Source organism: Callorhinchus milii, unplaced genomic scaffold (genome assembly GCF_018977255.1).
Source record: "Callorhinchus milii isolate IMCB2004 unplaced genomic scaffold, IMCB_Cmil_1.0 Scaffold18, whole genome shotgun sequence".
In the NCBI taxonomy this organism is placed as follows: Eukaryota; Metazoa; Chordata; class Chondrichthyes; order Chimaeriformes; family Callorhinchidae; genus Callorhinchus; species Callorhinchus milii.
In genome coordinates this window covers 2,605,725-2,749,903 of record NW_024704759.1, presented here as the reverse complement: position 1 = coordinate 2,749,903, position 144,179 = coordinate 2,605,725, and the positions used below count along the sequence as shown (strand labels likewise).

The 144,179-nt window shown below is 43.4% G+C and overlaps 3 protein-coding genes across 5 annotated transcripts in view; all 3 read right to left on the bottom strand.

Moving 5' to 3' along the window:
* Positions 1-18,563, bottom strand: part of LOC103172176 (tyrosine-protein kinase HCK) — a 33,440-nt gene extending 14,877 nt beyond the window's left edge. Inside the window, exons 1-7 of one of the 3 annotated variants that reach the window (XM_007884984.2) lie at positions 18,321-18,563; positions 9,793-9,919; positions 6,283-6,325; positions 4,534-4,633; positions 3,373-3,471; positions 2,726-2,829; positions 336-485 (exon numbers count right to left, since the gene is read on the bottom strand). In XM_007884984.2, coding sequence (XP_007883175.1) covers positions 336-485; positions 2,726-2,829; positions 3,373-3,471; positions 4,534-4,633; positions 6,283-6,325; positions 9,793-9,915 — 619 coding nt within the window. In that variant the 5' untranslated portion in view covers positions 9,916-9,919; positions 18,321-18,563. Of the gene's footprint in view, positions 1-335; positions 486-2,725; positions 2,830-3,372; positions 3,472-4,533; positions 4,634-6,282; positions 6,326-9,792; positions 9,922-18,320 lie in introns of all 3 variants that reach the window. The other 2 variants (XM_007884990.2, XM_007884987.2) reach the window with 2 other exon arrangements.
* Positions 18,564-28,819: 10,256 nt separating this feature from the next.
* On the bottom strand, positions 28,820-39,706 carry ccm2l (CCM2 like scaffold protein). Its single transcript, XM_007885000.2, has 10 exons — positions 39,585-39,706; positions 37,866-38,039; positions 35,963-36,046; positions 34,937-35,120; positions 34,226-34,356; positions 33,579-33,714; positions 32,222-32,285; positions 30,989-31,136; positions 30,218-30,356; positions 28,820-29,212 (listed from the first exon to the last, which is right to left on the bottom strand). Exons 1-10 carry the CDS (start codon positions 39,612-39,614, stop codon positions 28,950-28,952), a joined length of 1,353 nt encoding a protein of 450 aa, XP_007883191.1. The 5' UTR covers positions 39,615-39,706; the 3' UTR covers positions 28,820-28,949.
* A 7,561-nt stretch (positions 39,707-47,267) lies between these two features.
* On the bottom strand, positions 47,268-109,903 carry LOC103173118 (XK-related protein 7). Its single transcript, XM_042341867.1, has 4 exons — positions 109,872-109,903; positions 109,194-109,664; positions 52,759-52,958; positions 47,268-48,214 (listed from the first exon to the last, which is right to left on the bottom strand). Exons 1-4 carry the CDS (start codon positions 109,901-109,903, stop codon positions 47,268-47,270), a joined length of 1,650 nt encoding a protein of 549 aa, XP_042197801.1.
* Between the last annotated feature and the right edge of the window lie 34,276 nt (positions 109,904-144,179).

Here is a 144,179-nt window from a genome sequence, read left to right as displayed (position 1 = left end):
GGAACAGGCTTAAGGGGCTGAATGGGGCTACTCCTGTTCCTATAAAGGTGGCTGAGGCCAGGAGACTGGGACGCATTTAAAAAAACAGCTTGATCCTGTGATGGAAGGGCAGTAGAGTGGGTGTTCTAAAAGGATGTGATCAGATGGGCCGAAAGGGTCTTTGTCAGCCGAACCGATCTTGTGATCAATGGAAGCAACTTTGACCCGTCCGTGGCCAGAGAAAAAAAATGGAAGGGGAAAAGTGCGATGTTTCTTAACAGATTCAAAATGATATTTATCACATCGTGTCACATCCAGACTTGGTCTTCAGAGCTCGGTTACGCAACCATACTCACTCTTGTAATGGTTGACTAACTCCTCTAGGCTGGTGAAGGTGATTCGGGGAGAGATGTAAAAGCCACCATTATCCAGGGTCCGTATCTTGTAATGTTTCACTGTGTCGCCCATTGACGGGTCGTGATCTCGAACAGAAAGCGAGTAGCTGCCTAATGAGGAACAGAACAGAAACAAGGCGGCTTGGTCACTCACATCTTGCAGTCATTGCTCAGCTTCTCCTCAAACATCCGTGCCTTCAGTCACCCTCCTACCCCTACCCTCCCCGCCCTCCAACCCTGCTGATCCCAACCACCAGCTCGGGTGCGGATCCCTGACTGTCCAGCGCCTTGGGACGTCCTCCTGACGTAAAAGGGCCTATACAAATGTAATTAGTTGTTGTTTTTGTTGTCCCTAGGTAAGGCAATGTGTCCCCTGGAGCCAAATTTGCCCTGTTCTCAGTTCAGCAACAAACTGAGCAAGAACAGCACAGTTCTAAAACAAATACACTCATCATCAGAGAAACGCAGTCATTAATCCAACAACTTCTCCAGTTCAATCTTTAATATATAGGCATGTCCCTGAATTTAGTTTACAAGATGTGGTCACCTAAGATCTCTGAGCTGAGGGAATCCTTCCCATGCCTATTTGAAAGAAGTGCAGAGCTTTCCACTCCTGGTTTATCCCGTTTGTGTATATTTTTATACAGACACCACGCCGCTAGACGCTATCCTGCGTGATCGGTCTATCTTTTGTGCTGGTTTCGCCCACAAAATATACAGTGAATCCTCTTTATAGTATGTTATGCAAAGCGCTTCGAGATGTTCAATGATGTTGTAAGGCGTTGCATCTAATGCAAGGATTATTATTATCACTACTACATAAATGCAAGTTGGTGTTGTTGCTGCTGCTGCAAAATGCAGATTAGCATGCTGTAATCAATTCATCCCCGAATTATTTTTCTGCAAATCAAATTAATGAACAACACTTCATTGTTGGTACAAAAAAAATACCCATTGACCAAAAAAAAACACCTTTTTTTGTCCCACTTCACTTGATACTTGACAAGTGGCAGCAAATTAGCCAGCGATTGTCTGGTTCACCAAAGCTGGTGGGATGATTTTATACAGAAAATCTCTTTATAAGGCCAAGCCAATATGGTGGCATTCAACCCAGGTCGAGCTCTTTAAAGCTTTTAAAAGCAAACGGAGTTCATGTTGTGCCTTCACATCTCCCTTGCTGTCTACTGCCACCTCACTTCCTTCCTACGATTAACAGGCCAAGTGGTTTTGAACAAAACGTATAATTTCTGCATCTATGGTGGAGTGGCTGGATGGCCACAAGCTGTGCTTCTGTATGGTAAGGACTAGGTAACCTTGCTTCATTTTAAATCCACAATAAAAAGTATTTTTTTGTAAATCTATCACATTTTGTCTCATTCCCTAACCTCCCCCCAACCTCCCACCCACCCACACACACTCTTCCCCATACTTTAAACTTGTATCCTAAACCGATTTCCAAATAATCAGGTGATGGAAGCAGAGATTCAGTAATAACTTTCAAAAGGGAATTGGATATTTACTTGAAAAGAAAAATATTGCAAGGCTATGGGGAAAGAGAGAGACTGCTTGGATAGTTCATTTAAAGAGCTGGTACAGGCACAAAATGGGCCAAATGGCCTCCTTCTGTGCTGTAAGATTCTATGAATCTATACAATATTACATTTGTATAGCGCCTTTCACGTTGGGAGGACGTCCCAAGGTGCTGGACAGTCAGGGATTCAGACCCGAGCTGAGGGGGATTGGGATCAGTGAGGGTGGAAGGCCTGGTGGGTAGCCAAAGATGCAGTTGAAGAGGAGGGTCTTGAGACATGCCCTAAAGGAGGAAGGGAGGGTGTGAGGCAAAGGGAATGAGGGATGGAGTTCCAAAGGATCAGAGCAAATAGGCTGAATGCCCGACCGCATGATAAAGAATAAAATGGTCTTACAGGCTAAGATTAGGTAGAATTTTGGTTTGGGTCTGAACCTTATTCCGATCAATTGGCCCTCTTGACCACAATACTTACACGACCCCGTATTAAAATTGATTTGATGTAAACGCCACCTCAAAAAATCAATAGGCAACCTCAATCGATATTTACAAAAGTCAAACAGAGAACACTACCAATTAACAATGTGAGGGAGGTTTTAAGGAATATTGCAAACGCAACCCCCATACTCTGGTTTCTTAATTTTGCTGCATTTCAGCTGTGAAGCTGTAGCTTACACCTTTTTGGGTCAGCCGGGTGTCTGACACTCGCTGAAACCCATCACCGTGCGTAAGAACATCCAAACCAAACAAGAATTCCATGCATCCCACCTACATATGGAAATCCCAGAGATAGATTGTCAGAATGGAATGTGCGCTCTCTCACCTTTGGTTGTTTCACTGTCTCGGATCATGTACGATCCTTGTTTATTTCCTGATGCTAGAAGATGCCTCTCTGCATCTTTCCTGCTGACTCCCTTGAAGAACCAGCTAGGGAGGGAAGGGCGGAATTTTAGCCACATGATCACCAAATGTAATGAAGGCAATGTGAACCCGCGCCATTGTATTTAAACACATAGGAACAGGAGAGGGCCATTCAACCCCTCAAGCCTGTTTCACCATTCTAAGATCATGGCTGAGCTGTAACTCAACTCCCACCCTTGCCCCATACCACCAAACACACCGCCACACCATTCCACGCTACGATTGGCAAAATAAGGTCCTTGTTTTTTGCACGAAAGGCAGTTTAAAAAGCTATCAGTCAAATGCAAGTATTATTATTCAAATTTAGGACCTCACAGAAGTGCGGAAATTTCCGTCTTAAAATTTGGAAAGCGGTGATGAAATAAGAGACCGATTTTTCCTCAGTTCTACACGATCTTTAAATTAAGGCCAAAAAAAAACAAACCCCAAAACAATGATCTTCTTCAGGCTAAGACCAGGTGGAAGTCGGGGCTTCTGGCCCCTGAAAGTATTAAGCATGGAATGGAAGCGCGTTGACATCTTGCGGTGTTAAAAAGTGCAGATACTCACTCCTGAGTTTCCAATGTATTATCTTTGGCAACATAGTTACTTGGGATGAAACCTTCTTCGCCTGTGCCTAGATTCCTCGCATTCCACCATTCTCCTGACCTGCAGCACATTAAGAACAACTGCGTGACTTTCTGAGTTTCTTTATTCCCCAGCATCGACACAATAAAGCACTTTTTTTTAAAAAGAAAGCTAACACAATAGACAGTAAACCTCTGATAACACATCACACCAAGGCTCCAAGGGAAAGGGACTCAGTGATGAGTTATCAGGAGCGACGAGTTAAGCATAGGTATAAATACATAAATAAATACAGTGGGGATATTGACAGCATGGTGAGTTAAGTGGTAAGAATTCTTCTGTTGGGTTATTTTCACTGCATTACTCACACTAAATTATCCAGATAATGAATTACACAGCTGTCTCAAACATATTAATCTTTGAAATCATCAACGACGCAAAATATTTCCGGGCACTGATAATCAAACGTTTCTATCTGAGGTCTTGGGTTACTTCAGTTTCTACCCCCAAAACACCAACTTCTGAAATGGAAGCTGTTCGAAAATGGCAATGAAATGGTGGCTGAGGGTTTGGCCGGTCGACTGGATGTAGTAACTGGTAAGTTGCTGAGTTCCTTGTATTCCTCGACCATTCACATCATGTCCGTTTGTGGGAGGTTTTGCTGTGGCCCAACATGTCTCACTTATTTGCTCACAAACTCATAACCAATTGCACTCAACAACAACAACTTGCATTTATATAGCGCCCTTCACGCGGGACTAGCATCTCGGAGCGCTTAGGTCCAACTCGCAGTGTTTCAGAGCGTCCAGAATTTGACAAATACCCAAATGTGTCCTCAGTATTGAAGCCAGTTCTCTGTAAGTTCCATTTAAGAATGACAATATCAGAGAATCACAGAACCTTACAGTACAGAAAGAGGCCATTCGACCCATCGTGCCTGTGATGGCTCTTTAAAAGAGCTATCCAACTAATTCCACTCCCCCACTTTTACCCCACAGCCTTGCAATTTTTTTTTCGGATCTGCTTCCAGTAAACGGGCTTCCAAGTTCAGATATTCTGAAATGCTAAAGAAATATTGTAAAGGTGAACGGACAGCCAAAAAGTCTTTTTTCCCCCAAACAAAACAAAACAAATAAAACTTACTCTTGAATAATTTTCAACTTGTCTCCTTTCTTAAAACTCAGGTCTCCATCATGGATTCCTTCATAGTCATACAGGGCGATCACTGAGGCTTCCTCATTTCCTGTAAATAGAAGATAATTTGTGCCATTTCCTTCACACATTAAGAGAGCGAATATCACGCCAACAAAGAATAAGGTAATTTACTATTTCTCCCGGCTCAGGTGCCAAGCCAGAATTGTCAAGCGGCTTGGGACGTCCTCCCAAAGTGAAAGGCGCTATAAAAATATAAATTTGCAATGTGTTTTATTGATTGCCCGTAATTGGCAATCTGTTATCTTAATGCTAATAATAATAACCTTTGCATTTGACATAGCACCTAATTAAGTCGTTGAGATGTCTCAAAGCGCTTCACAGGATATACTGCAAAGTGAATTGATTGTGTGTAAATAATAAATAAATAACGAATAAATAACCTGGAGTGAAGCACATGCATAGGGATCCACCCATTACTCATCGTTAGGTCTGAAAGCCCCTAAACCCCAACCATTCTCAGGCTGGAAAGAACATTTTGTCTTAAGAATTTCAACAGAGGACAGAATTGTGAAAGATTCTTCAATTCGGTCTTGATTTGGAAGCTGATTTTGTGGAGTTTTTTTTTAACCAAAAAAGAAACCAGCTTCCAAATTAAGCGCTTTGAAACATCTCAAAGCCGTGATAAGGCGCTATATCAAATGCAAGGATTATTATTATTATACTATCAATGTGCGAGCCTTCCCTCAATCCGGGTGCCCTTAAATCTCAGCACAAAATTGTCTCGCTAGACGTTCAGGGCCTTGGATGTGGAATATCAACTTCCGAGCATCATCATGGAAACTATTTTGGCCTCTTCCTTATTTCACAGAGAGCTCCGCTTCCTGTACAGTTAATTTTATCACACCCTGTAGCAAGTGGTTAGTCAATCAGTAAGTTGCTTTCCTAATGAGCAAGAACCTTGTAAAACCTCTTCTAATAGAACGAGGTGAGCAATGCCAGTTCCTACTCACTCCTCACTCCCCCCGTACTGATAAACCAAACCACTTTATTACTGACCACCTATGGATGGTCAAGGCTAGGTCTCTAAACACTGACTGTCTGGCGCTGGGAGTATTTGTAATCCAGTTATCAATTTTGTGTCTAAAAATGAGTTCAAATGGCTTCACTGCTTTGGATTCTCAGAGGTTCAAAGCAATAAGCTCCGACTAAAACATTCAGCAAATTACAAAGTATTCCACTCTGCATTTGGCTCGAGTGTGAGTAAGTGTGTGAGAGAGAGAGAGAGAGAGAGTGTGAGAGAGAGTGAGAGTGTGTGGGCGAGTGTGATTTTGGAGTGCAAGAGTGAGTGTGTGTGTTGGGGGGGGGGGGGCGCGGTGGGGAAGCAGGGAGGAACAACAATAATCCAACAAAGTTGACATTTTTCATACCATCTTTGTGTGATTTCTTAAATACCAGAATAAGCATGTTATGGCTCAAACGATATAAAATTAATTGGACAAGTACATGCAGAGAAATGGCTTCAGAGGGGTTGGTGTCGTGTGCGGTAGAGTGGGGGAGCAGAGAGTTTGAGCTTTGCTCTGTGTTGTGAAAGGATGAGATCAGATAGGCTGAAGGGGCCTCAGTATTGATCAGGGTGAATTACCGCCATGTGGAAAGCATGAGACGTTAAATAGAGCATCAAAAGGTCTTTGACAGTCGACAGATCCGATTACAGGCGCAATCCATTCCCACACTTACCTTCCGAGGGCGATATTATGTGCAAGTTAAAACTATTCCGGTTCTGAAGAGGAGGGGATGGGGGAGAAAAAGAAAGAGATCAGCCTGGGTGAAAACACTCTACACAATCTTCAAATACATAGATCCACATCACTAATCACAATAGCGGTGGGGTATGTGTGTACCAAAATTGGGCCCCGTGCTGTGTTAATTATCATATCGTTGGTAAATGCCGTCAATGAGGCCAGTCAATATCTGAACATTAGCCATGGGTATGAACTCTCTCCTCCACACCCCAACTCAGTCATAACTGGACTACTCCTCCACCATCGCTACTCACCAGACACAGATTGATGCATCGGTTTTGTCGGGTTAAGCTGGTGTACCCCTGCTAACCACGCTCCGACTCTGATTCGCAGCCAACTAACTAACACAAGTTCAGTGAGCGAGCAGTGAAAGTACGGAGCAGGCTCTCTAGGGAGATGGTGGAAGCAGAAAGTGTCGATTCTTTTGAAAGCAAATTGGGTGGATACATTTTTGGAATTAATATCTCGGGATATGGTATACAATTTGGGACATGACATGTGCAAACGACTGCCAGGATTTTGGAAGGCGAACTGGATGGATCTTGGTCTTCTTTCAGCTAACATTTCTTAGGTTTTTAATTCAATGGTGGCTCCAATAGTTGTGTGGGAGTCGGGTGGTAGGGGGGGCGGGGGGTGGAAAGAAGGTGTTGGTGCCTCACCTATGTAACATTCTTTAGTTAGTTTTCGATGGGCTTTAACTTGACCCGAGCATTTCTTGATGATGGGATAATTTAACTCTTAATTTATTAACTAACTTTATTAATTAACTCTAATTCGACGTAAAAGACGCAACACAAATGCAATCTTGTTGTTATTGTTGTTGTAATTATCACAGCAGGTGATTTTCACCCCTTTTTTAAAAAAAATATTAAAAAAAAGAAAATCATGAAATCACGCATTTCACATTACTTCAAAGTGGCGAACCACTGACCTCCAAATCCAATTGAAAGTAATTAAACAGCAAAATATTCCCACGATTAACAATGTAAGGTGAGGGACCTTGGTGGTTTCACATCATCTTCTATCTTCTTTAAGGTAAATTCTTCAACTATAAGGCACACACACGACTGTACAGGAGGATAAACTTTGTTTTCGGGTTTTTGAGTATTCAGCACAAAATACATTGAACAAGGAAGTCAGCTTAGCAAAGGCAAGCCACAAGAGAGTGTTGAATGGTTTAAGCAGTCCCCTGCTCCCTATGCCAATAATAATAATCCTTGCATTTGATATAGCGCGTTTTCAGGTCTTTGAGACGTCTCGAAGCGCTTCACAGAATACACTGTAAAGTGAATTGACTGTATATTTGTGGGCGAAACGCGGCAGCCAATCGAGCACAGCAGCGTCCCACAAACAGTCGTAGTTTGAAGTGACCAATTTTTTTTTGAAGGATTATTATCAGGCGTGTGGAGTAAGGAAACTTGCCCAAGGGAATTCCTGCCGGGAATCGAACCCAGGTCTATCGCTTGTGAGGCGAGTGCTCTAACCACTCAGCTACAGGACTCAATTAGCATGGACAAGCATTTTATCCAGCCTTGTATGGACATTTGTCTCAAAATCACCTCACAGGTACGGGAGCAAGTGTGTTTTTTGGAGACAAATCCAGTAGCTATTAATAGCAGAACCAACCATGTGATAAATTATTTCTGTTGGCCTGGAGATCAAGAGACACTCCCTTCCCTTTTTCTCTGAACTGGGTCACAAGATCTTTAAAAGGCTTCGATTATCTTTGCTGATCAGATAGAATTTATTTAAATCTATCCCGTCTCTCCCAGAGAAAATAAGTGTGAGGAGAGATGGGGTAGATTGTGCAGCTACTTCCTATGAAGCTCTTTGAAACATCCTCCTGACATGAAAGGCGCTACATCAAATAATAATAATGATCCTCGCATTTGTTATAGCGCTTTTCACGTCTTCGAGACATCTCAAAGCGCTTCACAGAATATACTGTAAAGTGAATTAACTCTATATTTGTGTGCGAAACAGGGCAACCAATTGCGCACAGCAGCGTCCCACAAACAGTTGTGGATTGAAGCGACCAATTTATTATTGTTTGTTTTCCTTGAGGGATTATTGTGGAAATGTAAGGATTATGACTAGTTATTACTGTATTGTGAGAACCACTGTTAGTATTTTAGCTGATTAGCAAGCGAGGAGAGACAAATATCCAATTCTGTCACCAATAAGAATGAATAATGGATATCAAAAGGGAAATACTGAGAGCTCTATTGCAGCTATTATTTTCTGAAAAATTATTGCAACATTTTTAAAAAGATAGAGAAACGAGACTAACCAAGAAGGAAGAGATGTGTGTGTGTGTGTGTGTGTGTGTGTGTGCGCGTACGGAAATTCAGGTTTTACCTAATCGCACAAAAAGCACAAGAAAAGGGTTCAATTAATACTTATGCCAATGTTCGCCCACTTTGTACTCGGTTGCTTTTTTCTGTTGCGCAAGCATAGGACTGAGGAACAGCAGAGACAGCTTACTGTAAGCGAACTCTGGGTGAGAAGCTGAGTTCACAAATTCAGCTGACAATAACATTTAAACACCACAAGTGTCAAGTCCTCAGAATAGCAAAGTTTCACTTGTATGGCAATTTTGTTTCTCTCTCTCGCTCTCTCTCTCTTTGCTCTTATCTCCCCTGCCTTCGTAGAGAAGCCGGCAAGTTGGGGTTTTGACTGAATTAGCTTTGCCGTCCTGAAATCAGAGAAGTAGAACCCTTGCCAAAATGTGCTAGTGTCAATGCTTCATGTTAGAACCGAGAGCCTTGGGTCGAATCGACATTCGCCAGTTCGCTGTAATAAGCGGGGAGACTATTTCACGAGCTGAGCTGCCGAAACCAGCTTAAGGTGATACCTTCTCAAGGAAGTTGAGATCGTGTTATTGCAGGGTAAACTTGAGCAATTGTGAGCAGGTCATCTTTCCTCAAAAGTCCCTTTTTATTAAAAACTGGTATCGATGCTAGAGCACCGCCATTACTGTAACCTTATTCATTCATTACGGCTTCTTTCACATTAAACTATCCCGTGGAGTGGTATTCAAGAGTCACAGTTGGAATCAAAGCGAGATGTAATGTGTTGGCAAATTTCGCCCCATTCAGAAATGGGTCTCGCTCTTTTTGACGTACAATATGGTGGAAATGTGCCAATGTGTTCAAGAGAAAACTTGGTGCACACACGAGAGAGAAGAAAACAGAGGGCTATAGGAGAGGGGAAAAGGAAGGAGTGGAAGCTCATGTGGAGTTTAAACACCATAAGGGACTAGCTAAATTGTTCTGCATAACTTACAATGAGCATGGCTTGTTGGCAACTCTCCTTATTCCTGCTGATCACCATTCAACCTTTCAAACAAAATTCCTCCAAACAGCCACTCAGTTCAGATTCTTTGAACTGCATGAACCCAGTAGTTGAAGAATTACCTTAAAATTTGCCTTTTATTCCTACTTACTTTCAAACGTGAGTTGGAGGTGGGATCTTTCACATAAAGAGCGTTTTGAGATTTACGTACGGATTCGTTTTTTAAGCTTTTTTCTGGACTGTCAGTAGCATCTTTCGACTTTGCACATCCCATGTTTCTGAGGGTAAAAGATAAAATGCCATCGATTAAAATTATAAAATATTTGTTCGTCATTTGGTCAGAAGAGTGTTCATTAGTTTTGTCTGTCTCAATATTTCACAATCTTAACCTTACGCTCAATAAGCAGCAGGTTAGTCGATTGGTGGATCGCTTTCCCAGGGTAATAATCCCTCAAAAAATAATAATAATAATTTGGTCACTCAGTCCACGACTGTTTGTGGGACACTGCTGTGCGTAATTGGCTGCCGTGTTTCACCCAAAAAATACACAGTCAATTCTTTTTTACAGCATATTCTGTGAAGTGCTTTGAGACATCTCTACGAGGTGATAAAGCGCTATATCAAATGCAAGGATTATTATTATCATTAATAAAGCCAACCAATTGCCCAATCAACTGTCCATTTCCAAGTCCAGAATTGTCAGTTCATTATTTACATTAGATGCACAAGAGACTGGTGTAAAACCAGTAAGTGCTCTAATGTGCAAGTTGTGTTAACTTATTATTTTGGTGGGTGAGCTTTTTCTTAAATGGGATAACTTTACCCAGAGTACTATAGGAGACAAGGATCAGTATCCTCGCTATTTAAATCCACCTAAACTATTCACCTCCTGATAAAAACTCAAGGAACTGTTAGGCAAAAGCATCCAATCCAATTGTAATCGAGACAATCTGCACACAACAATGTTCTCACAAACAGCCATGAAGTGAATGACTAATATTTAGCTGCCCAGGACACTGGGAGAAACTCCCTTCTCTTTCCGAATAGTGCCATGGGATCAGTGGAGTCCTGGAGCTCAGTGGTTAGAGCACTCTCCTCACAAGCGAGAGACCTGGGTTTGATTCCCGGCAGGGGGAAACCTTGGGCAAGTTTCCTTACTCCACACGCCTGATAATAACGCCTCAAGTAAAAATACAATAATAATTTGGTCACTCAATTCGCTACGGTTTGTACTGACCCATTATATTCTGTGAAACGCTTTGAGACATCTAGAAGACGTGAAAAGCGCTATATGACGTGCAAGGATTATTTTTAACATCCACCTGGACAGGCAGATGGGGCCTCGGCTTAATGTCTTGTCTCATCCACAGGACGACACCTCTGACAACGCAACAGCCCCCCAGCACTGCACTGACATCTTAGATAAAAACCATAAGCTCTGATGTGGGGCATGAACCCACAACCTTCTGCCTCAGAGGTGAGAGTGCTAGCGACTGCTGGTTAATGAAAAGTTAATAGGGTTTCCTTTAGAACAACAACTGCATCAACAACCTGCATTTATATAGCGCCGTTCACTTGGGGTAGTGTCCCAGAGCACTTCACAGTGGCAGAGTCTGATAACGAGCCGGGGGAGAGGGAGTGAGGAGGTGACAGTGTACACAAGAGGATAGAATAAATAATAATCCTTACATTTGATACAGCGCTTTATCACGTCTTCAAGACGTCTAAAAGCCCTTTACAAAATACACTGTAAAGTGTAGCGGCTGTATATTTTGAGGGCGAAACGCGGCAGCCAATTGGGCACAGCAGCGTCCCACAAACAGTCGTGGACTGAGAAATTAAATCAGCTTCAAAATTATTATTATTATTAATGATTAATAACAATTATTAATACTAATTCAGGTAATCGTTATTTCAGAACAACCAGCCCTCTCATTTATGTGACAGTTTTGTTAAGCACCCAAACAATTGTCAATGTTTTAAAAGGTAACTTCCAGAAGATAACAGCACGGCAGAAATTACCTTAGTTTAGAACAGTAACTTATATAGCATCCTTTGTGCGGTTAACAGTGGCGGAGTTTGATGGTGAGCTAAGGAAAGACAGGTTTTCAAAGCAATAAATAGCTTGCAAGATCTCTCTTATACATGTGCTTGTGGGTTCATGAAATAGACTGACTGTTATCTGTTAAAATGCACAAACAATGCCCTTTCTCAGTGTGGTAAAAAAAAGGTGTTTTTGTCTCAAAGGTGCATGTTCAAACCAAGAGAGTATAACACCAGACTAGTGGGGCTGAATGGCCTATTTCCGTGCTGCAACGTTCTGCGTTAGCCAAAGACTTGTAAGATTTTGGGCCTCAGGAGCCTGAACCCAATCGATTTAAGATCCTCGTACTCATCTACAAATCACTTCTTGCCCTGGCACCTCCCTACCTCAACAACCTATTCACACCCCACTCGTCTACCACTTCGCTCAGCCAGCTCTGCCTGTCTCTCCCCCCACCCCAAACCTCGGGAACTCCCTGCGTCAATCTCTCCGCCTCGCACCCTCTTTGCTCTTCTTCAGATCACACTGAAAGACTTTCCTCTTTGATTGTGCCTACGGTCACCTAACCCCGAGGTCTCCCTTGCTCGGTGTTAAGCGCTCCGAGACGGCACGCTGTGTAAATGCAAACCGTCGTTGTTGGGTTTCAGCAAGGAAAATCTCCATAAGAGAGAGGCTAACGGTCCCCATTGCAGGGCGCATGGAACTGAGAAGCAAATTACAATTCGCTTCTTAGAAACGTTGAGCGACAGAAACTGGAATAAGGATTGAAATCAAGTGATGTTGTCAAGTCCAGTAATGGATTGGACGAGGAATCAGCCTCGATTCTTAACAGTTTTGAATTAAGACGGCTGCAAAACCAACAATCCCCTCAAACTGTATCCCACAAATCTCCTGAGACTGTCCATGATTAAGACAGGCAGAGAAAAAGCAAGGTACTAAGATTTTCATTGCAACTTGCAGGCTGAAAGATCTCAAAACGTTTCGTCCGCAAAATATGCAGTCAATCCACTTTACAATCTATTCTGAGAAGTGCTTTGTGACGTCTCATCAATGTGATAAGGTGCTACATCAAGTGCAAGGGTTATTATTTTTTTTATTATTATTAAAATGCTGAACAGAAATTGTCACGTGTACTGATTGTTCTTTTAGTCCGAGGGAAACAAATAGCGCACACTCTATCTTAATAAAGTCATTGGCAAAAAATTGAAACAATGTTTATTAGACTTATTAAAAAAGGTGTGGAATTCAACATTTTTCATTCTGCGCCTAGCGTCAGCCGCTCTTACACTCCTAACCTCTGAAGTAAGGAAACCTTGGGCAAGTTTCCTTACTCCCCACGACTAATGATAATCCCTCCAAAACAAAAATAATAATAAATTGGTCATTTTCAATCTACGACTGTTTGTGGGACATTGCTGTGCGCAATTGGCTGCCGCGTTCGCCCACAAATATACAGTCAATTCACTTTACAGTGTGTTCTGTGAAGCGCTTTGGGACGTCCTCCCGACGTGAAAAGCGCTATATCAAATACAAGGATTATTATTATTACTCACTTTACAGTATATTTTTTGGGCAAAATGGATTTGTTGCAATTTTATTAATTATTTCTGGTATCAACCGGTACCAGCCAATGGTTAGGAATCAACCATTCCCAAACTAACATGGGACCAGATACACATAATAATAATCCTTGCATTTGATATTGCACTTTTCACGTCTTCTCAAAGCGCTTCAACAACAATAACACAGCTACAGTGGAGTCCTGTAACTCAGTGGTTAAGGCACTCGCCTCGCAAGCAAGAGATCTGGGTTCTATTCCCGAGCAGGACGAAATGTTGGACAAGTTTCCTTACTCCACAAGCCTTTGTTTACCTAGCAGGAAGTAAAAACCTGGTTGCTAGTCGATTTGTGGATCGCTTTTCCGAGGATAATAATCCTTAAAAAAAATAATAATAATTTGATCACTCAATCCATGACTGTTTGTGGGATGCAATTGTCTGCCGCGTTTCACCCACAAATATACAGTCAATTCACTTTATAGTATATTCTGTAAAGCACTTTGAGACGTCTAGAAGACGTGAAATGCAAGGATTATTATTATAATTATTATTATTATTATAAGGGACGTACATCTATAAGGGTTCATAATTCTTTTGATGTTCTGTACATTGATAGGAACTACTTTATTTTCCCGATAGAAAGGTACTTACTCTCTCTACAAAGCATTTACTTGTGCAATCTGGTCAGCCTTTCTCGTACACTTTAAATAAAGTTATGGTTTCTCAGAATGTCTTTATAAAAAGAACCACACGACACAGATTCAATACTTTGATGGATTTCACATCTCGTACCAAAACTGAATGAGGTGACTAACCGGCTCAGCCTGACTCACTCTTGCCTGTGGGTTCATGGGTTCAAACCCCCCCCCCCCATGTCGGGACTTTGAGCCCATAGTCTTGGATGACACTCCAGCACAGTGCTGGGGCAGTGCAGCATTGTCAGAGATATCGATCTTCAGATAAGACAATAAAACTGATGTCTCGCATGCCTCTGTTCAGACGGGGGTTAAAGATCCCGTGGCGCTATCTGAAAAGAGAAGGGAATTTCTCTCTCCCAGTGTCCCGGCCAACAATCCCCTAGATAAAATTGTCCATTCTTGTCAAGTTTGTGCAACATTGCTGTGCAATCATTAGCTGCTGCATTCAACCTACAAAATGCAGTTACTGCACTTCACAGCAAACCTTTTGAAGCAATTTGAAACTTTGTGATCCTGAGCCCACAACCTTCTGACTCAAGTGGCGTTAACCACTCCAAAGCCAAGGCCAGGCTGGCACCTAAAGCCATCACATGCTCAGCTCTCGGGGATGCCTAGAAGAATACATCGCTGGTCCCCAGATTAACAGAGTTGTACATTGCTGCTCTGGTGTCTAATGTGACCCACTTGGAGGATCAGTGACACACCAGCATTTGCAGAGGAACAAAACAGGTTTATTAACCTGATGTCTGTGCTGGCACTGAAAGTAAATCAAGATTGGAGCGAATGCAACAATGATATTACACTGTAAACAGGAACACTCCGATGACATTTTGGCAGCGACCAAACTGGAATTATGCAGCAAACAGGAACTTACAATATTCATATTCAACAGCTGTTCAGAATTTATGTCGAAAGCATTTCTGCGAACTTGGCTAAGCAGAAATCCCTCCGTCAATCTGAACAAGGAAGCATTTTGTTTTAAATGTTAAGTGTTGCAAAGGTTTTAGGCAAAGAATAGCTCATTGCTTTGTAACTCAGGATTCAGAGACCTTTTGAACTAGTGAGAAATTAGTTGCAATGAAATCAATTAAATTTTTGGGGAACTGTATACAGTCGGGGACCGCAGGCTTTACATTTTGTTATCATTAAGTGTTTATTTTTTGGGGAGGAGGGGAAGGGGTACATGTAAGAGACTGATGAGGAAGAAACCCAAGGGGTGCCGTTTAGAGCCAGGCTGACACCTACATGAAGAATGACTACATAAAAGCAAGTTGTTGTTGTTGTAAAGAGCGAAAAAGGAACAAATTAGCCCCAAAAGAGGCCAGTTCATCTTTACTGTGGAATGAATCACTGTGAGATATGACATTATAGACACTATATGTTTATACTACTGTGCTGTGTGCAATTGGCTGCCGCGTTTTGCCCACAAAATACACATTCAATTCACTTTACAGTATATTCTGTGAAGCGCTTTCAAACATCTCGAAGATGTGATAAGGCGCTATATCAAATGCAAAGATTATTATTATTATTATTACATCAAAGGCAAGGGTTCTTTATTAGGTTAGTTAGGTTATCCTACGTGAAAGGCACTACATAAAGGCAAGTTGCTGTGGAAACGTTCAATAAAACTTGGAATAACCTGACTCGGGTTGGTACGAGGTGAAGAGATTTCAGATCTGCAGCTGAATTCAGAAGAAAATGGTTCACATTCTTCACTTAAACTGCCCTAGTTAACAATTGCACCTTCTGCTCCTGTTACTGCACTTAATTTAATTGATTTCATTGCAACTAATTTCTCACTAGCTCAAAAGGTCTCTGAATCCTAAGTTACAAAGCAATGAGTTTTCATTGCCTAAAACCCTTACAACACTTAACATTTAAAACAAAATGCTTCCCTGTTCAGATCGACAGAGGGATTTCTGCTAACTAGCTGTTAAGCCACTTTAGCCAATCCAGGTTCTGTTGCGTTAGTTAGTTCCTTCCTTCTCCCCCCATTTACGCCACCAATTTCACAGCAATCATTAGTCTCGCTTAAACCCACATTCATCAAGTCTGGTTTCAAAATTGCGATGACGTAATTAACGTATAGAAATTACGCTGTCTAACATTCCCGAACACGGTTTATCAATAGCACCGGGAACACAATGCCGTTTAAACATCAATAAAACCATTTGACCAGGGCCTGGAGGCCAAGCTTTGTCTATGTAACCAGGAAGAGGAACAAATATTGTGAATATAATATTCAACAACATGAAATGACTGCTCCGACATGAATTAAACAATCACCCACAAAATACAATCACTACACCAGTAGATTACGATTTACCTAAAAAAAAACAAAGAACTCGACAGGAACTACTTGTGTAGCGCTTTGAGATGCGATCAGGTTGTCCAGGACATGGGTGAAAGCCTCACTTCTCAAACCGTGCCATGGGTGTTTTTAACATCCACCTGAACGGCCAACAACAACAACAAATTACACTTGCATAGCTCCCTTCACGTCGGAAAGATGTCCCAGGGCGCTGGACAATCAGGGAATTTGAACCCGAGCTGGGAGTTGGGGTCTGTAGCTATGGACGGCAGGAGCTGTGAGGGTGGATGGGTGGCCAAAGGCACGGTTGAACAGGAAGGTCTTTAGATGGGACTTGAAGGAGGCAAGAGAGGGGGTGAGGCAGAGGGGTTACTCGATAGAGTTCCAGAGTGTGGGGGGCAGAGATGCTGACCACCAATGGTGTGGCGGGAAGTGCGGGAGACCTGGAGCAGACTGGTGTCCATCGAGCGGAGGGAGCATACAGGCTGATATGAGGTTAGGCAGTCACAGAGCGAGGGGGGAAAGCAAGACCATGGAGGGCTTTGAAGGTGAGTACAAGGGTTTTGAACTCGATTCTCTGAGGAATGGAGAGCCAGTGAAGCCAGCCAAGGATGGGTGTGATCGGTTTGCGGACCCTGGTGCGGGAGAAGACACGAGCGGGCAAGACGGGAACGTAGTTTAAAACGTCTCCCCACCGAAAGACGACACCTCCAAGAACACAACTGTTCCCCCATCCAACCCATCCCAACCCCAAGCACCGCATTGGAGCAACAGCCTGGACTGTGGAGCTTATTAACCGTGGATATTGTGGATAATAACTCATAAATACTCAATGCTTGCTAGCTCCTTGACTGAGTGCTGTCAGAGTCAGATGGTTTCAGTTCTTCATTCCTAGACCGGATGTGTCCGAGAAACCACTTTAAACATTTATCCACTTAGTGCAACATTTTTTTGATGGAAATGCCAACAAAGGACATAGAATATATGAATGCAAGTTCCTTATACGCCAATCATTTCCAACCCCAACGCCCTGCCTGCCTCCTCCCTATTCTGTTGCTGTACCCAATGCTGAAACAGCCAGTAAGCAATATTTGGCTGGTTTTCCACAGTGACTGTGTCGCAGAGTTTCAGACAAACTGTGTGGGGTGCAGGAGGGCGTGTGAAGAGAGGGAGAGTTGAAATGATGGAGATACTTTGTCATTGGGAACCAGAGGGAACGCTAAAACTTTCTTGAACTTATACAAGCCCCACCTGAAGATGCAAGTCATTTTTGCCCACAAAACACAGTCACTCCACTTTACACTAAATCCCAGCGAAGTGCTTTGAGACTTCTCGACGACGTGAAAAGGAGCTATATCAGACTATATGAAAATATATGAAACATTTCACCCATAAAATACACAGTCAATTCACCTCCCAGTATATTCTTTGAGCGATAAGGCACTACATCAAATGCGAGGATATTATTATTATTAATATCATTATAACGTGCCCTTATCTGGAGGAGATCAAAGAGCAGAAACAACAAGGGTTTTGGACAGAAGAAACAGACCTCAGAAACCAGGAACTAAATAGACATCAGCAAACACTGAATAGTCACCAAAATGGTCCCTTCTCTCTAGACATGAACCTCAGTGAAACTGCCTTTAGCTTCTGAGTTAATAATGCGAAGAGGAAGAGGGATTGGCAATTTAATAGGACACATTCACAGTCGTAGTTTAACTCAAGCAATGAGCTTAATAGGGAGACGGTTCGTTACCAGGCTGTGCAAACACCAAAGAGAGACAGGGACAGAGTTAAAGGGCAGAACAACAATCTCATCGCTTTTATAAATATATTTTTTTGAGGTGGGGAGGTGGGCTGTGGAGGTAAAAGGAGGTTGGGGGTGACTGTTAATTGATACAGTTTTTTACATGCAACAAAATAAGAAAAATTGCAATTTTTTTTGCTGGAGTTTCCCAGGGAAAATTTAGCACTAGTTTTTTTTGTCAAGCTTTGAGATTACCCCCCCCCACCCCCCCACACACACACACACAGACACACATTGACATAAAATAAACTTACCTTTTTTTTCTCTTTGAACCCCCACTTTTTCCCCTTGAAATCAGCACGAATTGGGCAGGAGGTAATATACTCTGAATTGGATCAGGGGGGAGAGAGAGAGGGAGAGATGGAGACGGACAGAATATAGGTGGTTGGTTCCTGATCACAGAACCCAGTAAAGTTCCATCGTCTGTGTAGACAGTCAGATACACACACAACACACACAGAGGTAGGTCAGTAGGTAGGATTTGAACGATTAAAAAGGCTGATGATTCTTGCTACATGACCAGTTCCTGTATTTTGCAAGAAGCTTTTACATGTAGCTTGTAAAACGAGTCAGATTTGGCTGCAAAAAGCACCGCCCACTCTGCGAGCTGTTAATTGGTGGCTTAAAAATAAAAAATAGGCGACTTTTTATTTAAGGCTTTGACTGACTCACTCACATCACTCACTCGGTGTGTCAAGTTGACATGCTGCTAAAATAACCAAGAATCTACATTCTGTTGAGTCAAGTTAACACTCGGGACCCACTTTGCCTGTTGAATTCCTGTCATTGTTTATCATGAGTTATTGGAGAGTTATTTGCATTGCAGGGGGAGGTGTCTACTGTTTCTGTTGTTGCCTTGAGACCTTTGGTTATTTTAACCCGCGATCGATGGCGCGAAGATAGGTTATGCTACACAGTGCATTTAACAACTTGCCTGAAGTCACTGTCAAGAGTTTGCCACACTTTCCAGTGCCTTCTTGAATAAGTGATAGGTCAACTTTAAACACCCACCCCACCACCACCCCCTTTATTTGGCAAACCTGGAAAGTGGCTTAAATCGTGTCTAAGTATTTTTGTTCTATTTGCCAGCAACACAATTCCTATCCCGCACCAGGCTCCGTGACCCTATCGCCCCTATCCTCGCTCGACTCCACTGACTTCCCATCACACAGAGGATACAGTTCAAGATCCTGGTCTTCCCTTTCAAAGCCCTCCATGTCCTCGCTCCCCCTTACCTCTGCGACCTCCTAACCCCCTACCAACTTGCCCGCTCCCTCGCTCAGCAGGCTCCGGTCTGCTTCACATGCCTGGCCTTGCCCACCCCACCTTCAGCCACTCTGCCCCCACCCTCTGGAACTTCATCCTGCAGTCCCTCCGCCTCGCCCCCCTTCCCTTGCCTCCTTCATCCTCGCTCTCCACCCTCCCCAACCCCCAGCTCGGGTCTGAAACACTGACTGTCGCTGGCCTTGGGACATCCTCCCGACGTGAAAGGTGCTTTACAAATGTAACTTTGTTGTTGTTTTTGGCTCCTCTTCCTCCTGAGATCAAGAGTATTAAAGCTGTCTAAAGCATTTGTTCCCTAGGACTCGTCACTTTTAAACAGGAAATATTAGAGACTGACCAAGTGCAGGAATCCTACCTCCTGGGCCATGATTAACACAAGTCATTGCTTAACTCATATAGAATTTCAATTGTTCTCCACCACATTAAAACCCAGCATGAGATGGCTCCCAGGGGCTATTATCCTTTGGAGAGTTCTTGCAAGTAACCCTTCATTATAGCAATATCTGCCTTGATGAACTTAATGCTTCTTCACCGACCAATTAAAATTGGTCAATCACTCCATGGGACATCGCTGCACACAAATTGGCTGCCACATTTGCCCACAAATACACAGTCACTGCACTTTATGGTAAATCCTGTGAAGCGCTTTGAGATGTCCTCCTGATTGGAAAGGAGTTATACCAAATGCAATTGCTATTATAACCTTTCCTTCCTCCACATTTTTTTTCAGATTCGCCTCCAACAAGTGACTAATGCTGGACACCCCGCTGTTAGTCAGAAGGGCTTGTGGTTCAGTTTATAAAGATACCGATTGATACCATCAGCACTACTCCTCTGTGAACCTCAGGGAGTTTCGCTCATACAGTTCCATGGCTCAAACAAACGAAACTCACATCAACTCTTCAAATGGGAATCCTGTGAGAGACCTCGATATTCTCTCTTTTTCTTCTTCTAATGATATTCCTTGGATAATAATAATAATACCCTCCTGCCACTGAATCCCCGATAATAATAATAATAACCCTTGTCTTATCATGTCGTCGAGACTTTTCAAAGCCCTTCACAGGATACACTGTAACAACAACAACTTGGGTTTATACAGTGTCTTTCACGTTGGGTAGCGTCCCAGAGCGCTTACTGTAAAGTGGATTCACTGTTCATTTTGTGGGCAAAATGCGGCAGCCAATTGCACATACAGCAGCGTCCCATGAATAGCTGTGGAGTGAGTGACAAATTCCCATTGTGTTCGAAAAGGCCCATTACTATGGCTCCAACTGACTTCCCTGTACACTTCCCATAGCCGCGATGTCCTTTCTATAACAAGACCCATCTCTCCGAATGCAAACTGACCGACACCTTGTGTAAATCTATCATTTAATGGGCTGCAGTAACCAATGCCCCTATTTAATTCCCAGAGATACATACATTTCAATTATTGCCACTGTCTACATTCAGAGCCTGACTGCTTACCTCGTTGCTCTATTTCCGTAATGAATAGGTTTCGCTCGGCTTTAAATAGGATCCTTTTTTTCAAAGAAAAAAACTGGCAGTGCCCAAAAAAAGCTGCCCAGCACACGATGGACTACTTATTGGCAGCACATGAAAGTGTGTCAGGGTCCCTGTGAAAAAAAAGCTAATTTAATGAGCTAAGAGAACTCTGACTTTTGTCACTCTTTAACTGGAGCGTTGGGCAATTGAGCGACTTCTGCTGGTAGGAGTGCACAACAGCAAGGGATTTTCTTATCTCAAGTGCGTTGTGCAGTATACTGTATATTGCTTCCTCTCAGGATGTAGCTGGCTGGGTTTTAGGGCACTGGATATTGGCTACTATATTAAGTACTTCAGTGTTTCACAGCTGTAGAGAAACTATAATAATAACCTTCGCTGTATCACATCTTTGCGACATCTCAAAGTGCTTCACAGACTCGACTGTGAAGCGAGTTGATGTGGCAGCCAATTATGCACAGCAGTGTCCCACAAACAGTTGTGGATTGAGTGACCACACTTTTTTTTAGGGGATTATTACCAGGAAAAGCGATCTGCAATTGACTAACAACTGGGTTCCTACTTATTGCTAAGTAAACAGAGGAGTGTGGGGTAAGGAAACTTACCCAATGTCTTGCCCCGCCCGGGAATTGAACCCGGGTCCTCTCGCTTGCAAGGCGAGTGCTCTAACCACTAAGCTACAGAACTCCATTAGGCAGAATTTTCGAATGATAGGCTAAAGGAAGACATTTAATTCTTGAAGTCTACTCTACTGCAAACTACGGAGAAAGCTTTCCAAACTTGGCAACTCTCACAAGATAGGGTTTGGGTGCAGAAGGCCCTTTGACCCAATCAATCTCATCCCTCCAGAATACCCGCCCTCCCATCACAGCATCGAGGCTGTTTTGAGAATGTGTCACAATGTCCAGGCCCCAACAAACCCTTCCTGGCAACATCTGTTCCTGTAGGGGGTGAAAAGAAACATCCTCATATCTGTCCTGAAATTGCCCTTTGCCTCTCTAACCTTGTGTCCTCTCACCCGGCTGTCTCACTGAATCCGAGAGTTATTATTTCTCTATTTGATCACATTTTTCATTCCCTTCCCTTCCCCCTCCCCACAGGCTTTACAGCATACGACTGAAATAGCAATCCGTGGAGTCTACGGCCTAAGTTAGTTTTGACGCAGCTGTGAATGGTGTTCAGTTCTGAACTCGAAACAAATGGCTGCGTCGGACACTGGGATGTTAAACCACTTAAACTCTCCCCGTCGATCACCCTCACAGAGTTCTATCGCGCATCGCTTCCAAAGATGTCCTGAATGTGTCACCAGGTATACACCAGGGGAATATTTTTCTGCTCATGTTACCAGCATGCAATACATTTGTCCTGTTTCACAATGGCCAAGAATAAAATTACAGTTGTTGCGAAACTTTCTTTTTTTACGCAAATCCAGATAAGGTTCTCTGGTCCCTTCTATGCGGGGGAGCAAGTAGAGGGATTAAGAAAGGAATGCGACGTTTTACACACACCCACAAGGGAATCTACATGAAGAATTCAATAGTAATAATAATAATCCTTGCACTTGATCTAGCGCCTCATCACGTTGTCGAGACGTCTCAAGGACCTTCACAGAATATACTGCAAAGTGGAGTGACTGTATACTTTTGTGAGCGAAACGCGGCAGCAAATTGCGCGCAACGGAGTTCGCAAACAGTCGTGAATTGAGTGACCAAATTATTATCAATTCAAGTTGCTTTCCTTCGAGCTTTATCCAGTGCCTGTAGCTCAGTGGTTGGAACACTCACTTCTCAAGTGAGAGGCCTGAGTTTGATTCCGGCAGGGGGTGAAACCTCGGGCACGTTTCCTTACTCCACACACGCCTGATAATAATCCCTCAAGAAAAAAATGAATAAATCGGTCACTTTAATCCACGACTGTTTGTGGGGACGCTGCTGTGCGCAATTGTCTGCCGCGCTTCGCCCACAAATACACAAGTCAATTCACTTCACAGTATATTCTGTGAAGCGCTTTGAGACGCCTCGAGGACGTCATAAGGGGCTGTATCAAATGCAAGGATTATTTCTTCTTATTATATTATTTAGTACCAGGTAAGTGCTGCCCTAGGCAACAGAGTGCTCCATCGAGTCGGGCTGTTATTTTAATAGATTAGTTCCTGTAGATTATCCATGCGGGACAAAGGAATGTGTGTGCTCAACAGGGAAGTGCCAAGAGATACCGTTTCAATTTGAATACTTGAGCGTGCAGTGAAATACACATTCTTTTTTATTTTAAATTTGTTGCTCAGTTTGAGTCTTCATCTCGGGCTCAACTAGTGACCTTCACTCCACTTGTCGGTTGGATTGCAGGCGCTCTGAGCTCTGACCAGCAGCCCAGTCTTCCGGCTGGTCTGTAAAATTAGGAAGATGGAAACCAAACTGTGGTGACCTCAAAGGAACTAATGTAGATCTAGAGGTAGTTCCTCCGCACTGAAAGGAAATGGAAAATCGCCTCAAAACTAACTGAAATGCTCTTCCCTCTCGCTGCGTCAGCTGAGTACTGTACGTCAATTTCAACCAAGACAAATGTTGCTGCTCACCCCCCCCACTCCTAAGATGCCGGGTCGAACGACAACTTGCATTTATACAGCCCTCTTCACTGGGTAGCGTCTCAGAACGCTTCGAGCAAAATGGACAACTTCAAATAAAGAGCAAACACGGTTCAGGTTGCAATTTTAGGACAGACACCAAGAAGATTTTAAGAACATAAGAATTAGGAGCAGGAGTAGGCCATTCGGCCCCTCGAGCCTGCCCCGCCATTTGATAATTACCTGCCGTATCACCATATCCCCTAATCCCTCTATTTTTTAAAAATCTATCAGTCTCAGTCTTTTCAGAGGGAGCGGGAAGAGGGCATTGATGACTGGAGCGGGTGTTGGTTCTGGGGTGAGATAGGAGAGTGTGTGGGTGGGAGATTGCGTTGCCCGGAAGAGTGGCTGCTGAGGACACACACAGCTCAATGCAGGGATGGGGGGACTGCATAGGGAGTGAGTGAGATCAGATGGGCCCGAAGAAAAGGGCTTCTTCATCCAAACCTGTCTTGTGGTGATATGGTGATGTGGTGGACTTGTGGGGGAGGGTTATTGGCCTGGACTCCAGTGATGTAGTTTCAGTCTGCAGGACAATGCCGTAAAATGGGTTTGAGAAGGTGAAGAGGTTAGACAGGAGGTTAAACATGGCAATCCTTTCGGTCATTCTTCATTACCGGCCAAGAAACTCCAGCTATCTTCTCTACTTTTTGCTCTTCGCAGTACATTTCTCCTTTATGTGAAAGAGAGTCATTTGTGGAGGGTTGGTGGAGTGGGGTGGGGAGAGCCATGTTACAGATCCCTGCATTTTGATACAGCACCTTTCACATTGAGAGAGTGCAGAGATGGAGGGAGGGAGAGAGATTAAACAACAACTTGCATTTATATAGCGCCCTTCACGCGAGGTAGCGTCTCAGAGCGCTTGACATTGCCGGAGTCTGACCCTGGGGAGAGGGAAAGGGAGGGAAGGTGACCGGAAGCACGATCAAAAAGGAAGGTCTTTAGGCGGAATTTGAAAGTGGGCAGGGAGGGGGCGAGGCAGAGGGATTGAGGGAGAGAGAATGGAATGGGCACGAGGGATAAATAGGAGGCCGGAGCCAGCCGCGTGGAGGTGGAATAGGGTGGGTAAACAATTCGGAGTGGTAGGGAGGTTTCGAGGGCATGAAGGGATTTGGAAATCGATCCGTTCAGTAATTGGGAGCCAGTGGAGCCCGGAAGCCAAATAAGAGCAAACACAAAGCTTTGCCTCGTGTCTATTCCAATACGGAGTGAAGCATTTATCTTTGTGATGTTAAGATGTCCAGAGAAGTTAATGACCGCACCAAAAGACATCCAGCGACAAGAGTATGAAAAATCCTGAATAAAGTAGAATAGTGCACAGTAGAGGAGGGAACCCATTCACAGCTTAGAACAAGTTGGTGAAAAACAGAGACCTGAGAATTGATCAGTCTGCCATTATTTTTTTGTTCTGATTTATCTGCTAATAATTTAACCGATTATGGAAGTTAATCCTTCTCCTATCACGCTACCCCCCACCTCCCACCACCAAGATATTAGCGGGCGCTCTTCAATTCTTTCTAATTCTCAGAACATTGTGTGTGTATTGTGATTGCGTTTGTGTGTGTGTGTGTGCGCGTGTTGTGTATAGTGTGTGTGCGCACGCGTGTCGTGTGTGTGTGTGTGCGCATGTTGTGTGTGTGTGGGTGTGCGTGTTGTATGCGCGCATGTTGTGTGTGTGTATACGTGTATCATGTGTGCGTATTGTGGGAGAAACGCAGCAGCCAATTAGCGAGCAAAAAATTTGCATCCTAAGAACAGCCATGAAGTGAACGACCAATTTTATTTATGAGATTATCAGACAGGATACCAGGAGAGAGAGAAACTGCTTCTCTTTTTCGATAGCACCCCAGGATCTTTAAAGTCCACAGGAACAGGAAGACGTAAGAGGGAAACAGGGTAGAGGAAAATTCTTAAATTGTGTCTGAATTTTGGAGTCCATTTTCTGCTCTTCCTACAAATAACCTTTTTATGGCGATTGGCAGATCGCTTTTCCAGTGGTAATAATCCCTCCAAAAAATGATAATAATAATTTGGTCACTAAATCCACGACTGCTTGTGGGACGCTGCTGCCGCACTTTACCTACAAAATATACAGTCAATCCACTTTCCAGTATATTCCGTGAAGGGCTTTGAGACGTCTCGACGACGTGATGAGGCGCTGTATCAAATGCAAAGATCTTTACGTATTATTGTAACCTGCAGAAAATGGACTTCAAGATTAAGGTTGAATTTGAGTGTTTTCCGTGCTCTGAAACATCAAGAAAACAGTTCCAGTAAAATAGTTCTGACGAAGGGTCGTGGACCCGAAACGTTGACTCACTTTTCTTTCTCCATAGATCCTGCCTGACCTGCTGAGTGTTCCCAGCGACTTCTGTTTCCAGTAAAAAGGGTGCAATCTCTGGCCCCAGCTGGCCACAGGGCGTCATGTCCTGGCGACGGCATGGTCCCACAGAGGAAGAGATCGCACTGCTACCTGTGTCGGCAGGTGATGTGGGCAGTGTGCACAAAAGAGTTGCGCAGTTGTGACCCAACCTAGGAGACAACCTAAGGCTGTTTTCATGGCTGTTCGTGGAACGTTGCTGTGCATGATTGACCGCCAAGTTTCGCCCCCAAAACACACAGTCACAGCCACCTTACAGCATATCCCGTGAAGCGCTTTGAGACGTCTCAACGAGGCGATAAGGCTCAAATGCAAGGATCATTATATTATTATTACAGAGCAACTGACTGAAAACAGGCTGAGCAAAACACACTGTGATTAATAAACCTGCACATTCAGAAGGTAAAAAAAAATTAGGAAAATTATCACTGGAATAATTTCACTGGAGAATTCCCGACAATTTTTAATTCTATATTTTTAACCTCTTATCTTCCAAATATGTTTCCAGTGAATAATGTAGCCTCATTTCTGCCAGGTACAGAATTCTTGCATTTGATGCAGCACCTCTGAGCGAGTCTCGAAATGCTTCACAAAGTTTCTGTAAAGTGTAGTGACTGTATACTTGCACAGCCAAGACTCCAGTTTGAAATCGGTGCTTCAATGACAGAAAATAGTGATAGAGCAGCTGAACACTCAAGCGACTTTGGATGCAGTGAAGCACAGAGCTTTAATAATCATTTCATCTTAGACTATATGAGCTCCAAGTCCCAACATGGGGCTAGGATCCACAACCTTCTGACTCAGAGACGAGAGTGCCACCAATCGAGCCAGGCTGACACACAACCACAGCATCAACTTGCACTTATATAGCACCCTCCACGCAGGAAAGCGTCTAAGAGTTTCGGGGTGTAGCGGCTGAATGCGCGACCTCCAAAGGTGGAACAAAGGGCGCGAGGGACAAGCAGGAGGCTGGGAGTGAGGAAGTCGGAGAGGTAGGGAGGTGCCAGAGAGTGAGGGGGTTTGAACACGAGTGTGAGGGGCATGGAGGGCAGCAGTGCCAGCCACTGAGACGATTACAGGCAAGAATATTGATCAGTTTATAAGCTTTTAACAACAGCGATGGCACCTTGTAAAGGTGGAATTACGTGAAAAGCGCTATATCAAATGCAAGGATTATTATTATTATTAAGAACCCTGACCGGGCAGAGAACCCGCCCGCCGCGCACTTGCTGCAGATAACCACAAGGTGGAGCCATTGGACGAAGATTAAGAATGACGGCAATCAGAATACCTCAAATAAACACCGAAGCATTTGTCTCAAACAGCCAAGATATGAATGACCCATTTTATTCATTATTATGTTGGTTGCTGTGTTCGCCCACAAATTAGACAGTAACACCACTTTATAGTATATCCTGTGAAGCACTTTGAGACGTCTCGAGGACACTATAAGGCGCTGTATCAAACGTAAGAATTATTATCATTATTTTATCACATCATCGAATCGTCTCAAAGCGCCTCTCGGGATTTACTTAGACGGAAGGATCATTCACTCCACGGCTGTTTGTGGGAGATTGCAGTGTGCAAATTAGCTGGCGCTGTCACCTGTAAAGCACAGTCACTACGCCTCACACTTACTAATCGCGAAGACGTTAGTAGGCAGTGTACCAAATGCAAGGTTAATTTATTTATCGGAGATGATGTGATATCTGGCCTGGGCTAGCGCGATCCCACAGCCCTTGGGAGATTTGGGAGAGCAATTCTCCCAATGCACACTCTGGGGGTCCCCAAGCCTTGGCTCTTGCCAACCTGTGCCTAATACTTTCCAGAATTAGGCCAGCGCCTTGGGACGTCCTCCCGACATGAAAGGCGCGTTACAAATGCAATCTTGTGGTTGTTGTAAGCAGGATGTGTCCCTCCAGGGAGAGAGAGAGAGAGAGCATTCCATTCCAATAATCTATCTCTGGGATTTCCAAGTATAGTCTGGTTGCGTGGAAATCTCAGTTTGGTTTGGATACTCTTAAGCAGCGGTGATGGGTTTTCACACGGGTCAGACGCCCGGCTGGACAACATAAATAAATAAATAAATAAATAAATAGCTCAATGCCTCAGCTCGACCCTGGCTTAACTCGTCACTACCACTTAAGTCGTCAAACTGTCAATAATAATATAATAATAATCCTTGCATTTGATATAGCGCCTCATCACATCTTCGAGACGTCTCAAAGCACTTCACAGAATGTACTGTAAAGTGAATTGACTGTATATTTTATGGGCGAAACGCAGCAGCCAATTGCACACAGCAGCGTTCCACAAACAGGCGAGGATTGAGTGACCAGATTATTAAATCAAATCAATATCTCGGCTGCGTTTATTTATGTATTTATACACATGCCTAACTCGCCGCTCCTGATAACTCATCACTGAGCTTTTTTCCCCTTGGGTAACGAGTTAACAGGAGTTTACTCCTGATAATCTAGTGGACCCAAACTTGTTCAGGGCTTAAAAGGTTCTATTAAAATTGGCTGTAGGTATGAAAATAAGAACAATTTTTACATTTGTACAGCGTCTTTCATGTCGGGAGGATGTCTCAAAGCACCTCACGGGATTTTACTGTGAAGTGTAGTCACTGTGTGTTTTGTAGGCAAATAGGTTTAGTACAACAAGTGCATCACAATCTCTCAGAAAGCAGCTTTGATATCAAATACCAAACTAACTCTGATTTACCAGCATCGATAGAGCACAATTTAAATACTATATTTATTGTAATTTCATAACATTTTTCTCTGGTGTGGGGGGAAATCGCACAATTAATTCAGGGCTGCGATTTGAAATACGTTGAGGGGATTATTTCTCCATATTCTCATTAAAATGTTTAAAGACTTAGCAATGACAACAGCCGGGGCCACGACAATAAACAAAATAACAAACAAACAAGCAAGCAAACAAAGAAACAATCACCAGCAACAACTTGTAGCTCTCTTCAGGCAGGATAGCGTCTCAGAACGCTTGATGAAACGCCTTCAATACAGACCCTTAAATAATTGATCGAAGTAAATGGAAGTAAAGAGGTGGATCCTGTTCAGAGGGTCACAATAAATCGTCTTCCACGTCGCAGCCCAGAGCTTCGATGTCGTGGGTGATGTTCGAAATCATTCTCTCAAAGGTGTCGGATTCCGAAGGTCCCGACCAGCTGTCATAACTCCTGACAGCGGAGGCTGAGGTGTTGCTCATGCTGCGTTTGATCCGCCCGAAGCTGTCCGTCAGGATCCCCCTCCCGTCCTTAATGCCGATGGTCTCCAGAAAACTTTCAAAGTAACTGGCGTCCTTATCGGGTATGAAAGCCCGCATTCCTGCGTCAACAACAACAACATCATCATCAACATCAACATCATCATCACCAACAACAACAGCAACATCATCATCATAATAATCCCTCCAAAACAAATAATAATTTGGTCGTTTTCAATCCACGACTGTTTGTGGGACGCTGCTGTGAGCAATTGGCTGCCAGGTTTCGCCCACAAAAATATATGGTCAATTCACTTTACAGCATATTCTGTGAAGCGCTTTGAGACGTCGAGAAGACGTGAAAAGCGCTACATCAAATGCAAGGATTATTATTATTGTTATTATCAACATCATCATCATCATCAACAACTACAACAACATCAACTAAACGTCATCATCAACAAAAACAATAGCAAGGCACGAGTGGCTCAGTCATGCTTCGGGGTATCTCCTGTTTTTACAGGAGGAGGCAATTAAAAAAAATTGAAAGTGCGGATCCAAAACAACAACATCTTCTACATCATCAACATCAACAACAATAACCACATCAATATTTTTACGTTCGCACGGCAGCTTTCACATCAGGAAGACATTTCAAAGCTCTTCATCCTTTCCGTCACTTCTGGAAGCAATGTGTGCGGCAGCGTCCTGGCCTCGATCAATCCGTCCCGGTAACCTGTTCCAGTTCTCTTACCCCACTGCGTAAGATAAACATTGCCTGGTTTCTGTCCTGAAATTGCCCTTTAAACCCTGCGCGCTCTTGTTCTCATGTCTCGGAGCATCCTAAAGTATTGTTCTGGGTTTACTTTACCAATCCCATAAAAAAAGAAATGTCTACAACTCTACCTCTCCGATACTTCTCCTTTGCAGACTGAAGAGTCCTTCAGCTTGTCCAATCAGTGCACAAAGCTCATTCCCCTAACACTGAGTATCACTGAGTTAGAGGTACAGTATAAGGGTTTAGTTTACCTAGACCCTTTGAAAGCTTCAATAAGATCTCTCCTGAGTCTCCTCTCTCTTCCAGCGTCAACACACTCAGCTTCCGCCACTGCAACAGAATGTTTTACCTAGAAGAAGGAACTTTCGATTCTCCCCGTAGAGGCGTAGAAGATCTGAGCAGTAATCCTCCACCGAAGCTCCAATTCGATACTCACGGAGAAGCAGAGCAAACTGCTGAATTTCTTGTGCTGATAACTTTGTTCTTAACTATTAAGAGAATAAGAAAAGTTTAATACAATGGGGGTGAGGGGGAGTGAGGGGTGAAGTACCTTATATTATGTTAAACCAAGGACTTGTCGGTGCCCTGTTCGGGTGGATGTTAAAGATCCCGCAATGCTATTGGAAAAGACGAAATTCCTGTAGCGTATTGGTTAGCGCACTCGCCTCGCAAGCGAGAGGACCTTAGGTTCGATTCCCGGGCAGGGAGAAACGATAGGCAAGTTTCCTTACACCACACATGTCTGTTTACCAGCAGTAAGTAGGAACCTGGTTGTTGATCGATTGGTGGATTGCTTTCTGGGGTTATTATTATTATTTCGCCCGCAAAATATAGTCAATTCACTTAACAGACTATTCTGTGAAGCGCTTTGAGACGTCTCAACGACGTGATGAGGTGCTGTATCAAATGCAAGGATTATTATTGATTATTTATTAATATTATCTCTGGAAAGCGATCTGCTAATTGACAACCAACGGGGTTCTTACTTACTGCAAGGTAAGCAAAGGCATGTGTGCGGAGTAAGGAAACTTGCCTAAGGTTTCGCCCTGATGGGAGTTGAACCCAGGTCCTCTCTCGAGGCGAGCTCGTGATGGTGGCGATGCATGAAGGATGTACTTACTGTGGTCATGTAATCCTGCAGCAGGTCAGATTCAATGCTGCCCTGATCGCTACCACTGCAGGCAGTGCCTTGACTGTACTGGGAGCCCCTGTATGAGGGTGATGAGCTGCCGTTGTAGTAAGGCTCAAAGGTCTCCTGCGACCCATTGCTGCTCACAGAGCGGGAAAGAGAAATTAATAATAATAATCCTTCCATTTAATATAGAAACATGAGTAGGCCATTCAGCCCCTCGAGTCGGTTCTGCCATTCTATAAGATCGTGGTGGATCTATACCTCAAGTCCAATTACCCGTTATGGCCCCATATCCCTTAATACCCTGACCTAACACGTATAACGCCTGATCACATCATTGAGACGTCTCAAAGTGCTTCACAGGATGTATGGTAAAGTGGAGTGACTGTGTATTTTTGTGGGTGAAACGCAGCAGCCAATTGCGCACAGCAGCGTCCCGCAAACAGTCGTGGATTGACTGACCACATTTTAAAAATGGGGGAGGAAATAATTACTCCCGGAAAGCGATCCGCCAATCAACTAACAACCGGGTTCCTACTTACTACTGGGTAAACAGAGGTGTGAGGAGTAAGGAAACTTGACTAAGACTTCGCCCTGCCCCAGGAATCAAACCCAGGTCCTCTCGCTTGCAAGGCAGGCGCTCTAACCAATGCACTTGTGGACCACAAACACAATGAATGGAATCCATTCCATTATAATAATAATCCTTGCAATTGATACAGCACCTTATCACGTCTTTGAGACGCCTCAAAGCGCTTCACAGAATATACTGTAAAGTAAATTCACTGTATATTTTGTGGGCAAAATACAGTCCATTAGCAGGGCAACCAGGAAATCCCATTCCTGGGACTTCATTAATAATAATCCTTGCATTTGATATAGCGCTTTTCACGTCGGGAGGACGTCCCAAAGCGCTTCACAGAACACACTGTAAAGTGAATTGACTGTATATTTGTGGGCGAACGCGGCAGCCAATTGCGCACAGCAATGTCCCACAAACGGTCGTAGATTGAAAATGACCAATTTATTATTGTTTTTGGTTTTGGAGGGATTATTATTAGGCTGTGTGTGGAGTAAGGAAACTTGCCCAAGGTTTCGCCCTCTGCCTGGAATTGAACTCAGGTCTCTCGCTTGCAAAGCGAGTGCTCTAACCACTGAGCTACAGGACTCCAAATAATTCTGCATAATTCTTAATAATTCTTTCTGGGACAAATAACTTACAAAGAGCTGCAGGAACTGAAGTCTGCCTCATAACCGTAGGTTTCATTCGTTTGTTGGCTATCGCCTAAAGAATGGAACAGAGAACATGACTTAATTCCTATTGCCTTGCCCCCACTGAGGCTATCAAATGATAATAATGATAATAATCCTTGCATTTGAAACATATCACATCGAAACATCCCAAACTACAATCAACAACAATTACACATTTATATAATAATAATTATAATAATCCTGGCATTCGATATAGCGCCTTGTCACGTCATCGAGACTTTTCAAAGCGTTTCACAGGATATACTGTAAAGTGTACATTTTTTTTAATCGTGTATTTTGTGGACGAAACACAGCAGCCAGTTGTGCACAGCAGTGTCCCACAAACAGCCTCATGGAGGTGAGAGACCCATTTTATTTGGGGAGGGGGGAGTATTGGCCAGGTCATTAGGAGAGAAAGACTCCCTTCTCTTTTCTAATAGTGTCACGGGAACTTTAACATTCACCCGAAAAGGCAGACGGGACCGCGGTTTAACAACAACAACTTGCATTACAGGGTTCACTGTAAAATGTAGTAACTGTGGGTTATGTAGGCACATCTGAAGGTTTTAGCCCCGTTATCTGACCGATAATTCAGTTGCTCTTCCCTTCCCAGGCTCACTGGAAGTATCACAAGTGAAGGGTTTTGGGTGTGTTGTGGAGGGAAGTGGTCAGGGAGATTATATTAACGGAGCTCAGTGGTGTCGCTGCAGCTGATCGATCAACTTTGTTCCATCAATGTCTTTTTAGTTTATATATTTTTTTTTAAAAATTGCCGTCGCTGTTTTGGTCGAGGAGGAAACCTCTCTCTTTAATCTCACTCCGCCACATGAAGCAGTTTCCTGTCCGATGACCAGTCACGGTGCAATCCAGTTCACAGAGACAAAGAGAAAGCGCTCCACAGGAAATCACTGCTCTCAGCACAGGGCTGAGTAACACAGCAACTTCCACAAAGCGGGAGGGGTGTGGGTGGGAGGAGGGAGGAGGGGGTAGAAGAATGGAAGCACAACTCGATTCCCGGGCGGGGTGAAACCTTCGGCAAGTTTCCTTACTCCGCAGACCTGTTTACCCAGCAGTCAGGAGGAACTCGGGTTGTTATTTGACTGGCAGATTGTTTTGTGAGGGTAATAATCCCTCGTATTAAAAAAAAACTGGTCGCTTCAATCCACAACCGTTTGTGGGACGCTTCTGCGTGCAATTAGCTGCCGCGTTTCGCCCCCCCAAAAAAAATACACAGTCACTACACTTTACACAATCCACCCTCCCTGCCCTCCACTCCTCCTGTCAGATGGAGCCACGGGGTGGACGCTCAAGGCCCGAGACTCACTTCTGTCCATTAACCAGCGTCTGTCCGGTGTCGAGGTGTAATGGAAACCCGCTCGGTCCACACAGTCGATGGTCTGATCGGCGTATATGACCCGGAAAACCTGGCAGATAAGGGAGCAGTATTCCTCAGCAGAGTCCTGGTTGCAAAGGAACGACGACGACAACAACAAGAAGGCACATTAATACACCAATAAATAATAAATAATTCCCGCGCTTGACACATCAAGAGGACGTCTCGAAGCATTTCACAAAGTGGGGGAATAGTTGACCAAAAGCACGGACGGAGAGATAGGTTGTCAGGCTGGTTGTGAAGGTGGGGAGTGGAGGGAGAGGCAGAGGGAGAGAGAGGGCAAGGGAGATCCAGAGAGCGGGGCAGAATGGCTGAAAGCTGTCCCACTAATGGTGTGATGAGACGGAGGGAGAGGGCGGGGATGGTAAAGTTTGGGGAGGGGGGGCTGGCGGGGGAGGAATGGAACGCGAGGACAAGGGTCTTGAATTCAATCCCAATGGGGTAATGTGTGTGTGGGGGGTGGGGGTGGTATGTGAGGAGCCAGTGGAGAAGCAACGGTTATTGACCATCACATGTGTTAGAGTTAACAGGTGCCTGAACACATGATGATAGAGAAACAGCAAAGAGAAACAGCGCACCCTGCTGTCCACGGAGAGAATGACGAGGTTACAGGAGGTTTCTGAGCTGGGCTCCTGGGTATCTGGTGTGGTCGCTCCTGTTTGTCTGCGTTCCAGGCTGCCCCCGGCCGCCATAGCCACTATTCCCAGCCCTGGAATTACACAGAAGGTCACAGCGTGGATTCTCAGGCCATTCACCACAGAGACAGACAATTTACTGCACTGGAACGTCCCACAAACAACCGCGACGGTGGGGGGGCTGGTTAGAGTAGAGAGGTCCAGTGGGGGAGCGAGCACCAGCACAGACACGATAGGGAGACAGAGAGAGAGAGAGAGCAGGGAATGATCTTCAACGCAGGGTAGCATCCCAGAGCACTTGACAGTGGCGAGATGGGGTGGAGCAGGAGGGAGGGGGGGAGGTGACCGTAGGCACGATCGAAGAGGAAGGTCTTCAGGTGCTAGAAGAGGAGGGATAGAGGACAAGTGTTCCAGGGTTTGGGGCGTGAGTGGCTGAAAGCGCGGCCACCGACGGTCCAACCAACCGATCATAGTAAACATTAATAAAAATAAATGAATAAAAAATTAAAATAAACACTATTTTAGAAACGAATAATTAATAATAATCAATAATAATTAATAATAATAACCCAACCGAGACCCAGACTAGTGCTTCCCCAGCTCTTCTCTGCGAACGTCCCACAGTCAACCGCACAGCCTGCCTCGCTCACTGACCGGTTTTGAGCACGAGCAGGTGCAGGGCATCGTCACGGACGTAGGAGACGGCAGCGATCTCGTGGGTGGGGATACGCAGGATGAGCTCCTCGTTGTCCCTCCAGGTGAGCAGGAGGCAGCGGGCAGACAGGCTCAGGATCGTGTCCTGCTCAGGGGTCGTTTGCAGCGGCAGCTGCTTCTGTTGCTGTCACGGGCAGAAACCTCAGTGAGGGGCAAACATAGGGCACCAGACCAACTGCAACCAGACCAACTGAGTCACATTGAGACATCCCAAACTACTCTTAACAACATTTACATATTTATATAATAATAATAATCATAATAATAATACTACTAATAATGACGATAATCCTTGCATTCGATATAGCGCCTCATCATCTCGTCGAGACGTCTCAAAGCGCTTCACAGGATATTCTGTAAAGCGCAGTGACCGTGTATTTTGTGGGCACAACGCGGCAGCCAATTACGCACAGCAGTGACCCCACAAACAGCCGTGGATTGAGTGACCAATTTTATTTACTTGGGGGATTGTTGGCCAGGACACTGAGAGAGAGAGAGAGAGAGAGAGAAACTCCCTTCTCTTTTCGAACAGTGCGGCGGGATCTTTAACATCTACCTGAACAGTTGAAGGGACCTCGGTTTATACGTCTTCGAGACGTCTCAAAGCGCTTCACAGGATACACTGAAAGTGAAGTGACTGCATATTTTGTGGGCCAAACGCAGCAGCCAATTGCGCACAAACAGTTGTGGATTGGGTGACCAAATTATTATTATTCTTCTTCCCCCAGGAAGCGATCCGCTAATCGACTCACTGTGGGTAAGTGGGAACTTACTGTTTTCCCTCTTTTCTCCCCCAATTCCACCCTACAAGCACATCCCCTGATCCTACCCTCCCTCTCACTCAATCTTGCCCAACGACTCGACTTGCTGGGAATCAAACCCAAGTCCTTTCACTTGCAAGGCGAGTGGTCTAACCACTGGGCTACAGGACTCCACATTGTATTAAGAGTGAACAGCATCTCTTACCCTTGCTGTGTCCAGTAGCTGTAGGAGGTCCACTTTGCTGGATGGATTTAAAGAACAGGACACCAATGTCAAATGGCCCAGAAACTGGAGGGAGAGATGAGATGTTTCGTGTTACAGCCGGCAGACAGCGTTGACCTTGGCAGCGAAGGATCACTGGACGTGCTGAATGTTTTTTTTAAAACTTAGGGGGGGTCGTTAGCAAGCCTTTGACATAGGCCAAACATCCCCCCCACCACCCACCCCCGCAGCCAGTTTTCCCACAGCGACTTCCCACAAACAGTCATGGACTGACTGACCAATTTTATCTGAGGAATTATTGCTCAGGACACCAGGAGACAGAAACTCCCTTCTCTTTTCAAATAGTGTTTCACGGGATCTTTAACAACCACCCATACAGGCAGACAGGATCTCGGTTTTAATGTCTCATCCAAAGAACGTCACCTCTGACAATGCAATACACACACACACACCCCAGCACTGAACTGTGTGTCAGCTAAAACTGTGAGTTCATGTTGGTGAGCTAGAGGGAAGGGTGGGAGGGGAGGGGGATGTGAGTGTAGGGTGGGGAGGGAAGGGTGGGATTGTGCCACAGTGGGTGGAGGACACATCTGGACAAACAAAATATAGTCCTGCATCTAATACCGTTCTCACAGAGGAATCGGTTAGTGTTTGATGGGATGTGCCAGCTCTTAGCAAATTAACCTTCACCCTGAACAAATCCGTTTCACCTCTAGGTCCACGAACAGATGTGGCTGATCATCCTCCCCGTTTATGTCAACATCACAGGATTGTCTGGTTAACCCTGGCTTTGCCTTGTTGTTCCCATCGTCCTCACAGAGGTCACCCCTGGTCTGTGCCTGTGGCCGTTAAAGATCCCTCGAAAAGAGAAGGGAGTTTCACTCCCACCCCTCCAACCCTGGTTTACTGGCCTACAATCTAACCCACCCCAACCCCCACCCCACCTGCCACATCATCACTTCACGTTTCTTTGTGGGGTACTGCTCTACTGGCTGCTACAATAACACCCCATGACTAACTCCCCAAAAGTGCGTGGGTTTTTAATAGGTTGGTAATGAGATCAAGCACAGCTTGATCGGTTGGCGAGAGGAACCAATTCCAATCAGAGCTCCGAACTACGACATTTCAGGAGCTCAACGAAAAAAATAAAATCCAATTAGCCACTTGCACTCAACTGTTTTGCAGAGGACGTCATTTGGTTATAACCTGCTGCTTCCTGGCTTATCTCTCGTTCCCTGACCCTCATGGAGAACACTATACCATTTACTCCCTGGTGAGCGTGCGCCAATGTATTTTTGCATATTAAATCATCGCTTAAGAAACTGTTTGAACTCCAGGTGTTCTCTTCCATCCACTTGTGAGCAGCGGTTCTCATTTCACATTAAAAAAATAGCCACAAAGAGACTCCGGAGCCAAGAAATTCCATCCCATTTTGGGGCATTCAGGAAGCTGAGCTTCACACGATTCTGAAAAGGAACTTACATCAAAAGAGGCTAATTCTGGCCTCTGAAATGTTGAGACGTCTCAAAGTGCTTAACAGAATATAGTGTAAAGTGAAGTAATATTTTGTGGGCAAAATGCAGCAGCCAATTGGGCACAGCAGCGTCCCACAAACAGTCGTGGATTGAGTAACCAATTTATTATTTGTTTATTTTTGAAGGATTACTACCTCTGAAAAGCGATGCCCCAATCGACGAACAAGCGGGTTCTTACTTATTGCTTGGTAAACAGATAAGTGTGGAGTAAGGAAACTTGCCTAAGGTTTTGCCCTGCACGGGAATCGAACCCGGGTCCTCTTGCTTGTGAGGCGAGTGCACTAAGCACCACACTACAGGACTTCACTTCCGACCTGATACATTTCCTGGTCGATCAGGAAACAACTCACCTTGACCTCTTTCTCCAGGTAGTCGTGCAGTAGGATCTCGGGATCTATAGGATAATCAGGGGGGAAGAGGGGGATGGAGTGCAGAGGTCTCCTGTACACCTTATTCCTCTCCCGGTGCCTCCTGCTCTTGTCGGCTTTGGGGAACACCAGCCTCTTAATGGGAGACACGAAGCCCTGAGAAACAAGAGCAATTTTCAACTTTTTCGAAAAAAAATAATTCTTTGTAAGTTAGCCTTCACAAAACAGGGCAAGTAATTTAATGATAAAAATGATAATAATCCTCAGGAGGACATCCCAAGGCGCTGGAGAGTCAGGGATCCGCACCAGAGTGAGTGGTTGGGATCAAGAGGGGTGGAGGGTGGGGAGGGTAGGGGTGGGATGGTGACCGAAGGCACGGTCGAAGAGGAGGGTCTTGAGATGGTCTTGAAGGAGGCAAGGGAGGGGGGGAGTGAGGCAGAGGGACTGTGGGATGGAGTTTCAGAGGGTGGGGGCAGTGAGGCTGAAGGCTCACCCGCCAATGGTGGGGTGGGTGGGTGTGGGGATGGGAAGCAGGCCGGAGCCCGCTGAGCGGAAGGAACGGACAGGTCAGGAGGGGTTTAGGAGGTCGCAGAGGTAGAGGAGCAAGGCCGCGCAATACAACGCAGTTTACACTTACGCAGCGGCTTTCACGTCGGGAGGGCGTCCCCAAGCACTTGAAAGTAGCAAAGTGGTACAAAAAAGCAAAGCAAACCTCCAGCGACGCACATTTCCAACAAGAGAACAAATCAGAGATGATGCATGTGGCGTGCTCGCCCGTTATCGCTGCAACAAATCACTGTCGCAATGAACGAAGGCTTTTTTTTTTAAACGGTGAGAAGCAAGTACTTCAAGAACAGGAGGAGAACATTCAGCCCTTTGAGTTTGCTTCACCATTTTATCAGATCACGGTTGATCTGCAACTTAATCCCATTTGCCTGTCTTTTCACACCATCTCCCTCGATGCCCCGCCTACCAAACATTTATCTGTCTCCCTCTTAAATATTTTGATTGATCTACAACCTATTTTGATGGTGAAGGGGGTGGGTGTGGGGTGGGGGCGGGGGAGAAGAGATATCAAATTGAACATTTCTGCAACCCTTTGTGCACGAAAGTGATTTGGTTTCCGATTTTCTCCCCAAAACTGGTTTGCCTAAGATTTGGTCATTTCTGTTCTGGATTCCCCTAACAGAGAAACAAGTCTCTCTCCCCTCTTATCTATCTTATCAAAGCAAAATCTGCTACAGAGATTGTTTGAGCCAACAGCTCCCCCCACCCCCACACTTGACAAATTATACAAAGAAAAAAAATCAAACCACTTCGATAAATCTGTGCACATCACTGTGAACAAAAATTATGCGATTGACAGAAAGATCCCTTAATTCCTAGTTTCCTACTCCTTCTCCCTCCCAGTTAAAAAGGTTTTCCGTAAACATTTGTGAAAATAAGGCTGTAAACATCAAAATTCCTCCCTCTATTCTTCACTGAATGTTGAATACAAAACCCTACCGCCCTCTCCCCCCCAAAAAGGAAATTGTGTCCCGCTTATTTACCTCCAAATTGTCTCTCTCGGCCCACGGGGGTGGGTGGGTGGAGTGGGGGGGAAATGACTTTAAAACAAAGTTTGAGGTCACGACTTGTTTGTGTGCATTTCAAATCTGTGTACGGTTCACATCACATCAAATAATTCATCAAAATGTTCACCTTTCTCCCTTTCTTCACGTCTTCATCCATGTTTCCGCAGTTGTTCCGAGCTCCTTGTGTGTTTGAGCGTGTGTTATGCGCGAGTGAGAGCGTGTTACAGTGTACGTGTGATATGTATGTGTGTGTTTTGTGTGTGCAAGAGACAGAGACAGAGAGAGAGAGAGAGTCTGGCCCTTTTTTCTTGCAGGAAACTCCACCAAGTAAGTTCCGATGCAAACTTTTAACAGTTCTTCCTCCTGGGGCTGATAGCAACATGCAAGAGCCCATTAAAAGCCTTACAAGCTTAGCTCTATCCTGTCTGCATTATCAGATAAGTCTTTTTTAAAAAAAGACAATATTTTCACCCCAGAGTTGGTATCTCATTATAAATCAGTTTATTTTTACAAATCTCAGGATAAAGAGTTTGGGCCTGAATAAATCGTACAAGCAACGTAGAAACAACAAGAAACAAGATTGTTTCAGATGAAGAAAGCTCTTTGATCTCATCCCTACAGAACACCCACCCTACCTTTCCCCGCATCGCAACAATTGAGCCGCTTTTTAAACAAGTCCCAACTTCCTGGTCTGAACCACACTTCCTGATAACCCTGTTCCAGTCGTTAATTCCCAGCTAGAGTCCCGCAGTGTATTGGTTAGAGCACTCGCCTCGCAAGCGAGAGGACCCGGGTTCGAGTCGGGCAGGGCAAAACCAGAAGCAAGTTTCCTTACTCCACACATCTCTGTTTAGCTAGCAGCAAATAAGAACCCAGTTGTTAAGTCAATTGGTGGATCGCTTTCCGGACGTAATAATCCCTTGTATAATAATAATTTGGTCACTCAATCCCTGACTGTTTGTGGGACACTGCTGTGTGCAATTTGCCCAAAAAATATAGAATCCATCCACTTTACACTATATATTCTGTGAAGCGCTTTGAGACGTCTCAACGACGTGATAAGGCACTATATCAAATGCAAGGACTATTATTATTATCTGAGTAATCCCGGTGTCTGCTCTGAAATTGTCCCTTTACAATCCTGAATCTGCATTCGCTTGTATTCTCTCTCTCCCTCTCCCTCTCTCTCTCTCCCTCCCTCTCTCTCTCATATTGCTGCCTTCATGTTAACAGAACATTTTGAAGGAAAAAAAACCCACAAGCGTTAAAGGACCAAAAGAATGGTTATGGCATAGTTTATTTCAATGGATTTGGTTGTTTTTTTTCCTCCCCTCGTGTGTCGCAGCAAAATAAAAAGGTACAAAAAAGTTTGTGATACAGTATACAAAGTTTCAAGCTCGCAATTACTATTCTGAAATTCTTCCAAAGAGAGAAAAAGACCCATAATATTACAAGGTGGCACCAATAATCTATATACATGGAGAAACAGACTTCCCAATCCTGTTTTTGTTCCCCTTTCCTCTTTATTATTTCAAAACAAAAAAAATTCATTGTTTGCCAGCTGAGATTACAGGAAATCACAGAAAGAAGCGCTTAAAAAGTTGGTTCAAAATTCAACAGCCATCAAATAGCAATCTTTCCTTTTAGCACCCACTACCAGTCGGTTTTTTGATTATTTTTGACAGTTTTTTTTAAAATAACAAAAGAGTAACATTGCAATGAGGTCAACAGACTCTGTTCCCTCCACGTGTAGAACTACTTTTTTTTTCTCCTGGAATAAATGCCCTGGTTCATTCAGTCATTTGTGTGCTAAATAACACTGAACACACACAGGTAGCACAAACCTTATTACATGACACAATTTTTTTTTACCTCACAGTTTATTTCCACTAAGTAAAGCGGTAATACGTAATCATCACACGCAGTCCATCAGCAGCTGTGGAGTTGTGCTGAAAGACCCAGCAAAGATATTGGATGCATCCTCAATCGCACAGACTCACTCTCTCTCTCACACACACACACACACAAAACCGTTCATAGACAGTACATAAAGGAAACGGCAATGGGCAAAACTTGGATTGCCATTGGCATTTCATAATGGGGGGTTGGGGTGGGGAAAGGGGGAGGGAGAATGAGTGAATGCTATGGGACTGAAATGAACGAGCACTTTTATGTAATATTCATGGGACAAAAACGAACACGCACGTTAGGGAGCGTATGAGATTTTTTGTTTACACACACAGACCCGCACACGCAAGACCAACACACAGACACGCACGCAAGTTGGAGACAGACGTACAGCAGCGTTGCCATTGCAAATGGACAAGTAGCAAATACCCTCCGTTGATTTGTTATATGTTTGTTTTATCACCCTCCCTGGTCAGCAAATGTGTGTTATTAACCTGATTGGTGAACGATTCGGAGTATGGAAAATTTGCTGAAATTTCTCACCGCCTTCCCCCACCTTCCAGTTTCTTTTTTGTATCTTCAAGCTCCCAACGTCTAGTTTGGAAGATGGAATTGAACCACTTTTGCCAAATTCCCCACATTTGCTATCATCGCTGTTATTACGGTCATTGTTACCAGCCGTGGGTACGTACGTCAGGGGCATCAGCATCACAAAGGGAAAACTGGTCCTGTCCTGGTTGGTTTTGATAAAACGCCTGTTGACGGTCTGTCTATATGGCATCATTGTGCCCAGTGAATAGGGTGTGTTCACCAATGAGAGAACCAAGCCAGGCTGTCCTTGATCATCAATTAGTGGTCAACCCAAGAAGAGCACAGACTTAAGGCTGGTACTGTAGCTGGTGATCAGTGAAGGAGACTCGCTGTTAGTCTGGTTTGGATACTCCTTTTAGGTATGGTGGTGGATTGCTGCACTTGTCGGTTAACCCCCCAAAAAGAGGAAAGCAAAGGGAATCTCTTCGACCGTGCTTACGGTCACCTCCTCCCTCGCCCTGGCTTGGCATCAGGCTCTGCCACTGTTAAGCGCACCGTGAAAGAGCACTATGTAAATGCAAGTTGTTGTTGAATAACTGATGGCACTGACCAGTCCCTTAAAGGGACACAAAACTTACTTCAAAATATGAAATGAATGATAGAAAGGCACAGAAAACATAAATCAGAAACTAGCAGAAAAATCTGTATTATACATATGTGCACAATGTAAACCATTTGAAAAAAATCTATCTTTTTTCTCTTTCTCCGTTGTACACTTGGCAGTGTCAAGGCTACAAAACATCTGAAAGCAAATAAAAATATGTATTTTTTTAAAATGGAGTCTACGCAAATTAGGCATTGGACTTTTGCTTTAATTGCACTTAAAATGTTAACGTTTGGATGTTTCGGCTCTGTGGCGGCCTGTAATAACTAATTTGTGGTTTGTAAAGAGAAGGGATAAAATCGGAGCATATTCATTCTATGCTATCTGCGCTATTTACTCGAATTTCTCTTCCACAGTATTAATAATTGACCAAAAAAAAATGTCCTTGTGGCAGGGTTCAAATCGAACCAGCATTTAAGCAGTGAGGGAGATTTGCTCTTCCTTCAAATATACACAAGACATAAATAAAAATAAATAATACTAATAAATGCAAGGCTTATTGTTATTATTTTGCTGCACTGTTATGTCAGTTGAATATAAAGCAGGTTTTTGTTTTCATTCTGATTGCTGTGAGCAAAATTGGCTGCTGTGTTGACCCCACAAAACTCAGGCACTCCACTTTGCCATATATATATATATATATGTGTGTGTGTATGTATATATACATATATATACATACACATACCCACACATATATCAACGTGAAGTGCTTTGAGATGTCCTCCTGACATAAACGACGCTGCACTGAATATATTGAATATATTGACTATATTATTAATGTCACTCCAAATAGCACTTGGAAGAAAATCAAGGCAAAAAGACTCAAATCCAGAAGAGGGGGGAAAAAAATTGTCCTGCCCTTCACTACATCAATCATACAAGCTATTCCACTTTAATCAAACTTCAAAGAGAGAGAAATATATGTACAATAAATAATGACTGAGGTAGATATTTCTCTTAAAAAATACAGACACTTGCTTACACCACGAAGATAAAACGAGTGATTGCATGGCACTCCTCCCCTTTCAATATGTTAGTCACAAAAAGTGTAGCATTTTATGAATGATTCGCTAATTTCTTAGCCTTTTTGCTAATTTCGTCTACTTAAACGCACACAGACACACAGAGAGACACACACACACACACTCAAACTACAGCGCAGAATTAATGCAAACAACTGGAAATTCAAAAAGGATCCCTCTCTGCAACTTCCGTGGTTATGTAACCGAATACAATCACCGCCCCACGTGTTCTGTGAAGCTGCTGTAATCCTGCCCACAACCGAAAGCAGCCAGGCTTATTACTGCTAGCTGACACCAGCCTAGGTTTCCATTGCAAGCTTCGTTTAGACTGGCTCTTCGGGAATAAAAGGGTAGAAAAATGCGATGCCAATCAGAAACTGATGGCTAATAATTTCATTTCTAATTCCCCCAAATAAGCACCATATAGACTGCTGGGGGAGTACACCTACAGCCCACTACTTGCTTTGATATCAATTCTATTCCTGCTACCTTCGTGGAATGACCTTAGCAGGATTGCTAATTGCCAATAAACCTATAACCTGCAAACTAGGAAGCCCCTGACAATATTCAGTCCACCTTATGATAATGAATGCAATTTGCTTTGGCCGTAAAATTTATCTCTCTTCCTCCTCCTTTTAGCAAGTTAATTTGAGTCAAACTCTGATTGTTCCAAAGATTTAAATGTTGCGGTTTATGAGAGACTCTGTGAATGAATGAATGAATTAATTGAATTAATCAATATAATACCAATGCACAGAAGTAGAATTCGAGCAACACCGAAAATCGATCACTGCAAAAGAAAAATACAGCTATGAACAGAATAACCTGACATTTGCATTTGGGAGTCCTGCAAGTGAGAGGACCCGGGTTCAATTCCCGGGCAGGTCAGGGCGAAACCTTAGGCAAGTTTCCTTACTCCACCCACACGCCTCTGTTTACCTAGCAGTAAGTAGGAACCCGGTTGTTAACCAATTGAAGGATCGCTTTCTGGGGGTAATAATATGTTCCAAAGGTAACAGTCCTGCATTGGCACCGCATCTAAACACTATATATCCTACTGTTCCCGCTTTTTCGTTACAGATTAGAAAGTTGATTTGGATGAAGAAAGCCCTTTGATGTCATCATTCCAGAATACCTGCCCTGCCTTTGCCCCATGAGTCCCAAGTTTTCTGGCCTCAGCCACCCTTCCTCCCCTTGTTCTATTGGTCTTGAATGCATCCCAAAGAATTCAACCAGGCTACGCTGACAATCCCTGCCACTAACACTGGAGGCCCTTTCAATCAAGGGCCGAGTGGCTTGAAGTGTTCAGAATCAAGGGGAAGGGGAAAAGGCGGGTAATTGGAGTTGAGGTACAGGTTATAATAATAATAATCCTTGCATTTGATATAGCGCTTTTCACGTCGGGAGGACGTCCCAAAGCACTTCACAGAATATACTGTAAAGTGAATTGACTGTATATTTGTGGGCGAACGCGGCAGCCAATTGCGCACAGCAATGTCCCACAAACAGTCGTAGATTGAAAATGACCAATTTATTATTGTTTTTGGTTTTGGAGGGATTATTATGAGGCTCTGTGTGGAGTAAGGAAACTTGCCCAAGGTTTCGCCCTCTGCCTGGAATTGAACTCAGGTCTCTCGCTTGCAAAGCGAGTGCTCTAACCACTGAGCTACAGGACTCCACTGTAGCTGGTGCTGTTCCGCCATTCTATAAGATTAGCCGTGATCTTATAGAATGGCGGAACAGGCTCGAGGGGCTGAATGATCTACTCCTGTTCCTATGGAGAGAGTAGTAGGCATGCTCACAGACTGGCCCGCAGATGTTGGTACCGACATTTCCGGAAGGGAATTTGCTGGTTCAGGGTATGAAACGGGAGAGGTAAATGGATCAATGAAGGAGACTGATAACACACACACACACACACATCTTTCAAAGCTGCAGGACAACACATTTATTCTTACAACCTTAACGGAAGAGATTTATATATACTGTATTTAAAAAAGAGTCCATTTGACACCCAGTAAAAACAATGCATAATATTTTGCATATATTGAAGATTTTTTATGGGGGGGTGGTTGGGGGTGGGGAAGTAAAGGAGAGAAAATATCTCAATTTCTTTTGCGGACATCTCTAAGTGCCTTAGAACTTGAATCGCACCCTGCGCTGCCCCTCAACCATCAATTCAAACAAATGAGCAAAATGATTTTGTAGAACTCTGCGTTAAGCAACAGCACGAAACCCTTCGGTTAATTTTTGTACAATTTTGACATTATTTAAGATGTTCCTGAGATTACACTGGGGCAGTGGTGTTAGTGGAAAAGTGTTAAGATCATGTTAAGATTTTAGGGCCTTGAGACGTCCTCCCGACGTGAAAGGCGTTATACAAATGTAATTTTGTATTGTTATTTTGGAAGGAAATGATTAGCAACTGTTTCGATAAATGTCAGGAAACCTCATGATGTTTTGCTCCTCTATTTTGTGGTCATCCTCCCACCCACTTTGCTTTCCCCCAACACCCCTCTCGATTCCAACCCCCAGCTCGGGTGCAAACCCTTGACTGCCCAGCGCTTTGAGACGTCCTCCCGACGTGAAAGGCGCTTTATAAATTCAAATTGTCGTATCTTTAAGTATAGGGATTTTTCCCCGGCAATGCTCCAATTACCCCTCCCCTCCCTACCCCCCACCCACCCACTTTGGAAGGAAAGATGGCAGATCATGATAAATCAGGCTGGAGACATGGGTGGGAATCGTAACCAAATCAATTGCAAATCTCTTCCATTGTCAGTCAAAATGACTGCGTCATCAGTCACAGTTGAGGACAAAGCACATGGCATGCCAAGGACACATCTCCAGGCATTTGTAGACATTCAGAGATCAGATAATACCCCTTACCCAAGTGTTGCAGAACAATCACTGCCTCCTGCCCCCACTTCCTCTCCCCCACCCCTCATCCCCCACCCCCGGTTGCTTTCACCCCCAAGTTTGGTCATTGTGTTTGGCAAATAATTTGCAAGATTTCTTTCCCCCATCGCGTGCAAACAAACACGCGCTCGTGGTTGCTTTTTTTTTTTAAATGTTTACTTTCGCAAATCATCCAGAAAAAAAACCCTAAAGTTTGGTTGTTCGGTATTTAAACCCATGGCGATAACCAATGGCCTGGAAAGGGTGAGCGATTGCGTCCTAACCACACGTACCCTTGGTTGGTAGCAAAGTCAAATCTTGTGCACCCGGTCCCAATTTTGTTGTTAACCACCTTCTGTGTACAGGATAACCATTAAAACAGGTGAGAAACTCTTTTCAAAGAGCTAGCACCGACACGTTGGGCCGACTGGCCTCCTTCTGCGCTGTACAATTCTATGATTCTATGAAACAAGAGCAGAACAAAAACTGACCGTCCTTCTCTACCAGAACTGGGAGCGTCATTGTCAACACTGCGGCACAACTCCTTATGCTGAGACGCGTCTTCGGCTGCGAGCCGTCTTCTTCTGCACACAGTCCTGACGCATCGAGGGGCCAGTGTTGTGAGACCCCCCACCCCCCCCACCACCACTCCCCCACTGTGCACCATCACTCAGGGTGGGCTTGAACACCTCACCGCCCTACCCTCTCTCCCTCCGCCGCTTCCCCTCACCTCCCCATTGCGAAGGGTCGAGTGTACTCCGTGCTTTGAGGGTTGCTTTGCACGCGCCTACACGGTGGTTTCATATTCCAGCACCTCCTGAGAGAAGCTGATGTTCCTGTACTGGAGCCGGGGTGTGGCGGTCGAAGTGTACTCCAAAGCCAGGATGGACTTGCGTAGGCGCCTGTCGATGAAGTGTGCGTCCCAAGCAGGGTACCTCTTCCTGGGCAGGTCTATCCTGATGACCGGCCCTTCTGTCCGCAGTGTGCGCAACACTGGCGTTGGGGTCACATTGGGCCTGACCTGAAACACAGCCAAGCAACTGTCCCGATCCCCAGGCATCAGCTCCACAGCTGTAGTCCGACACTGGGTCAATCCCCGAGGGGCAGTGGTTACAACCTCCGCAGGCAGGTGCGTGACGGCCTCTTGCTCTCCACCATCAATGCATCCTCCTTGGGACCCAAACATGGGGCCGTTGGGATGCAATGCACCGTAATATATAAACATGAAGAACATTCCCAGGGCAAAACTGCTGAACACCACACAGACGATGATTAAGGCGTAGAAATCTGTTATACGGGAGTCTCTGTACAAGTACCAAAGTACAGTCAAGGTGGTATTTTCGCAGATTGTTATCAAGTAATAGATGGACATCCGGCAGCGAGTCCTTCCTTCCTTCACGTTGAACCAACAGAAAATGTAGATGATTCCCACCACCATGTTATAAATGATCTCCTCCCACTTGGACATGCAGAAGTCCGTTTCTCCGTGGATTATCCAGAAGGTCATAATGCACCAGTGAGTGACGATAAAGATCCCGAAGTACAGCTGGAAAACCGAGGCAAAGAGGGAGAAGGCGACAACCCGGGCGCCGATGGTGAACAGATGCCAGAGGGTCTGGACGACGGCAGCCTTGTAGGACATGGGCATCTCGTCATCCCTGGAATCCCGCAGGATCTTCTGGTAGGACGCGATCATCCAGGCCAGAGACAGCAGAGAGGCTCCCGCTGATAGCCCTGGACCAAACCACACAGAGCAATCAACAACGACAACAAGTTATATTTGTGTAGCGCCCTTCGTGTCGGGAGGATGTCCCAAAGCGTCGGACAGTCAGGGATCCGCACCCTCAGTTCTCAATGGGTTAAAATTAGTGCTTTACAAAGGAAAGGCGACATAGATATGCTAACAATCCAGAGCTTTTTTTTCAACCCCAGCGAGCTTAAGATGCTGCGGCTTTTTTGTATTTATCTACATATATGTGTGACAGAAGTCACTCACATAACTGGGTCCTCTGCAGCTTTGATCCTATGTGAAGTCCTATCCTATCTGCTTTGGCTACAGGAGAGTGATCAGAGACTGTAGAGCTATAATAATTGGATGTGTGACCACAGAACTGTATCTCGCTTATCCTCGGGGGACGGGGGGAGATTTGGAGATTTTCAGTTTGGCTGGGATTTGTAAATTTACATTTATCCAAATAAATTTCCAGCCAAACGATAAGAATGGGCTCCCTCTAGTGGGTAAAGCGCACTGTCCAGCACTGCACTGCACAAAACCAACAGGGCAATTGATCCAAAACCTTAGGCAAGTTTCCCTCCAAACAAAATAATTTGGTCACTGAATTGTGAGACATTGCTGCGTGCAATTAGCTGCCCGTGTTTCACCCACAAATACAGGGTCAATCCGCTTTGCAATATATTCTGTGAAGCGCTTTGAGACGTCTCAACGATGTGATAAGGCATTATATCAAACGCAAGGATTATTATTATTATTATAATAACTTATAGCCCAAACGCTTAATTCACAAAGCGTAAAAATCACACACCCCGAGACGCGAACTCCCACCAGAATTTGCCTCTTAGAGAAACACATCGGCCTCGCTGAAAGGAGTCTTCTGGTTTCCTACCCTTGCTATCTGATCAGCGAGACCTTTCAATTTCGCTGACTGGCTGGAGCCTCGAGCACTAAAGTGACATTTGGTGACCATGAGAGAGCAGACTCTGATCTCAGGCCTGCGCTCGTTCGGTGGTTTCTCCGCGAGGACGTTTCTTTGCGAGGGCGATCAGGTTGAAATTGGGCAGCAAGCAATCTGCATAATGCAGTTTGCGTCATCCGCAATAATGACCTGCGAAGGGGACAGACTGCAACCTGTGCTACAATGGGTGGTGGTGGTGGTGGGGGGGGGCAGGGTGGAGGGCGGGGTTGCACGGGGGCAGGATTAGTAATTAAGTAATGAGGTGGGACGTCACTGTACGCAAATTGGATGCCGTAATCCGCTACAAAATACACTGTTGCCGTATTTTACATTAACTGCATTGGTGCTGGTCGGGGGGGGGGGGGGAGGGATAACTAGTAATTATGTGGGACGTCACTGTGCGCAAATTGCCTGACTCCTTCACCTACACAATACACAGCCACCACATTTACAGTGAATCTTGTGAGATGCTTCTACACGTCTTTATGACTTGAAAGGCGCTAAATCAAATGCAAGGGTTATTATTATTATTATGATGAAATATAATGTGATTCGATTTTCCTACATAACCAACATTCACATTCAATCCTAATCAATTATATTTTGCAAAGCATTTTGATATTGCTGTTATGAATGCAAGTTATCATCATTAAATGTAACATCCTTCCAGGGGTTTGTTTTCCTGCCTGAAAATTATTCCTTTGATTTCCTTTTATTTGAACAGTTTCAAATAAACACGCGTTACTCGTATACTGAATATAGAAAACATCTAAACATCCAGCTTCTAAAGATCACTGGGGCTGAAAAAATTATCGAAAAAACTAATATTTAACAAGCAGAATTTGAGGCCCTAAAAACACAACACGGCCTCAGGGAAGAATAAAATTAGTTAAGGTAAGTTATTTTCTTCAAACCCGCCATGGTATATTTGTTGGGCAGCATCTCCTTGCTTCTCATGATCTTTCAACGTACTGTTAGTAACACTACTTCATAGGAGTCCTGTAGCTCAGTGGTTAGAGCACTCGCCTTGCAAGCGAGAGGATTTGGGTTCAGATCCCGGCAGGGCAAAACCTTGAGCAAGTTTCTTTACTCCACACGCCTCTGCTTACCTAGCAATGAGTAGGAACCCAGGTAATAATTCCTTCAAAATAAAGATAATTTGGTAACTCAATCCACGACTGTTTGTGGGACTCTTCTGAGCACAGTTGGCTGCCGCGTTTTGCCCACAAAATATACGGTCAATTCACTTACAGTATATTCTGTGAAGCGCTTTGAGATGTCTCGAAGATGTGATAAGGCGCTGTATCAAATGCAAGGATAGTTATTACTAAGTAGAAAGTTGGTTGTTAGTCGATTGGTGGATCATTTTTTTTGGGGGTAATAATCCCTCAACACAAAAAATATATTTTTTGGTCACTCAACCCACAAACCGTTTGTGTGACACACTTGTACACAATTGGCTGCCTCAAAGCACTTCTCAGAATATATGGTGAGGTCAAATTATAATCATTAAATTACTGTTCAATTTAAATGCACAGTCAAAGTGGATTGACTGTATTTTGTGGGCAAAACGTGGCAACCAATTGTGCACAGCAGTGTCCCACAAACAGTTATGGATTGAGTGTCTAAAATCTTTTTTGTTTTAATGTCACGCAAGTGAAGACTCTTAAAACAACTTGTGCGTTCTGCTGTGTTTGTTGCAGTTCGGGGTATATTGGTAGCTCTTTGATTAAAAAACGATTAATTATTGAGCCCAGTAGCAGAATGTACTTGTTAATTATAGTTCTTGGTTCTCTAATTCCAAACTGTCCATCAAAGGACTGGTGCATATAATTATGTGTGTGACAGAGGCTTTCCACTGCACCCTATTAATTGGTTCATCTGTAGAAGGGGTTAGAGGGATGCACAATATTCATTGATGTTAATAGCAAGTAAACATCAAAAATTACACTGGGTATAATTAAAATGCTTCCCGTTAACGTGATCAATGCCAACCATTCATTAATAATAATAATAGCCCTTGCATTTGATATAGTGTCTTATCACGTCATTGAGACTCATCAGATCTCTTCACAGAATATACTGTAAAGGAAATTGACTGTATTTTGTGGACAAAACAGGATATTAGGGCGATCGTCAAAAAACAGGAAGGGCGAAACCTTAAGCAAGTTTCCTTACTCCATTTACCTAGCAGTAAATGGGCACCTGGTTGTTAGTCGATTGGCGGATCGATGGGTAATAATCCCTCAAAAAAAATTAGAGTCACTCAATCCACGACTGTTTGTGAGACACTGCTGTGTCCAATTGGCGGCTGCATTTCGCTCACAAAATACAGAGTCAAGTCACTTTACAATATATTCTGTGAAGCGCTTTGAGACGTCTCGACAAAGTGATAAGATGTTTTATCAAATGCAAGGATTATACAACAAGGGAAGCAGGACACTGCTGGGTTGACCCTCCAGAAACAACTCGATGTTGCAATGAGAAGACAGAGGATTGGTATCCTGGAAAGATGAGTCCAAATAAGCCTTAGGATGCTTTGCCATTTCAATCGCTCTTAAGCGCTCTGGGACGCTACCCCATGAGAAAGTCGCTATATAAATGCAAGTTGTTGTTGATTCAATGCATTAAAACAACCCTGAATGAATCGCATTTGTTTTTACAAATTAACAGCAAAGGAAAATAATAAACCAGATCAAACCAATGCTGGAAACGTTTACCTCCATCTGCGCAGTTTTTTAATTTTATTTTAATGCCTCATTGTATGTGTGTACCATCACTCTTTGCTCGAAGTTGCATTGAAATTTCACACATGGCTTCTGTACTTAAAAAGGCTAAACTTCCAGTGATACATATTAATAACTTGGAGCGTTATCTCAGTTTCTTTTAAGTAATGGTGTGTAAAGCTGAATCCACTCTTCCTCTTCATCCTGTGCATGGGGATTTTTTTTGCATTAAACTCAAAGCCTGCGATATGACTTTGTTCCCTAATAGAAATTGCAGAGTGACATAAGCGCAGCGAATCTACATCTCTTTCCCGCTGGCTCCCCCTCCTCCTCAAGGCTAGCCGCTGCCTCTTTTAAGTCCATAATCTGCGCAAAAACAAGTTAAAAATCAAGAGGAAAAAGTGTTTACATGCCTTTCTGCTGCATTGGAACTACCAAACCCCTAACGGGTAGGGTGGTCCCAGCTGGACAAGCAGCGGGAAAGCTTGCCAGACAGCTATATCAAATGGCAAGACACGCGGTTTTAGCTGGTTAGACTCCAGCAGTTACCCCAACGCACACTCTGGGCTCCCCCCAATCCTTGGCTCTCGCCAAACTGTGCCTAATACTCTCCAGAATTAGCTAAGTAGGATGCATGGGTTAGGGTTAGGTTAGGAATGTGCACTCTCTCCAGGGAGAGAGTGCACATTCCATTCCAACAATTTATCTCGGGAATATCCACGTGTAGGTGGGATGTATGGAAATCTCAGCCGGGTTTGGGTACTCTTAAGCAACGGTGATGGGTTTCTGCGCATGTCAGACACCCGTCAGACCCCCAAAAAATGATACATATGAATAAATTGGGATTATCAGACCTTACCTTGTAGCGTTTCGATTTGGTTCCTCTGCACCATGATACTGAGCTGCAGGACAAGTTGTGGTGCATTTTTAAGAAAGGTTTCCAGGAGGCGTAACATGTTGATGTCGGCGCTCTCAAACATCATTCGCCAGTAGAAGTGACGCCTTTCGTGATCTTGGTGCCACCGGCTTTGAATCCCGAGATACATTGCTCTGAGGTACCTAGTTGGGAACAGAAGGATATCAGAATCGTTGGATGAAAGTAGACCAAAGTCCATCCAGTTGGCCTTCCACCATCTTGGCAGTCGCATGCACAGGTCATGCCCCAAACTATACACTGTATCCAGAGGTATTATTTCCTAAAAGAAATCTATCTCATTTGCTGTTGAAAGAAAACAGAAGTCCTCTTTAAAAGTATTTAGTGGCCGCTTATTTCTTAGAAAAGAGTTGTTCTCCCGGATCTCTCTTCCTGTGTTCAAACACAAAATACATAGTCACTGCACTTTGCAGTGTATCCCGTGATGCGCTTTGAAACGTTCTCCTGATGTGAAATGCGAGGATTCTTATTATGATTAATTCATTTCCTTGAAGCTTTAATAATAATGCGACTACTAATAATCCTTGCTGTTGGATATAGCGCTTTATCATGTTGTCGAGATATCTCGAAGTGCTTCACAGAATATACTGTGAAGTATATTATTATTATAATAAGTGTAGTGGCTGTATACTTTGTGGCCGAACAATTAAAAGCTTTACAAAGAAGCTTAATGCCACCACATCATGTGAAAGGGAAGACCCCAATTTACAGCAAGTGAAACTGTGTGTGTGTGTGTGTGGGTTGGGGGGAATCTTACATGACAAATGCTGGGACAGTCCCCCTCCCTGCCTACCCTCCCTCCTAACTCCACCTGAGAATTATTGCTAGTGCACTTAACAGATTGTGTAAAAATAAATAAGGCTTCTAATTTTCGGTTTTAACCAATAACAACTGATACAACACACACAGGCCTGTCTGATTCCTTTCACTACAAATAATAATCTTTGTGTTTGACATAGCGTCGTTGAGACGTCCCAAAGTGCTTCACAGAATATACTGTAAAGTGGATGATTTTGGGGGCGAAACGTGGCAGCCAATTGCGCATATCAGTGTCCCAATAAGCAGTCATGGATCAAGTGACCAAATCATTATTGTTCTCAAATAAGTGAAAGCCTTTTTTTTAAGAACTTGAGAACAGGTAAAAAATATATTTTTTTTAACCCTCCCCCACAAAAAAACACACAAGCTCTAGAAACAATTAAATTAGGGCAGAAGGAACCAAGGCAACATGTTAACCAATTAAACCACTCAGAGAGTAAATGAGCTGCTGTATACAGTACTCCCAGCCTGATTTTACAGTGGCTTGCTATCAGCTCTGATCAAACCGCTCGCATTGCAGTCAAAGCTGCACATTATTCCTTACTCCTGCGTGGTTTTATTCTGTCATTTCGCATGGCAGTGTGGTTCCCGAGGGAGAACTTTAACGCTCTTTGAGTGAGCAAATCTGTCTGGGGGTCCAAATAAAGATTTTTAAAAAGTCTCTCGCCGGACAATGTTTTCAGCACCGCTCGCCCTGGTTCAGAAGATGCCCAATTATTTCCAATGACGTGATAAGGTGCTATGTCAAATGCAAGGATTATTATATTATATAAGCAAGACTTCCCTCCCTCCCACCACCCCCCTCCGCCTGCCCGCCATGCTTAAAGCCATCCGTTCAATTTTTATCAAGTGTCAATCTTGGTTTCTGCAATGTAAATGTACCCAGAACGTCATAGGCAGAGAAACCATTTGCAAGCCAGATAGAAGGACACACTGCTTTACTCCATATGACAGTGCCATGCAAAGTCATCCAGGGATGGATTCCCACCAGCTCTTTTCTGGCATGTAGCTCTCTCCTCTCTCTCCCCACCACCCCCCTCTCTCTCGTGCTGTAAGGATTTCCAGTCTGCAGCACAATAGTCAATAGGTCGTGTTCAATGTGTAAAATTCTCACTCTTCATCGGATGCAACTGAGCAAGGCAGCTGGCAGCATAGCTTCGTAGTCACTAGCAACAGTTGACGGAAGGAGGGGGTGATGGGGGGGATGATAAGTGTTAAATTGACAGGGTCAGAAGTTTAAAATGAAAGACTCGGTAAAAGCCCAAAGCAATAGTGGAATATGATTCACCATATACTAGGTTAAATAATAATAATAATAACCCTTACAATTGATATAGCGCCTTAAGAGACACAATATATACTGTAATGTGAATTTACTGCATATTTTGTGGGTGAAATGTCAGCCGCTTGGAATATTTTATTTTCCTACGCTTGAAACTTATCTAAATCCCAACATCCAAACCCAACTGGTAGACAGGACATTGGTTTAACGTACGTCTTGTCCCGAGGATGGCACCTCAGACAATGCAGAGCATCCCCAGCATTGCACTGGAGTCTCAGACGAGACTATTTGGTTTCAAAGTTTTGATGTGGGGGCTTGAACCCACAAGGCGAGAGCGTGAACGACTGAGCCAGGCCCACACACATATGGAAAGGAACTTGTTGCCGAGTCCTTCGAGAAGCTGCCCTTCATGAAGAGCTCTGTATAAAACACAATCTTTAATTTCTGTTACATTTGCATTTGGAGACCTCTTCTCCCCCTCCTCCCTCCTTGTTGCTGACACTTAATACATTTTGGACATAATTTGAAAGGACTACTAATAGCAGACGCTAATATTCCAACCCCCCTCCCAATAAAAGGCCTCGCAATGAACCATCCCCCAGAAAACAACCATAAGGCATCCATGCAAAGCGGGTTCAATAACCAACGTCAAAAAAGTGAGAACTTATTTCTAGATTCCCTTGCACTTTTTACAAGTTTGCAAGATGTGTCCACTGTCAAAGAGCCTGAACTAAATGTTGCATACCAGGCAACAGACATAATTTGCAGAAGATGTTTAAGATGCACATCACACATACACACACACACACACACACAAACAAACACGCAAAAATGGTTTATGAGAAATGTTCATAATTCTGTCTGGTGCAGGCAGTGGGGTGGAGTAAACACGATAGCACCTTAGTCAAATTGCTGTCAATTTTAGGAACAAAGAAAAACCACATGCTAAAATAAGCACAGTGGCATTGCCGCCTCTCAGTCTGACTGCAGTATCTCACACACAGCATGTTCGGGTGAGGCGCTTGTATATACAATACACATCTACATTTCCACAGAGCCTTTCATGTAACAAGGCGCTTAACAATCCTGGATTGTCCCCCGAGCTGGGAGCCAAGGAGGGTGGGGAGGATAGAGAGGGACAAAAGAGCAATAAGTCTTGACATGCACACACACACACACAGAGGGGGGGAGGCAAGTGAAATTTTCTCCAGTGCTGTCTCCAAGTGCCGGGTTTTATGCCCTGAATTCCAATGGTGTTTCGTCTTTTCCGGACGCTGCGATAAGCGAAATGCTGAGCTGCTGCTGGCCTGTGTTTGCAGAGGATTGAAAAATATAAAAGAAAAATAACACGCGCAGATCTTTGAAGATCAAGCTCTTCAAGGTCAGAACAAGGAGAACAGACGAGCCTAGTGCGGTTCGTGAAATTAAAGGGGCACAAATTATATTAGGGGAAAATATTGCTTTTGGAGACCTCTTCTCCCCCTCCCCCGCCCCACTCCCGGAAGGATGGGGGGAGGGAGGAGGGGGAGAAGAGGTCTCCAAACGCAAATGTAACAGAAATTAAAGATGCAGCCATTGCCCCTAACGTAGTCAACACCAATAACAAAGTTACATTTGCATAGCGCCTTTTACGTCAGGAGGACATCCCAAGGCCCTGGACAGTCAATGTTTTTGACCCTTTTTAGAGCTCTCAGCTCTTTTTACAGCTGTTAGCAGCCCATAAACACACAACGTGCAGCATGTGCATTGCATTAGCCCAAGGCAGACAGCTAATGTGGTCAGGTGAATGCATTCCATCAGGCCCGTTCCTACTCCCAATGTCACTGGCTCGCTGCTGGGCGACAAGCTGTACGTCCGAACCTCCACAAGCTCATCATCCAAATTGACGGTGCAGGATAGGGCGATGGGGGAAATAACACTGCATTGTCAGAGGTGCTGTCCTTCGGAGATCCCTTCCGTCTGTTCAGGGGAAACGTTAAATATTGCCATGGTGCTGGTCAAGTAGAGAAGGGAGTTTCTCCCGGCATCCTGGTCAACAATCTTCCAGATTAATTAGTGATTCACTTCACAGCACTTGTGACACTTTGCACTAAGCAAAAACGGCTTGCGCCTTTTCCTATGAATACCGTTGCTACAGTCGCGTTTGGCCCACCAAAATACACAGCCACTCCACTTTATTGAGCAAAGCACTTTGAGATGTCTCAATGATGTGACAAGGCGCTATATCAAATGCAAGGATTATTATTATTATTTGCATTTTTCCTATAAAGTGCTAAAAAGTGCTTTGGAGATGACATGACAGGCGCTGTATCAAATGCAATGGATTGGAACGATTAAAAGCAGGAATAACAGATTCTACTGGGAGCGAGGTGGCACAGAACCATTTGCCTCTGTTTTAAATCTGCCAGCAATCTGAAATACAACCAAGGTCAAGTCAGGAGAAAGAAACTCAAAACAAATAAGAAATCGTTTCTACTGCTCAGCTAAAACCAAAAATAAAAAAATCGAGTTTGTTCGAGATCCAGAAGCGAATTTGTTTACAAGGCGTCACATTTATTCAGCTCATTATATCGATGACTTGCTTTCACTCCTCCCCGCAAGACTGAGACGGAAGAAAGAGAAGCCTATTATCTGGTGGGTTGCGTATGGAAAGTGGTTTTGCATCCGTCTGAATGTGGAGCAATCGATGCGATATCAGCCCATTGTTATGGTTACAGGAATCATCTCCTGACAGAATTCAATTCAATTGGCAATTCATTTCACGGCTGTTTGAAAGGGAGTTTCTCTGGCCAGCATCCTGGCCAACAATTCCCGAAGTACAATCGGTCACTCATGGCTGTTGGTAGGACATTGCTGTGCGCAACTGATTGCCGCATTTTGCCCACAGTCACTACACTTTACATTATATTCTGTGAAGCGCTTTGAGACGTCTCAACCACGTGATAAGGCGAAGTATCACGCAAGCTTTTGGTGAAAAAGTTTCACTGGCCAACTAACTAAGAAATAGCATTGTTTACTCAAAGCAATTGAGGAAGTTTTTTTTCCAGAAAACACAATAGCTGAAAAAAATCCCCCAAAAAGGAGGTGGTGGGTGGGGAGGAGGTGGGGGAGAGAGAGAGAAGGCATTGAAAGATGAGAGACTAATGCTGAGTTTATTGCTGCCAAGAGGGAAGCAGCTTTGCTTCCAGGAATAGATTAATATGGAGTGGGAAGCCTTACCCTAATCTCATTGATTGGGGCAGATACAAAGCTAACAGCTTTTTTCTCCTGCCCAGTTTAGAACTTTAGAATCAATGGCAACGTGCACTTATACAGCGTCTTTCATGCAGGTTGAACAACCACCTACCAACAACCACAATGACTTGTATTGATACAGCACCCTTCACGTAGGGTAGCATCTCATAGCGCTTAACAGTGGAGGAGCCTGACTCTGAGCCAGGGAACTGAGGGGAGAGAGGAGGTGACCGTAAGCACCGTTGAAGAGGAAGGTCTTCCAAGCGTGATCTGTATATATTATATATATTCCTTGCATTTGATATAGCGCCTTATCACGTCTTCGAGACGTCTCAAAGCGCTTCACGGAATATCCTGTAAAGTGAATTGACTGTACATCTTGTGGGCGAAAAAAAATGAGGAAGAGGGCAAGGCAGAGGGATTGAGGGAGAGAATTGTTTCTGTCCCACTCTCCCCACTGAATAAAGTTCAGTAAGTTTGTCATCTGGTATTCAGAAATAACCCCCACAAATGGCAGTGACCAGGATATTTCACATGGATTTGAGTGTTATTGTTACTCAAAGCAGCAACATTCATTATTATAATAATAATAATTTGGTCATTCAATCCCCCGACTGTTTGTGGGATGCTGCTGTGCGCAATTGGCTGCCGAGTTTCGCCCACAAAATCTACAGTCACTACACTTTGCAGTATATTCTGTGAAGCGCTTTGGGACGTCCTCCCAACGTGAAAAGCGCTATATCAAATGCAAGGATTATTATTATTATTACTACATGATCCATCTCTTAATCCCCTCATTATATGTGACTCCACACTCACACCACACAATCCAAAGGCCTCTTGAGTTTACTGACACGATCTGACTCGCGCCTGTAAACACACTGGGCGCCTTGCACTGTGCATATTAATTTGTGACCGTATATGGACCTAATGGCCAGAGTCTATTTTAGACACAATACACAGCAAAGAACATTTCCTTCCATCATGTCCCCAGCAACACAGAAACCACCAGTGAACAGGAGGAGAGCCAAGAGACAACAGCACTCAGAACACTTTCCTCACCACTTCCAAGGTCACACACACACACACCTCCCGTGGCAAACAGCACTGACAGATGGGTGCCACATGCATCCAGTAAATGTCTCGTCCCTTTCATCACTGCAATCCCATCATTAACCCATCACTAACAGTCTGAAAAAGGTCGCTCTGCTCTCCCTGCGGGTGACTGTAAGGTACTGCATGATAACCAGAGCAAACTAATGAATCCAATATCAAAAGCAAGCTATTAGTTAATAATAATTATTCTTCTATTATTATTCGTTAATAATAATATCAATCCTCGCATTTGATAGAGCGCCTCATCACATCTACAAAGTGTCTCAAAGGGCTTCACTGGGATGTGAATTGGCTGGGTATTTTGTGGGAAAGATTTGAAAGCCAATTGTGCACAGCAGTTTCCCACAAACAGTCATTGACTGAGTAATCAGAGGGATTATTGCTCTCGGAAAGCGATCTGCCAATTGACCAAATGCAGTTAAATTTGACTAAGTTACTTAGTTTTACTTCCATTGTTGGATTTCGTTCCTGAGGAGTGTGAAGCAGGCTGTGCTCTCTGTATTGAAATGTCAGCAATTTTCATGCAGTTTGTGTGCCATAAAGAACAGGTTGAACTGGCCCCTTGATGGCTCAGCAGGTAAGTTCACCCCATGCCTTGTTCCTGAGCTGCACAGACCAAAAGCTTTCAGGTTCGCCCCCTTGGCTCAGTTACCGGATCTCGACTGGGACATCTGCTTGCAGCTCATTGAACTTCGGAGAATTTTGTATGTAAAAGCCAAGCGAGGCCAGAGAGAGCTTGAGCTGTGGCCAACTATCACAGCCTCAGCTCACACACCAAAAACAAACGGTCAAGAACCAAGTGAGTGTTAGTTGAGTGGAGGGAGCGGTCAGGTTAATGGGACTACACAAGATCACCGAGGTAAGGTGGCATCAAGCCATGGAGTGATTTGAATCGAGGATCTTGAATTTGATCCACTGAGGGAACCATATTTATGCATTTTCTTTTTACACGTTAAAGCAATAACAAGTTTCTACCATGTTCACATAAATTTTTTTTGGAGGGATTATTACACAGAAGGGTGGCTGGCTCCAGCCTCCTGTTTGTCCCTCGTACCCTCCACTCCACCATCGGTGGGCGTGCCTTCAGCCACTTCGCCCCTAAACTCTGGAGCTCTCTCCCTCAACCCCTCTGCCTTGCCCCATCACTTCCCACCTTCAAAAATCACCTAAAAACCTTCCTTTTTGTTCGTGTTTATGGTCACCTCCCCCCTTCCCTCTCCCCCTGGCTCAAGGGTCAGACTTCCGCCACTGTCAAGCGCTCCGAGATGCTACCCCGCGTGAAGGGCACTGTATAAATGCAAGTTGTTGTTGTAATAATCCCTCCAAAAAAACGTTAAAATTTTGTCACTGTTTGTGGGACACCACTGTGTGCAATTGGCAAAGAGCTCTATATCAAATGCAAAGATTAATATTATCATCATCATATTTCCTTCTTCACCTTTTCGTTTGGTGACAACAGCTACAGTGTGTTCAAAGGTTAATGCGTTTTGGGAGAGCAATAACATATGCCATGTTGTAATGCCCAACGCAATGAAGAATATACCAGACAACATAATAATAATCCTTGCATTTCAAGTAGCACTTTTCACATCTTCTAGACATCTCAAAGCGCTTCACAGGATAGACTGTAAGTGAATTGCCTGTATATTTGTGGGCAAAACGCAGCAGCCAATTGCGCACAGGAGCGTCCCAGTCGTGGACTGAAGTGACCAATTTATTATTGGTTTTTTTCCTTGAAGGATTATTATCAGGAGCGTGGAGTAAAGAAACTTGCCCAAGGTTTCGCCCTGCTGGGAATCAAACTCGGGTCTCTCGCTTGCGAGGCGAGTGCTCTAACCACTGAGCTACAGGACTCCTACATGACTGAGATCAGAAAACAATCCAGTAATTACATCAGCAAATACAGCAGCTATGATTTGTACACAATTATAAATAATAAAGTAGATTAAATCATCTGGTTTCGTTGAGATTGAGATATTGTAGTGTTTCACAGGATTTCGGAAATGAACAAATCTTGCCCAGGCAGATAGAACATCACATATCTTTATGGGTTGGAAAAAATGATAATCCTTGCGTTTGGTATCGAGCCAGAAAACTTTCAAAACATCTCAAAAGTGTCTCAAAAGTAATTAATGTCAAATCCAACCACTGTATATTTCTAAACAAATGCAGAGAAATCCCTCTTCTCTTTTTAAAAATGCATCACAGGGTCTTACAAATATCTACTCAAACAGACAGAGGGGAATTTAATTCAGGGTCTCTAATTTAGTTTGCATTTCCTTGAGTTTGAAAGGTTGAGGAGTGATCTGATTGAGATGTTTAAAGTGATAACGGGATTCGACAAGGGTAGCTACAGATAAACTATTTCCTTTGGTGGGCGAATCCAGAACAAGGTGGGGGCATAATCTTAAAATTAGAGTTAGACCATTTAGGAATGAAGTATTCATATTTTCAAGACTGAGGTGGATAGATATTGGTTAGGGAACAGTATTAAGGGATATGGGGCAAAGGCAGGAAATTGGAGTTGGCGTACAGATCAGCCATGATCTGTTTGGTGGAACAGGCTTGAGGGACTGAATGGCCTCCTCCTGTTCCTATAACCTTCCCACCAAGAAGCAAGAGCTCTACCAAATGAACCAGGCTGATCAATTCACCGTTTAAGTCCCTTTAGCCGACGTGAAATTGAGACGTTTCGGACACAGGAAAGGAACATCGAGGCATTCTTGTTCACAGAGAGAGTTGTTAGAAGCAAAACATTTATTCTGTTCAAGTCTTTTAATTCGAGACAGTGCCAGGATTTAAGTCACTGGATAACAGTGCAGGGCTCTGCCAGTCTGCCCCATCGGTTCCAGGAACTTATATCAGAAGATATCGAGGGAGATCTAATATTGTTCTGACAGTGCTGTAGTCTCCTGACATCTGTGCCACTTAACATGGCTTCATACAGTTACATGAGTTCTGTCCAAAATGCATGACTCACAATTACGCTGACTTGAATGTGGTCAACTCTCCTAATTTTCTGCTAAGTTTTAATCTGCTTTATGTCACACTTAATGTGTATTATATAAAAACAACAATAATCATCCTTGCATTTGATATAGACTATTATCATCCCAAAATGACACAAAGCAAAGCATTTCACAGAGATTTTCTGTAAAGTGCAGTGACTGTGTATTGATAGGCAAATGCGGCCAGCGAATTAGCGCACAACCCTATGAACAGTCATGAAGTGAATTACCACTTTCCTTATTTTTGGGGGTGAGGGGAGGGGGAAGAAAGGGGGGATCGTTGGACCTTATCTTTTGAAATACGGCCATGGGATCCCTCTCTCTCCTTTTTCAAGTCCCGCCTAAAAAGCTTCCTCTTTGACCCCCCCCCGGCTCAGAGTCAGGCTACTCCACCGTAAGGGCTCTGAGATGCTACTCTGCGTGGAGGGCACTGGATAAGTGCAAGCTATTGCTGTAAGCCAGGCTGCCACTGACACCTATTACTGTAACACGTGCAAATTTAAGTGTGTAAACTTTTCGCAATCCTTAACAAAACTACTGTAAAGCTAACATAAGAATGTCTTAAACACTACAAAGGAAAATCAATGAAGAATCCAGCAATTGCCAGCTACAATTGGCACTACCTTTAATTTTGACTCCCTTTGTGTCCTAAATCCATCCCTAAACTACACGTGTATTCCCCATCCAAAACTGAGGGCAGCTAATCTGCCCTCTCAGCCTCCGTCAATAACGCTCTTTAGCCATCCACTGAGAGTGTTCCAGATCAATGGACCATCTCGATTTCCTCTGGCCCTTTGAAGCAGGTGCCTGGTTGGATTCCAAGGGAATTGTATTGGAAGAAATGAGGCTGGTTTCCTTAATACAGCTCATATACAGCAAAGATACATATAGCAAAGATAATTGCTATCAACATCTCCATTATTGTGGAATGCCAGTACCAGTGTGGTAGAAGCCAACTAGTTGGACCTTAATAATAATATTGCTGGCTTTTAATATAGCGCTTTTCACGTTTTCTAGATGTCTCAAAGCGCTTCACAGAATAGACTAAGTGAATTGACCGTATATTTGTGGGCGAAATGCAGCAGCCAATTGCGGACAGCAGTGTCCCACAAACAGTCATGGATTGAAAATGACCAATTTATTATTGTTTTTTTTTGAGGGATTATTATTAGGCGTGTGGCGTAAGGAAACTTGCCCAAGGTTTCGCCCTGCCAGGAATCGATCCCAGGTCTCTCGCTTGCAAAGTGAGCGCTTTAACCACTGAGCTACAGGACTCCAGGCACTACACTTTGTAGCAATTAACTGTGAAGCACTTTGAGATGTTTCAACATTGCAAGTGCATTCAAATTCAAGGATTATTATAATTTCAGACAGTCATTTCTCTTACTGTGGTTATGATGATTGACAGAGTTACAGTTCTCTTAACTTTGCAACTGGTTTTCAGGATATTTACAGCAATGAGTATATAGTGTCTTCCCCTCTTCCCTCACCTCCATCATTTAAAAATGAAGCCCACCACCTGCTCCCTCGACCCCATCCCCCCCAGCTCTCCCCCTCATGGCCCCTCTTTTAACCAACATTATCAACCTCACCTTATCCACTGCCACTATTCCCACCCCCCTAAAAACAGCTGTCATCACCCCCACTCTCAAAAAGTCTTCCCAAGACCCTCTCCAGCTATCATCCCATCTCCAACCTCCCATCCTCTCCAAGGCCCTGGAACGAGTTGTAACCACTGAGCTACAGGACTTTGTTCGTGAAGCAATCAATGCCTTTGTTCCTCGGTGGAGACTGAAATGGCCACATGCTCTAAGAGTAGCAAAGGGAAATTTCAGAGGGGGGAACAGGGTTGCCACGAAGGCTGGTTGAGATCAGAATCCTGGGACTCACTGTTAAAAAACATATGACGGGAAGACAGTAGAGCGGGTGTTCTAGGAAGACAAAGTCAAATGGGTCAAAAGGTCTTCATGGAGTCCTGTAGTGCAGTGGTTAGAGCGCTCGCCTCGCAAGCGAGAGGACCCAGCTTTGATTCCCGGGTAGGACGAAACCTCAGGCAAGTTTCCTTACTGCACACTCTTCTGTTTACCGAGCAGTAAGTGGGAACCTGGTTGTTAAGTCGATTGACGGATCGCTTTCAGGGGTAATAATTCCTCAAAAAAAATTGGGTCATTCAATCCATGACTATTTGTGGGACACTCCTGTGTGCAATTGGCTGCCACGTTTCGCCCACAAAATGCACAGTCAATCCACTTGACAATATATTCTGTGAAGTGCTTTGAGACGTCTCAATGACATAAGGCTCTACATCAAATGCAAGGACAAGGATTATTATTATTAGTTATCTGTGCCGATCTTGTGATCATGTAAATATGCTAATTCCTCAAAGAATACTCCTACAAAGCTGCTGGTATCCCAGTTTATTTGGAGGATTTGACAAGGAAGCACTATGTAGTAACATCTGGTCATGAGTTCTCACCAACCTATGTATATTACGAAATCCAAAGAATATATAGCAACAATAAAGAGTGAAATGCTGGTCTTAGAGTAATGGAGGGGAAAACGAACAACAATAATCTGGAAATACACAGGCAGATATCCCACAAGTACATGAATCACTATAATGCCTGAAATATAGTCAAAGTGGAGCTTTGGGGTGAGAAGTTATGACAGACCAATGCTCTCGAAAAAATACTATACAAGAGAGATCACATCAATAACAATAATGAGTCCACTGTCCCAATAATAATCTGTGCATTTCGGAAAATGCTTATAGATTTCAAGATGTCTCAAACGCTTCCCAGGAAATTGCTGTCACGTGGGTGGACTATGTATTTACCGGCAGAAATGGCAGCCATTTTGCAGCACTACGAGTTCCTACAAAATAGCCACAAGTTGAACAACCAATTTAGGGGCAGAGGGATTGTTGGGTAGGACTCTTTTTAAATAGCATCGCTGGATCTTTAAATTCCACTTGACTGTGCAGATTAATATTCCCATCTGAAGGACGGAACCTCAGATGGTGCAGAAGGTTGTGGGTTCAATCCCCACGTCTGGTCCTTGAACTCACATATTCTGGGCTTCCACTCTAACACAGTTCCACATTGGAGGTGCCATCTTTCTGATGAGACGTTAAACCGTGGCCCTGTTCCATCTGTTTACGTGGATGTTAAAGATTCCATGGCACTGTTCGAAAAGAGAAGGAAGTTTCTCCTAGTGTCTTGGCCAACAAGTAAAATTGGTCATTCTCTTCATGGCTGTTTGTGGGAAATTGCTGTGTGCAGTTGTGCTCCCCTGTTTGCCTACAAATACACAGTCACTCCATTTCACTGTAATTCCTGTGAAGCACTTTGAGACGTCCTTCCGAAGTGATAAGGCCAAATGCAAGCATTATTAATATTATTATTAAATCCACAGCACATCTTGTGAAACCCGTTTGCTGACATGAAAGGTGCTATTTCAAATGAAAGGCTTATTATTATGAATGACAAAACTCACATGATTTAAAAGGCCTTTGAGCGCCCTGACAACATCAGGGCGATGAGAGACTGGGAAACGCGCACAAAACTGTTGACATGTCATTGTCGTCTCAGTGCTTAAATATTACACCATATTGTGACTGTGAGGGATCCTCTATCGTTGCTGTTCTATGATCTGCTGAAAACACCAGCATCTTGCAACACCTGGCACATGATACTCTTACTCTTCAGACGAAACATCACCAGCTGTTGCACATTCGTATCATTTTCCACGCTTGGCTCACTTTCTCTCCCCTGCTGCTAAAGCCAGCACGTCAAAGAAACAGGCTTAGAGAGAGCAAAACGTTCAAAATCTAATCATGATAGACCAAATCTCCCGAGGATTCTTGAACTTGCTCATTAAAATACATGGGTGGAGGTGTTGGTGGGGGGGGAAAATCACTCTTCATTTATGTCTAAACACACACATATCAATGGCTAATTGATATACCAATCTCCACCACAATCAACAGTTCTAAAATGGCCCTTCCGCAACCCTACATCTGTGCTCTCTTCTCCCAATGCCTTGGCATATTTGAATAATGCTCCACGTTTACTTTCTCTAATCTATTTAATATCTATATAAATGTTATACATAGAGCAGACAAACGTTTGGGCCCATAAAATTAGCCATTGCGTTATAATTGGTCCAACGAAAAGAAAATGGCTGCCTATCCCACTTCCGGGCCATCGGCTCACCACTGACATCACTTTCATCACACTTCCAGGAACAGGAGATGTGTGGATGTGTGTGGTAAGCAAACTTGGGCTCTCGTGAGGTACCTTACAACAGTGTCGCCCTGTACCCTGTTTTGCTTTTTAAAGGTAAACAACAAAGACCTTTGACGGAGGAATGGTTACGGTTAACATGCTGGATCCACACAGTCAACCACGGCAGAGAAAACAACGAGAATTAATTCCTACAGCAAATGTCAAAGGAGGCGATATTTACCAGGGTAAATCCAACCACAGCAGCAGGTTAAAGGGGAGTTAATAATAATCCTTACCTTTGATATAGCGCCTTATCACGTCTTCAAAACGCCTCAAAGCACTTCACAGAATATACTGTAAAGTGGCTATCGATCGTATATTTTGTGGGTAAAATATTAGAGGGTTCGTTAAAGCACCTCAACATCATCAGTAAGATGCTTTGATTACATTTCAAAATATCCAACATATGCCACAGGAATTCCTACCAACATTAATCCTGGCCACATCTTTTAATTAGCATTTTCACTTTAGTTAACGGCACAGTAGGATTACGCTAATTTTAGTAACACTGGCATATTCGTAGGAATTGCATAAGGGAAATGGGGAGCCAAGCTTCAAGTGCAGTGATCGCTAATCTGAACAAAGCTTGAATCGGTTTCACTTTGATGTGGTAGAAACAGGACTCATGTGGATTCCTGTGGCGTAGTGGTTAGCGTGCTCACCTCGCAAGCGAGAGGACCCGGGTTCGATTCCTGGGCGGGGCGAAACCTTAGGCATGTTTCCTTACTCCACACACGCCTCTGTTTACCTAGCAGTAAATTGGAACCCAGTCGTTATTCGATTGGCGGATCGCTTTTCTGGGGATAAGAGTCCCTTCAATATGTTTTCTTTATTTAAAAAAATAATAACTTAGTCACTCAATCCATGACTGTTTGTGGGACGCTGCTGTGCGCAATTGGCTGTCGCATCTTATCCACAAAATATACAGTCAATTCACTTTACAGTGTATTCTGTGAAGCGCTTTGAGACATCTCAAAGACATGATAAGGCGCTATATCAATTGCAAGGATTATTATTATTACTCAATGTGAGCATGTGTGCACACAGTCCACGTATAGTCTCTTTCCCCCTCTCCGCTCAGTGTCTGGCACTTTGTCTGTAAGGAGTTCTGAGACATCACTCCATGTGAAGGGCGCTGTATAAATAAATGCAAGTTGTTGCAAGGTACGAATTATCAGTTTGATTCCAGGAAGATTTCACTTCTGATGAGTAAGGAAGCTTCTGACAAGCCAGTCCAGCTCTCAGGGGCTTAAAGCCTGAAAGGGAAGTCAAGGTTTGACAGTGAGACCTGTGCCATTAAATGATCTGGGTTGAGGCACTCTGCCAAGTAAGTCCAACAATTCGAAATGTGTCCCGCGAGTTTTATTGATGCCCTGCAGAGGTGTGGGGAAGGAGAATGCGATTCATGACTCGATTCATATATTGTAACATTCAATTGGAGATGAAAATTATATTAACTTTCGTCATGCATGACTGCTTGCAAAGGACAACGCTCGACAAATGACAAAATTAAACACTCCATTCACGTCCCCAAATCCTGCCTTCAAGGCTCAGTGTTTGAGTAGGCAATAGGTGGGTATTTACAGGCTCAAATGGATTACGGTGTCCACCACATCTATGGTCCACTACTACCACTTATTATCCCACCACAACTGTAAACCCAGAACAATAATAATAATAATATTTCCAGAATGCACCAAGACAGTGGAACAAGAAGACATACGTTTAGAGTAGCAAAAGGCAATTTCAGGACACCAGGAAGTTTTTCCTTTACCCAGAAGGTATTTAACGCGGGCAACCACCACAACAGCAGCACCTACAATATGCATTTATATAGCACCCTTCACACAGGATAGCATCTTGGAGCGCAGGATAAAGGAAGGACATTAAAAAAAGACCCAAAAGATACAGTCAATTCCCTTTATGGTATACTCTGTGAAGCGTTTTGAGATGTCTCGAAGCCATGATAAGGCGCTGTATCAAATGCAGGCATTATTATTATTATCTCAACGCTGTGATAGGAATATGGTGGGGTTGATATTCTGGAAGGATTAAATCAAATGGGCGGAAGGGCTTTCTTCATCCAAAGCAATCCTGTTCAGCCACGCATACTGTGGGTTTATCTAGACTAAGCAAAGAAAGAAACAGCTACTCAAAGAACATTTATTCACTGCCCTTCACTCACTCCCTCCTTTGCTGTAGGTACGTCTCAGCCTGGCGTTCAGCAGTGTATTACTCACACAATGGCCATTGCAAACCCTAAAACAGGCCTCAATAGTCAGTAGAATCCAGTTAGTGGTATTTACCTTAATAAGGCATTGGAGTCACACAAGTGGGGACTTTACTTTGGTCAGCCAGGTGTCTGATACAATCAGAAATCTTTCGCCATGCTTAAGAATATTCAAACCAAACTGAGAGTTCCATCTGTTAAATATATGATAATAATACTTGCATCTGAAATTGTTATTACATCATTGAGACCTCTCAAAGTGGTCCACAGAATGTATTGTAAAGTGGAGTGGCGAAACGGGCACAGCAGTGTCCCACAAACGGTCTAGATGAGTCTTTGCTGTGACTTGGACCTAAACCAATAATCCAAGAAAAATGACTTAGCAATGAACAAACATAAATGCGCTCTCAAACTAATAAGACGCTAAGGATTTTATATTTATAGTGCAGGTTTTAAAGTGAGCACTTTCCTAGCGAAAAGCAATTTTGTTGCAGTGCTTAAAAAAAAAGCTTCCTTTCCACACAATTAAGATTTATTCTCTGTAAATTTCAGGCAGCCAGAAAGCAAAACGATGATAGAGAAATAAGCCGACAGCACATAAAGTCACCGGGGCGCTCAAAACATTTTGCTTCGACTTGGCGCATAATCAATAAGGATTGTCGCCGAGAGATGCTTTATGAGTTTGCCACTTTAAGGTGAATTCATGGTATTTTGATGGGTTAGAAAAATATTAGGTATATGAACAGTGGGTGGGGGGTGAGGAAATACATGCAAATGCTTAGAGAAACTATTTCCTCTGGCAGGGGAATCCAGAACGAGGAGCATAATCTTACAATGAGAACTGGGCCACTTAGCAGTGAAATCAGGAGGCAGTTTTTCACCTTAAAGGATAGTGGGAATCTGGAAATCTCTCCTGTGGATGTTGGATCCATTCACATTTTCGAGACGGAGGCAGAGAGATATTTGTTAGGTCAGGGTATTAAGGGATAATGGGTCAAGGGCGGGTAATACAGACTCGAGGGGCTGAATAGCCTACTCCTGTTTGTTTCTACGTTGTAACCTATCGCCTGGGTCAAATCACGTCAGGTGCGACCCGTGGAAAATGGCCGCCTTGCGTGTCCTCGGTCGCCACTGACATCACGTCCTGTGCACTGGTTCCACCTGCTAATGTACAAGGAGTGCACACCGTGAAGGAAGTGATGTCAGCAGCGATCTGATAACCCGGAAGTCAAACAAATGTTAGCGTGGGAAGCTTGCCTAGTCAGTGCCGGAAGCCGGGCTGCTATAACACAGGGTCTGACCCGAGCAAAGTAAAGATCAGGCCCGCTTGCTGCTCTGCATATAAATATCCAGAGCAACCCATTTTCGCATTTTGTCAACATATTCCGATTTTAATTCCCGCGTGTTCATTTGCATTTAGAAAGACATGAGCAAACTAAATAAACCCACGGCGCATATTAAGTGCCACCAACTAAATGAATGGTCTCAACTTTCATGCGTTTTAAAAAGAAAATCAGTACATTAGTCCAAATCAGCACTCCAGAACAGATAGAACTATTTCCAGTGCCAGCCATTAAAAGGCAAATAAAAGAAATGCGCCCATTTGGAATCAATGCAGAGAGAGCAGCACCCAGTTACACCTAAAGACCCAAATTATGAATGCATTGGATGAGAGATTAGCAAACCCATAAACTTGGTTTCATGAATGAAGTACATGGCCTCAGGGGACGAGATGGGTCGTTGATGAACGTAATCTTCTTACTCCAGTCAAATGAGATGCTAAAGCCTCTGCATGGACTATTAACTCAGCCTCGGTGTTCTTGTGCTAGGCACACAAACTTCAAACCCAGATCGTTTTCAGAGTTGCTGGGATATCAGTGAATTGGTCTACAAGTCGTGGCGTGTGGCGGTTTTGATTACCATCTCTCGTCATGGCTATCTGGAGAGGCTGAGCAGAGAGAGAGAGTGAGAGAGACGTGTTCTATCAAGTGACACCTGGTGGGAAGCCAGCAGATGCATCCATCGTGGCCAGCAGTAGTCTAAAAAGCTTTGCAACAGAAATAGATTGAAGAGGAGACCCAGGAGCTGACACAAATTTTCGTCAGCCAAGTGTCTGACACATGCGGAAACCCATCACCATTGCTTAAGAGTCTCCAAACCAAGCTAAGAATTCCATGCATCCAACCAACACATGGAAATCCCAGAGATAGATTGTTGGATGGAATGCGCTCTTTCTCTCTCTCTCTCTCCCTGAAGGGACGCATCCTTCTCACCGAATTCTGGAGAGTATTAGGCACAGGTTGGCAATAGCCGTGGCTTGGGGGGAGCACAGAGTGTGCGTTGGGGTAACTGTTGGAGTCTAACCAGCTAAACAAATGCTGGAAGAGTGGCCAATTAACAGAGCGAGCGAGCGAGACTCTAAGTGAGAAAAAACACGAAGACCTTTTCATACCAGTATGGTACTAGTGTGGGAATGTAAAAGGACTAAATGACGTGAAGTACAGAGTGTCTGGACTGTGATAAGATTAGAGTTGTTTTTTAAGCAACAGTGGAGATAATTAGAGCAGAACCAATGTCCTTGTACTGTCTGCAAATGTATAATCAAGCTTGTGATGACTGAATGTTGCTTGCCAATCAACAGCAAGAATTGTTTTGAGACATGAGGGGATCGCAAATAATCATGATATAAACTAATGGGACTGCCCCATTGGTAGAGGGAGAGTACCGACTCTCTTGAGGGACCTGCTATTGGATTGCCTCTCGCTTTCCATCTCCTTGCTGCAAGTATTTGAATAAACTATATTTCTGAGCTAACTCTGTTTGTGAGTGTTCGTTTAATCCTAGCTATAGTGACTACATCCTGGGTTCGACACTAGTAAAGATTCCCCTTCACAATGATGGGATGGGAGAGAAAGAACAGTCTCTTTGTGTTAGGTAAAGGGTATGGGGCAAAGGTGGGGAATCGGAGTTGAGATATACATCGGTCACGGTCTAATAGAATGGCGAAACAGGCTCGAGGGGCTGAATGGCCTGCTCCTGTTCCTATGAAGCCATGGCTGGCCGGAGTACGCTTGCAGGAGAGCGATGCAGTGCGCCAGGAAGTTTGGTGCATTCTGACAATGTGGGAGCATTAATAGGATTTTCTATAATAAGAGCAATGCATCTGCACTGTGCCACTTTGTCAATTAACCCAGCTGCTGTTCACCAGGGGCTACTCTTACAGAAATGTCAAATTAAAAGACTGCAAATTAATTTTACACATTCGACATTTTACTCCTCACCTACAAGGCCATTCACGGCCTCGCTCCCTCCTAACTCTCCGACCTACTATCCCCCTACTTACCTGCCCGCACCCTCCATTCCTCTGGCTCCGGTCTGCTCCACATCCCCCGCCCCAACCATCCTACCATCGGTGTCCGTGCCTTCAGCCCCGAGGCTCTGGAACTCCATCCCCCAGTGCCTTTGCCTTGCTTCCTCCCTTTCCTCCTTCAAGGCCGGTCTCAAGACCTTTCTCTTTGACCGTGCCTTCAGCTCCCCTCTCGACTCTCTACCCCTCCTCGCTCCCTCCCTTCCCTCCCCTCACCCTGACCATTTCCCCCCTGCTCGGGTCCCGATCCAACTGTCCAGCGCCTTGGGACGTCCTCCCGACGTGAAAGGCGCTCTATAAATGAAATCTTGTTGTTGTTGTTTGTGTACGCACGATCCAATTCACCACTCGGTGAAAACCAGGGAACAAGGAGAACATCAAGATAGTAAGAGGCCCAGCTTTCTTTTCAATAAGAATAATAACGCTTGCATTTGATACAGCGCCTTATCACATCTTCGAGACTCCTTAAAGCCCTTCACAGAATATACTGTAAGGTGAATTGACTGTACATTTTGTGGACGAAACGCAGCAGCCAATTGCACAAAACAGAGTCCCAAACAGTCATGGATTGAGTGACAACATTTCTTTCTTATCATTTTTTTTGAAGGGTATTACCACCCCTGGAAAAGTGATCCGCCAATCGACTAACAACCGGGTTCCTACTTACTGCCAGGTAAACAGTGGCGCGTGGAGTAAGGAAACTTGAGCAATGTTTCGCCAGGAATCAAACCAAGGTCCTTTCACTTGTAAAGCGAGTGCTCTGACCAATATGCTACAGAACTCCACTATACATACATACATATGTGATTACACATAAAGATGTTTGGACCTCTTTTTTTAAAAAAAAATCCATGTTGCTTCTAAACATTGTTACGGATTTAACTCAGATTGTGTTGTATTTCATCTGCCTTGCAAGCCAGTGCTCGTCTCCGCACGTAAATTTTCAATGAGCAACATGAAAGACTTATGTTGTGAGACCACTTTGATTCCTAAAGCTATCCAAACAATATGCTGCAATATATCAGCGATTACATATAAACCAATACTTAAGGCTCCAGCACATTTGCGGTGTTATCAGAGAGAAGATATACAACAACAACAAAATTACATTTGTATGGAGCCTTTCACGTCAGGTGGATGTCCCAAGGTGCCGGACAGACAGAGTTTCAAACCCAAACTGGGGGTCGGGATCGGGGAGGGTGTAGGGCAGGGGGGGGAAGCAGGAAGATTGAAAGCACGGTCGAAGAGGAGGGTCTTGAGAGATGGGTCTTGAAGGAGGCGAGGGAGGGGACGAGGTGGAGGGACTGCGGGATGGAGTTCCAGAGGGTGGGGGTAGAGTGGCAGCTGGCCCGACCACCAAAAGTGAGGCGACCGAGGTGGAGGACATGAAGCAGGCTGGAGCCCGTTGAACGGAGGCAGCGAGCAGGATGGTAGGGGGTTAGGGGTCACAGAGGTAGGGAGGAGCAAGGCCATGGAGGGCTTTGAAGGTGACCAGGATCTTCATCTGTATCCTCTGTGTGATAGGAAGCCAGTGGAGTCGGGCGAGGATGGGGTGATATGGTCATGGTGCTTGGTGCAGGAGAGGACATGGGCTGAAGAGTTCTGGATGATCTGCAGCCTATGGAGGGAGGAGTTGAGTAGGCAGACAAGCAAGGAGTTTGCAAGGAGCTCGTATGAGGGTTTCGGCGGCCTGCAGAGTGAGACAGTGGCAGAGCCGGGCGATGTTGCAGAGGTGGGGGAAGGCAGAGCGGGTCTTAGCACAGATGTGGGATAGAAAGGATAGTTGAGGGTCAAGCAAGACCCCTAGGTTCTGGACTGGCTTAGCAAGATGGAGTGTGCAACCATGGATGGTGATGCTGTCAGCGCCTGAGGTGTGGAGGCACTGTCGGGAGCCAATCAGGAGAGCCTCGGTCTTATTGATGTTCAACTGAAGAAAGTTAGCTCTCATCCAGGACTTGATGTCTGACAGACATTCTGTCAGGACAGCAGTGGTCCTGGAGTCAAGGCTGGAGGCCGTGTGGAACAGTTGGGAGTCATCCGCATACATGTGGAAGTTGACCCCATGTCTGCGGATGATGTCACCAAGAGGGAACATACAGATGTTGAAGAGGAGAGGACCAAGGACAGAGCCCTGAGGAACACTGCACGAGACGATGCGGGGGCTGGAGGAGAAACCATTTGTGGAGATGCAGTGGAGACGGAATGTCATTTCATGCAACTTTTTAAGCTCCCGACTGAGTTCTGCTATCCGATTTTAGTGCATTCACGTTGACTGCGCAGCAAGTGGCACATACAGAATCTGTCTCAGTCTCTGATATTGCATTCCACTTCGGGCTAATAAGATCTCTTGGGCAACAGGAGTACGAGGCTTCCACTGCCAATTCCCGCCATTGTAATAAAACCTCTGCAACATTAAGACCTGTGACCTTGTGGGGATTGGGGGGGCAGCGGACCATAGCTGCAAGAGGCATTTTGCCATCATCAAGAGGAATTTAAAAAAAGGTACACAAAGCATCTATTAGCCAACAGCTCCTCTCCTTTTTTTGTTAGCTGCCCACAGAATGCATTCAGCACACAAAGCCTGTTGTACCAGTTTATTAGATCTTGACAGATCTTTCAACCCAATGCTCCACCCTTTTCGCCTCCATATCTCTCTCGCTCTCTCTCTTTTAAAACATTCCTATTGATTTTCACCTCTCCAGTTTTCTGGGGCAGAGCGCTCAGCTTGCGCTTATAGAAAGCAATTTGAACAAGGCACAAACGAGAAGCATTTTTACTGCATTAGAGGAGACGCGTTGTCAAAGAGACAGGATCTTGTCATCAACTCAGCTTAGTTTGTTTGGCTTCCACGATTTTAGTAGTGTCAAACACTTTGAAACATTCTCCCAGTGTACTGTGTTGCATGTTTAGAAGCCTGGCTCCATGCATATCAATAATAAACCTTGCATTTGATACAATAATAATCCCTGCATTTAATATAGCACCTTATCCTGTCGTTGAGACGTCTCAAAGCACTTCATAGAATACAGTATGGTGCAAAGTGAAATGACTGCATATTTTGTGGACAAAACACAGCAGCAAATTGCACAGAGAATGTCCCACAAACGGTCGTGGATTGAGTGACTACATTGTTTTTTCTTGCCTGGCGGCTCAGTAGCCCCGAACGACCGCAAGTTTTTCTCCTTATCTGTTGCTTATTTTCAACCGGTTATAAAGGTGCTCCAAGACATGCTCGTCACTGTCACAGGACCAGAGTCCATGTCAAACAAGTCAACATTGACATTGCTGAGCGAGCGAAGAGGAGCAAAAAACTGTAAGTTTATTTTTTATTTCTTTTTTTTTTAAAACGCGAGTAGAAAGTGGCTGATGACCATCAGCGGGAGACGCGCACAAAATTAACACTGTCCCCGTGAGCACGTGTCCCTCCAGGGAGAGAGCGCGCATTCCATTCTGACAATCTATCGCTGGGATTTCCATGTGTAGGTGGGATGCACGGAATTCTCAGCTTGGTTTGGAGACTCTTAAGCAACGATGATGGGTTTCCGCATATGTCAGACTGTCCCCGTGAGTGTAAAAGCGGCAATGGTATAACAGATTATTTGCTGAATTTAAGTGGTTCCTGGATCATAAATTATTTCCGAGCAGTTAGTGGTACAATCAAATGCACCAGCTGGTGTCTTTTCAAATTTACATCAGGGATACAATATTTTCATGTTGGTTGTCAATTTGCTTTTTGAATTACTATAGAGCCCCCCCCCACCACCCCACACACACACCACACACACACACACAGACACAAACAATAATAATCCTTGAATTTGATATAGTGCCTTATCATGTCTTCAAGACGTCTCAAAGAGCTTCATTGTAAATGGCATTGACTGTATATTTTGTGGACAAAACGCAGCTGCCAATTGCGCACAGCAGCATTCCACAAACAGTCGTGGATTAGCTGACCAAATTATAANTTTTTTTAAGGGATTGGCGTGCCGCCAATCGACTAGCCACCGGATTCCTATTTACTGCTAGGGAAACAGAGGCACGTGGAGTAAGGAAGCTTGCCTAAGCTTTCTCCCTGCCCAGGAATCAAACCTGGGTCCTCTCACTTGCAAGTCAATTGCTGTAATCAATACACTACATGACTCCACACAAACATACACTCGACTCCACAAAAGAGAAATGTTATTTCATTGCAGAGTTTTGAGATACAGCCTGCAGGCAATATCAAGAGAGGAACTGAAGGCAAGCTATTTCTAAATTTTCTCAAAAGGAAAATGAAACGTATTACTGGCGTAAAAGGTTATTGATAGTTTTGTTTAAAAAATTCAAAGTACATTGCCTTCAAAGTACATTGAGTTAATTTGATTCTGGCCTTTATTATTCTCAGAAACTTGCCAGTTTTATAGAATTATAATTCTCATATTCTGCCTCGTTCCAAAGGACTGAATGTAAAAATAGCAGTACATGTTGGCCTGTTTTCTTAAGTAAAAAATAGGAGTTGTGGAGAAATTACTACTGGAAAGTAATAGTCCAGACAGAAATAAAAGGAAGGGACAAACTTCAATTCTGTTGCATTGAGAGCATTATTGGAAAAAAAAACAGAATTTATACGAGTGGAGTTTGAGATAAGTCCAGTGAGACACAAAGAGTCGTAACATAGCCACAGGCAGAAGATGAACAAAAGATAGATAGTGTGAAATAATTTGATAATACCAATCATTCATTCACTTATTAATCCCATTACAGTGAAAGCTGATAACGAAAATGGCTTTATGATTATCATATTAACTCTGAACTACAAATTGAACACTTAAAAAGACACTCAGTACGCAGTGAAGCCAAAAAGACGGAGATCCCAGGCTTGATGTGGTCACAACACCAACGCACAGATATGCCGAGGTCTGTTGTTGACATGTTTATCCTCAGTCCCCACTTTAGCTGCCGATTTGAAGTCGCTTTGGCCAATACGAGAAGACGGAGGCTGCTTTGGCGAGGACGGGTCCATTATTCCAACAGAGACAACCTGCACTTATCCAGAGGCTTTCACAACCACGACGACAACTTGCATTTACATGGCACCCCTCACACAGGGTAGAGTTCCAGAGCGCGATCGCACAGGGAAACTCCTCTAGGCTCTTTACAAAGATAGAGTGGGATCCCAAGGGCAAGATAACAACAATAAAACTACATTGACACAGCGCCTTTTATGTTGGGAGGATGTCCCAAGGCGCTGGACAGTTAAGGGTTTTCACCCAACTGGGGGTTGGACTCGAGAGGGGTGGGGAATGTGGTTGCGTGGGGGTTGAGGTTGGTCGAAAGCACGATCAAAGAGGAAATGGGAAGGGCCTTGAAGGAGGCAAGTGGGTAGGCGGAGGGATTCCGAGATGACGCACCAGAGGGTGGGGACAGAAAAGCTGAAGGTCTGATTTCCGATGGTGATAGGGGGTAAAGTGACCCAAAAATAAGGGGGGGGGGGGGGGGGAGAGAATGGGGCGCAGAATGCTTTTTAAAGAGAAAAGGGCCGCCACAAAGCACAGAGTCAAAGAAATAAAAGCTTCCAATTCCATTACAACTCCCGTCCCTAATCCTCACATGAACAGGGCCAGTAATTAGAGTCTAAAAGTGCAAGAATCCATTTTAATCCCGATTTTAATACCGTGACATTTATTTCAGCCACCTCAATATATTGGCTAATAAGTACTTGTAAATTTAAAGGCTCAAATGCAATTTATTTTTATAGCAAATCCAGCCCTTACTGGTAACTGCAACAGTCAGCTGTAAATATTATTATCTGCCTTCAAAAAAAAATCAGAGAGAGACAATGAGCGGGATCGTAAATTGAACACTACCTAATAGGATACTGAGATATCGGATTGTAAAGGTTGTTAACAGCGTATTAATACTAATAATCCTTGCATTTGATATAGTGCCTTATCACAGCTTCAAGACGTCTCAAAGCGCTTCACAAAATGTACTGTGACGTGAATTGACTGTATATTTTGTGGGCGAAATGCTGTTATTGTTAGCCACTGGGACGTTAAACCAGCCAAATGCAAGCGCTTTCTCAGTCAGCTCACTCTAAACCCCAAGCCCATGAAACATCAAGTTGCAGTAGTATTTTAAAAACACAAAATGTATATATTTCTCTCCAAAGGGATGCTGCTGATGTTGTTGTTGATGCTCACTTGCCTGCTCAGCAGATACACGGACAGATAGACCGCAATGCAATCTGTAAGAGGTAAGGGAATCAACACCAAACTGACACAATTTTCACCGGAAATGATGAAAAGTCGATAAATCCAATCCCAGTAAAAAAAAATATTCTGTATCAACCAAGTATCATGAGTCTTTACATTTGAATGCTCCAGAGTTGGCTGTGCGCAATTGTCGGCCATGTTTCACACACAAAATACAGTCACTACACTTTACAGTGAAGGCATTATGTCAAATGCAAGGATTATTACTGTTATTATTATTAACCGGTGGCTAGCACCTCACCTGAAATCAACATACACCACACTGGTACCAAAGAGGCACAGCATTTGAGATAGCGCCTTATCACGTTGTTGAGATGTCTCAAAGCTCTTCACACAATTTATTGTAAAGTGAACTGAGTGTGTAGTTTGCGGGCAAAGCGCTGCAGTAGTGTCCCACAGACCGTCGTGACCAAATTGTTATTTATATTTCGGGAGGGATTATTACCCCCAGAAAAGTGATCTGCCAATAGACTAACAAGCAGGTTCCTACTCACTGCAAGGTACTTACTCCTACTTACAGAGGCGTGTGGAGTAAAAAAAACTTGCCTAAGATTTCACCTGCCCGAGAATAGAACCGGTGTCCTCTTGCTTGTGAGGCGAGCGCGCCAAGCACTATGCTACAGGAATGCCTCCATATCTGGCAGGAAACTGGGGTGGGGGGGGGAATTAAATAACTGACAGTTGGTCAGCATGCCATAAAACCGTATCAGGCTTCACACATCAAGGCTGTGCTGTTGACTGGCAGTTGTACCTCATTAATAAAATGTTGCCCACAGTCACCAAACAAACATAAATCACTGTCGGCAGCTGGTGGAAGTCTTTCACAGCTCATTTTTTGGCCGCGAAAAAAAAAGTTAAATGTGCATTTCTGACAACTTTACTGAAAAATGGGGAAACAGACAGATGGGGCGAAATATAAAAGAACAGTTTACCAGAGAATTGGAAGCAGTCGTCAATTGGCGTCCAGAATGCTGCGGGCTTTTTTTTTAAAAAAAGCATTTGGTTTCAATTTAACTCTTTATAGGAACTTACTTGGGTTGTAATGTTGAAAAAAAATGATATGGTAGTTTGGTCACTCAATCCACGACTGTTTGTGGGATGCTGCTGTGCGCAATTGGCTGCCGTGTTTCATCCACGAAATATATAGTCAATTCACTTTACAGTATATTCTGTGAGAAGCTTTTGAGATGTCTCAATGATGTGATATTATTATGTTTTAATATACCTAAACTGACAGGGAGGCGATGAAGTACTTGACGACAAGTATCGAAGAATTTTTGTTACTTCAACTGTAAACAGCATCTTTTCTAATATTATAAAACGTTGTTTTACATTAACCTGCACAAAGGGCGCTATATAAATGCAAGTTGTTCTTTTGTGGTTGGATCCAAAACACTTGATTAACTGGCTCCATCACTGATAAAATAGCTGATGCCAATTTTGAATTTCCTCATCTGAAACTCTCTGTTCTTTGCCCGAATTAATAATAATATAATAATCCTTGCATTTGATATAGCGCTTTTCACGTCTTCGAAGTCTCAAAGCGCTTCCCAGAATGTGCTGTATAGTGAATTGACCGTATAGTTGTGGGCAAAACGCGGCAGCCAATTGCACACAGCAGTGTCCCACAAACAGTCATGGAGTGAAAATGACCAATTTATTATTGTTTTGTTTCGGAGGGATTATTATTAGGCGTGGGGAGTAAGGAAACTTGCCCAAGGTTTCGCCCGGCCGGGAATTGAACCCAGGTGTCTCGCTTGCAAGGCGCGTGCTCTAACCACTGAACTACAGGACTCCACAATTAGCACATAGCAAAATTATTACTAATAATTCTTGCAGTTGATATAGTGCCTTTTCACATTGTCGAGACATTTCAAGCGCTTCAAAAGATACACTGTAAAGTGGATTGACTGTATATTTAGTGGGCGAAACACAGCAGTTGTGCACAGGAGTGTCCCACAAACAGTCATGCATTCCTTGCTCATTTCACCTACAAAAACACACACACACAGTTACACTACTTTACCACATATCCTGAGGCCCCTTGAGACATCTCGACAAAGCAATGAAGCAGTAAATCAAATGGAAGAATTATTATTATTACAAATGTTTCAATTTGAACAAAAATGCTATTGCTAATAAGATCCGTATATTTTTTGCCCCAGATATACACAAATAAGCAGAGCTCGTTCCATTACCTATCAAGCACTTTGTGACTCCTCCTGATGTGAAAGTTGCTATATAATAATAGTAACAATAACACTTGCATTTGATATAGTGCCTTATCACATCTTCAAGACATCTCAAAGCAGAATATATTCACAAAATATACTGACTGCGTATTTTGTGGGTGAGACACAGCAGTCAATTGCACACAGCAGCGTCCCACAAACAGTCATGGATCAAGTGACCAAATTAAAATGCAAATTATATTGTATGGCACCTTTTAAAGAATCGCCTAATACTGTATTGAGGAATTGCTTGGTAAATGTGTGCAAATGTGTTGTTTCTAGAACATGCTGCTTTTATATATAGAAAAGAATACTTGGAAGCCAGTAAAATAAAGAATGCAGGAACTCTGTAAACCAACCAAGATTGGCAAGTGCAAAGGTTAATTGCTGCTGTAATTCACTTCCTTCCAAATCCTATAGTTCAAGTACAAAACCGCTGGCTGACATAGCAATAAAGCTCACTTCTTACTCAATTTCAATTCAGCCCGGAAATTAATGCATTTTAATCACATTAGCTTTGCTGAACTTGCCGATTTACAGTAATATATGCCAGGCATCTCATTGGGCTCCACGCAAGGATATTAATTACCTCCATTAGACAATTTATTCCCTATTCCCTGTTGAACTACTCTTTTCACTTAACACATTTCTGCATATGGTCCTAAGAAAGATAATGAGGAGAGATTTTGTATCCAATAGGATCCCTGTTTAATGAAACCTGTAGCTTCCTCGGTGTTCAAAAATGATCACTGATCCTTCAAATGTAAGAGTTATCGGATAACGTTAAAGGACTTGTGGGAGAGAAAAAAAATTGCAATTATTTCTCTGTCTGAAGAGAATGAGTCGGAACAGCAAATCATTTTAATCACATTGTCTATTATTCTCTGTCTTTTTACCTTCCTCCACATCGTGTTTTAGGTTAACCTCGCCTCTCTGGTGGACATTAAAGGGATCACTTGATTTCATTTTTAAATGTGTTTGGGGATAACGGGGTGGGGAGGGGGAGCGGGGGGGGAAGAGAGAGAAGTGGGGGTGGGGTCAGTGATCTCCTGTGCATTCTGGCTATTATCCCTCCCTCATCTAAATTTACCGAGTAAACATTTGGACTTAATGGCTGTGCTCAACGTTGTTTGTCAAGAAATAATTCCTGGGGTTTGTCCTTGACTTGCCCTTCACAGCCAGCAATCTGGTTTCCTTTCTTGATCCCATTTAGCTACTCAGACACTTCAATAAGTTCCTCTCCCAGACTCTTCTTTCTAAAGACTGACCAATCTATCTAATCATTCATAGCCTCCATTGGCTCTCCATCTCCCGGCAGATAGAGTTCAAGATCCTCGCCCTCACCTTTAAACCCTCCACTGTCTCTCCCCTCACTCTACCTCTCCGACATTCCGCAAACAATACTGACCTGGATGCTCCCTCCGCTCAGCGAACACCTGGGTAATGTCCTCCGGCCCTATCTGCCCACTCTGAAACTCCATACCGGAGTCCCGCTGTCTCTCTCCCTCATCTGAAGACCCATCTCCTTGTTCGCTCTTTCAGTCATCTTTCCCCTCAAACCCCTTCATCCCATCAGCTCCCAACCCCAGGGTTGGATGCCCGAGCAATATTGTTAAACACATTGGTCATTTTCCCAGCATGAAAGGTACCGAATAATGTAAATTTGTATTGTAATTGCTCATGCGGATTAATCTAATTACTGAAATCACACGGCACCTTAACAACTACAATCATTATAATGCATAAAATTCTGTATCTGCATAGGAACATTTCTCCTATAAAACGCAAGAGCTGAAACAAACACATCGACTTAAAGCTGAAACTGAGTATGGAAGAACATAATGCACCAATGACACAGAACCAACTACTAGGTAAGACTATTGTTCAGTGTAACAAATTAGTCTTCCAACGGTGTCCAGGGACAACAGAGTAAACTGGAGGCTGTGTCCTCCACCTCCCACAACCCACACTCAGAGCAAACTAACGTTCTGATTCCAACCTTAATATTAGTCAAGAAAGTAATTCAATTAACCAGCTAGAGGGGAAAAACGGGCTCTGTCACTTTTATGACCAAACACAGATGATCAGCAGTGCTAGCTGACTGAGGGGCTTGCACTTATTGCCATGCAGAAGAACCCGATTCACCAGGAGGCTTTCAAACCGTGTACTGCTCAGGCGCAAACCTGACACTAATATGCTAGAAATCTCTTGTGTGCCACGCTGAGCTGAACTCGACCCATCAAATTCCATTATTGAGGCTCGGCCCAAGTAACAGAGTCATTCATGCTGCTCAAAGCATCCTGGCAACAGAGAAGGGGTTAATTGATTGGAACAATTCAACTGAGGCAAGCTGATGGGAATGCAGGTCAAAGGGAAACTAAATGACATCTCGAAATTTGCAGATAAACGCAATAGTGGTTTAAAATGGTTGACTGCCTCACAACCGAACAGCTAAAGGCTAGGTCCCGTCCCTGCCTGTTTGATTGAATGCTCTGGCCCCAGTTGGGTACGTTTCATGAATTAGTTTTTGTTAGCTCGGCTGCCAAGCGGATTGAAGGTTAGGCGATCAGTTTCTGAGCAGTAGGAAGAACGTGCGTTGCAGTCCATCACAGAAAGGTCTTGCTGTGAGCCTTGGAGACATGAGCTTACAGTCTAGGAGGACACTGCTCTACAGTGCTGGGGAAAATCGCTGTCTTGTCAATGGTGCTGTCTTTAGGATGAGATCTTAAAACCATCTACCTGGTCAAGAAAATGTTAAAAAGGTGCTGTGACACCCGTTAAGTAGAGAAGGGAGTGTCTTCTTGTATCCTGGACAGCATTCTTCCAGCATATTTTCTCCCAGTGCCCTGGACAACAATCCCCCAAATTCAAATCGGTTACTCACTCCAAGGCTGTTTGTTGGACGTTGCGTTTGGCCCACAAAATACAGTCACTCCGCTTTACAGTATATCCTATGAAGTGATTTGAGACGTCTCAACGATGTGTTTAGGTGCTATTTCAAATGCAAGGATTATTATTATTATGTAAATACATCATCACTTCACAGCTGTTTGTGGAAGCTTATTGTACACAACTTGGCTACCGCGTTTGCCTGTAAACACAGTTATTATACTGGACGGTAATTCCTTGCAAAGTGCTTCAAGCCGTAGGCAAAATATCCAATATAAGGATTGCACTGAAACTCGCACAAGTCTGATCTGTATAATTCATATAATCACTTATGTCATACATCTGCCCAATCCGACTGAATTTTCTATTTTTTTTAATAAGTTGCACATAACTCATACTTTGCACAAGTGATATAAAATACATCGTCCCAACCGAAGCAACTTATGTGAGATAAGCTGTATTTTTAATTGTTGTGATGATCGAATGTCCAGTTTAGCCTCTCGCGTGACCTGCCATGGACATCAAGAAAGAACGCAACAGCAAGGGGAGAAAATATGCAGGCAATGATCACGACAGCAACATTTTGCGGTTGCTTTAGCTTCAATTAATAAGTTAATTGTTCCTCACAAACACTGAGCCAGGCTGCCTCTGCTTCCAGAGCAAATAAATATCCAGGATCAAATTCTGCCCCTTGTATTTGTAGTCTTGATATGTTGCGCAGACTCGGGTCTTTCCTATCCCTCAGTGGACTTCAAAACTCCGTTTCCTGTAAAATCCTTGCTTTTCAATGCTTTTCAACTCAAGAGATGTTTTTTTTTTAAAGAGCCCAGAGCGATCTCTGACTGGAGCGAACACTGTACTGTAACATACACACACCACACGCACAAACACACAGATATTATATTACGGCAGAATTCTATTTTTGGAGGGTCAGCCAGCTGTCTGACACACGCACAAACCGATCACCATGGTTAAGAGTATCCAAACCAAACTGAGAATTCCACGCATCCCACCTAAAACATGAAAATCCCAGAGATGTTTGTTGGAATGGAATGCGCACTCTCTCTCTGGAGGGAATCATCCTGCTTACCTAATTCTGGAAAGTATTAGGCGCAGATTGGCAAGAACCAAGGCTTGGGGGAGCCCAGAGTATGTGTTGGGGTAACTAATGGAGTCTAACCAGCTAAAACCATACATAGCTTGCCGTTGACATCATTGTCTGGTAAGCTTTCCTGCCACTTGTCCAGCTAGGACCACCCTACCCAGAATAACCTTTGGCTTGCAGGGTTAATGGGAGTGGATTGGAAAGAGTCCCTGCCCCCAGTAACTGGTCTGCCCTTCGAAGTTCTGCCGATGAGCCAGGCTAGGCTGTCGTCAGCAGTGCCCTGGAATACCATGGACCCACCTGGCTCAGGAACTGGGCTATCGAGACCTCCGCAGAATCCTAATAGAGTAAACTGTGTTCCTGTTTATAGCCATGAGAGGTTGCTTATCATAATTCATTTTCTAGGTTAAACTAGCCTGAATTTAGCAGACTCAGATTAGCTAATATGAATAGGCCGGTTATTAGCAGCAGCGGATTTCTGGAACAAACCCAAGCAAGGAGAATTGACAGTTAACTGCATCAGTTAACTTCTGCTGGATAAATGTCTTTTCGTCTTGGGAGCAGGACTTTAAGTTCCAGGTATCGATCAAGATGATGAAATGCTCTGTGGGATACTCAGGTCACTGCAGGGGTGAAAGTTGAATAGTGGAGACGCGTTAACGTGAAAGCATTTAGTTTAAATCAGCCAGGAGACACTGCGATGGTTTTTTCCACTGGCGTTACATGCCCAGGTTCCTTGAGGAAATGAAATAGATGGAAGCGACGCCTTATAGCCTGAGATATTCTTACATAGCGCTCCCAATAACACAACCCTTTCGGTCACAGCATTTATCAGCCGACGGTCGGGCACTCAAAACTGCTTTATGTTTTGCATTTATTGGGAATTTGTTTAACTACAGGCACAGAATAATTGTTTCCGTTTATTAACAATATAGCGTTATCACATCGTTGAGACGTCTCAAAGAGCTTAACAGGATATAGTGGAAAGTGAATTGACTGTATATTCTGTGGGCAAAACCCGGCAGCCAATTGCACACAGCAGTGTCCCACAAACAGTCGCGGATTGAGTGACCAAATTAATATTTTTTTTGGAAAGATTATTTTACTGTTGAAGCCCAGCATTGGGGCACCACAAATAAAACTATGAGCTTTGCCATGAAACACGCCAAGGAGCATGGATATTACACAGCTACACATACTACACAGCAATGATAAGCGAGCTGCAGAAAATCCATGTACATTGCAAACCCAATTTATTCTTCTATCACTCTGTGCGTTACAAATGGACAGGAACATTTTATTCATTGGGGGGGAAAAAAAATCCTTTGCTTTAGAGGGGAGATTGATTACACGTGAAGCCAAGTTAATTTGTGCAGTGGGTTTACCCTGGCTGTTTTGAAGTTAGCAGGCAGACTGGTGTTTGGCTGATGTGCAGTATTTCTTTTAAATGGGAAGAGGGGTCAGTTCAAATCCCAGTCTTGACAGATAATAATAATAATAATAATCCTTGCATTTGATATAGCGCTTTTCACGTCGGGAGGACGTCCCAAAGCGCTTCACAGAATAGACTGTAAAGTGAATTGACTGTATCTTTGTGGGCGAACGCGGCAGCCAATTGCGCACAGCAATGTCCCACAAACAGTCGTAGATTGAAAATGACCAATTTATTATTGTTTTTGTTTTGGAGGGATTATTATTAGGCTCTGTGTGGAGTAAGGAAACTTGCCCAAGGTTTCGCCCTGCCTGGAATTGAACTCAGGTCTCTCACTTGCAAAGCGAGTGCTCTAACCACTGAGCTACAGGACTCCGATGTTTGACTGCAACTATCCACTTGCAGGCAGATTTCCCTATCCTCCTCTGAATTGCTGGTCAACTGCAATAGGTGATGGAATTTGAGGGCTTAATTCCCCTCCCATGGAAATCCACTCTTTCGCCCCCCCCCCCACCCAATCACCTTTTCCATCCCAATTAATACTCCTTTTATACAGCTAGAGCAATTTGATATTACTTCCAGCAGGAGAGAGATTAGGGATTAGAAAACCTCATTCATACTTAAAGTGATCGCTTTCACAAGAGAGAGAGATAGAGCTATAATACAAAGTTTTTTTTATTAGTTCAAGTCTGTGACATTGTCTGGAGTGCAGTCACTTTAGATCCCTGTTGGAGCTTTCATGGGGCCGTGTGTTTCAGTTATATGTGAAAAGGTATACATGCCGCCCACACAATATACAGTCAATTCACTTTACAGTATACTCTGAAGCACTTTGAAATGTCTTGAAGACGTGATAAGGCGCTATATCAAATGCAAGTATTATTATTATAAGGAGTCAAAAGAAGTGACACAACTGAACATACCCACATTGCTCTCACTCCCACCCCAAAAAAAATCTGATTCTGTAACCAAATGTTCCCCTAAACCTCCTCCGATGTTTTCCATGTGTAGTTGGGAATTAATGGAAATATATACCCTTAAGCATGGGTTTCTGGATGTGTCAGACATCCGACTGACCACCCCACCAAAATCTCTTACATCCCTATTTCCTAACCTAAACAGACACAATAAGTCCTTTTTTTTTGCTGCTGGAAGTGCAAACAGTCTCCATCCACCATTTCATGAGTTATTAAGGCACAGACCAGAAGATTGGATGCTAAAAGCACTCAAACACTATGTATATTCACAGCCAATTTAAAACAAAGCCATTTGCTGCTGGTTACACACAAACACATAAAATCATCCTGCACAAAATTGCCTTTTAGACGCTTTTTTCTTTTGCTTTGAGACGTCGCGACGACATGATAAGCTACCATATCAAATGCAAGGATTATTATCCCAACCTATTTCAGAACTCAGTTCTTTCAAAATAAGAGTGTTCAGTGTGCTTCCTCTCCCCCCACACCTCCAGGATGCTCAGATTGTGCCTGCAAAATACACAGTCACATCACTTTACAGTAGATCCTGTGAAGCACTTTGAGATGGCTTGACAACATGACAAAGCTCTGTATCAACTACAAGGATTATTGTTGTTATAAAGCGATTAAATCCTCCTCTGTCAAGGCATACATTTGAAGGTAAATCCAGGATTTGACTCGGTCCAGAGCTCTTTCATAAGCCTCAAAAATATATCGTCAACACATTCTGTGTAAACTAGAGTTCTCTGCTCACTCTGCAACACAAGACCCACCTCCTCCCTCTCTCCTCTAACTTGAGCTTAATCTACACGACAGTTTGGTTTGTCAGACAGACAGACAATCACTGCAAAGTCTGACAAGCCCGAGTCACAATACAACATAAACACCTGAAGCAGGGAAGTCCCCTCAATCCAACCTCAAGGCAATCCAATTTCCAACTGCCTAGAGTCATGTTAAAGTGAATTGCTCTGAAGAGACTCATCACTTTTTGTGCCTCCTATTGAGCAGTGAGATGAATGGTTCCGAGAACTTTTCAGTGCAGTCAGAGCCATGTGTGGAGCCAGCGTGGTTATCGTTTAGAATAAGCGAACTCATGTGTAAATCTCAGTCTATCAGCCATAAAGCAGCACAATTCACACCATTGACCTTTATAATGTTTTGTTGGCCCTTGTACTGATCTTGGGTTGACATACTTTCACTTCACCTTTGGTCTCTCCTAAAATGGGAGCAACGTGCTGTGAAATCCTGCGTTATCAGCTCCAGCGTAATCAAGATGATGCCAACAAAAACTTTACAGCTCAAGACATTCTCCAGGCAAAACCAACATAAATCAAGATTGTAAAATGAAGACTGCTATACATCACAGACATCTATTCTCTCTACCTCCCCCCACTCCTTAATTTTAAATTGGGAATCTTGAATTATTAAACACCGGCACATGTTTATATCTTAAAGGCAAGCAAAAGACAACGAGCCCTGGGCTGAAACATAGTGACTGACCTGCACATAATGAGGCTTGCATATTATCATGCAAAGGATAGTGGAAATCTGAAATTCTCTCCCCCGAAAGGCTGGATCCATTCGAATTTACAACCAAGGTGGATAGATTTTTGTTAGATAAGGGTAGCAAGGGACATGGAGTAAAGGCAAGTAATTGGAGTTGAGATACAGATCAGCCATAATCCAATAGAATGGCAGAACAGGCTTGAGGGGCTGAACGACCTATATAAATAGGTCCTATAGTATGCCCCTCTGATGATGTGACATCATTGTGGCACAAGCCTACACTGGTTGAACTTCCAATTGGCTCCCGGTTACAATAATGATTGCTACAAGTATGTGCAGATGCAGTGGATTCTTAGCTTCTGTACAACAATAATGAAGGGGCAAATGACTGACAATCAAGTCTAGTTGATGCTCATTACAGCAAGACAATGGGTCCTTTGAGCTGACCATATCAAGGCTTTGCAACGAGTGACAAGGCCATTGGTTGCGTCCAAATTTAACCGTCTTTGCAAATCTTTGCTTCCCAACTCAATACCGTAGGAACTAAGTGGTGCAATAAAGCTACATTTTCAGTGGAAATTTAGAGCATGTGAAAGTCACAAGGATGAAGAAAGCTTTGCAATGCGGCAAACAAAATGAAATATTAGCAGTGGGTGGCACTGCCTTCAAAAGATGATTGCTGCATTTCTAGCCTTGGGGGTTGAAGCTTAACAAGCTGCAGAATGAAGCTCCTGGCAAGTTGGCAACGTCAACTGCTAAGATGTTCCAGGCAAATGAGCGTCTGCCAACACAAGCTTATACCAGCACAAGACTGGGTCAATGGAGCAAGGCTCGCCACCACTGTTAAACAGTTTTCATCTGCTCTGCGCAAATGGCTGCTGCGTTTTGCCCGCAAAATATACAATCAATTTGTTTTACAGTATATTCTGTGAAGCGCTTTGAGACGTCCAGACATCTCAGATTTTGTGGCGAAAACATGGCGGCCAAACACACGCAGCAATGTCCCACAAACAGTTGTGGAGTATGTTATCCACTGGGCTACGGGACTCCACAGGCTTGCATTCTAACACCGGGTGCAATTTGGCTTATGAAGACAGCATGGAGCAGGAGTTCAGGATGGGGAGACAACAGTGTGAGGAGCACCTGCCAGTATTCCAACACCAAATAGTGGTGTAAACCCTGAACAAGGCAACACCAACTTGCGTTTATATAGCGCCCTTCACGTGGGGTAGCGTCCCGGAGCGCTTGACAGTGGCTGACCCCAAGCCAGGGGGAGTAAACATGGTGACAGAAAGCACGGTGAAAAAGGAAGGTCTTTAGGTGGGATTTGAAGGTGGGGAGGGAGGGAGGGGGCAAGGCGGAGGGATTGAGGGAGGGAGTTCCAGAGTTTCAGGGCGTAGTGGCTGAAAGCACGGCCACCAATGGTGGAGTGGAGGGGGCGAGCGATGAACTGAACCCCAGAACTGGCCGAGCGGAGACAACAGGTGGTGGAGTGGTGGGTAAGCAATTCGGATAAGTGAGGAGGTGCGAGGGCATGAAGGGATTTGAAAACGAGTGCGAGGATCTTGAAGTTGATCCGTTCGGTAATTGGGAGCCAGTCTAACCTGGCAAGGACTGGGGTGATGGGGCTACATGGAGTTTTGTGCAGATTAGTATCTGGGCGGCGGAGTTCTGAATTAACTGACGGCACCAACCATTCCAGCAGCTGACTGGTCTGCATTGGATCAGACTACAACCAAAACAATGATCTCTCCCTCTCTCTAGCAACGTAAAGTGAGAAGAACGACCAAAATAGTGTATGTAATGCCACCAAATAGAAAGGCTCTTATTTCAGTGGCTTTATGAATCAGTCGCCATTTAGCAAAGGCCCGGAAAGTGAAAAGAAATCTACACAATAGTAAGCGATATTGACCAGCAGCACAAAATTGGCTCGTCAATGCTGTAATGATCCAGTACAGTACATCACAGTGTGAAATTAAACACGTCGCAGATTTCCATTAATCTTTTTTCAATAATGTTTAATATATTTGGACAGGAGAAACCCACACATCTCATCTCTGTTGCGATCCAATTCAGAGTAAACGCTGTGAAATGTGATGTTTCCCCGTCACTTATTAGTACATTAGAACAGGCCAGCTGTCACCATGCATTTACAGATCCTTTATTATCAAAAGGAAATGGTACACGGACAGATCTGTTTGGCAAACTAAGCTCATCGCTCATACAGATTTGTCATTGTAGCTTCAATGAGCGTCGCAGAGATGAGCTAACGCTATCACAGTTACACCGCAATCAAGGCAGCCACGTATAAAAGCATAAAGTTATATCTCTTTGTTTTAGTCAGCCGGGTGTCTGACACACGCGGAAACCCATCACCATGCTTAAGAGTATCCATACCAAGCTGAGAATTCCATGCATCATCTACACACGGAAATCCCAGAGACAGATTGTTGGAATGGAATAGAAAGTATTATGCGCAAGAGCCAAGACTTCGGGGAGCCCATGGTACCTCCAACAATTAAGAGACAGACGTGACTGTAGACTGGAGCAAATCCTTCAAAAAATGTACAACCTAATGAAAAATTCTCTTTCATACCACACACCCTTGATCACTTGAATGTACAGATGACCTCAAAGGAGCTGAGGTTCTCTCTTAAGTGAAACCTTGGCACTTTCCACCCCACCCACTCGCCCACCCATCCACTTACCTACCTCCATCAAACCCTCCAAGAGATATGTATTGCTGAACTGAAAATGGATTGTTCTGGGTAATAATCAATAATAAACAAGCGAGACAGAAAATGTTGCTCATTACGGTGAAATGTTTAACTCTATTAACATCAAATTGATTTTCAGTTTTTATTATCGGGAACAGTTTTCGAAGCAGTTTTTTTTCCGCCCAAGCAAATGACTACATAAGGTAGAAATACAATACTTCTGCATCTTTTCAGCATCTGAATAATGCAACTCTTAAACTGAGCTAAGGCAAATCATTGAAAAAGCAATAAGTCTCAGGACAAATACATCACAAAGAAATGGCTGTGCTTTCTCTATGTAAGAGCACTGAATTTTTCAGTCGCCGTCCTTTGTAAGACCCTAAACAAACATCTCTGTCTGCCTGTTCAAGTGGATGTTAAAGATCCCGCAATATTGTTCGAAAAGTGAAGGGAGTTTATCTCTCCCAGTGTCCAGGCCAACAATCCTCCAGATAAAATTGGTCATGGAGTCCTGTAGCTCAGTGGTTAGAGCACTCGCCACACAAGCGGGAGACCTGGGTTCGATTCCCAGACATAGGGCAGGTTTCCTTACTCCACACACGGGCCTCTGTTTACCTAATAATAATAATCCTTGCATTTGATATAGCGCTTTTTACGTCGGGAGGACGTCCCAAAGCGCTTCACAGAACACACTGTAAAGTGAATTGACTGTATATTTGTGGGCGAATGTGGCAGCCAATTGCGCACAGCAATGTCCCACAAACAGTCGTAGGTTGAAAATGACCAATTTATTATTGTTTTTGGTTTTGGAGGGATTATTATTAGGCGTGTGGAGTAAGGAAACTTGCCCAAGGTTTCGCCCTCTGCCTGGAATTGAACTCAGGTCTCTCGCTTGCAAAGCGAGTCCTCTAACTACTGAGCTACAGGACTCCACGGTAGGAATCCGGTTGTTAGTCGATTGGTGGATCGCTTTTCCAGGGGTAATAATCCCTTCAAAAAAAAAGAGAGAGACTTGTTTGTGGGACGCTGCTGTGCGCAATTGGCTGCCATGTTTCGCCCACAAAATACAGTCAATTCAATTTACAGTACATTTTGCGAAGTGTTTGAGACGTCTCGAAGATACGATTAGGCTCTATATCAAAGGCAAGTATTATATTATTTATTATTCACACAGTACAGCACTTAAAATAGTCACTGTTCTTTACAGCATATCCCATGAAGTGCATTGAGAAGTCTTCCTGAAGCGAAAGGCTCTGAATCAAATGTAAAGATTCATTATTAATGATTTCGTTTTTGACCTCCCCTTTAATTCTCTCCAGCCATGATATTAATGGCACGTCAGGTCTGAACAATGCAATATCATACCCCACAGACGAGGCATCGCTACACACAGGACAAGCATCAAGAACCAAACACCTTTCAGCTTTGAGGGTAAGCCATCAGCAAACCACCATAGCTAACCACAATACTCTCCAAATGTTAACTCCCCCTCTCCCCCTCTCAACGTCCCTTCAGACCAGACTTGTGAAGGCCACAGCATTCAATTCTCGTTTGACATTTAAACAAGACATTAGATTCAGCGGCATTGCCAACCCCAATGCAACAAGCAGAGCAAGACCGCAGTTCTCGTATCCTTAAGAACGTAGAGGATTTTAATTAAACATCTCTCAAGTGACTCGCTCTGCTCATCGATGGAACTAGCCTGCGCAAAATCTTCCCACTGAGAGAAGGCGATGAAGAAATAGACATCGTTATTAACTTCTTACACAAAACCTCTTAAAGAGCTAGTCACGTGATCCGCAGCTTGTACAATATACTGTAGTGCCCTTCACAGAGAAGAGTCTCTAAATGCTTCGCACAGACTGTATTGTGGAGGTGAAAGTTTATTGATCAATGACTATGGGCTGATGGTGGAATAGAGTACACTGAAAACAAGCTCCATCCTTCTGATAGTTTGCAACACACAGCATACACGCGCTCCCCCCCCCCCCGCCCAAGCACGTGCCCCCCCGCCCACGCAACCCCCCCACCCACGCACGCAACCCCCTCACCCAGGCATGCAACCCCCCCACCCAGGCACGCAACCCCCCCCACCCAGGCACGCAACCCCCCCACCCAGGCACGCAACCCCCCCACCCAGGCACGCAACCCCCCCACCCAGGCACGCAACCCCCCCCACCCACGCATGCAACCCCTTATATCCCACCCAACCCTATAGGAGAACTGGAACATTGAAATCTCATGGGCTTGGCTTATTGAAGATCATAAAGCCTGATGATTCCATCAGAAGGATCTGTCTGCAAGCCATCAGCTCGCTCACATTCCACACTTTATTAGACGCTCAATATAAACAGCTAACAACAGCCCAGTTGCTGACAAAAGAAAACTCCTACTAAGGAACATGTTCCCTTTCATTATACAATCAGCCTCATCGTCAGATTACCCTGTGCTGTATTTGCACAATAGCCGGGCTAACCTTAGATCAACATTACACCATGGCATATATATAAAAAAACTAGTTAAGCTGACACACAGGTCTATTACAGGAGGACTGATGGGATGAGGCAAGTGTAATATACAGGTTGTTACGGGGCTTGAGGGGTGGGGGGGGAGGGGAAAGATAAGGAAGGTCTTAGAATTCACCAGCAAAAAGTCAATTTGGAACAAACCACAAATTGTATCATCCCACAGTATGTGTGTGCGGAGAGAGAGAGAGACAGAAACACAAGAGATTCCGCCTGGCGATTTCCACAATGGGTTGAACTTGAAGCTTAAATCTCTGCACCTACACTTACATCACTTTGGAATCCAGTTATTAAGCACTTTTTCTTTCCAAATCAATAATAATGATAATTGCTGCTCGCATTCTAATTCGAAAAGAAAATGGAGCTTCTCTCTCCGGGGTCCTGGCCAACAATCGCCCCATCAATAAAATAAAAAATTGCTCTTTCACTCCCTTTTGCCCACAAAATATACAGTCATATACAGTGTATCCTGTGAAGCGCTTTCAGACGTCTCGACGACGTGATAAGGCGCTGTATCAAATGCAAGGATTATTATTATCATAATAATAATGATTTTCTCTCCACTGTTGGAGACCGGGGTGGTCAAAATACCAGAAAAAGCGAGCGCTTGACAATCTTCTCACTTTGTCTCCTGTCAGCGGAGGGCGTTAGTCTGTCATTATACCCGACAAATTACGCACGCAGAAAATTGAGTCTTTGCATTGCCACATGTGCAATTCATACTTCAATAAAAGGACAATTAAGATCTGTTCTGTAGCCGTTTCCCTGAGAGCAGAGCAGACTGACCCCACCTCCCCCTCAACCAAACAGCAGCCACTGAAGAGACAGCTGAAATTGGACTCTCTCGCTCTCTCCGGCTCTGTCTCATTGCTACAGGAAAAAATGGGACCCAAGAGACCTTGCTCTTCCCAACCTTCCCCCACTCCTCCCCCTCCCCCAGTAACTGTCTGGCCCTCTCTGACCCTTGCCATTGTCGCTCACAGATTGTGCTGAGGTTTACATAGATCACCATATAATACAGTAGTGGGAGAATTTCAAATGGTGTCATTTCAAAAAGCTTGCACACCGACAACAACCACAAATCAACAACAGCAGTGACAACTTGGATTTATACAGCGCGCTTCACGCAGGACAGTGCAACAGAGAGCTTCAAAACATATCTGTACAGCGCTCTTCACGTCAGGAGGACATCCCACGGCTCTGGGTTTTACCAGCGGCTGTTGAAAACATCAGTAATCGCCCCTGCCTACCCCAAGGCAGTCTCGTCAGGACCCTCTCCGTCCACTGTGCTAACAGCCAGCCAGCCGCCTATGTGTGCAGATCAATCCAGATGCTGTATCCATCGCTGGAGCAGGCGGGTGGACACCATCTGCCTTCCCAAAGGTCAAGCACAATAGCTCCGGGAGACTGCTCGCTTTCCTGGGGGGCTGGGGGGGAGGGAAGTCCATACACACAGGACCGGCAACCCAGTCCGTTATGAACTGTCTGCACTTTATCCAAACAAAGCCGCCCACTGTCATTGAAAAGGGCAACGTCGAGGATGACAGAGGTACTGTGTAGTGCTGACACCAATTACTCCTAATGCGTTGATTAAAATATTAGTAATTTACCTGTGACCGTTCAATTACCCTCTCCCCACAGGTCAGACAACCTTGTCCCAGTGATGGATGGCCAGTGAATAGTGGGGGGGGGGGGAGGAGGGATTTGCAGGACTCTACACTCAGACACTAGTACTGCTTCAGACAAATTGCATGCAAACTTATCCAGAGGTTAGTGGGGGTGGGGGAGAGAGAGAGGGAAGCGTGTGTACTGCCAAGGAAAACACTGCCGGCCCAACATTGGGTAAAGTTCTCAAATTTGTGTTCAAATTTCTCTACTTCATAATAAAAGTATAAATAATAAAGTAATAAATAATAATCCTTGTATTTAACGCAGCGCCTTATCACATCATGAACACATCCCAAGTGCTTTATAGGATTTGGCTGGGAAGTGGGGTGCTACTTTACCATTACAATTCCGAGACGCTATCCTATGTGACAATATAAATACAAGTTATTGTTGTAGTTTCTCCCCCCTCCTTCCATGTATTTCAATTTCCAATCCCATTAATAACCTTATTTATCCTGATAATTCTACCACTTTCTTCCTTTAAAATTGCTCAATCTGAACAATTTCCTCAGTAATATTAACAGGTCACAAATTAATTAGAACAGCTTATGTACCATGATAAGGCTGGACACATAAAAAGACAACAGCCTGATGTATTGATCTGGAGATTGCATTTTAAAGGAGATAAATCTAATAAGCAATGCTTTTTCATAAGATTCCCCGATAATCTTTGAGTGAACGTACAAATAGTCTCTGTAGCACACTGAAATTAATAACTGTATTGTTCAGGGCTGCAATAGATCAATGGATTAGGGTCAGAAGATTTTTTTAAAAATAAGTACAACCAACAAAGGTCTAAAATACAACAAAGCTCTTGACTGAGAGTTTAACAGTCTCACAGCTCCCAGGTCAAAATAACAACTTGCATTTATATAGCGCCCTTTAAACGGGGCAGTGTCTCAGCGTGTTTTGATGTTTAATCTGATCTCTGAACTTCAGCACATCAATAATTTCAACATAATAAAAAAATGGTCATCAATCCACGACTATTTTGGGGGCACTGTGTATTTTGTGGGCAATTGCGCACAGCAGTCAACCCACTTTAAAATATATTCTGTGAAGCGCTTTGAGACGTCTCAACGATGTGACAAGGCACTATATCAAATGCAAGAATTATTATTTTTCCTGAATAAACATTTTCAGTGACAACATGAGCTTGTTTTCAATGATCAGGCAATCAGCCCCCTTATTCATCTTGTAGATCATTGAATTCAAATACACCTTTTATGCAAAAGCAACAACAAAGAACTTGTGTTTATATATTGCCTTCATCACGTCAAAACCATTCTAAAATGTTTTTATGGCTGTTTGTGAGACGTTGCTGTGTGCAACTTGGTTCGCCCACAAAACACAGTCACCACACTTTGCGGTATATCCTGTGAAGCGCTTTGAGACATCCTCCTGACGTGAAAAGCACTGTATCAAATAAATGGTTTATTTATTAAACTGTCAAACCTGTTGAAGTAACCGACTCCATTTAGCAATCACCCCCTTTTAACAACCATCTTGGGAACACAATTCTACACATACCAACAAACCCTTACTTAGAGGCCACCTTTCTATAAAGGCCACTTTGGCCCAATTGTCTGAGAGGTTGTTGAAGACATGTTGGATTATTATTACCTTAATGTCTACCAATTTGTCAGATGTCGTAAAAATATATTGCGAAGGGTTTTTTGCTCCCATAGAAACATAAAGATTTGCAGCACAGAACAAGAATGGCCCATTTGGGCCATTTTAGGTTGGATGGACAATATGTGCATAATGTGGGCACCATAAAAAAACCTCTTGGGAACACTGTACATGCGATCATCGCATAACCCGATTACTTGGGTCACAGAGAATAAATTCCGAAATGTCTTGTCAACTGCAAATAAAGATTATAGCCCTATAACCTATCATTTTGTTCATTTATAAAATGCTTTTCTTAATTGATTTTAGAAAGCTATTGTGCAGATTCAATTACAGCTATTTAGCGACTGCAGAAATTATCCAAACATGTGCTTCTTCCCAGTTGCACGATCACCATCTATTCTCCAAGAATCTGATCTCGACCGTCACAAATCACTCAGATCAAAGGCATTAACATAGAAAGCAGTATGAGTTATGGCAAGGGAGTGGAGCGATGATGTTCTGCATTGAAATTAAAGGCCATCATCACCCAAAGCAGGAACCCCTCAAACGCTACTTAGACAGCAATCAATTCATCTTCATTTGACGTTGGCACTTCATGCTAATTTTTTTTCTTAAGAAGGCGAAAGGGAGAAAATAAAAAACTTAAATCGAGTCCAACCCAGTTAAAAAAAACACTGCCTTTGAAGTGACTAATTTGGCAGGGTGAATGCAGATTAGGTTCCAACCAAGTGAACGTAGATGCTTTAGATGAGAAACTAAATGGCGTTCTATATATATTATATACCCCCACAAAAAAGGGAGTGGCAAGTGAAACATCCAACAGCTGTTGAAGGAACCGTGGTTTATTAAGCTAGTTATGGTTGCTAATTCGTCATGCAGTATTACCTAAAAATAGACCTTAGTGATGTGGAGGCTTTTAGTTACCTTTTTAAAGTTTGGTGGGTAAAAATAACTAAGTGATCCGAGACACTGCCTTGCGTGAAGGGCGCTATATAAATACGAGTTGGTGTTCTGCAATGAGCAGAACCCTTGCCAATCAGGGTTTCATTTCCTTTTGATACGGATCATTGGCAGAAAAGGGTACTGCACTCAGTCAGGTTAAAACAATTATGGCCCCCCCACCTTGGCCCACACTCGTCTCGAATCCAAACCTCAACTCAGGTACAAACCCTCGACTGTTCAGCGCCCAGGGACATCCTCCCAATGTGAAAGCGCTGTATAAACACAATCTGTTGTGATTTGAAACAAGTTTGAGGCTCTTGTTGGCCCCGAAATTCCAATTAGTCTGTTTCAATGATCATCAGGGAATGGAATCAAAGCTTATTTATGAACAAAGGATGGATCATTAATCATGAGACCGTTCACAAACTTGACAACGTGTGGAGTCATGATTCTTAACACACACCCAATTCATACATGTGTGTATGTACAGAATGCTTATGATGTATTAAGGCTTGGACTAGACATTGCCAGTGGCCTGCTTTAGAGTACAACATTGCTGATACAGACACGCTGCCTCCTACTTTCAGCTCATAAAATTATGAATGAAACAGACAGCCAATTCAGCTCTCTCAGAACTAACACCGGGGGGATTTGAAAGACAATCCTTCAGCATTCCTGGTAGCTGTGGAATCCAGAGGGATCGCATGGCCTGGAAAAGCCGCAAAATAAAAGCAATACAAGAGGCGGTCGAAGGATTCCGCGCCACAAATGCCTCTTCCTTTTGTGATCCTGGTTTTATATTGTGCGGAGAAACCGCATCAGCAGAAACAAAATCCTTTAGTAACATTACTCTGTAAATAAGCTTTTCAGAAACCTTAAACGGGAGTGTCTGAGGGACTTGCTCATTGCAAGGAAAGCTGGTATGCACAGGAGTGATACAATGTGGAACAGGCCATTCAGCCCAACCAGCAAAGTCTGTGCACTGTTTATACTCCACACAAGCCCCCACGCCCCTCTTATTCTGCTTACCTATACCCCTCTACTCTCTTCTTCCTCATTTATCCATCAAGGGTATACCAAAGGGTATCTTGAGATCTTGATCACAGGTTCTTCAGACATTTATGGACTCTTCAAAGGCAATAATTTCAGAATACAACAACATTATAATACCCATTTATTATAATAATAATCCTTGCATTTGATATAGCGCCTTATCAAGTCGCTGAGACATCTCCACACGCTTCACAGGATACACTGTAAAGTGGATTGACTGTATTTTGTGGGCGAAACTCGGCAGCCAGTTGCACACAGCAATGTCCCACAAACAGCCATGGAGTGAGTGACCAATTTTATTTGGGTGGGGGTGGATTGTTGGCCAGGACACCAGTGGAGAAAGAGCGAAACCCCCTTCTCTTTTCAAATAGTACCATGGGGTCTTCAACATCCACCTGAAAGGGCAGGCGGGACCTCGATTTAACATCTCATCCGGAGTATGGTGACTGGGAGGATTTCCTTAGGGGGGAGAGGGAAAGAAGAGCGAAAGCACTGTCAAAGAGGTAGGTCTTGAACCAACTGAATTAAGGTGATATGTATTGTGTGCAGTTTTGGTCTCCTTAAAGAAAGGATGTACTTGCCTTGGAGGGGGTACAATGTAGATTCACTAGATTAGTACCAGGGATGAGGGGAATGAGTTATGAGGATAGGTTGAGCTATTTAGCTCTTTAGGAATTTAGGAATGAGAGGTGATCTTATAGAAACCTATAAGATTATTAAGGGGCACGACAGAATAGATAGTGGGAGACTTTTTCCCCTGGTTGGAGAAACTATAACCAGGGGTCACAGTCTTAAAATTAGGGGTAAGCCCTTTCACACTGAGTTGAGGAAAAACTTCTTCACTCAGAGGGCAGTGCATTTATGGAATTCTCTACCCCAAAGGGCTGGAGATGCTCAGTCCTTGAACATATTCAAGACTGAGATTGATAGATTTCTTGTGGATAAAGGGATTAAGGGAAATGCGGATAAGGTGGGTAGGTGGAGTTAGATGAGATCAGCCATGATCTTATTGAATGGCGGGGCAGGCTAGAGGGGCCGAATGGCCTACTCCTCCATAGTTCGGAGCCACCTAGCTCTTTTGAATATAAAATATTTTAGGACTCTGCAATTCCACCAGTCCAACACAAGCTGCCACTCAGAACTGGCATTTCTCCAAGATTCACTTCTAGATTTTTTTGTTTTTTTTTAAAAAATGCAATTAGGAATGAGATTGAGGTCTTCCAGGGTGAGAGGAGAAGATCAGCTATACAATATAACCCAAGGACATTTTAATCCTCACTGCAAACACCATCTGCAATGTTCGCCGGACACACCTTCTTTTACACACGTGTAGACTAATTACGCTACTCATCTTTCTCACATGCTGTCTGCCATCTGCCGCCCTCATCTTGAATTAAATACCAGCCAGCGCTTTGACTTTTTTTTAAATAATAAATAATCTGCTTTGATGGGTCATTCTTGACTGCTAAAGGCAGTGAAAGTGCGAGCTGGGCCCTGTTGCTGCTTTAAGGACGCATGTTAAGATGAAACGATGCCTAATTAATCAGAACAAATCAAGGGCATTAGTTCGTCTAAGCAGCAGTAATGCCCCTACTAGCATTTACATCTGGTATGATCTGAGCTTCACACAACAGTGAACAACATTGCGCCTCATCTCTGAACCAGCCTTCCTTTGCTGGGCTAATAGCTTGGGTATTGCTATTCTAATCTGAATTGTGGTCAATACCGATCAATGCCCTGGGAATCGCCTGTGGCATTTGAACCAGTTTCGATTTCAAGCGTAGTTCGGGGTGTAAAAGGAAACATTTGTAATCGCTCTAAAATCCTGCACTGTACAATCAGAACAAAAAAAATCACCCCACTGTAATTTACCTTTCGTAAAGAGCCGAAGTAAGGCAATCAAGGATTGTCATATGGGTACCATTAAAATGACAAGGTTCTGCAGCATGCATCAACACAATCACCTCTGACCCGCTTTAGTGATAATTAGTCCACACGTTGTCTGGAACTCTTGCGACGGGTTTTTTAATTTCAGCACAATCTGTTGGTGAAACTGGTGCCGAGAATCACATCATTAAAAGATCATCTTTTTACAGAAATTTGGACAATTGACCACGACGGACATAGATGCACAAAATCAAGAGCTGAAATCTGCAATTAGTACAAGGTTACTGAATTAGTCAAATGTTAATGCAATATTACTGGAATCAGCAGCCGTGTTAAGGGTCGAATAGAGTCTAATTTACAACAACCTGCACTTATACAGAGCGCTTAATGTACAGTATTGTGGGCTTGGAGAAACTAAAGAAAAAGTCTGAAAAGGGACAAGTGTTACTGTAGTAACTGTACATCTCCCCTTGTTTCCCCAACAAGCAAAAGCTTCAGTAATATAATGTACAGGCTATTCAGTAGTAATTGGACCTTGCTTTGGGCAAAATGGCATTTGCCTGCAACAAGAAAAAGTCACTACACTTGATGATAATCGTTGGAAAGCTCCGAGTTGTTTTAATGTGTATGGCACAGTCTAGGCTGACATGCCAGTGCAGTACTGGGAGGGCGGGGGGGAGGTTGCATTGATGGAGGTGCCATCCTTCAAATGAGATGTTAAGCCAAGGCCCCAGATGTTAAAGATCCCATTGCACTACTCGAAAAGAGAAGGGAGTTTCTTCCGTTGTCCTGGCCAACAATCTCCTCCCCACCCACAACCCAAATAAAAAATATCAGCATTCACTTTATGGTTATGGGGGACCCTGCTGCATTTATTAACAAACATAGTCACTGCACTTTGTAGAAGTATGAAGTGCTTTGAGATATAATTCTTGCATTTAATACAGCACCATGTCATGTCGTTGAAACACTGACAATGCTTGTATTCGATATAGTGCCTTCGTATTGCAGAGCTGTATAGTTACACATCCAGAAATGAGCGTGCATACTGTTGAATGGGCGACATTAGTGGTTCTTGAGCAAGGGTATCGCTCGGGGAAAAACCTACAACAGCACAGGCCATGAAAGCTAACCTGGAGGAAGCAGTCACGTATAGCAGTGCTGGCTTCAGCACCCAGCAGCTGAGAGAGTGGGATAGAGGGGGAGGGGGAGGTTGCAGAAGTTGAATCACAGATTAAGGGTGAGTGCTCTGGCAATCCATCCATCCAAGGGAGCCAGCTGCCCCAGGCGATTACACCATCTGGGGAGGACGAGGGAGAGGGATTGATCAAATAGACTCGGTAGTCGGTGCTGGGAAGATTATCGCCCTGTGATCTTGCACAGAGTTATTGTAACCTGGAAACCAGTTATAAATCGCTTTGATAACAGTGGAGCTGACTTGGTCACACACTTAGGATATATTGTCAAGTGGATGTGTGCAATTCAGACTGACGTAATCATGTAGCCAGGGTGGGGGATGGCGAGAGGGAGTCCGACTCGATAGATGTGTCTCACTTTTCCCATGAGGTTTAGGGTAATTTTCCTTTATCCTGTACATCCTCTCATTAGGGCAGGGTGGCTACACGTTTCCCATCTAACCTTTGAGCTCTGTCCTTCCTCCTTCTCCTCTATCAGCTTAATCCTCGACAAAATATGCAAAGGAAGATCTCTAGGTAACATCAGACAGAAGAGGACACAGCTGATCGCAAGAACCCACAATATAGTCCAGAAGAAGCTGATTTTTTATAACACCACAAGTGAACACCAGATGAGGAGCACTGAATACCCACGGGACCCGATCCTCATCATTAGCAAGAGCAGTCTTTGTTGCACACAAGGGCTTTAAAACCCTCAATATAAGCGAACAGAGAACAGCGGAGGGAAAGGGACTCTTACAGACACGATTCACACCAGATGTCTGCACCTTTGCCCCCTCTCCATCAATTGCTAAATCCCTCCACCCCACTCCCCCTCTCGCTCCCACCGCACCACTCCAATTTAACATGACTCGGTGTTTCTGTTTATTAAAAAAAATCAACCTTTTCTCCTTTGTCTCAAGGTAGCGTTTCTCTCCCAGCTTCCTCCTGCCCACTTCCCCTCCAGTGACATGGCCTCACATTCGGGAATGGTTGCACAAGTGTCAAAGCCCCCTGAGTAGCTTGTACAAGTGGCCAACTTTCATACACGAGCTGAGACCAGTGGAGCTCACTATAGGACCCTGGGCACCTGCAGTTCAACAACCTTTCACAAGTTACCCTTCACAGTTGGCTTGGTCCATGAGCCTCCAAGTTACACGACTGCAAGAACGCAGTACTGTTCTTTCGATTGGAAAAGAAAAAAAACCTAACGGAAGGCAATAAAAAGGCAGGTTCCATTCCCAGGTGCCATACTCAACCTGTCCGCTCCCTCCGCTCAGCAGGCTCCGGCCTGCTCCATGTCCCCCTGCCCAGCTTGCCCCGCCATCGGCTGTTGAGCCTTAGCCTCTCTGCACCCACCTTTTGGAACTCCACCCAACAGCCCCTTCACCTCGCTCCCTTCCTTGCCTCCTTCAAGGCATGTCTCAAGTCCCTCCTCTTCGACTGTGCCTTCGGCCACCCGGCTACCCTCTCTGCCCTCCACCCTCCCTAATCCCAACCACCCCCCCCATCCCCCGGGTCCTAATCTCTGATTGTTCAGCGCCTTGGGACCCCGAACACGAGGTTGAGATTAGGAGGGGTGGAGGGCAAGGAAGGTGGGGGTAGGAGGGTGACCAAAGGCATGGTCCAAGAGGAGGGTCTTGTCTTGAGACAAGCCTTGAAGGAGGCACGGGAGGGGACATGTGGAAGGGACTGTGGGATGGAGCTCCAGCTAGTTAGCACTGGCTGAGAGAGAGAGACAAAGAGAGAGAGAGAGAAAGAGAGAGAGCATGACAGTCAAGCCCAATCCTTGACCCACTCTACATCCATACATGCAAACTTTTCTTCAGGAAAAAAACCCAGGAAGGAGCAGTTTCCCCTCTCCCCTTCCTGGCCCTGTGGAACTAAGACTATCTGGAGCATGCCCATTGCCATGCCAACTACCTCGCTGAAGACAACAACAAAAGCAATTGGCATTTATATAACTCGCTTCACGTAGAGTAGCGTCTTGGAGTGCTTAACAATAGCGTAGCCCAACGCTGAGCCGGGGGAGGTGACCGTAGGCATGATCGAAGAGGAAGGTTTTAAGGTATGATCTGAAAATGAGAAGGGAGGGAAAGGGGCAAGGCAGAGGGATTGGGAGAGAGAGCTCCACAGTTTCGAGGGAAGACCATTCAAACTCAGAACCTTTGGGGGTCCCATATTGCTCAATTTCACTCCAGACTTCACCAACTGTTTCATTAGGTGCAAAACACACCCTAAACATAGAAATGTAGTTTCTTCAACAAAAAGTGTACGTGGAAAATTGTTCTGTATATTACAGAAAATTGAGCTGCCACGAAAGAATCCCAATTATAATGCAGAGAACTATTTTTCATTTTTTCAAACACATGCATGCCCGGAACATATTCCCAGGTTACTCCAAGTCATGTAGCTATTAAATCAGGTAATTATTCATTTCCCATACCATTCCTATAAATTATATATTTTTTAAAATGTAGTTTCCTCGCAAGCTTCTCTACGATATTATGCCGAGTGCAGTCAGAACAACTTAGGAATAATAATAAGATGTATTATTGAAAATGTTCTTATGGCAAAATCTATTTTAAATCAGATTATATTAACCAAATTATTGCTACAATAAAGCCTCAGATAGTGCTCGCTCTGCCTGCTCTTTGTATGTCTTTCCAGTTTTTGCAAAAGGCAACTAAAACTTTTATTATTATCATTAGTTTTTTTTAGGATAGGAGCTTTGACCGTTATGTTAAGAGGGTAGGATTAGTAAGAACAGTACCATCAAAATGGAGTGGAAATACATGCTTTCCAGGAAACTTTTGTCTTTGGAAAGTCATCCATCCATGAGGTGGCCAATTAGCCCACGTGTAGGTGCATGTGTCCTATTGTGAGCGCAATTAATAGCTGAACAACATTTATATTGTGCCAGAATTCAGCTCAGACTTTTACTCTTGTGCTGTTATCGTCTCAATTCTTGAAAGAGGAGTTCCCCCTCTGTTCCCCAACGCACCCTTCCCAACCATTGAAAAACAAGATGTGTCCATTACCATTGGCACAATCTACATCTCATTACAATTTCAGATGCACAAAACACAGTTAATTCACTTTACAATATATTCTGTGAAGCTCTTTGAGACATCTCGAAGATGTAATAAGGCGCTATATCAATTGCAAGGATTATTATTGTTATTATTATTATTTCCTTTTTACTCCTCACCCCCTCTCGTGCTTGACAAAAGGAAATCAATTTTTGGGGTTTAAATCTTCATACCATTCACAGACGACCGAAAGCCTCTCCTCTCTCTTTGTCCCAATGTTCCCCTCTTATAATAATAATAATCCTTGCATTTGATATAGCGCCTCATCACATCTTCTAGACGCCTCAAAGCGCTTCATAGAATAGACTGTAAAGTGAATTAATTGTATATTTGTGGGCAAAACATGGCAGCCAATTGCGCACAGCAGCGTCCCACAAACCGTCGTGGATTGAAGTGACCAATTTATTATTGTTTTTTTTTCTTGAGAGATTATTATTAGGGGTGTGGAGTAAGCAAACTTGCTCAAGGTTTCGCCCTGCCAGGAATCAAACCCAGGTCTCTCGTTTGAGAGGCAAGTGCTCTAACCACTGAGCTACTGGAACATTTCATAACAGATTCAGCGTGATAATCATTACACTAAATCAGGTACAGAATGTGGCAAATTTCACCCCTGTAATACAAAGCTCCACAAAAAAAACCTCCCCCTACATCAACCTGTTCACCCCAGTACAAACTTTCATCCAGATTTCTGGCAGTCTCTACTTGGCCTTTTGTTGCATTTCCTCGGCAGTTTGGGATTAAAAGTAGTCTTTGATGCCATCGAAATCCCAAGGGAACAAAGAAATGGCAAATGGTCACACAATGATGTTATGATATGAAATTTCCAGATATTATTTTGTGGGCGTTTCGTCCCACTTTCCAGTATATTCTGTGAAGCGCTTTGAGACATCTCACCGACCTGATGAGGTGCTATATAAAATGCAAGGATTATTATTATGCTTTTAAACAATTTGGTATAATTCTAATAATCATTTTATGCACCACTTTATCACGTTGTTGAGTATGTATGCATCAACTAGAATATGCAGCAGGTAGAAGGAACTTAGGTGACTAACATAGGACTGTAGTTGAAACAGTTTCTGATCAGAGCAAATATCTTCCTTTTACAGTTCACTGTTCTGTTGCCAGCATTTAAATCAATCTTAGTTTCTGATAGCACTTAAGGCACACAGGCCAAATACTGACCCTGCCTCGCTCGTTAGCCTGCACACTGCATGCACAAATTTCCTGGTTACAGTTGACTGGGACTGACTGCGTTTGGGAACATTTTCCTGTTCTTCTAAACGTGTGCGATCCTCCTCTGTTTCACACAGAACAATGCACAGTAGCGATGCTCTCCTCAGAACAGATTGGGAGGAGGAGAGCGCGAGCGAGAAAGAGAGGGAGGGTGGTGGGGGGGGGGGGAAAGGAGGAAGGGATGGCTTACGCTCGTCCATTGAGAAATTAACAGTATTTGTTTGTGAGGTACATCTATAAACCTCCTCTAATTGTGAGTGTGTGTGTGTGTGCATAAAGTGTGCGCTCAATTGATTTCACTGGGATGGATTGAGGAACGAGAGGGATGCAATCCTGAAATTTTACCAGCTATTGACATTGATGACAGGGGAAAGTGGAGGAGGGACAGACGGACAATGTGCAAAGAAAAAAAATCTTGTTTGCAATTGACAAAGGGGTTGGAAGGAAGACAGTCAGACAGTCAAGTGTGTGGAAAAAAAAGCCTGTTTGCAATTGATTTGCAATTGACAAAAGGGTTTGGGTTGGGAGATAAGGGATTTAATACACAGTATTATTAATACTGTATATCCTGTGAAGCGCTTTGAGACGTCTCAAATATGTGATAAGACGCTGTGTCGAATGCAAGGATTATTATCATTATAACAAATGTAAAATTGTATTGTATTAGAAAACTATTACCTTCGAAAAGGTAAATACATGCCTGTATAACCTGCGATAAAGATGTTGACACTCTTTTGGTTACACTCTCGATGGATATATAAGGAAGAAGAGTAGAGGGAGAGGGATATTGGGTAAGCAGAGTAGTAGGGGTGGGGGTTTGGGTGGGGTATAAACACCAGCACGGACTGAATGGGCTTTATCAAATGCAATGATTCTTATTATGTTATATAATAATAATAATCTGCCTTGCACAATTCGCTGACCCGTTTTGACCGCAAAAAATACACAGTAAAATTCACTTTACACTACATCCTGGCAAAGCGCTTTGAGACGGCTCGGTGACGCAACAAGGCGCTGCATCAAACAGGAGCACTGTTACAATAATAATTATTATTATTATTATTCAGCATCTCATTAGTTGGGTGGTGGGTGGTTGGTTGGGTGGTGGGTGGTTGGGGGGGTTTGGCTGGTGGATTGGGGGGTAGTTTGGTTGGGGGGGGAGTTGGGGGGTGGGTGTGAGGTATGTGGGGGAGGTGTTGGCTGGGTTGGGGGGTGGGTGGGAGGTATGGGGGGGGTTGGTTGTTGTGGGGGGAGTTGGTGGGTGGGTGGGAGGTATGGGGGGGTTGGCTGGGTTGGGGGGTGGGTGGGAGGTATGGGGGGGTTGGCTGGGTTGGGGGGTGGGTGGGAGGTATGGGGGGGGTGGCTGGATTGGGGGGGGTGGGTGGGAGGTATGGGGGGGTGGGTGGGAGGTTGGGGGGGTGGCTGGGTTGGGGGGGTGGGTGGGAGGTATGGGGGGGGGTTGGCTGGGTTTGGGGTCTGGGGGGTGTGGGCGAGGGAGGAGGAGGGGGGGGAGTGTGGGGGGGGTTGGCTGGTTTGGGGTGTGGGGGGTGTGAGGGGGGGTTGGCTGGTTTGGGGTGTGGGGGGTGTGGGGAGTGTGTGGGGTGGGGGGTTGGCTGGTTTGGGGTGTGGGGAGTGTGTGGGGGGGGTGGCTGGTTTGGGGTGTGGGGAGTGTGGGGAGTGTGTGGGGGGGGGGTGGCTGGTTTGGGGTGTGGGGGGTGTGGGGAGTGTGTGGGGGGGGTGGCTGGTTTGGGGTGTGGGGAGTGTGTGGGGGGGGGGTTGGCTGGTTTGGGGTGTGGGGAGTGTGTGGGGGGGGGTGGCTGGTTTGGGGTGTGGGGAGTGTGGGGAGTGTGTGGGGGGGGTTGGCTGGGTTTGGGGTGTGGGGAGTGTGTGGGGGGGGGGTTGGCTGGTTTGGGGAGTGTGGGGAGTGTGTGGGGGGGGTGGCTGGTTTGGGGTGTGGGGGGTGTGGGGAGTGTGTGGGGGGGGTGGCTGGTTTGGGGTGTGGGGAGTGTGTGGGGTGGGGGGTTGGCTGGTTTGGGGTGTGGGGAGTGTGTGGGGGGGGGTGGCTGGTTTGGGGTGTGGGGAGTGTGGGGAGTGTGTGGGGGGGGGTGGCTGGTTTGGGGTGTGGGGGGTGTGGGGAGTGTGTGGGGGGGGTGGCTGGTTTGGGGTGTGGGGAGTGTGTGGGGGGGGGGGTTGGCTGGTTTGGGGTGTGGGGAGTGTGTGGGGGGGGGGGGTGGCTGGTTTGGGGTGTGGGGAGTGTGGGGAGTGTGTGGGGGGTTGGCTGGGTTTGGGGTGTGGGGAGTGTGTGGGGGGGGGGTTGGCTGGTTTGGGGTGTGTGGGGAGTGTGTGGGGGGGGGTTGGCTGGGTTTGGGGTGTGTGGGGGGGGAGTGGGGAGTGTGTGGGGGGGGTTGGCTGGGTTTGGGGTGTGTGGGGGGGGGAGTGGGGAGTGTGTGGGGGGGGGTTGGCTGGTTTGGGGTGTGTGGGGGGGGAGTGGGGAGTGTGTGGGGGGGGGTTGGCTGGGTTGGGGTGTGGGGGTGTGGGGAGTGTGTGGGGGGGGGTTGGCTGGGTTGGGGTGTGGGGGGTGTGTGGGGGGGGGGTTGGCTGGGTTTGGGGTGTGGGTGTGTGGGCGAGGGAGGAGGAGGAGTGTGTGGGGGGGGGGAGTGTGTGGGGGGGGGAGTGGGGGGTAAGTTTTACCTCCAGACCTGTCCGAGTTGCAGAATGTGGATGAGGCACTGTGTGGACCAGAGGCAGACCCGGCAACACGCGGAGCCGGAGCCGGAGCCGGTGCCGGTGGAGCCGGTGGAGCCGGTGCCGGAGGAGGGCTGATGTTGCCGTCTGGCGGCTCCTGGTCTGTGGCCGCCGCCGCCGCCGCCGCTGTCCCTGGTCCTGAAGCCCTGCGGGAGGGCGGTCCCCCCGTCCTGGGCTAACGCCGCCGCCGCCGCCGCCGCCTCGGGACCCGCCGTGTAATCGTACACGAACCACCTGAAACTCAGCACCTGCACCACGGCCGAGGGCGCCACCACGAACACCAGAGTCAGCCCGAACCACCAGTAGTCGCCCCGACTGTAGTAGTCCACCGCCAACCACACGTCGGTGGCCCCGTCCGAGAAGAAGACCATCAGGGCGGTCAGCACCCAACAGCAGTCGGCCAGAGAGTAGCGCTGCCTCTGGTGGAGCACACACTGCACGGGGGGGCTCTGGCTCTGGCTCTGGCTCGGGGTCTGGCTGTGCTGGGGAGGGGCTGGGGCTGGGGCTGAGGGGTTGGGGTCTGGGCTGTGGCTGTGGCTGTGGCTCAACCCCAACCCCAACCTCTCCTTCTTCTCCTTCTCCTCCTCCTCCTCCTCCCGCGAACAGCCCCGACCTCCCACCCACCCTCCTCCCGGGCCATCAGACTTCGCAGCCATTGTTGGGCGAGGAGGAGGAGGAGGAGGAGGAGGAGATGATGGAGGAGGAAGAAGAAGAAGAAGAAGAAGGAGGAGGAGGAGAGTGAGTGGGTGGGTGGGTGAGTGAGTGAGAGTGTGTGTGTGTGGGGAGGAGGGGGAGTGATGGGGAGAGGGAGGGGGTGGGAAGGGGAGAAGCCAACACTAACCCAACACCAAACCACCCACCGACTGCTCTCCACTTCCGGGAGAGCTGTCCCTTTTTAAAGCCCCTTCAAAGCTTCCGGGAGCTTCCCTTCCTTTCTACTCCCCTCCCCTTTCTCTCTCTCTCTCTATTTCTCTTTCTGTCTCTCGACCCTCCCTCCTTCCCTCCCTCCATCCCTCCCTTTCTCTCTTGACTCAGTCACTGGATCTGCAGAATCCGATTGCTGGATTCCCTTTCTCTCTCTCTCCATCTCTCCCTCCATCTGCTTTCTCTCTCTCCCTCTCCATCTCCTTTCTCTCTCTCCATCTCCTTTCTCTCTCTCCCCCCATCTCCTTTCTCTCTCTCTCTCTCTCTCTCCTCCCATCTCCTTTCTCTCTCTCCATCTCCTTTCTCTCCCTCTCCATCTCCTTTCTCTTTCTCCCCCCATCTCCTTTCTCTCTCTCTCTCTCTCCTCCCATCTCCTTTTTCTCACTCCCTCTCCATCTCCTTTCTCTTTCTCTCTCTCTCCCCCCATCTCCTTTCTCTCTCTCTCTCTCTCTCTCTCAACCATCCCTTCCCTTTTCTCTCGTGGCTCAGTCAATGGATCTGCAGATTCTGATCACTGTACTGTCTCCTCTCTCTATTCTCTCTTATCATCTCTCTCTCTCTCTCCCCCATACTCTTTCTCTCTCTTTCTCTCCCCCATCTCCTCCATCCCCCTTTCTCTCTGCTTATATATCTGATCATCTGGAAGACATTGAGAAAACCAAGTCCCACACACACACACATACACACAGGGAGTTCCAAATGCATCATTCATGACTACACAACAGAGCAAATGCTTATACTCTTGTACTCTTTATTTATTTTATGGGGGAGGGGGCTGGGGGAAAGGATGGATGGAAGTACCTCTTCTATTTTTTCCCCCACAACTAACTGACTCCATGGTTGCTACGCTTGACGTAGCCCTAGAGAGAGAGAGAGAGAAATAAAGAAATAAATACATAAATAATCCAGAAAGTGCTAGCAGTTAGCACTGAAGCACCATCCACCCCTCCCACACCCACACATACATCATTGAAGTAGCCCCCACGCCATCCACATCACCCTCCCCCCACTTCAAAGTATGCCTTTCACCCATAAAATAGTCAATTCTCTTTACACAGTATCCTGTGAAGCGCTTTGAGACGTCTCGAAGACGTGATAAGGCGCTGTATCAAATGCCAGGATTATTATTATTATTACTATCCCTAAACTGAGGAGGACCCAACCTTTGCACAGTTATGATCCAACAGTAAATGTAACTTTTTCCACCCGTCTAGTTAAAAAGCGATGGAAAAGGGTGAAATGTACTGAAAATGGAGGGAACATAGCCTGGATTTCGGGAAAGGGACGCTCTTTATCAATATGAATTAGTATCCAGTGTCTGCATATGTTGGATTCTTACAGAGAAGAAATCCCCTGGCTCTTCTTACCTCGGAATTATTCTTGCACCAGATTGCATCAAGTTCCACCAGATATAATAATTCTTACATTTCATACAGCCCCTTATCATGTCTTCGAGACGTCTCAAAGCGCTTCACAGAATATACTGTAAAGTGAATTGACCATATATTTTGTGGGCGAAACATGGTAGCCAATTGTGCAGAGCAACGTCCCACAAACAGTCCAGGATTGAGTGACCAAATTATCATTGTTTATTATTTAAATAATTTTTTTTTTGAAGGGATTACTACCCCCGGAAAAGCGATCCGCCAATCGACCAACAACCGGGTTCCTACTTACTGCTGGGTAAACAGAGGCATCTGGAGTAAGGAAACGTATCTAAAGTTTCGGCTCGCCTGGGAATCAAATCCAGGTCCTCTCGCTTGAGAGGCAAGTGCTCGAACCAGAACGCTACGGAACTCCACTTGTAACGGCTGATTGAGGAACGGGGGTGATGCATAACGGGACAGAGAAACGAAGGTGTGTGCAGGCAGCAGGTCATGAGGGCACAGGATGAGCAATAGTCAATAAGAACAATAGCCCCCACCGCTAAGAAAATAATTAGACACCATTCTTGCTCTTCAAGCAAACCCCATGGAGTAATTGAAGTACAGAATGTTCCCGCTAAGTTATCTACTATTTGTAGCTGGTCACCTCTGATTCAAAGTCTTTTTTTCTTCTGAATGATTGTAATTTGGTGAATTTCAATTGTTCCGACTCAACCACCTATTCAGTCCTTGTAGCTGTCATAACAATAAAAAAATGGAGCAAGGCTCTGACAAGCTGATTCAAAATTAGCCTATGAATCGAAAAACGCTAACCAAAGAACAATTCTTGCTGAAGTTTACATGTCAGAACTTTATGGAGTAAAATCCAATTATAATCCAGTTACGGGGGTAAAATTAAGTTGCAATGTGTCACGCAAACAGAACAAAAATGAAAAGTGAGCTAAAACTCTCTGGGACATGGGACATGTCACGAAATTCAAAGTGAAAGAGTTGTAGCATACCTGTGAAGAGGGGAACAAGGACAACTTGCATTTATATAGCCCCCTTTCACACAGGGCAGCAATTTAACAGACGTGGAGTTTGATACAGAGGGGAAAGAGATAGTTACAGGAGACATGATTGAAAAGGAAAGTCTCCAGGTGCGATCTGAGTTAGAATCATTTAAGTAAAAGAGGAGTTAATTTAAGAAGGGTAAATTGGGTAATAAGAAAGTCAACGCAAGTAATTGGGCATTCTGCATTGAAAATGCTAACTAACTTTTACTGGATTTGATTGCTGAATTATTGTAAATTCAATTACTGTAAATTATTGGGCGCACTCCATATTTTATTTTCACATTAATTTCCTGTTTCAAACAGATTAAAAGAAGAGGCAAGTAAAATGAAAGATAGTAACCTTAAAAAAGTCTGCCTGGAAGCTGGTTATGATTATTAATAAGGACCCTGGTTGAATTCACAAAATCAAATTTACTTTTTTTTCCCCTTTCTATTTCTGATCAAGAATCATGGATAAACAGGATTATAAATGCAGAGGATTATGAACATCTCATCTGGATAAAAGAGTGCAGACTCCAGTGAGTAACTTCTGAGCAATTGTCTATGTGAGATGCAAAAGAATTCTATTTGGTCTTTAAATTGTTATATCTTATTCATTGTTGTAGCTTATTCACTCGGTTTCATTCTCCCATTCTATCCTTCACTGTAAAATACTTTGAAATATCATATTCATTCTATGAATATAGATTGTGTTATATCTGAAATTGTTACAATACATTTCGAACATCTTCCTATTGTTTGAAAGCCATTGTAACTAACCAGGTCAAATAACCAAACCTGTCCGTTAACCAAAATTGGGTGACAATTAGTAATCATGAATTATTAACAACCGACTGTTTAGTTTATTTGATGCATATTTCTCTTGTTACATCCACGACTGTTTGTGAGACGCTGCTGTACACAATTGGCTGCCACGTTTCGCCCATAAAATATACAGTCAATCCACTTTACAATATATTCCGTGAAGCGTTTTGAAATGCCTCAACGAGGCTCTGTATCAAATGCAAAGATTATTATTATTATTAAGATATAGTTGAATGTTCCCTCTTTAATACCACATTAAGAATACTCATATAGATGGACAAACTCTGTGTACAGGGTATCTTGCCATTATAGACCTCACTGCGATTGTTCAACAAGACAGATCAGGATATCACCTGAGCTACTGTAGCCAAGCCTCTGACTATTCACCATTATTACAAAATGCGTTCCAGAAAGAGAGTCTATGACTTAATCACAGCACGTACAAAACACAACTCCCTTCGCATTACACATTCCCCTGGATTGAATGTGAACAAGTTCCCTGCATTTCATAGTGACTGCCGGATCGTACGCCCACTGCAAGTGTTCACAGTGAGCCAAAGCACTTCAGAAAAGATCTTAATAAGAAAGAATCAATATATTTGTCAGGGTCCAAAACCCTGACTGTCCAGCACCTTGGGACATCCTCCCGATGTGAAAGGCAGGCGCTGTGTAAATGTAATCTTGTATCGTGTGGTTAAACGGCTGAATCAGGAGAATCAAACCGAGAAAAAGTCTCTGATATCTGATCTCCATTCCTGGCCGAGTGCCAGTGGCTGGGATCAGTCCAATCAATGACAGTCAGGTATTATCGAGAATTACAGCCACCCCTCCTCTACTATCACAGCGCTCAGAGCACATTGGCAGCCCAGCCCACGCAACCCACAACAAAGAGCCAGAGTGGCACTCCTCAACTATTAGCTCAAGTCACAATGGACATCTTACAAGACTCGCTCCCTACGCTACACCGTGTATGCCGTAAACTATGGGAACAGTGTATGAATGCTGGAGGACATATTGTAACATCATTTTTTCATTATCCACCTAATTTGCTTACAAAACACACGATCGCTATATTTAATAATAATTACTGTGCAACCCTTTGAGATGGTTTGATGTGATAATAATAATAAAATAATCTTTTCATTTGATATAGCGCTTTTCACGTCTTCGAGACATCTCAAAGCGCTTCACAGAATATACTGTAAAGTGAATTGACTGTATATTTATGGTAATATATATAATACACAATAATAATGTGATAAGGCGCTATATTAAGTGCAAGGATTATTATGATGATCAGAAGGAAATAGCTTGGTTGCGGTAAACCAGGACTGTTGTATATTTGATGTGCATTAGAATACATTAGAATATACAGCACAGAAACAGGCCATTTGGCCCAACTGGTCTATGCCGGTGTTTATGCTCCACATGTGCCTCCTCCTGCCCTTCCTAAGCCTATTTCTATTCCTTTCTCCCTCATGTACCTATCTAGCTTTCCCTTAAGTACATCTAGGCTATTTGCCTCAACAACTCCTTGTGGTGGCATGTTCCACATTCCCACTACTCTCTGTGTGAAGAAATTTCTTCTAACTTCCCTATTTGATCTATTTGTGACTATGTTATATTGTTAGCCATTCAAAACAACTTCTGCATGTGTACAGTCCATTCACTTTATAGTATATTCTTTGAGACAATTCGAAGAAGCGATAAGGCACCATATCAAATGCAAGGATTAGCATTATTATTATTATCATTATTATTAATATAGGCCCTAGGCTTTTTTTCCACTCCTGACTTATTACGCATATATGCTTTTAACGATAAGTCTCCCTTTCAAGATGTGCAATACTGAGAGAAAAAGAGAAAAAAAACACTTCAAGAGATAATGGAACAAAATAAATACTGACAAATAACTTTCAAAGTGGCTTTTCACTGCCTCGAGGTTCTCAAACAGTTAAAGGATGTTCCTCTTCGATAAGCTCTAGTCTTCACTTGTTCACATCCCGAGAGGATGATCAGGTCTAAGGATTAGTGGACTTTACTGGCATCTGGCCACTCAATCTCGGCATATGCCTGCAGAGGTTTTGTTGTCACAGTATCGACATTACCCTGTGAAATATGACCTAATATTTAATGCCATTACTATAGCTAGGTTTCAACCAAATTATTTTAATCCAGCCTTTGCACTCCATTGCTGTACACTGATTGTCCTTGAGATATAAATGAGTAAAATAAATAATAATTTGGTCACTCAAACCACGACTGTTTGTGGGTCACTGCTGTGCGCAATTGGCTTCAACGTTGCGCCCACAAAATATATAGTTAATTCACTTGACAGTATATTCTGTGAGGCGCTTTGAGACGTCTGGAAGACATGATATGCAAGTATTATTGCTATTTATTATTATCAGGGCTGAACAAATGTAATTTGTTGAGACGTCGAGCAGACGTGAAAAGCGTTATATCAAATGCATATCAAATGTTGTTCTGTTGCAGACAGGAACTGTTGTCCTCACATCAGTATAATGGGAGGATATTTGACATAGTTCTCAGTGTATCACCTGATTTCACAGGAAATTGCAATTGATCACCAAGGCAAATCAGTTCCCTTTAAAACAGCTATCAAGTGACAGGGCCTCGCAATCTAATGGGCCAATGTACACAACATGAGCTGGATGGAAATAGGAGGATAATGACAGATGCATTTTTTAAAAAATGTATGAACAGAACAAACAGTCTTTGGGTTACAGAACAGAAAAAAATCAAAGTACCTGCCACTCCTCTCTCTGTTATTCAAGTCAAACTATTTCATGTAGTTTCTGCTCATATCAGGCTATTAGATTTTGAGGTTTATATCATTCGATACACATTTCAAAGGGAACTGATTTGTAATTGCCCTGTCTATAAAGTCTACAATGATAGAAGAGTCTTTTAGTAATGAAGGAACAGGATTTAAATCAATGAGTGCAGTCAGAAAGTTACATTTACATTCTAATTACATCATCTTTTAAGTGCTGGATCATTACATTTGCAAGAATATAATTGAAAAGTAAAGTGTATGATCATTTGTGGCAGACAAAATAAAGATTATATTTTGTGCATGAAAAATATACAAAGTAATGCGTTGTTTTGTTAATTTGTATGCACAATTATTTACTGATAAATAATCCCATCACATCAAATTGTTGGTTACTAAATAGATTGAAAAAAAACTCTAAAATATGAATAACTTATGTATATTCCTTTTTAATTTATGGTCTTTGATTGTGAATCTACTTACCAATAAAATAAAGGATAAAGTTTATCCAGAAAATGTAATCCCAGCACTGACCAAAGACCGATTATTTGGGTTGAGAATGGCTCAAAATGCAAAGACAAAGGTGAAGATCATATTTAATTCACTTGAAGATTAGTTAACACCTCATGGTGGTAGCACAGAGTTTAACGTGCACTCTCATCACTCAACATCCTCCTTTATTGCATTTCCCTTCCCTCCATTGTGATATTCCCACAAACCTGCTACACCCAGTCCTTTGATATTCATTCATCGAGGTCCCTCTGAACCATGGATATTACAATAATAATAATTCTTGCATTTAGTTATCGCGCCTTATCACGTCTTTGAGACGTCTCAAAGTGCCTCACAGAATATATGGTAAAGTGAATTGTATATTTTGTGGGCGAAACGCAGCAGTCAATTGCGCACAGCAGCGTCCCACAAACAGTCTCTCTTTTTTTTAAAGGGGTTATTACCCCTGCAAAAGCGATCCACCAATCGACTAATAACCAGGTTCCTACTTACTGCTAGGTAAACAGAGGCGTGTGGAATAAGGAAACTTGCCCAATCTTTGGCCCTGCCCGAGAATTGAACTCAGGTCCTCTCACTTGGATATTGGTAGCAGCGTGAATGCTTTCTAACGCAGTGATGCTGAGCTATGATAATCATCACCAGCACGCTCAGTGGAGTGTGACCGAAAAATGATTAACTGGGAGTCAGGGACAAGCCTGCATTGTGTACTCTAGCACTCGCTCATATCATTCAGAAAGGAATACAAGCGAGCAAAAACCTGTCTGTTTGTAAGATTTCTCAGAGATCTTAGCTAACATACAGCCGGTAACGAAAAATGAAAAGAAGCATTTAAAGCAATATGTATCTACATCAAAAAGAGTCAAGCTCTAGAATATTTGATTTGGAGATTAATGCTGGAAATTGTCAGCTGGAAATGTTGAATCACTTTATACAATTCACTTGTGACATTTTGGCTGACACTTGACTTTTTCCCTTTTGTTCAAATAAATAAAGCCAGTGATGCTCTGGTATTAAAGGCCTTCTTGTCAATGGGTTTTCTCAGCTACAGAATGCTCTAAAAATTGGTTCTTAATGGTCTTTAGCAAGCTCTTAGCAATCCTAATTGGCACTTTCTTCCCTCTCTCCCCACTCCTCCTCTCCCCCATCAGTGTCATCAGATTCTGACGTTGGGTTTTGAAGGGTCATACTATCACGATACCAACAGCAATGCTAAGGAAATCAAAGCAATATTTTAATCCATCCCCATTAATATGCCTAGACGTGATCACTGTGACTATTAGACACGAGAGTGGCTAATGTATCTGTCAACCTATCTTTACCTTAAACGGAACAAACATAACCTACTTATTGCTCCTCAGGTATTCGATTGTATCCTTTCTTTTTTGGCAGGCTTGATAATTGCAAATGATGATGTTCATAGCAGTGACTTTGGCATTAAAATCAGGCAAGTTAGAGCGTACGCCCAACATGCGTCTTGTCAGAATTTTAATGGGGAGCACTTTAAGTAACTTGTACAAGGTTTCCAGTTTAGGGTTTTCAGAAATAATGATGTCTGTGTTCACTGGCATTGTTTTGACAAACAAGCAGGACTAATTGCTATTTAATGTTGCAGAAACTACATGGTGCTTTTAAAATACGGGGGGAAAATGGGTAATTATATGTATAATGAATGATCATGATAAGGTGAGAGCTGGGATGTGCGCTACAGGGAATCCAGATCTTTCACTTACTGTTTGCACACTGTAGAATATTGTTTTATCCTTCGAGTTTAAGGAATTATATTTTAAATTTGCACAGCGGGGATCGAGGCACCGTGCCACCTAGACTGAGTTGACAATCCTAACCAGGCTCTAAGAGAAGACACCAGATACAATTCAATACAAAATTACATTTGTAAAGCGCCTTTCACATGGGGATGATGTCTTAATAAAGAGAGAGGGCTTTATTAAAAGAGAGGTTTGGAATGAAAAGGGCTCTTTGGTCTATTTGATCTCATCCTTCGAAAACATCACCCTACCATCCTCCCTTTTACAGCATCAACAACAACAGCAAATGACTATATTTGTATAGAGCCTTTCATGTTAGGAGGACGTCCCAAGGCGCTGAAAACAGAAAAAAGCATGTGGAGTAAGGAAACTTGCCTATGGTTTGGCCCCGCCCGGGATTCAAACCCAGGTCCTCTCACTTGCGAGGGCGGTGCTCTCACCAATAGACTACAGGACTCCACAAGCTGTTTCTTAAATGAGCCTCAGTCACCCTTCCTGCTAACCCTTTCCAATCGTTAATTACCCTCTGCGTAAATAAATACTTCCTGGATCCATGCCCTCTTGTTGTGCTGCCTTTGGCATATACATAAATCAGTTTACGTTCTCAATCCCATTTCAAATTTCATATGCCTCTCTCCATAGGTTCCCTTCAAGGCTGAAGTAACCCTAGCTTGTCTAATTGTTGCTCATTCCTCTATCACTAGGGATCATCCTCGTTGCTCTCCTCTGCCGTGCCTCTGGAGCACCAGCTGCCTGGAGCTCTTGCGATTCATCACCAGGTTGGAAGAGGGAGAAGAAATTGGAAACTACGTCAAACCAGGGTGTCGTTGCGTTAGTATGGGAATGGCACTGGTCCTGGGAGGACACCACGGTTCGTTTGTTTTCTATTAGGGTTTGGGCTAATTGATCTCAATGAGGCTGGAATCAGATGCCAGAATTGGCTTCAGGATTCCTGATTGAAAGAAAGGAAAATCAGTCAGTTTCATGCTCTTTGTTGTCCACCTAGAAAGTAATAATAATAATAATCCTTGTATTTGACATAGCACTTTTCAAATCTTCTAGACGTCTCAAAGAGCTTCACAGAATATGCTGTAGAGTGAATTGACTGTATATTTGTGGGCGAAACACGGCAGCCAATTGCACACAGCAGTGTCCCACAAACAGTCATGGATTGAAAATGACCAATTTATTATTATTTTGTTTTGGAGGGATTATTATCAGGCTGTGTGTGGAATAAAGAAACTTGCCCAAGGTTTTGCCCTGCCTGGAATTGAACCCAGGTGTCTCGCTTGCAAGGCGAGTGCTCTAACCACCGAGCTACAGGACTCCAAAGTCTACAATAAGGCTTGGCTTTGATCCCTCCCCACTCCATGGATCTCTGTGGACACTCACACGAGGTACTGTACAAGAGGAATGCCCTCAGACACACACCCAAACATCAGTCAACAACAACAACAATAACAACTTGCATTTATATAGCACCCTCCATGCCGGACGGAATCCCAGAGCACTTATTCGACAGTCACCACCAGAGAAGAGGATCGAGAAAAGGAGAGAAAACTAATCCAATAAATGCACTGGAATATCACTAAAAATAGCATTACTTAAAGTTTGGGACATTTTGAGATCCATTATTATCATTATCCATTACACAGGACAACAAGTTGCCCTTATATACAGCCCTACAGTAGCTTTCAGGTAGGATGAATGTCTCAAAGCTCTTCCTAGAAAAAGGGGACATCGAGCAGAGGAGACATGGAGGAGAATCTCAGGGCACGAAAAGCACTGTCAAAAAGGCAGGGTTTTAAGAGGATCCCGTAAAGCGTTGATCCTACAGTAATTTGCTTGGCAATGGACATAGTAAATTGACAGTCTGATGCTTTTGACCTTTCTCATATTGCTGGGTTTAAATGTGAAGATCATTTGTTATCTGGCTTACATTTTTGTTGCTTTCAGTAGGGTCGTTGGGATTTTGTTTTATTTGGCATTTGCCTCATGTATGATGGGGATTTATTTTCATCTAATTGGCAGGAACGAATACGTTACACTGTAAGTAAAGCATTTCAGTTAAACCGTTGAGCAGAGTGAGCTGCAATGTTTGATGGTGCGTTATAATAATAATAATCCTTGCATTTGATATAGCGCTTTTCACGTCAGGAGGACGTCCCAAAGCGCTTCACAGAACACACTGTAAAGTGAATTGACTGTATATTTGTGGGCGAACGCGGCAGTCAATTGCGCACAGCAATGTCCCACAAACAGTCGTAGATTGAAAATAACCAATTTTATTATTGTTTTTTTTTGGCAGAATGTTACTGTGGTGATGGTCCTCTTGTGTGCGATAAGGCAGTGAAAGCCAGGCCATGTGGAACTCTAATAACAAAAATAAAGTACAGCCCCAAAATCATGAGGAGACTCTTTTTGCCAACAACACAGTGTTACAGCCCACTGGAAAGTCACAACTAGAACAGCCCTAACAACATACAACAACTTACACTTATACAACGTCCTTCACGTGGGGTAGCAACTCAGAGCCCCGAGACACAGAAGAGCAAAGAACACCTAAGCCAGATCTCAGCCTTTAATACCATGCATCGCCTAAGCAATCTCTGCCAAACAGACAATCAGCATTGAATATCACTGGAGAAACATTATTAGCTGTTGCTCTTGCCTGTGCAATTGTAGCCTGTTTCTTGCACAGTGGCTGAGTTGCACAGTTAACCATCAACCTCAGTAGGAATTGTAAGTAAGAACCAGGTAGTTAGTCGATTGAGGGTCACTTTTCCAGGGGTAATAATCCCTTCAAAACAATCAATACTTTGAAAAAATAATAATAATTTGGTCACTCAATCCACGACTGTTTGTGGGACGCTGCTGTACGCAATTGGCTGCCGCGTTTCTCCCACACAATACACAGTCAATTCGCTTTACAGTATATTCTGTGAAGCACTTTGAGACGTCGCAAAGACGTGATAAGGCACTACAACAACAACAAGATTACATTTGTGTAGCACCTTTCACATCGGGGAGGACGTCCCAAGGCACTGGGCTGTAACACTGTTTTGTTGGCGAAAAGAGACTCCTCACAAAATAAATGAATGGGCTGTATATATTTGTGGGAGAAACGTGGCAGCCAATTGCACACAGCAGCGTCCCACAAACAGTCGTGGATTGAAGTGACCAATTTATTATTGGTTTTTTTGAGGGATATTATCAGGCTGTGTGTGGAGTAAGGAAACTTGCCCAAGGTTTCACCTTGCCAGGAACCGAACCCAGGTCTCTTGCTTGCAAAGCGAGTGCTATAACCACTGAGCTACAGTACTCCACAGTATAGTACTATAATTAGTGCTATAATGTCAATGCAAGGATTATTATTATTATTATTATTATTATCAACCTGCGGTTTTTGAAGCATGTGTTAGGACCATGGGAAGCCAAGTGAACCCTGGACACAGCTAGTTGTACGTAGTTGTGGTGACAAGTATGCAAACAAAATCATTGTTGCAGGAGGCGGCATTAGAATTAGTTGCACTCAGTTGTTCTCAGAGCACATGTAATGATGATGATGTTCAAAGGTTATGGGATTGATTGGGCAATTCTAGGTTGGAAGTCATTTTCAGGTCAGAGGTGGTGGCACAGTTACTTGTGTGATATCACGCTGAGATGCCATCTTTGCTCACATCAAGGGATTGCCGACTGTGGTCATTCGGAGCACCATCTGGTCCTTTTAATACAGGTCAATGGCTGATTACCGAGTGTGTCAGCTTGGTGAAATATCAAACTGCATCGTTGAAACCCAAGCTCAGGCTCTTTTCCACAGCTCTTAAAAACTACCACCAAAGTAAGAACTTCACAATACTGCACAAACCTAAAATTGTTACAACAAAATAGCCTTGCATGGTAAGACTAGATGGAGTTTCAGGATGACTCTTACCTTTAGGGATGACTTTAATTTCACTCAAATCAGTACCTGAATGTGACTGAAAATATAGCATCAATTTATTTTACTGTATATTCTGTGAGACGTCTCAACAACGTGCAAAGGCACTATATCAAATGCAAGGATTATTATTAACTGTCAAAACAAACACTTTTCGTTGCACAAAACATTAAGATTTCTCTCTGCTTTTAATTATTATTATCCCTATAATTAGCTTTTCTAGGGAAATGTCAGTAAACATCCCTATTTTAGCTGTTATATATGGCTATGCTGGATTTGTTGTTGTTCCATGTATTGATTTACATGAAATTAGATTATTAGTTCTTTGTTTCAGTAAGATGTCATAGCATCTCGCTGCTTAGTGGAGTCCTGTAACTTAGTGGTTAGAGCACTCGTCTCGCAAGCAAGAGGACCTTGGTTCAATTCCCGGGCAGGCAAAACATCGGGCAAGTTTCCTTACTCCACACGCCTCTGTTTACCTAGAAGTAAGTAGGAACCCAATTGTTAGTCAATTGGCAAATTGCTTTTCTAGGGGTAATAATGCCTTAAAAAAATAAAATGATAATTTGGTCACTCAATCCACTACTGTTTGTGGGACACTGCTGTGCGCAATTGGCTGTCGCGTTTCGCCCAGAAAATATACAGTCAATTCACATCACAGTATATTCTGTGATGCCCTTTGAGACATCTTGAAGATGTGATAAGGCACTATTTCAAATGCAAGTTATTATTATTATATTACTATAATGAAGGAAAATTTCATATCTAAAGATCTTAAATGAATAATTGAACAGCAACAGATTCAAAATTTATTTGAAAAGGAAGAATGAACTGGATTTTTCATAAACACAAGCAATAAATATTTAAAATAATTGAAACAATTTTTCTTGCAAACCTGGTAAAAAAAAATTCTGCTCGGAATGCAAATGAGCAAGAAAGTCTTCAAAGAAGGTTTTAAAGAAAATATGTTTGTGTGATTATCGAGTAATGAAGGCCATTAAATAAGATTCAAAACACAGTCAAAGCCCACTCCCCACCCCAAAAAAATATATAATTATGACTTGAGGGAAAGCTTTGAAAATATAGGAAGTAATACTCCACATTCCCTAACACTGCAAAATGATAATTAAATAATAATTTGTCAGATACTAATGATTCATTTGCTTGCACATTAAAAAATAATAATTTGATCACTCAGTCCACGACTGTTTGTGGGACGCTGCTGTGCGCAATTGGCTGCTATGTTTCACCCACAAAATACGCAGTCAATTCACTTGACAGTTTATTCTGTAAAGCGCTTTGCGACGTCTCGAAGACGCGATAAGGCGCTATGTCAAATGCAAGGATTATCATTATTGGACGTCAACAACAACAACTCACACTTATGTATCACACCTGGTAGCGTTTCAGAGCGCTGACCAGTAGCAGAGTCTGACTCCGAGGGGGGGGGTGGGTGGCGAGGTGGGGCAGAAGGGCACGAGGGACAAGCAGGAGGCCGGTGCCAGTCAAGCGGAGACGCCGGGTCGTGGATTGGGGAGTGAGGAGGTCGGAGAGGTAGGTTGGTGCCAGGGAGTGAAGAGATTTGAACACGAGAGTGAGGATCTTGAAGTCAATCTGTTGGGTGATGGGGAGCCAGTGGAGCCTGTCCAGAACTGGTCAGATGGGGGGACGGAGTTTGTGGGCAGCAGATTTCTGAATGAGCTGGATTTTTTGACTAGTGTTGCTGGGGAGATCGGCGAGGAGTACGTTTGAGAAATCCAACGCAGTTACCGTGCTAAACAGGTTAGAAATCCATCTTTTCCTCCTCAAAATGCTGTCTGACACACCAAGAGCACAATATAAATTAACACGTACAGCTCCCTCTCTATTATAAAATTGACACAATGAGATACACAGGTGGGAAGGAGCAAAACAAAAAGGCCCATAGGCCCATCAAACTCCAGGATAGCATCAGAGATAGCAACAGCTTTCACCAGTTCCCTCAGTTGTTTACAGCGAAGAGTTTGCTCTTGTTTAGAGCAGAATCTTCACCATGTACTCCACCATCTTCAAGAGGAAAGAATCCCTGATCAGCTGCCTCTTAAGACACTTTATCAGGATTCTAGGCAGACAGGTGTGCAATTGTGGGAGGAACAATGTAGTGATGGACTTGTCACTCATGATACCTGGCCTGAAATTATTCTCACCGTTCCCTGCTGAGCGCATATCAAAAGCGGATCACAAGACACACTTACCCAAATCTCCAGACTTACGATTCTTTCAATTACCTACTTCAAATACGAATCAGGAGTCCCTTGAGTATAAAAGTAAAATTACCATTAAATTATCCTGATACACAATGCAAAAAGGCCATTAATTAGACATGACGCCCATTCTGCACCAACAGGAAGAATGGCAGTATCAGTCTCCGTTTCCCTGAGTAATAATTGTGAGCATTCATTTAACTATAAGTGCCAATGGATAAAATGTGTGACCTTACTTTACCTTACCATAAAAGTCAACGACAATGACCGCAAAATCTTCATGCAATATTCACACATTCGTAACATAATGTGTTAACTGGTGGAGGGGCCCACACTAATGAGGCTATTAGGACAATCTCTGAATTCACCAAACATGTTCTATCCAAAGCATTGGATCTGCAACGTTAATTAATTGCTTCGCTGTAGCTTAGGCATCAATATTGCGGGTGAACTGAACATGCCTGTAAATGTCAAACCCGTTGTGGTTTTTTTTAATCTATATAGATGTTAAATAAAATTAAACTGCATCTTTTCTGCAGATTTAAATAAGAATTTGGTCTGTGGGTAACTTGGAAACAAGTTACCACGGTAACGCAGTTTATTTTGAAACGTCGCCTGGGAGATTCCATCTTGGAATAATGTGTTTCTGTCGAGGGAAAAGAGATTTGTAAATAACAATTATGTTTCACTCTAAGTGACCTGCTGTGACATTTCTTTCCTGTGGAATATGACCAGCATAGGAATTCATGCAAATATTAATGTTCATCTTGACTGTCCTACAGGAATATTTCAAAGAGGTAGACTCCATAAGTGTTCATCGTGCAATCACAGTTAATGGATTTCAGAAGTCCACTGGGTTGGATTCCCAGACATTCAGTGCTAAGTGCCTTTTCTTCATGTGTGCAGGAAGCAAGAGGGAAAAGGTTCAGGGGTGTGAAGGGCAATTTCAGCATTGAAGCCAGGATGTATCTCTTCACTCAGAGGCAATTAATAATAATAACATTCCTTTCAACTGATATAGCGCTTTACCACATTGTTGAGACGTCTCAAAGCGCTTCACAGAATATGTTGGAAAGTGAATTGAATGTGTATTTTGTGGGCAAAATTACGCACAGCAGTGTCCCACAAACAGTCGTGGGATTTAATGGGATTATTATCGCTGGAAAATCTGCCAATCAACTAACAATTGGGTTCCTACTTACTGCCAGGTAAACAGAGGTATGTGGAGTAAAGAAACTTCCCTAAGGTTTCACCACCCCCCACCCCCCGGGAATCGAACCCAGGTCCCCTCGCTTGCGAGGTGAGTGCTCTAACCAAAATGCTATGGAATGCATGTGCAGAGAACAAAAGGGCAAAGCTTCAGGGGTGTGAAGGGTAATTTCAGCATTGAAGCCAGCAAGTATTTCTGCACTCAGAGGGCAATTACTGACTATTGCTTGAGCCCCACTCCTCACGCTATCCAGTTTGAACACAGAGTCTGTGAATCGCACTAACCTCAGCGACACAAAGGAGTTCCCATTTGCAGGACTCCCATTTGCAGAAATACTGTAATTTACGTCACCCAAGATTTAATCCTAAACACACAATGAAATATTTTTAAACCACTTCATAATCAGATCTCTGGCTTGTACAGATAAAAACAATTTATAAAAGTTACAATTCACTTAAGTGACTATTAACATGTAATGCCCCACTTGGTAAAAAAAAACAATTTATGGAACTGAAATGAAAGGTTATTATAAGGAGGTATATTTAAGTAATAATATATTACCTGTAGGTCGGTAGCTTTCGCAGTGAATTACTGTGCATATCTTGCTTTTTTTTAATATATAAAAAAAGAAATCGCAAGAAAATTGCTGAACTATGAAGTCTTATGTTAAACTTTGGTGAGCAGTATTTAAACTATTGGTTAGAACTTATGATTCGCCTTAATCTTTTGGAGACCTAAGGGCAACTGAAATTAAGTGAACATTTATGCTCTCAAAAGGCAAGGCTGTAGAATGTCTGATTAGAAAGAAACCAATCATACTCTTCAGTTTTTCATGAGATAAGGTTGATGTATCATTCCGCAAACATCAAAGCCCTAGCCTGGAGAGCCAGTACCAATACCTGTCGTTTAATATGTATTACAAAAGCAATCCAAATCAGAACAAGTTGTTAACTTTAATCTAGGATTTGGTAGAAAGCTCCAATATATAATGAAGTAATCAAGAACTGGTTTACTTAATAGAAGTGCAACAGGTTAGGTTATTAGTGGAGCTCTGATAAGATCAATTCAATTCAACCTGATCTCAATAAGAATTGAAGTTAGCAATTTCAGGATTGAATTAATAGTGGGCACCCATGTAAGAGCTTGATTTGAATTAAGTTCTGGCCTTTTTAGGCATGATTTTCCATATGCTCAATTGTAAGAAATCGTAGAAATTACAACATAGGAGATAATTCAGCCCATAATAACAATAATAACAATAATAATCCTTGCATTTGATATAGCGTATAGCGCCTTATCACATCGTCATCTCAGAGCACTTCACAGGGTGTCCTGTAGATTGGCTGTGTATTTTATGGGGGGAAAACAGCAGCCAGTTTGTGCACAGCAATGTCCCACAAATATCCATGGAGTGAGTGACCAATTTCATTTGGGGGAATTTGTTGGCCAGGACTCCAGGAGAGAAATAGCACCATGGGATCTTTAACGTCCACCTGAACAGGCAGATGGGATCTCGGTTTAACGTCTCATCCAAAGGATGGCACCTCTGACAATGCAATGCATCCCCAGTGCTGCATTGCAGTGTTATCTTAGACTATGTGAGTTCAAGTCCCGACATGAGATTTGAACCCGTTACCTTCTGACTCAGAGGCGAGAGTGCCACCAGTCTAATCCCAATTCCTTGTTCCCCTACCCTCACCTTTTCCTTTTCATAAATTTATCCAAATCTTCCCTGCATCTTCAAGATTTTTGTATCAATGGCCATGAGCAGTAAAGTATTCCGTGCACTGTGTGAAAATTAATAGGTCCAGGGACTGAAAATTGCTGATTTCACAAACTCTGGCAGATTTTTTCAATCAAATCGCCATGACTTGGGAGCTAATAAAACTGCACTATATGATCTGACAGTTTATAGTGCACCATGCGATTTAACAAGCACTGATATCAGGATTTACTGAACATAGAGATACAGAGCATCATGACTTGCAAATATCACCAGTAAATATTAAATCAGTACATTGTTTAAGCATCGTTTCCGACAACATTCCTTGATACTTTTTTTTTACAGTCATCAGGTATAATACACACTTAGAAGGGTTCTGATCTGGACTCATTACTTTAAACTATGCTTTGATGACACTGGGTGAGAGTCAATAGGTTCTCAGGCAATGTCCCCTGAAGGTCAAATTACGCAGTGCTTTGCTTCCACTCTGCTGATCTCTGTGCTACTGACTCAACAACAACAACCACAAATTGCATTTATTCAGTGCCTTCCACGTCGGGAGGACGGACATTGCAAAGGCAATGGACTCACAGTTTTCACGGGCACTTAGTTTAATTACTTTAGGGAGATGAAATTGCAAAGAAAATACTGTGCTAGAAAAGGAAATATTGAAGACGAAATATTTTGCTAGTGTCAACTCTGCAATTCAAGCATAACATTTACAGCGGGACCTTAACGCTGATGGGAAATAATCTAACCTTTTGCCCTCCATGCTTGAGAACACGTGAATCTGACAACATTCGTAAAGATTATGGGTTTTTCACTCTTTACCCCCGGCTACTGTAATTATGAGAACATCTGATTACAGCCATTATGCAGATACCAGTCTCCCAGGATGGCGCTGCAGTGTGGATTCTACTGGAGTTTAATCTATCGGACGGAGAAAGAACTTTGCCAGTGAAGTCTCGATTTTCTCTCAGCTACTCAAATAGTAGATTAGTTACTGGGGTGAAGTCTTGCCCATTCCCTCACTGAATAATTAATCTTCCTATCCAAATAAGCTAATTATCCAATCTATAGGGAAAGTGACCTGACTATAAATTTCATTCACAAAGATAAATCCTTGCATTTGATCTAGCACCTTATCACATCATCAAGATGTCTCAGAGCACGTCACAGGGTATACTGTAAAGTGCATTTTCTGTGCATTTTCTGTGCATTTTCTGGAGCAGATAGTTTGCGCACAGCAATGTCCCACAAACAGCCATGGATTGAGCGACCAATTTCATTTGAGGGAATTTATTGGCCAGGAAACCGAGAGAGAAAAACTCCCGTCTCTTTTCAAAATAGTGCCATGGGGATCTTTATTGCCCACATGTAACCCTTCTCTGATCAGCTGTAACTATCAGGTCAGGTCTGGGTTTATTAAGAGCAATTCTTTACTGTTTAGTAAACTCACTGACTTTCTATATTTACCAATGGTCGGGGAAAGGAGCGAACTGGAAGGGAAAAAAAGAACGTTCAATGTGCATTGTATAAAAATAGACAGCATAGGAGATTAATCTACAAGAGAAAAAAAAAGTGGTTTTAAGCCACATGTACTTTCACTTCCAGCAGTTTAAACAGGATTTGAGTCAAAGCTACAGAGCATTTCTGATGATTGTAAAGAGCTCTCAGTTTCGTGACCTTTCAGGATGCGTTTTTCCCCTGAATGAAATATCTTTAAATTCCAAATCGCACCTTAATTAAAGCTTTAGCGATTTTTATTGATGGCAATTAACTTAAGCCAACTATTCATCTCAGGTTATTGTAGAGTGGAAGGAGTCTACCTATTGAACTACCCACCCATTCTGGGAGCATGGACTCTTCCCATTCAGCCTTAAAGGTTAGGGTGTCCCAACCCAACACACAGCAGAAAGCTTGCCAGACAGTGATTTCCCTTACCATCCAGCTCACTCCCTCCGCTCAGCAGGCTCTGGCCTGCTTCATGTCCCCTGCCTTGCTCGCCCCACTATTGGCGGGCGGGCTTTCTGCCACTCTGCCCCTCACCCTTTGAAACTCCATCCCGCAGTCCCTCTGCCTCACCTCCTCCCTTGCCATCTTCAAGACCCATCTCAAGACCCTCCTCTTTGACGTGCTTTTGATCTCCCTGCTTCCCCCCCTGCCCTCCACCCTCCCTGACCCCCAACCCCCAGCTTGGGTCCATAACTCTGTCTGTCCAGCGCTTTGGGACATCCTCCTGATGAGAGTATATACAAATATAACTTGGTTGTTGTTGCTGTTGTTGTTCATTGACAAGCTCTGGGGCTAGACTCCAGCAGTAAACCAACACACACTCTATAGTCCCTAAACCTTGGCTCTTGCCCAACCTGCGCCTAATACTTGCCGGAACTTGGTAAGCAGGATGTGCTCCTCAAGCGCACTCTATTCCATATAGAGGGAAATCCCCATGTGTGGGGGCTTCCATGTGTGGACCTCTCAGTCTGGTTTAGATACGGGTTTCCGCATGTGACAGACACACTGCTGAGCACAAAGAAAAACCTCCCCCATCCCTTTCCCAAAAGACTGAGCTTCTGAAATTAAAGAGTCTGTTTTGAAGGTTTCACACTTGAGGTGACTCAATTTATTCAATTTTCCAGCACTGTTGTGTTGAGAAAATCAAGCACAAAGCCCAAGCACGAAAGGCTAAAACATGCTCTTTGCACCTATTTAGTGTGTGTGTGTGTGGTGTGTATGTGTTCCAGTCCAAGATAATAGCATGAATCTTCAATTTCTTTCAAGGGATGTGTGTTTGGAATAAATGGTCAGTTTGTCATAGAAACAGTATTATAGAACTATCATTTCTGGCATGGGCTTAAGAAGGAATTCATTCAAGGTTTTGAGCAACTAATGCACTAAATTAAAAAAACTTCCACATCATTAAAGCCAAATCTCACAGAAGCAGTTAAACAAACCATGTGTGAAGTATTGTACAATTTACCCCTTTGAGCAATGAATATATTTCAAAATGTGAAATCACAAGCACCGAATATTGGATTCTAGAGGTTTTACAGATTGATTTTTTTTTGCTGGATATAACCAGGGAGAATTGTTTCACCCACAAATCCACGGTCAATTCACTTTACAGTATATTCTGTGAAACGCTTTGAGACGTCTCAATGACCTGATAAGACGCTGTATCAAATGCAAGAGTTATTATTATTATAGAATTGGAGCACAATTACTATTTATTCAGAGCTTGTGGTTGATAAAGAAATTAAAATGAGTTAGATTATTTCAGGGCGAGATACTCCTATGAGTACAAAGGGTTTCATTCAGTTTGTCTTGATTAACATTATTTTTGCTCTGTACTAATTAGATTCCTATGATACTTATTTCATTGTAGAGGAAATTCTTTATCCTATTTACTGCTGTTAACTAAGCAATTAATTTATGAAAACTAACATTCATTTTGAATCCTGTTCCACAAATATGTTCACTCTGTTTTCTCAATTGGAATATAAATGATTTAAATAGGGGATTTTTGGCTGGCAATGAATTCACTTAAAACATCTTACAGTACTGAAAGTACATTTCTATAAAATTCTCAGTGCCTCAAATGAGAGGCATCTTTCTTATCCCATTAAACCTCTCTTGTTAACAGACTTGTTAACCAATAAGCTTCCATACGTTCTATTCATTGTATTCATTTCCCTGTCCTGAAACCTTTACTTTTTAACATGCAATGTCCCAAATCTACAGTAAAATTGAATAAACATCTGGTATGAATAATAATAATAATCCTTCCATTTGATACAGCACCTTATCAAGATGCCTCAAAGCGCTTCATGGGATATACAGTATGGTGAAGTGGTTGAGTATATTTTGTCTGTACAGCAAATGCAGTTCATTTCATGATCCCTGATTTTACCTAGAAAATGCTTCATTGCGCAAAATAATAACATAATATAGAATAATCCTTGCATTTGATACAGAGCCATATCATGTCATTGAGACATCTCAAAACACTTCACAGAATATATTGTAAATTGACTGTATATTTTGTGGGCAAAACTAATTCACTAATCCTGTGTTTTACCTGTGATAGATAGAGGAATTTTAATAATAAAATAATATTTCAATAATACCGTCAAAATAATAATAATAATTTGATCACTAATCCATGACTGTTTGTGGGACGCTGCTGTGCGCAATTGGCTGCTGTGTTTCGCCCACAGTCACTGCACTTTACAGTATATTCTGTGAAGAGCTTTGAGACGTCTAGAAGACATGATAAGACCCTATATCAAATACGAGTATTATTATTATTATTATTATTTATTTACAGGAATTTTAATGTGATTGACATTTTGTCTCCCAAAGGCACCAGACTTGTGGTCCAGTAGTATTATATGACAGGATGCAGGCACAAGAAAATTAACATTGACTTCAGATGATCTGCCCATGAAGGACTGAAGGTTAAACGATTGAATTTGGGGAGAATACTGCTAAATAATTATTTGATTATGTGTCGGCTTTGGCTCTGCATTCCCTTTAGAATGCTAAAGGCTTTTGTGTGCATCAGCACCAAGCGTATTGCAAAGGGCAATTTCGTAGGGCACTGATTCTGTTCAATGACATGAATTGCAGTTTCACACACCACTGAATGAATATTCATTTCCTAATTTAAATGTAGTCCCATCTTTAATTTGGTGCAACCAGAATTATATTAGCGTACGAGCAGGAAATGGTGTCCTTTGGGGTAGGAAAGTTAAAGGGGCCATTTGCTCCCTAGTCATGAAACATCCAAGAAAATTTAAATGACTCAAAATTTCCAATGAAGCCTTTATGCATCAGGTCAAGACACAAATGATTAATTCCCACGTGGCACCACTACAAAGCAGTGAAAGAAGCAATGCATACATTAAGTTTGGTCTGCTACCTCAAATATAATTGCTTTGATTATCAACACTGTTTCCTTCCCATAGCAGGAGTCCTATAATATATCTGTATATATCATGGCCTTAAATGTTTGTAGACCTACCTTTGTTCGCTAGAAATTGTTTGGCTGGCATTTGTAACAAACTCAAAACACAAGTTTAAATAAGTTGTCGTTAAGATACTTAGAGGGAAACATTCATGATCTTCAGACAAAATAAAACGATTTATTTCCTCCATGACAACAAGAACTATGTCCAACTTGTCTGTTCTGTGATGGTCAGCATCAAAACTAAAAGCATTCGAAGAAACCTTAATGGAGATTGTTTCTAATGCTTATGAAGCAAATGGCAAGTTTTAGTGCTGCCTATATATTCTCCTCTTTGATGTGTAATCATTCGTCCACATGAATTCAATTTCCACTTTTAATTACTTAATGCAGGTTTATCAAATCGAAAAGCTATAAAGTTCCTTGAAACTGCAGTGAATGCATTTAAGTAAGAAAAAAAGTACTTCAAGCAATATCCCATTGTTCCCCCCACCAGAGTGGCAAACTGCTTTATTAAATGAGTCCCAGTGCTCTCTCCTCTACCACCTTTCCAGGCAACCTGATGCTGGTAAACATAGGGCTTACTGCAAACTGCCTTTCCTTTTAATAATAATAATAATCCTTGCATTTGAAATAGCGCCTTATCACGTCTTTGAGATCTCTCAAAGCACAATTGACCAGCAATGAAAAGGATTACAGGTGATACAAACACAGATTTACTTGATCACATAACAAAGGGGCATTTGAAAATAGTTAGCCAAAAGTTTGGGGAGTAAATAGTAACATTAATTATCTGTGCATTTGAAGCAGCGCCTTATCTGCACGGATAACTCCCTCCTTCAATCCCTTCACCTCGCCACCTTCCCCTCCTCTTTGCCCATTTTCGGGTCGCGCCTGAAGACCTTCCTCTTTGACCGCGCCTACGGTCACCTTCCCCTTCTCCCTGGCTCGGCCTCGGGCTCCGCCATTGTTAAGCGCTCTGGGACGCTGCTTGGCGTGGATGGCGCTACATAAATGCAAGTTGTCGTTGTTATCGTGTTGATACATTTCAAGGCAATTTACGGAGCTTTTCTGCGATTGCCACGACTGTGCGTTTGCAGCTAATTTGTGCCACTAGCAACCGTGAAATGAATGACCAATGCAGTGATTTTCATAAAATAAATCAATTTGTACGTGCTATATTAATGCGGGTTGAATTAATAGCCCGTGGTCTTTTAATACATGAGCTGTTAGCCCAACCTGCGTTTTAGAGCCTAGCAAAACCATTTCTTTCAATTGGTAAGACTCACTTTCACCACTCACATCACTCAATTATCTAAAGCACCATCTGGGACCTCTTACCTATGTCTCTCTGGAGCCTTGCTGTGCTGACGTACTGCAATTACGCTCTTCACCCGGGCTTTGAACAAAAATAAAACAAGTCTGCCTCTGAGCAACAGCATAGCGAAACGGTGCTGTTTTGGGTAAACTTATTACATCAAAGGTTTTTTTTCCAATTCAAATGTTTCATATTCTTCAAGTGGACTGCAATAAAAAGCTGTCACCTCAGTTTGGAAAGGTCAACTTTTCCGCATAAAGCTTTACGTTATAATAATGTTTTAATCTTGTGGTTCTTGACAACACACGGGGAATCGTGTGATATTTAGGTGTCGGACTGGCTCAACTGGTAGCACTCTCGACTGACTCATAGTCAAATGGTTGTGAGCTCAGGTGAGCACTTGCCAGTAGTCCAGTGCAGAGTTGGGGGGTGGTGGTGTGGTGGTGGGTGGGGGGGGGGGGGGTCAGAAGTTCATCATTATTCCAGGTACCTTCCTTCAGATCTGGCGTTAGACTGAGGTCCTGTCCATTCAGGTGGATGTTAAAGATCCCGTGGCGCTATGCGGAAAGACAAGAGATCCTCATGGTGGACCTGGCCAATAATCTCCTTGATTAAAAAAAAAGAAATCACATGGTTGCTTGTGGCACTAATTTAGCTACAAACACACAATCACTGCATTTCACAGAAAAGCTCCGTAAAGTGCCTTGAGAAGTTTCAACATGATAAGGCGCTGCATCAAATGGGCAGGGATAATTGAGGTTATTATATCTGCAGGAACCATGGCGGGGTCTCATGTGGACTAACCGAGGAAAGCTGAGCACTAATTAGACCTTAGGTGTTAAGGTCTCCGATCCATAAAAGACTTAAGCGTTTAGTCCACCTATTCCCACCTCCGTTCCTCTCCCGCCCCCCTCCACTTTTTTTTAAATCAAGTCAGTGTATTATGACAGTACAGATAGATGAAATATTCTGAAGTAATTATGGATAGAAAGTATGGCATTAGATAACATCAGGCCTTAATAACGTACAATTGCCATAAGCACAAATGCATTATTAGCCATCATCACAGTAGGGGCATCTCTGGTGCGCCATCAGCTAGCCTTAATATAACACATACAAATTGATTTATTCCGAAAATTACAATATGAATATATGTTTTAATAATAAGGGCACACACACCATCTAGTGGCCTTGCTATGAGAATTGGCTTCCCCACATTATGAATCACGCAGCGTGGAACCACACAATGGATCGGTGTCAGACGACACATAGCTGGTGAGACGTGGGGCAGTAGGCATTTGGGAGGTTGCTACATTATTACTGCAAATGGTTTTTTCAGTCAAATACACATTAATTTTTCACTGTTCTGGCTGCCTTCACGATGCCACAACAATAAGCTCTGAATTCAAGGCCAGACAACCCAAAATATCAATGCTTTTGGTTTTGTGGTTTTAATTTCCCTCTCCCTCCAATTTTCTCCTTCATTTTCTGGGGTAGAGAATGCCCTCCAATATCAGATATACACATAAGGGAGAAAGGACTAGAGGAGTGTATAATAATAATAATAATAATAATAATAATAATAATAATAATAATCCTTGCATTTGATACAGCGCCCTATCACATCATTGAGACGTCTCAAAACGCTTCACAGAATATACTGTAAAGTGAATTGACTGAATATTTTGTGGGTGAAACGAAGCAGCCAATTAAGCACAGGAGTGTCCCACATACAGTGGTGGATTGAGTGACCAGATTCTTTTTTTGGAGGGATTATTACCTTCGGGAAACGATCGCTAATCGGCTAACAATCGGGTTCCTGCTCACTGCTACGTAACCAGAGGTGTGTGGAGTAAGGAAAATTGCTTAAGGTTGTGCCCCGTTCGGGAATCGAACCCGGATCTTCTCGCTTGTGCGGCGAGCGCTCTAGCCACTAAGCTGAGGACTACACGGGTATGGAAAGAGAGTAAGGAGTGGGTGAGGCTCATGTGGAGTATTAACACAGGTACAGATCAAGTTGGCAGTGACAATATCAGGATGGCTCACTCACTCCTGGTCAGTGACGCACTCCTCCTTGTGGGCAGACATGGATTAGCGTGGGAAGAGAAGAGATCTGGAAACCAGTGGTCTGATTTCCTGCCTTGCTGGGGTCTGGTGTAGGGCAACCTGGAAACCAAACGGCGGAGGCACAAATCATACCAGAGCATCACTGCTTGACATCTAGCACATCAAAATGCAATGGCATAGATATTAAAGGGAAAAATCCACGCATGATCAAGCTTTGGCTCGAGTAGAGTGTAATGATCAGAATCGCTCCGTCAACCTTGATCCTCCTAATCTAATGTGACAAGCGTTCTCTGAGAAACGAGAAGCCTTAATTAAGTGCAGAGGCCAAAGAGGTAAATAGCTCCACGAAGAAAAAAGATTGCACGCGTATTTAGATTTGTTATTTTTTGGGTTCGGGGCCATTCGGTAGCACTGCAGTGTGTTTCTCTGTAGTGCCAAAGGATATTATGCTTAGCCTACAAACAGCAGAAGGAATGACCATCTGCCAAGGTCGACCACCGGCAATCAATCTTATCAGAGATAGAGCAGGTTGTACCTTTCGCCGCATATAAACAGATAGACACTGAGCCACTGCTGCTGTCTCAGCAGATAAGTTCCAACCGAGCTCCAAATAAATCATTCTCACCAGCCATCAGAGCCAAGTGCTTTTGCTGTACGCTGCTGACTATGTTTCGCTCACAAAATATACTTTACAGGATAGTCTGTGAAACGCTTTGAGATGTTTCACAGACGTGATAAGGCACTATATCGAAAGGGAGGATTATTATTATTCTGTTTGAGAATTCAATGCGGTTACAGTACTGCCACACTTGCCTTTCCTTTATGTTAAGAAAATGTCTGACTTCTTCCAATAAATATCCTATCATTAATGGTGAGTGTATTTTATTGCAGAGAGGACACGTTTCATTTTGAATTGCAAAACACCGTCATTTTTCTGTGTTTATCACTTATTACACCCACAAAATACACAGTCAATCCGCTTTACAATATATTCCATGAAGTGCTTTGAGATGTCTCAGTGACATGATAAGGCGATGTATCAAATGAAATAATTATTATCATTATTATTATTGTGAATAAAACAAACAAACTGGAGAACATTTTAAATTGCGCGTTTATCATTTACGATTCTGAGTAAAACGATGATTTAAATGTGCAAATCCTGAGCTGAATCCCTGTTCTTCCTTATGGTTAGACAGACAGCAGATGTTAATTGGTGAAAAAAAATTGAAAGGCATCTGTGTGATTTCATTTTATGAAATTTGCAACGTGGAATCACAGCATCTATATTAATATCATTACAAGAGATCAAAATGACACACGCACACACAGACACACACACAGGAGAATGGAATAGAGGGGCATAGAAGAAGGAATTAGGAGGGGGGGTGGAAGCTCATGTGGAGTATAAACACTGGCACGGACTATTTCAACCGAGTGGCTTGTTTCCATGTTGTAACAGGCTGACGCAGTGGTCGCATTTTCGCCACTGAGTCAGAAGATTGTGGGTTCAAATCACACGTTGGGACTTGGAATCACATAGTATAAAATGCCACTCCACGTAATGCAATCAAAACAAACAGCAGCAAATTATTCAATGAACGTTAAAGTAAAATCTTGCAAATTAATATTTCTTGTCAGTATTTTTGTTCCTCGCAGTGCTTTGGTTTCTTGAAGTGATTGTAACTTTGTTCTTGGGTACTACAACCAGGATTTATTCCTAGCGGCACTATAACTTCCTGAGTACTAGTTAGACATAATAATAATACTTGCATTTGATACAGTGCTTTATCTTGTTATTGAGACGTCTCAAAGTGCTTCACAGGATACACTGTCAAGTGCAGTGACTGTGAATTTTATGGACGAAATACGGCAACCACACAAACAGCCATGGAGTGAGCAACCAATTTTATTTGGGGGGTTGTTGGCCAGGACACCCGGCGAGAGAACGCCCTTCTCTTTTCGCCATGGGATCTTTAACATCCACCTGCACAGGCAGACGGGAGCTCAGTTTAATGTCTCATCTGAAGGATGTCACGGACTGACAATGCAACACACCAGCTTATACGATGTGATTCCAAGTCCTAACATGGGATTTGAACCCACAACCTTCTGGCTCAGAGGAGAGAATGCGACCACTGCACCAGGCTGACATGGTGAACTTTAGAGAGACGTGTGTGTGAGTGTGGGGGGGGGGTGGTGTGGGGGGAGGGCGGGCGGTCAGCACGACAGACAAAATAAAACAACAGGAAAACTGCTGAGGATTACGACTATTCATTAAACTGTGGTGGACTTTCGAAATTGTTTTTTCCCTAGGAAACTTTGAAACGACATCCTGACACTATTCACATTCCAGGCCACAGGGAAAAAAAAACGTTTTCCTTATGAAAATGGTTGCAGTGGGCCACCTGCCGGAGGAAGTGATTTTTCACACAGAAAGGAAACCAGTTTTCAATTAACCATTAGGGGTCAAGAATACGTGGTAGGTAAAGTACAGATGTACGGCACACTTCTATGTTTAGATTCCAATTGCAATAGGAACAAACATCTATCCACCTCAGTCTCGAAAATTTCAATGGATCCAACATCCACAGCCTTTTTGGAGGAGAGAGTTCCAGATTGCCACTGCCCTCTGTGTGAAAGAAATGCCTCTTGATTTCACCTCTAAATGAAATCAATCGTTGATCAGGAGACCTCATCTTTCCCTGTCTGGGTGAAAAGGCCGAATTGATATGCTGCTGGTTACTATAACGATCCATCAGTAATTAGGTCTTAGCCTGGCTCGTTTGGTAGCACCCTCTCACCTTTAAGTCATCAGAAGGTTGTGTGTTCAAGTCCCACTCGTATAGTCTAGGCTTACTCTAGATGGATGAGACATTAAACTGAGGTCCCACCTGCCTGTTCAGATAGATGCTGAAGATTCCACCACATGATTATATTCAAAGAGAGTTTCGCCCGGCGTCCTAAGTTGCCACTTTATAAGTGCCACTTTTCCAATTCTTTTCTCACATCTCTTACCGTTTTAACTTCCCAGAGGCTTCACTGGTTCCAATGTGAATAATTCTATTGATTCATCAGGAAGAAGCGACTCCTAAAAGGGATTAAAATCTGCCCGTTGGTTAAAAGGCGGCTGTGATGTGCAATATGCCTCCGTGTTTGGTGAGAAGCATTATGACACAAGCTAGGGCTACAACAATAACAACAACTTGCATTTAAATAGTGCCCTTCATATAGCATTTATATATTGGGGCAGTGTCCCGGAGTACACTGTGTGAAGGGCTCGAGTTTGTTTTACCTTTTAATTACTGGTAAATTATTACAAAAACAGTGCATAGACATACATAGGAATGTAGAGTACCAGGGGAAAAAAACAATCTGCTGGTCCCAAACTTTCTTTATGTAAGTGAATAGATTCTCTTTATCATTTGCTAAATTGGTCACCCTTTTCTCCCCATTATCGACAGCATATACACAAAACCAGATGTGTTAATTATCTGTGAAGAACGTTGATCCTGTCCCAGCGAGATAAGCTTCCAAATCGGCATACCGTTCAAAAATATCCTGTCCATGGGCTTTTTCTGCCTTGTTACAACCTATTTAGTTAGCCTTGTTTCCTGTGCATCATGCTGGTAATAGCTTCCTGTTTTCTTCCTGCTTCTCAGCAGCTCTGCTGCTTTTAAGAACCATGTTTGCTCAAAGAAAACCAACGATGTAGACAAGTGACAGTAACAAGACCAACCGAGGGGGAAGAAAACAGTTGTGAAGATGCAGAGATTTACAAACGTGGCATGGTCATCAATTCTGACTGATTCCTAGGTTTCAAACACATTGTTAATCGATTGCCCGATCACTTTTCCGGGAGTAAGAATTCCTTCAAAAAAATTCTAATAGTAATGTGGTCACCCAATCCATGACTGTTTGTGGGGACGCTGCTGTGCACAATTGGCTGCTGGATTTCGCCCACAAAATATACAGTCAATTCACTTTACAGCGTATCCTGTGAAGCGCTTTGAGACGTCTCGAAGATGTGTTAAGGCGCTATGTCAAATGCGAGGATTGTTATATTATGATTACAGAGTTTTCCTAGATAGGAAAACTTATCGTTCAATTTGGATTGTGATCATCTCAGATACAATGAAAGAATCGCAACTCCATGGGCTCCAACGGCAAACATTTCCACTTCTGTGGAACTTTGTTTTAAAATGAAAAAAAATTTAGAGGGAGAGGCCAACAAGATCTTGCGTGTTCTTTTTAACTTGAATTCATTGGATGCCAAACGCAAGGAAAGTATGTTGAAGTTGTCTTTCAGGAGGAAAGAAATTTAGACGGAAAAAATGGAAAAATAGAAGAAAAACCAAACGTTTTTGAGTTCTACTGACAACCCACTGCTCTACGTTAGGCTGATATAAACACGTGGCTAAGAGCGTGACTATACATCATGTTTTCCCTGAAACTTGTCACCACGACTGTAGCACTCTAGGTTTTAGAAGTTAAGCATTTGTCATCCGATTGAAAGACACAGCAGGTGCAGCTAAAGCTGTATCTGTGTTTAGGATTTCCCCGAACTGTGAAAGAACCGTAAACTTTTTTCTGTCTTGTTCAGTGGCCAGACTGCTGGCCAAAAATTCTAAGAGTGACTTCCACCTCAAATTCTTTTCATACTTTCTGCAGTGTCGAAGTAAAGTGAGAGGGTAGGAAGCAAGGCAGCAACTGAAATAACAGGCCAGAGGAAGAGAGGTCCAAACTCTCAACGAAAAAATTAAATAAACCGCAGATGATGACTGTTATCGTAGGGATCAAGTAAAAGCAAAAAAAAATAATAATGAAATATTAGTAAAAAAAAATCCTACCACTTGCCAAAGCCATCTGCAGACCTGCTTAAATCTTTTGAGAGCCTGAAATTCTGCCTGGTCTCGACCTGTGACACTGTCTTTGTCTTTAAAAATGTAAGATCACCTAGAATCGTGGAATATTATTAAAAATTCAGTCTTAAATTCTGTTTGGCTGCCACGTTTTGCCCACAAAATACATAGCCAATCCACCTTACAATGTATTCGATGAGGCCCTTTGACACGTCTCAACGGTGTGATGAGGCGCTGTATCATATCAAATGCAAGGATTATTATTGTTATTACTAATAATTTCGAAGCAGTTTTTTTTTCAGCCATTCTTAATCAGAAACTGGCTTCCTGATACTAAAACTTTTCCAATTCTACGCAATCTTTTTTTTATATAACTGTCTTTCAAGCTAGGGCCAGATAGAATTTCGGGCCTCACCTTCTGATTTTTTTTTGAAAACTAGCGTCACATATCAACTGTGAGAGTTAGGGTAGAAACATTAAGATTGACGACACTGGTGTCTGTTCAGAGATGTATTGCACTGTGGCTTATATTCACAGGGTGTGCAATAAAATCTGAAGGTGCTGCTGTGGTAGTTAGAGAAAGACTACCATTTGTCACAAACTGCCGTGACAATTGACTGGAGGAGTTGTGAGGAAGGAATCCAATCCTGGAATAAATCATCCCTGGAGCTTTACAGGCATTATTCCCTATTTATCTGTAAAATTTACTGAATTTAGTGACCAGCTCCTATTTTTTGCTGTCCTCTGGCAAACAATTGACGCTGGCAGCATTCTCTTTCATTACGTCACTCAACATCTTTGATATGTCGCTACCTCCTGTGTGCGCTTTTTCCTGTGTGCGCTGTGACTGGCAACCCCCCTCAAACACCCCCCCACCAACCCGTTTTCCCCAATATCTTATTTGTAGAAAACTATGCTGAGCTTTACCATTGTACACTGAGTTAGAAATTGTTTTCAATTGTTTTCACATGACTGCATCTTAAGACCCAACACACACTCTGGACTACCCAAGTCTTGGCTCTTGCTAACCTACGCCTAATATTTTCCGAATTCGGTAAGCAGGGTGCATCCCTCCAGGGAAAGAGTGCACATTCCATTCCAACTATCTATCTGTGGGGTTTCCATGTGTAGGTGGGATGCATGGAATTCTCAGCTTGGTTTGGATACTCACCAAAACATTTTTTTACTTATTTATTTAGTTTTATTAAACTACTCTCTGTTTTCTTTCATTTATCCTCACTGGTGTTCCAGATTGCTGTGTTTTATTGCGAAGCCTGAGCATAAGTAAGATCTCAACTGTGTGCACATTTATTTACAATGTACTATACCCCGAGGTACAATATCTATCAAACGGCTTTGTTTTTTTTATTGCTGCACCTTCAGTTAAAGAGTCAGTGAAGGCACTCACTATAAAAAGAGATTGCCCACTTTTCTAACCATTGAACGACATGGACAAATATGCTCCAAGATGCAATAAATTCCGATTAAACAAATTTGCTATTGGGTTTTTCTTTCTAAATTACCCTTTGACTTTCATTATTTTTGAAGCTCAACAAGCTGAAAAATAACCCGTGTGTTACTGCGATATAATTGTGTTGCTTGTTTGGTGTAATATTTTCTTCCTATTTTACCTAATGAACAATTGTGTCCAGGAACTTGTGTAATTATTGAGTTTGATTATAAAATTTGTCACTCACTCGAGGGCTATTTGTGGGACATTGCTCTGTGTGCAATTGGCTGCCTCATTTCGCCCACAAAATGCAGTCAATCCGCTTTTCAGTATATTCTGTGAAGCACTTTGAGACGTCTCAACGACGTGATAGGGTGCTATATCAAATGCAAAGATTATTATTATTAACTAGTATCCAATGAACTTACGGAACAGGCCTGATGGGAATGTAGTGTGAAATGCTGAAGGAGGCTAGTACATAAACCACCAAGAAGTCCGTAGCGAGAATACTACAGTACATGGAATAGATTTGGAAGTGCCGAGTTGTGTCCAATCACTTGTAACGAGGTTCATGGATGGATCCTTTTTTATATCAGAGCAACTGAAGGTGTGAGGTGCTGGCGTTGGCTCTCAGAAGGTCGCTTTGGGATTTAAATTGGTACAAATTAGTCATTTCCTTCCAGATGAACTGATTCTGACTCACAGGCTGCTTCCTGAAACCCTGAATGTCAGCTCCACTTTCCTTCTGTAGAAGACACCACCTGCCCACGGTATTTTATATAGAGGAATGAAAGAAGGGGGAGGTAGATAATAATAATAATAATAAAAATAATAATCCTTGCATTTGACGTCTTCGAGACGTCTCAAAGCTCTTCACAGAATATACTGTCAAGTGAATATTCTGTGGGTGAAACGTGGCAGCCAATTGCACACAGCAGCATTCCACAAACAGTCATGGATTTAAGTGACTGATTCATTATCATTTAATAGGATAGATGCTTCTATCCTATTAAATCCACATTATGTGATACAAAAAAATCTACACATACTGTCTGATATGTGAAAGACACAATGAAACAACCTACAGCTCTTAATGTCTTTAGTGAGTACGTGTCGGATTGGCTCAGTGTTAGCACTCTCGTCTCTGAGTCAGAAGGTTGTGGGTTCAAACCTCACGTCTGGACTTGGAATCACATAGAAATAGCTCAAATAAGCACATAGCTTATGCTCCAATGCAGTGCTGGGATATGTTGCACTGTCAGAGGTGCCGTCCTTCGGGTGAGATGTTCCCATCTGCCTGTTCAAGTACACGTTAAAGATCCTATGGCACTATTTGAAAAGAGAAGGAAATTTCTCTCTCCCGCTGTCCCCGGCCAACAACCCCCCAAATAAAATTAATCACTCGCTCCATGCCTGTTTGTGGGACACTGCTGTGCGCAATTGACTGCACAGTCAATTCACTTTACAGTATATTGTGAAGCACTTTGACACATCTCAATGACACGATAGGGCGCTAGATCAAATGCAAGGATTATTATTATATTACTGTTATGTAATTGGTGAAATGAGGATATGGTTTGTACACACTTTTCTATCAAGCTCTGGCTCACGGGGTTAACAGGAGCAGATCGAGTATAATCCCTGCTCCTCTAGACTCTGATAATGAACCAGGCTGAGACCACCACAGAGGTTTGGCACAATTCCCGAATTCCGTTGCCAAATACATCACCTTGGAGCCAGCTGAGCCCTAAAGAGATCCTGCTTACCTCCTGCCCAAGGAGGATCATCTTGAAATCGTTGAATGGTGACAGGAGGGAATACAAGCAAAGGCTTTTGTTTGCTTTTTCCAATATTGTATGTATTTTCAAGGTTACATTAGTGAGAGAGTCAAAATTACAAAGTGCTCCAA

Coding starts and splice junctions, on each gene's coding strand:
- ccm2l (XM_007885000.2), bottom strand. CDS start 39,614: ATGGATGAAGACGTGAAGAAAGGGAGAAAG. Junction 33,715..34,225: donor TTCTCTCCGTGGACAGCAGG/GTGCGCTGTTTC, acceptor CTTTGCAACCAG/GACTCTGCTGAGGAATACTG. Junction 31,137..32,221: donor TTCAGTTCCTGCAGCTCTTT/GTAAGTTATTTG, acceptor CTCTGTGAGCAG/CAATGGGTCGCAGGAGACCT.
- LOC103173118 (XM_042341867.1), bottom strand. CDS start 109,903: ATGGCTGCGAAGTCTGATGGCCCGGGAGGAGG. Junction 109,665..109,871: donor TCTGATGGCCCGGGAGGAGG/GTGGGTGGGAGG, acceptor GCTCCACCAGAG/GCAGCGCTACTCTCTGGCCG. Junction 52,959..109,193: donor CAACTCGGACAGGTCTGGAG/GTAAAACTTACC, acceptor GTTCCCAACTAG/GTACCTCAGAGCAATGTATC.